This window comes from Ammospiza caudacuta, chromosome 13 (assembly GCF_027887145.1).
Source record: "Ammospiza caudacuta isolate bAmmCau1 chromosome 13, bAmmCau1.pri, whole genome shotgun sequence".
In the NCBI taxonomy this organism is placed as follows: Eukaryota; Metazoa; Chordata; class Aves; order Passeriformes; family Passerellidae; genus Ammospiza; species Ammospiza caudacuta.
This window is the reverse complement of record NC_080605.1, coordinates 8,498,501-8,629,901: the sequence shown is the minus strand read 5'-3', so window position 1 is coordinate 8,629,901 and position 131,401 is coordinate 8,498,501. Positions and strand designations below refer to the sequence as shown.

The 131,401-nt window shown below is 43.2% G+C and overlaps 5 protein-coding genes across 7 annotated transcripts; 3 read left to right on the top strand and 2 right to left on the bottom strand.

The window, feature by feature from the left end:
• Positions 1-11,370: 11,370 nt before the first annotated feature.
• MYLK3 (myosin light chain kinase 3) lies at positions 11,371-43,753 on the top strand. 3 transcript variants are annotated; one of them, XM_058813477.1, is made up of 14 exons: positions 23,523-24,035; positions 26,075-26,140; positions 27,088-27,178; positions 28,414-28,840; positions 30,854-31,407; positions 32,581-32,686; positions 33,719-33,812; positions 34,102-34,211; positions 34,862-35,003; positions 35,719-35,789; positions 37,192-37,320; positions 38,328-38,480; positions 41,022-41,154; positions 42,074-43,753. In XM_058813477.1, exons 1-14 carry the CDS (start codon positions 23,523-23,525, stop codon positions 42,143-42,145), a joined length of 2,661 nt encoding a protein of 886 aa, XP_058669460.1. In that variant the 3' UTR covers positions 42,146-43,753. The 3 variants fall into 3 exon arrangements, with proteins under 3 accessions (XP_058669462.1, XP_058669460.1, XP_058669461.1); XM_058813479.1 differs by lacking the exons at positions 23,523-24,035; positions 26,075-26,140 and adding an exon at positions 11,371-11,493; XM_058813478.1 differs by lacking the exon at positions 26,075-26,140.
• Positions 43,754-44,146: 393 nt separating this feature from the next.
• On the bottom strand, positions 44,147-49,885 carry ORC6 (origin recognition complex subunit 6). Its single transcript, XM_058813720.1, has 7 exons — positions 49,821-49,885; positions 49,363-49,492; positions 48,423-48,586; positions 47,268-47,357; positions 46,359-46,471; positions 45,071-45,142; positions 44,147-44,702 (listed from the first exon to the last, which is right to left on the bottom strand). Exons 1-7 carry the CDS (start codon positions 49,883-49,885, stop codon positions 44,536-44,538), a joined length of 801 nt encoding a protein of 266 aa, XP_058669703.1. The 3' UTR covers positions 44,147-44,535.
• A 174-nt stretch (positions 49,886-50,059) lies between these two features.
• VPS35 (VPS35 retromer complex component) lies at positions 50,060-74,272 on the top strand. Its single transcript, XM_058813401.1, has 17 exons — positions 50,060-50,083; positions 56,879-56,977; positions 58,342-58,438; positions 58,937-59,060; positions 60,201-60,383; positions 60,684-60,897; positions 61,622-61,705; positions 62,137-62,246; positions 65,252-65,348; positions 65,439-65,587; positions 66,066-66,273; positions 66,775-66,930; positions 68,927-69,049; positions 69,903-70,082; positions 71,226-71,465; positions 72,115-72,258; positions 73,380-74,272. The coding sequence occupies exons 1-17, from the start codon at positions 50,081-50,083 to the stop codon at positions 73,557-73,559; spliced, it is 2,391 nt and encodes a 796-aa protein (XP_058669384.1). The 5' UTR covers positions 50,060-50,080; the 3' UTR covers positions 73,560-74,272.
• A 1,039-nt stretch (positions 74,273-75,311) lies between these two features.
• LOC131563383 (histamine H3 receptor-like) lies at positions 75,312-80,129 on the bottom strand. The gene is made up of 3 exons (XM_058813402.1): positions 79,904-80,129; positions 79,670-79,836; positions 75,312-77,577 (listed from the first exon to the last, which is right to left on the bottom strand). Exons 1-3 carry the CDS (start codon positions 80,127-80,129, stop codon positions 76,690-76,692), a joined length of 1,281 nt encoding a protein of 426 aa, XP_058669385.1. The 3' UTR covers positions 75,312-76,689.
• A 17,645-nt stretch (positions 80,130-97,774) lies between these two features.
• Positions 97,775-109,779, top strand: SHCBP1 (SHC binding and spindle associated 1). Its single transcript, XM_058813649.1, has 13 exons — positions 97,775-97,916; positions 98,461-98,649; positions 99,161-99,276; positions 99,879-100,087; positions 100,876-100,968; positions 101,702-101,935; positions 102,042-102,207; positions 103,455-103,575; positions 106,488-106,619; positions 107,491-107,609; positions 108,433-108,519; positions 108,967-109,108; positions 109,324-109,779. Exons 1-13 carry the CDS (start codon positions 97,808-97,810, stop codon positions 109,641-109,643), a joined length of 2,037 nt encoding a protein of 678 aa, XP_058669632.1. The 5' UTR covers positions 97,775-97,807; the 3' UTR covers positions 109,644-109,779.
• Positions 109,780-131,401: the final 21,622 nt, after the last annotated feature.

Below are 131,401 nucleotides of genomic sequence, written 5' to 3'. Positions count from 1 at the left end.
AAGGCAGTCTCTTTGGTGCTCTGACTGCTTTCCTGCAGGTTCCTGTATCCTGGTTGCTGTCACAGGACCAAAGTTTATGTTGTTGGATGTGACAAAACTGTAAGTTAATTTCTACATTTAGAGTGGTGCCTTTTCTAATCAGTACTTTTGAAAAACAGGTTTGTACCTCTCAAATGTGCAAGGCCATTTATTCTCCTTCATTGGTGGAGGTTCTCCTGAAACAGTGGTTGAGTTCTATTTCTGTATTTCTTCTCTTTGTATTCCCCAGGTCTCTTCTGTCATCCCTTTCCCACATATCCTCATGCTACTTTTCTTCCTGATGGCTTCCAGTTTCTCTGAGAAAGCTGTGATGGGAACAGGTGGCCTTGAAAACACTCTAGGCAGGGAGTGGGTCTTTGCCAGGGGATCTGGCAAAGCAAGAAACCTGACTTTCTCTTCCCACCAACCAGGAACAAACCATTCTTTCCTGCATTGACAGGACATTGCAGCCTCTTCCAAAAGCCCTGGTAACTGTGGTGTGCCAAGACAGATTTCTTGGAACATATTCAGTAACTGAACTGCAAAGTGTCTGCTTTGTACAAAATAGGCATCAGCATGATGGATCTCAAGAGCTCTTTCTTTTGTGTGTCAGAGATGATCCATGGATGAAACACTGACAAATCACTGGAGATTATAATTGTAAATTGCATTTGTTCTCCATCTATGAAAGTAAAATAAAGCCAGTGACAGCTGAATGATGAAAGAGTAAAATTCTGTGTACTGCAGCTCTGGCTTGCTTGGAAACTGCATAGTTTCTGAGAAGCAAGAATAAATATGGTAAGGCTTCAGGAAGTTGCTTATGTGAAGGTTTTCTTGTGACTAGTTTCAGTGTAAGATTTTAGGCTCTGCCTTTGACTGTCATTGTGTCATTGTGGTTCAGGCTGACTTCATTTATTTCACTGCATTTTTTGTGGCCTGCAACCACCTCACATGGAAAAATACTCTTTCAGGAAAAGTGAGTTAGGCTGCAGTCTTTTAATGAAAGAAAGAAGATAAAGTGCAGTACCACTGCACGTCTGTACACGTTGACTTGTCTGACTGGATAAACTGTTTGTTGTGAACCAAATAGTTTAGGATTGTATTGGGAACTGTCTGTTTGTAAACCACCCTTTAACAAGTTCTGCTTTCTGCCACTTATCCATTTTTCCCCTGAAGATCTGTCCTTACAGTGTTTATAGCTTTGTGTAATAGCATGTCTGACCATCAAATGGGCTCGCAGTTCAAATTTTGCCTTGAGATTTCTCTGCATTTCCCCTGCTCTGCTCCTAGATGGCAGCCTTATTCCAAACAGCTCCCCGGAGTTCAGCATTCTCACCATGGAGACCAGCAAACGGAGTGTTCAGTTTGCGGTGGGGGCAACCTGAAAGATCATTTTTCTTTAGAACATCACTCCTACCTAGCAAGGGAAATGAAGATCCTGCTAATGGGTGTTACTGGCTGTCTGCACTGAAACATTGCTTCATCAGTTCTGGAGGTGTGAAGATTGGTGGAGTTGGATAATTTGTCAGGACCAGAGAATTCTGAACTTCAAATTGGCAATCAAATAGAAAATGGTTTAAGGAAACTTGTCACCTCCCCTGGAAGTCCCCTGAAAGCTTTCTTTGGTGAAATTTTACAAACCATCTTTTAATGGTCCAGTTACTTTTGTTCTGATACTGCTATGGTTGAGTAAAAAAAGTTGAAATTGGGACAAAGTATTGGGGAATACTTTGCAAATTATCATTGTCCTGTGGCTGGGCAGGATTTATTGAGAAAGAGACTAAAAATGAGATACTAGCTTGAATATCAGTTCCCAAAGAAGGTTGGTTTTATATAGTGCTTTTTGATTTTTTTTTCCTTTTGTAGTTTTTCTAGATTTTGGGATGTGTTAGAATGAAACAGTGATCATATAGGCTACTAGCAGCTCTGTGTCTGTTCCTTGTATCTTGGACTGTACCATGAAGGATGTTTAGCATCTCACTGCCTAACAGGACATGGTGCTTGGCTTCTGATAACCTTTAAGGTATTGACAACCTGTGATTAAAGCAGAAAGCTGTGTTAAGGCACAGTTTAGGTTGGGCCTGTTTGAGAGGGATCCCTGTGTGTGCATGCACAGGTGTAGGTGTGCTGTAGCTCTGAGTGTCTGTGCCAGGGCTTTTGTTTGCTTGGGGAGTGTTCCAAGCAAACCTCGTGGCACTCTGCACCTCCAGGGCTTAGATTTGCATCGTGGGCCAGTCTTGGGAAGCAGGATGGACAGGGCTCTTACAGGAGAACTGGCCTGGAAGGTTGTTCAGCTGTCAGTGGCTGTTTGGTCTGCAGGACCTGGACTCCTTGTGGCTGCTGCTGAGCTCTCAGTTCCAACTGTTCCACCCCACAGATCTTCCTGCTTGTTATGGCAATACAGAGAGCCAGTGTTAACAGCCAGTGCCATCAGGTGAGTCTAAATGCAATTTGTCCTTCAAAGTATTGACTGTGCTGTCAGTGTTTTTGTGGTAGGTTTCTCATTAATTTCACTGTGGGTTCTGGAAAATAACTGGCAAATCTAACTGCAGCATTCCAAGGCATTGCTTTCCCCAGTTATTTGCCTATCCTTTAAGGAGGTTGCCACTTTGGTTGCAGTGGTAGTGGGACAGCTCTAATATATAATAGAATAATTTTATTTCCTCTTTTTTTAGGTTTCCACTTTCAAAACAGGTTAACAGAATTTTAAGTCTGGTTGTCCCAATGTTATAAATGATTAAGCAGGTGTTTTGGTTGAGATGAAAATCAGTTTTTCTGCATTATGGCAGATCATGATTTCCACAGATATTGTCAGGTCATAATGAAATGAAAATATCTGTGAATCAGTATACTAAAATAATTGGGTTTTTTTCCCTGCACTTACTTCATAATGGTTTCTGGCACTGCCAGCTGTTGGTTAGGATGTGTCATCTAAGTAAGAGGCAAGGAATTGATTAGGCAGGAGGCACTGAGACTGGATAAATACCTGTATTTATTTTTTTCTGCAGAAGAAAACCTAAACCTGCTTTCACCAATGTTGTTTAAAATTTCAAGCCCAGAACATGGTTCACATGAATCATGTGGTGTCATCATGCAGTATTTCCCCAGGAAAAGGACAGGTACCTCTTCTTCATCTTCCCTTCAGTCCCCCTCATAAGTTGCTTTTTTTGGTACTTCTTAACTTTGTACATCTAACCTGAGCTCTGCCTTTGGTCTTCTACTAAGTGTTATTTCTCTCAATTATAACTTACTAATTTTGTTAATCACAGTTAAGAATTAAATAATATTTTTAATCCTGGACAGCCCTGAGGACCATAAAATGCTTTTAAGAACAGTGAGTGTTCCAGATACCAGAAGCACAAATATTAATAGTCTGGAACCTTACCAAGTTTCTGTGGTTTGTTTTGTCTTGGAACAAACAACTTATGAATATTTAGTGGAAAATACAATGCTAATAAAGAGAAATCTTCAGACTGGGTCAGAGTTGCTTTATTTGGGGAAGTTGTGGAGCGAAAGGGGTGTGGCCATGTGAGCAGGTGTAGTGATGGGAGGTTGGAGGGGTGGAGTTGGAGTCTCTGCTGTGGAGGTGCTCTGGCCCCCAGCTCTGGTTCTCAACAGCACCAAAGAAATGTTTCAGGGTCAGTGAACTTGCTGGGGCAAGAGGTGACCCAGGAGTTCTGGTTTTCAGTAAAACGCATAAATGATTTTACTAGCACAGCAGGTGTAGTGTATTGACAGTAGTGTTTATTGGTGGAGTTGAATTCTTCAGCAAATAAAGAATTCTGATGTGTTAAGGATATTTCTAAGGAATGGCATACAGCCTATTAACAGCAGAGTTCAGTGATATTTAGATTTAGACTTGTCATAACCTGCATGAGTGTGCAGTAGATATGAAATCTGTCTGTGAAACCACACAGTGTCCTGGTACAGGTTTGGTTGTACAGACAGTCAGAGGGAAGGCAGGAGTGTAAGGAACTCTGGAAGAGAACAGCTGTTCATTTTGCATGAGCCTCTCAGCTGGGGACCATTAAAACTGAAACGTTGGTGTGTAACTCAGGTGAATGAAGTTAGAATAAAGCTCAATTTGTTTAAGTTCACTGAGGAACTGTGGACTGAGGCTTAAGGTAAAAGTGCCTTTTTTTGTAGCTTTCTGAAACAGTGGAGGATAAAAACTGTTTCCTGTCATCTTAGAGAACTAATGAAGATCTGTTCTTTAGGACAGAGCAATTCCAAAGAAGGAAAAGTGGTGCAGTAGGTTAGGAAATGCATAAGACAGAACTATCTTGAGTCTTTGCCAAGTACTGATTCAGAGCCTGATCCTGAGATCAGGAGTTTTACCTCTGATTGTGTTACAAACAAGAAACTAAATTAGAAACTATAAAAACTATAAAAAAATGTGGTTTTTAATTGCACAACTAGAATTCCCTGCTAAACTGTGTGGACAAATCTATCTTAAGATTAGAAGATGAGCATTAGAATTTACTTTTTAAGATTTTTTTTATAGTAGCAGGTCTGGACATCCAGTGAAAGGTTTTCAAAAAGTTTTCACTTTTAAAACAAAGTGAAAACTTTGTTTAGCTAAATGATCACAGTTACTATTTCTAACACTTAGAAAGAGGAATGGTTTGAAAATAGTACCTCAAAGCAGTGTATGGGCTGAGTGGAAATTAAGCAAGAAGCCTAATTTAGAGAAATACTAATAGCTGCATTCTGAAATACAGCCTGAGTGCTCTGCTGGGGAAAAGTGTCCCACAGCGTTAGAATTACTCATGAGTCTGGTCATCTCCAGATCTATTTCTCTTTCATTGTTGTTCACACCCATTTTAAGAAGATTGGGAGTCTCATCCAAAATATTCAGCTTACATTTCTTGGCGCTGAGCGAATTCCAAACGTGGCAGCTGTGGTGCTGTTGCTTCCAAGAGTGGCAGGGCAGGCTCTGGCACACAGTTACTTAGCAACAGGGAAGCTCACGTTTGCTTACAGCTCCTGCGTGTGCATCTAAATGTAGTTGTGGAAAAAAATAAAAGGTTAAAGGACTTTGGAAGGGGAAACAGACACTTGAACAATTTGTACTGTTCAGTGGTTGAGACTGATGGCAATAGTATATAGGACAATTAGTCTCAAAATATTTTGTCTTTTCAAATCTTTATTAGACTGTTAATATGTTGCAAAAATTTGAAATCCAAATGAACAGAACCGTACTCTGACCAACTACAGAAAGATCAAAAATAAAAATACAGGAAATGGTAAAGAGTAGGGGACATTCTGTTTTGAATGCCTGTATTGCAGATGCATTCTTTGGAAACAAGAGGTTTCATTATTTGAACATTGGGAATCTGAGGAATTCATAAAAATTATGTTTTGTGAGACTAACAGATGGATTGAGACTATATTAGATTAATTAATACTGATTGTTGATTGTTGCTTCTCAGTTCACCAGTGCTTTTTTTGCTGATCAAGCTGTGAAATCTTAATGGGTTTTTGACAGCTTGCACTCTGTGACTGCAGCAATACTCAAAAGCACAGTAACTTAAAAGGCCACTGTCAGCCTGTTCTTGGGTTGTATTGTGATTACAGTAATCTCAGTTTCTGGGGTTTCAGGCTTGCAGTTTTCCTTTTTGGCCAGCATTGGAGCTGCAGTGGGGTTTCCTTATATAGCAAAGGCAGGAAGGTGATTGCAGCTCACTCAGACATGAGGGGGAGGCAGGGACCAGAGAGAGCATGCCAGGAATGGACAGGGTAGGAAAAAGACAAGCTAGATTTGGCTAGGGAATGGAGAAAGGTCTGATGGTGGGAATTAACAGTGAGTGTGGTCAGGCTGTGGGGGAGAATGACCTGGAGACCTGCAGGATGTCAGGATGTCACTGAAGGAGCAGTGCATTGCTTCAGCAGTGGGAGCTGGAGGGGAGCAGGGCAGTTGGAGAACAAGGAGAGTAACTGGAGAGGTGCTGCTCTTACAGAGGAGTAAGGATACTGCTATTTCAGCTGCTCCCAGAGTCAGGTAGTTCCTTTATATCTAGAAATTCAGTGGTTGGAAAAAGGAATTCTCCAGAGGCTGTGTTCTTTTGTTCCTGTGATTGGTCTTCCCCATCTGTGCCCTTGTGAGTTTACTGGGCTTTTGTGTGGGCAACAGATTCAGACATGATATGGAAGGTGAACAAGATCCCACTACCACTGGGAGTGGGATTGAGAGTGTTAATCCTTGTTTTTCAGAGCTTAGTCAAAATGGGGAGACATCTTGTGAAGGTTTTTGAGGGCTAGAATGAACCTGGTTAGGGGACAGTGATTTAAAAGACGGGGGAAAAAAGTCATCAATCCATGCTGCCAAAGTTAAAATCCAGCTAAAATATTTACCTTTGAATTTAATATTCAGTCTAGAGGATTGTATAATTCTGATTTCCACATGTATATTCATGTGCTTCATGTGTACTTTATGGGGTTTACTAATTTAATGATATCTCTTGTAGTTAATGGACCATTAAATGAGAGGCTGTAATTACACTTCTGTGGCTGCCTCAGAGTGGGCAAGAGGATATGTGTTAATTCTTTATAAAAATGACAGGATGCAGAATAGGAGCTTGATGAAAATCTCTCATCCCATGCAAGTGTCAGCCTACTCATCCCATGTTGGGAAACGAGCCTGGTCTGCTCCTCTCCCTCCTAAAGCTTTTTAGAAGGCAGGGAGAAGAATGAGGTCAAATAATTTTGCTTCCAGTTACCTCCCCATGTTTTAAACTCACAGGCTGTTGAACATGAAATCTGTGCTGCATCAACTTCTACCTTTTGTAAAGGTAAAATGAGCAAAGTTTGTTTTTCCTTCTGCAGTTCATTCCTTCAGTAGTGGAGACCAGAAGGATCCAGGTGCTGTCAGATTGACCTATGTACCAAGGCTTGGGGTTTCACAGAAGGAGGAGACTGCTACCCAAAAATTGGCCCCCACCCTTACAGAGAAGGCCTCAATCTCTTCTCCTTTGGACCTTTCTTCTGACCATCAAAGGCAGGTTGGCTGTGTAATGTGGTAGCTCTCAATGCAAAATCCTCTACATCCCCCACCCATGTTTGCCAGGAGACAAAGTACATACAGAGTCACTTTGTCTCTTAATTTGTGTTTTTTTTTTTTTTTTTTTTTTTTTTTTTTTTTTATGGTGGTTGTAGCTATTTTCAAGTCTTCCCTTGGTAAGTTGCCTTTTGTGAGTTTATTCAGCTGCAGACATTATATGCACTTGCTGTGGCAGCTGGAACAAAAGCAGAATATTGACAGAATTAAAATTTGCTGGCAGCTGTATTTGTGCTTTGCAGGCAGGATTCGTTGTAGTGCAAATCTTTGTGGGCTAATGAAGTTAAAGCAGGGCTTTAGATAGTATTCTTTTCAACAAAACCAGCTTGCCTAAAGCTGTCTCTGCTATTGTTTTCCTTCTGAAACAATGACAGGGAATGCTGCAGGTTTAAAAATGGAATATAATTTATGAGGCATCAAGCCCTGGGCATGAGTCCTTGTGTAACTGGAATTTAAAATCTACAATGAATATTAATGAGGTGGGGAGGGTTGCAGACCTGTCCTTTAATACTAATCCATTGTGAGAGGAGCAGCTCTAGCAATGAGCTGATACTGGCACAGAGACAAGCAGGCATTGACTGCTCTTAGAAAATGCCTCATCACTCAAAGTCTTCACAGGCTCCTGAATACTTGTCCTGATCAGATACAGAAGGGCACCTGAACATTTCTGGTGTCAGTTCCCTGCTGATCCTGTGTGCATTTCCCTGGGGACACTCCTGTGCTGGCTTTCAGCTCCAGCCCGAGGTGTGGATGGAAGCGTAATGGAAGGGTAAGTCAGCAGGGCACTCTGGAAGTGCCTGTGGAAGAGAACTGGGAACCTTCAGGCTGATGTTTAGGGCACAGTTATGGTGACTTAGACTGGGTGACATCAGTGTTAGAAGGTCCCTGCCTCTGATTATTAATCACAACAAAGTTTGTAAGTACTTAAATCATTTCATAACTCTTAAGTGTGTGTAGAAGAAATGTGCCAAGTGACTAAAGCTTCCCCTCATTTTCAGGAAAGAAGGTACTTGTATTAATACTTTGTATTAACCATTTGAGCTAAATAATGTTGTTCAGATTATAAATTCCCTGAAAATGGGGTGCTTGTGGACCAGTGCACCTCCTCTTAATTCACAGAGGCTGATGCTGGGGAGATGAGAGAGGTCACCTCAAAAATGCTGAGTCCCTTCATTTTACTCTATAGTTAGGGCAGGAATTGGCAAATCTGTCAGCAGCTGGCTGGAGAAGCCAGTTAAAATAAACCTCTCTATCTCTTGTCTTGGTCTGTGCTCCAAATGCACTGATGTGCTGCATCCTCTCTAATTTGAGAAAGGAGTTTTGGGGTGTAAGTATAACAGATTTGAAGAGTTCCTCTAAAAGCTGAAGTACTAACCTTGATCTTGATTTCATTTGTTGGATGTTATGTGCATGAGTTTTGGTCAAGTTCTGCATTTATTCTATAAGTAATTGGTGTCTTGTGACACCTTCAAAGCCTAGACTCAAAGTGATCACTTTCCTTGCCTCTAGCTCAAGGGCAAGGCTCCAAGATCTGTATTTCCTGATATGTCAAATCCATTAGACTTTACCCAGGTACTAAAGATAACATAGTCCTGTGTCCATTGTCACAGAAATATAACTTTGTGAAAAGTGGAGTATTACCTTGTTGGGAATCGCAAGTTACATAGTTGCTACTAAATCGATGCCTTTTAATACTCACAGAATCACGCAGTCCAGAACTGACATTGTGAGATTGGAGATTAAACTGAGGGAAAGAGAAGCTCCAAATTAATTATTTTTCAGAACCTAAATGGAAAAAAATGCAGTCAGTGAAACTCATAATAATAATTATATTCTTAATATTAATGAATGCAAATACTGCAGGAAGGTGTTGTTTTACACTATGGTTCTGTATTTAGATCTGCTAATGGAAGGTTGCAGGCTGAGCATTGCTCATTCCAGAGTTCTTGCCAAAGTTTCTAAAGGATTCTCTTTGTCATGCAAGCTTTCCCCTGTGGCATGATGCTTGCATGCTGTACATGCCTCTGCTGCCACATGAAGTAATAGTGTCTCTTTACTAAATCTAGAGTAACTGCATGGTTATTTGTGCTATTGGAAGAAGTCACAAATATATAAAAATACTTCTTTCCCTCCCTTGGGTCTAAGGTCATTGTTAAGCCCTGCACCTCTTGAGCAGTTCCAATATTTGTTCTTTTCTTAGGTACTGGAATGGGGGTCTTTAATTCCCACAATCAGTTACATGGTAGTAAAAAAGCTGAAGGCCATGTTCAAGAGTTTGGTGTCCATGGGGATGGTCTCTTGTTCCTCTGAGAGTGGCTGGCTGCTGTTCCCAGTGCCAGGAATGCTTCTGGAGGTGCTGCCACAAGGCCAGCAGCATCCCTGCCCTGTCCCTGTGGGATGGCTCAGCAGGGGCAGGGCTTTCACCAGTATTCCTGTGCCACTGCATGCACCAAGCTCATGTGTCTTAAAAATCCTGGGGCAGTTTGGACCTAAAATTTATAGTTTACTCCTGCCCTTTAAAAGGCAGAATGGTAACAATAGGTCTTAAAGCTGTGAAAATATTCTATGAGCTAGGAAAGGTTTAACTCTGTTTTACAGGTGGAAAAGCCAAGGCACAGAGATTGAGTTAGGGATTGCACAGGGGTCTGGCAGAGGAGACTGGTCTCATCTCTGGAGGCTTAAGTCCAGCATGTGAGGCAGCCTCAGGTTCCTATGTCCCTTTAGCAGTAGTTACATTACTAAAATCTCTAGAGCTGTGCTCAAGTCACCCCTGGCAACCCCCGTTCCATACTTGTTTGTTAAATAGCCTGAAAAACATTCCCTGCCAGGCATGGCCATCTCCTCCTTGGCCTTTGCCCTGCAAGAGTTCCTCACTCTGATTCTGGTTTTGTCTGTACTTACATTGGTTCCATTTCGTTTTTTAACAGCATATTTGTTACTTTGCTGTACAAACCCAGCTGGAAACACACCGCTTGTTGTTGCTGTGAGAGGGGCAGCCAGCTCTGTACCCCCACGTCTGGACCTGACATCTCTTAGATCATAATGCTAAAGGTACAGTATCTTACCTCCATCACTGGCCTGTTTCAGGGCAGGGTGCACCCCTGCTGTGGTGGGACACACTCCTGTTGGGATTGAAGCAGTGAAGATGTGGCCCATACCAGCCCTGCTCCTGCTGCCTGAGGTTCTTGTCCTCCTGCTCAAAGGGAGGGCCATAGTGAGAGTCATTTTTGTGCCCATGACTGATGGATTCATCCTTATGCTGGATCACTTGCAGCTTGTAATCAGAGATAATTCTATTACAGCTTGTTGGCTGAGTGAAAGATGAAAACAAAGATTAAAACTGAAAGCAGATTTCCTTCTACTTCTCTAGAACTAATTCCTTCTTAGGTCATCCAGCATCTTAGTATCTATTCTGTTTGTGTGTTTGTCCTCCATGGTCACAAACTTACAGGTAAGAACTCTATTTTAAAAAAAGCATATCTTACACAGGGCAAAATAAAAAGGAATTTATTGGCTGAGAATCAAATGCATGAGGAACATCATTTGGGTGCATTGTGGCTGCATATTAAACTGTGTAGGTAGAAATAAAAGATCTTAGATCTAGGGGGTTCACAGATATGCCTACATGGACTTCATGGCAATGTACACTTGTGCAAGTAAGTGAGGCGTTTAGAGACTGAAGGGAATGGCTCTGTGTGCATAGCATCAGATGTAGAAACAGTGCTTAAGACATAATAGATGTATGAATTCTGATGGAGGATGAGCCCTTCTGAATGGTCATTTTGAGTCCATTCATTTTTCCCTCTATTCCTGTGCTTAAGAAATTGAGCATGCAAGAAATTCCCACATGTGTTAGATTTGTGTTGTGTTGAAGGCAATATCCTGCAGCAGTTATCAGTGTCACTGAAAAATAGAATAGCACTTAGATAAATTAAAGTCTTGTCACTGCTTGGCTGAAGCCAACATGCTGTCCTTAAGTTACAGCTAGAGCAACGTAAAATTGGATTAAAATAAGTGAAGGAACAAAGAAATGCAGAGAAGGGACTGCTCAGTGGCTCCAGAGGTCTGGCTGTCATCTTGTATTGTTTCTGTGCCCTGGAGTATCTGTTATCAGTGATTCAGGAAGTGAACTGCTGGGATATGGATAGAACTTAGTACTGTGATAAGGCAGTGAAATGACTGAAATGCCTGGTGTAGTGTCAGATAAGATGAAATGCCTGGTTTATCACACAGGCAGAATTCTAGCAAGATCCAGGGAGGCTGTGCAGCTTTATTCAGTGAAAGGCTGCAGGCTACCAGGGTGACCACCAGACAAGACAAACAGAATGGGGACTTTGTATCAAGAATCTGCCCTGCACAGATCCCTGCGTTTGAGCGTGGGAGGATTTTGTGTTTCAGATTACATAAAGAGATTTACGGTAAGGGACTCCTTAGTGCTTTATTGTGAGCCTGGTTTGAAACTGAAAACTTTCTGGATGGCGCAGAATTGGTTTCTGTGCCTTTTGTAACATGCTGTGTGTGTTTGACATTCTTGGCCAGCTTGTGCAGCCTGTTGGCTTGCAAAACACCTGCCAGCCTCAAGGAGGTGTTTCTGAAATGATGACTGCGAGCTTTGCCTTTGTAAATAAATTTACTGTTCATGGGAGCCTTGGCACATTCAAACTTTTGTTCTGACTGGAATATTTGTTGTATAGGATGGCACACTGACATTGAGATTATGTGGAGGTTGGTTGTTAGTGCTTTTTGCTTTGCTTGCCATAGGTCTGTGAGTTTTATACAGTGACTCTGTTGGGCAGGATGACCCTGAGGTGATTTCATGAGCAGCCAAGTTCTGCATGAGCCCATCTGACCTGTGGTGGAAGCAGTGCAATCACCTTGAGTGGTGGCACTCAGTGCCTCAGAGGGTGCTCTGGGGTCATCCTGGAAAGCTGTGAGATCAGAACCCCACAGTGCACAGGTCTGAGGAGCAAAGCAGAAGAGAGCTCTCCCCAGAGCTGGAGCCCTGATGGACAGAGCACAGACCCTGTGAGCACAGAGCTGTGGAGACACCACTGGTGAAGGGAGGATGGGAATCTGCTTTTCTACCTTTGTAAGCTACCCATTAAAACCCACTGTGCTTCAAGCTGCCTGTGAGCTTCAGTTTCAGTTGCTACCGTGGCAGAAAGTCTAGGAAAAGTATTTGTTTTCAGCAGCATGTTTGCATTTACCTACTTTTTGAGCTGCTGAAAAGAGTAGTAGCAGAAAATGTACTTAAGCAATTTTAAAAAGAATCCCATGGGCCTACAATAATGTTCAAGAAATTAAAAAAATAATAATTGTAGGAGTTGCATTTTAATTGGAATGGATCAGATTATTGTGGGTTTTTTGAAACTGTTCTCTTTCAAAATTTTGAAGAAAGGATTTCCTCATGTATTTTGTTCAACAATAGCTGTAATGGCTTTTCTTTAACAGCCTGTATTCATAATCATCTTTGTTTTTTAAAGAGCCAATGGAATAAATGAACTAAATCAACAGCAATAAACTGAATTCTGGCTCAGTTGAAGAACGGACAAAATTTTTACTAATTTAAATAATTAGTATATTGTTCCAAAGCTTTAAATTCCTCTAATGTAACAACATGTAATGGATTTAATAGGCAAGAGTATGATGATTTTTTTTAAATCATATATTACATAAGAAACAGGCTCAGTTGACCAGACACATTTCATATCCTAGTGACTGCATGTTTTGTTGTCTATTTATGGCAATGTAGCAGAAAAATGTTTTGGTCTGTTCATTTGAATATGCTGCTCATCTGTTGTTCTTGTTGAAGAGGTAATGATGTGTTTAAATTGTTCATTTTCAGCTTTTTGTTAAAGGTAATAAACAGCCTGAAATATGTGAGATTTTCTCTTGCTTTTTTTCTGAAGGAGTGCAAATGAAAGATATTTTCAGGACTACAGAAGGTGGCCCTAGAACCATAAAAACAAAAGAGCTAGGTTTTTTTTGACTAGTCACGTCTTGGGGCAAATAAGTCAGTACTGCAGTTATCTGTCTCCATGGCATTCTGTGGCTTGGCTCTGTGCAGATCAGAGTTAGTGTTTTGCAATGAAGACTGTAATGAGATTCAGAATATCTTGTTTCTCTGTAATTGATCTGTTGGGTGACTGAATAATTCTTTCATATTCATTACTTCAATTTCCTTTTCTGTGAAATTAGTGATAATGGTGCTTCTCTTCTGGAAACACATTGAGGTCCACAGGTAAATGTTATCTTAGCTTTATTTTGATTTATTGGTTTTCCTTGTCCTCAGTGCACTAACAGTCAAAACCAACTTTGTTTTGGATGTCTCGCATTGGATTACATCATTCTGGCCAGTTTACCAAACTCATTATGTTTATCTCTTGGAAAATCATCCTTTGTTTTGTTCACAAAGCTAGTACTCAAATTCAGGGAGCATTGCAAAGGGAAGGATGCTTTTGGAGGCTGGGACTGGCAGAGAACACATAAGGATGAATAGTCTTGGACCACATGTGCAATTCTTAGTAAAGCTGGTGAGAACTGCTCTAATGTGTAAGTTTAATGTTAACCCTAGGGAGAGCTCTCTTTTCCCAGTGTCAGCCTGCAGGTCAGGTTTGAGCCTGTCCCAGCAGGATCTGGTGGGTGTGTGTAAGTTCAGAGGTCAGTGGTTGCAGGGGGAATCTGTTGTTTGTGTGTTTGTGGGCTGGAGCCTCCTGTGCAGTACCTGGGGTACTGTGCTGTGCCTGCTGCTCTCAAACCAGGGCTGGCTCGGCTGGCTGGGCTCTTGTGGAAGGACTCTAACCCCAGGCAGCTCTGCAACAGTGCCCTGCCTGTTCTTACAGATTGATTGGAAATCTGTTATTGCTCAGAGGTTCAGTGGAGGGGGGAGCTGGTGCTCAAGTAATAAGGTGAGGCATTTTTTCTCTGAAATTAATTGGACTCATAGGAGAGGCAGTGACAGGAGTGTTCTAATGTGTGCCTGAAGATCAAGGCACCTGTACTTCCTTCAGGCTTTTGCTTTCTGGAGCTGAACAGCTTTGATGTTCACCTAGATCAATCCTTTTAACCTTAGTGCTGCTGCTGTCTTTCTTCTGATTTGCTGGACCTGATTTATTTTTTATCCTCTTTTAGGACACAGCTACTTAATGAGATATTTGAAGTCACCTAGTAATTCCCATAAGTTAATCTTGATGCTCATTCATGTTTGTGATTGGGGGTAGGTGTCTCACTCTGTGGGGTTTTTCTGGAGGGCTAACATCTTACTGCTTTTGCTGCTCAGAGATATTTTTCTGAGTCCTGTGTAGAGTTACTTGGAACTCTTCAGATGCTGTTGGTTCACATCCTGAGCTTCCTGTTCTTGCACTGCACAACAATTACCTTTAATTTCTTTAAGCAGTTGTCTCCTGTTTTGTGAGTTGGTGCTGGGACTGCAGAGCTGCAGATGGAGATCAGGCCTTGGCACCTGCAGTTCAGGCTCCTGCTCACCTGGGAGTCACTCTTCTCTCTCCCCAGCAGGGCAGCTCTGGGATGCAGGCTCTGGACAGTCCATGTACTGGAGGGCCCAAACAGCCCTCCTGATTCTTGGCAGGCTGTGTGCACACTGCTGTGGAGAGCTCACAGAGGCAGACAGACTGAAAGAAATGAATGGAATTGGTAAACCATTCTGAAGGATTGGGATTTTCAGAAAAATACATGATTGACAAATTTCTGAGCATCTCAATTGTTAACACTGTCTCCCCAGGCTTTGTGGGGGCTCAAGAGGAAGATATCATGTGCTCCAATTTCAATTTTGCACCATAGTGGTCTGCAGTCTAAATATATTCTATTGAGTATCCTTTCAGACAGTTCATATCCCAGAAACTAAAGTAGTAAACTATATATAGTCTGTGACATTACAAACCAGGTTTGTTTTCACCTTCTCCATGGCTGAATTGAGATAGCAGGAGCTAACAGGTCGTCCTGCTGTTGTCTTCTATATTTGTGCTCACCTTTCACTCTCTCATTGGTGTCCTTGTTTTGTTGTTCAGGCTTGAGCAGCCCATGTGCTTTCTGCTCACCTACCTTAGGCATATTTCTGATTTCAGGTGCTGAATGCTTCCCTTCAGAGACCTGATTCCTTCCAGCACTGCCATTGCATGGTCACTGATATGGTCTGGGGCTGGGCAGAGTTGAAAAGAAATGCCTTTTTCTATCAATAACTCTGTTCTGGATGTTTTCTTGGTGGGTTCCTGTTCCCAGTTTCAGCTGAAGTCCCCAGGAAGTGGGGGAAGCTTCAGGGTTCTGGTTAATTCTCAGCACCCCTTTAGGAATCAGCACAGCTTGGTTTGCATCTCCCTTGACCTGTCTTGCTATAAAAAGAAAATAGAAAATTGCCACAGATTTGATAACTGACTGACCTTCTTGTTTCTTGTTCTTTATGCAGAATTATCAGGTTTAGGGCCAGAACACATTGTCACAAGCTACCAAATGTCTGTGGGTCACCCCACTGTGTGAGGCAGTTGTCACTTTGGCCAGGAGGGATGGCCTGTCTTGGCAAGGCAGGTAGGAAGCTGCCAGTCATTGCTGTGGGACACTGAGCTTGTTTTGGGGCACTTTTATCTGTTTTATGGTCAGTGCAGAATCCACTTTTCACTGGATTGATTTAGTTTACACAAATTTTATCAAAATTTTTCTGTTTCTCCTTTTGTGGTGGAACAAGAGCATGAGACCCCTGTATTTCAGCATTTTCAGGGATATTATGTAGGGACTCTTGCCAGCTGTAATTTGCTTACCTCTGCAGAACATGACAGCGGTATTTTTCAGCATCCAGCCTCATGTTTTAACTCCTCTCCTAATTTCTTGCACTGAAAAGGTCTTGATGCACTGTTACTGGATTTCTAGCTGGCACTGCCCTACTGCCCATTGGTGGCAAATACTCCTGGTATCAGCTAATATGAAATCCAGACCATTTATATCCTGGATCTTTTATCAGCACTGTTATTGCTTGCTTTCCTCTGAGTGATTTTGCCTCTGTGGTGCCAGGCCTTTGGGCTGTTTTTGTAGTCCAGCACTGATAATCAGTGTGTCTGTTTACACTACAGCTGTCTCTGCAATGCAGCTGGAGATTAATTTGTCACTGATCTAACAGCAGAATTCCAAAATCAATGATTTATTTGTTTTAATTCAGGAGCCTCCTGTGAGTGCAGAGAAATGTCTGTGTGGTTGAGGAAAATGAATGTTCTGGTGTCTGTTGACTGCTGATTTAAGATAGCAAGGAGGTTCAGAAGCAAAACTTCCTGAGTCCTGATAGAAGCCCTGCAGGGAAGCACTGGAGGGTATTTGCTGTTTTGGGAGTGGAAATGGCTGTACCAAATGTACTCTGGATTTCTGCTCTTACTAGATACTTGTGCTGAGATACTAACTCCAGATGGGAAGATGGATCTCTGTGCTCAATCATACCACTGAAGCCCTCATTCCAGGCTTCTCATTCACACCCAACTGTTCTTAAGCTATCTGCTTCAGAGAGATAAACTTTAAAAATTGTCTTCTCATTCCTTGTTGTTAATTGCCTTCTGCAATTCCACTGGCATGTGGTATAATGTTCCTTTAGGGAAGCTTTTCTGTAGGTTACATTCTTTTGTTTGTTTCCTGTATACTTCTTCCAACCTGATAAAAACCATTATATTAGCTGGAGATGTTTTTCACAGCTGAGATGGATGCAGCAATTTCTCTGCTTTTTGCCAAACATTGAAACATTCACCTCAAGGACAGCAAGGGGCTTCTATGTGAGCTTTGATTACTGAGAAGAGTTTGCAAAACCACCACTTTTTGTACATTCTCAATCTTTTTCAAAGCAGTTTGTGTTGAGACTGTTGGTTATTAAGCCTGAAGTGATGGTTATTCCTGTATTTGTGAATGATGTCAAAGCAAAATACCAGAGATCTAAATCAGCAGGTGAATATAGCACATAACAGACTTCATTATAGGACAGATAAGTATTTACTTGATCTAAAATTTTGTTAACATGGTGTTTTGGGTTTTAGTGAAGAATAGCAATATCAAAGAGTTTTTACTTAAAAAATCTCCTACTGTTAAATTCCTGCAAAGAGCATTATTAGCAAGCAGCAGTGAATGCAGTGCTTGGTGTTTGTTGTGCCACAGCTGGGAGCTGTCAGGTGGGAAGGTGGGTGAGAGAAAAAATCAGGGACTGAGACCCCAGCTTGCACAGACCTGACATGATGGCAGGAACTGTAAACTCCACTGGGAGGAGTTCCAAGGGTGTGTGGCAGTACCAAGGGATGCTGGAGTCCAGTTGGATGGTTTTGGAGGCTGCTTCTTGCAAGGCTGCCTGTGAACACTTCTGTCTCTTAATTCCAGTGCAGTCCAGCATGATTTGAGGTGCTTGTGTGTTTTACCTGTCACAGACCTAAACCACTGCAATGTAAAATTGTGCTGAGGTGGTCATACCTCAGTCAGTATCCAGGAAGGGGGCTGGAGGAGAGTTCTTGCATTTCAACCTTGTGAATGTAAGTGGAGAAGCAAAGAAAATAGTATCATGTGTTCTGACAATTGTCAGTCATGGTGGGGTGAAAGGTGGAGTTGGAAATGATGGTAACAAATTAACAAGTACAGCTCTGAGAGTGCATTTTTGTTATATCTTTTCAGACTTGAATCTAAAAAGATCTTCTGAAGTAAGAAGAGAGCAGAAGTGCAGAAAGTGCAGTTAGGGGATTTCATCTTCTCAAACAAAAGCATGTTGCTGGCAAAGTAGAGGCTTTTCTGAGGGATTTGATTTGAAGCCAGTCAAATTTCAAGTCAGCAAGAACAATTGTACTGGTTTTAATGTGTTTTGGAGCAGCAACTCTGTATTATGTAAGTTTGTTTTTCAAAAAGTTGACTGTCTAGAAATAACCCTTTCTTATGCAACAGATCTGTTCCCTGTGTGTGTATCCTGAGAGCCCTATCTCATCACTTCAGTGAGGAGAGTTTGCCTTTACTGGTTTTATTCCTGTTGGCATTATTGCACAGCCAGGGTCACTCTCCTGTTGTGGCAATCCCAGTGACACAGAATTTCTTGTACCTGAGCAAACTGCATTGACAGTTTTTGCTTTGGCAGGTGTCAGGTGGGCCTCAGGGCTCTCTGCTGAGCTCCCAGTGGTACTGAGAGAGCATCCAGTAAGTAAGAGGCTTCTTGACTCTGAGGGAAGCTTTTGTGGCTGACCCTTAAAGTCTGCAGGCTTTATGAGGAACTGACTGCATTAGATATAAAACCACTGAAATTCAGGGGAAGCAGGAACAACATGACAACTTTGTTCAGTTTCCAGGGGAGAGGTCTTTGTTGGAGGGTGTGGAGGAGTGGGAGGGTGAATCCTTACCATCACACTGAGGAAACATTCTCAGTTACCACTCTTCTGCTCCATAGTTGCTTAAAAATAAAGTAAATTGAAAGGATGAAAATTTCAAGTAATGAGCTTTCTAATGTAGTTTCTGTGAGTAACAGACTTGGTGGTGAGGAATGAGCTCTGGGGTCAAGTGAGTGAATGTGCATAGACAGCAGGTGCCAGTTGGCATCCTGAGAGGCTGAGTAACCTGGTGGAAGGACTGTGGGCACATGGTAAACAGTGTTATCTAGAAATCTCATCACTTTGATGTAAATGAAATGTCATAATTGATCTGTTCAGCTCTGCTGTCAGCTGCCTGGCTGAGATGCATTACAATAGTGCACATGGTATCAGGTTCAGTAACCTATCCCTGGCTCTGCTGCTGCCTGCAGACATCCTTAGATTCAGTTGTCTGGAAAATAATGAAATGGAAGTGGGGAAGGAAGGCAGGACTTGCAAGGGTATTTCCTAATTGACTGTGCTAGCAGTTTTCTCTCATTCAATACTAGAAACCCCAAATTTCCATGGTGATTGTTGGGAGTACCTGCACCAGAGCCATGTTGTGACAGAGGCAATATTGAGTTGTTCTTGCCAGGGTCACCTGGGGATACCAACAGTGTTCCACAGATCTTTTTAGTGGGCAGGTGGATTTAACCAACAGGGCATGAGTGATGCATTAAATGTGGAGTTCTTGGCCTTCTAAAGCAGCTGTGGTCCAGTTCCCAGGGTGAGGATCTGGACTTTCCCCTGGTCCCAGCAGGAAAGCCAGCCATGGGCTGGGTGGATTTATCCAGGCTGATGGGCATATCTTGCCTTTGGAAGTTACTCCTCTGAATTAGAGCCACTGCCTCCTTTGTGTTTGCTGTTACTAGATTTGGTCTGTTGCTGCAGCATTACCCTGTGGATATAATAAATTTACCTTTTGTGCTGTTCATGAGAAACTAGGTTTAGTATTTCAAAAATTTACCCTAAAAAGGTTCAGTTACCCTTTCATTTGCTGGAGAGAAAAGTGGGAAATGTATGTTAATGAGCTGCAGCAATTAGATGTAGATTAAGTAGATTTTCATTACAACTTGAAAAAGCTGACATCTGGTTTCTAAATATGTAAAAGATATTTGTAAAAAAATTTACTTTTTTTCTTGCTTGAGCAGTGTTTATCAGATGTAGCCAGACTGCTTTGAGCTTATTTGCTTTGGTTTTCCCTTTTGTAATCTCCTGATTTTTTGCCACATTGCATTTTCCATCTCCTTGGAACTCTATTGCACTGCAAACTTTTCCCAAAGCCTTTAAGTTCTGTATTAACCTTTGGCTTTTTATAGGCCATATAAAAAGTTATTTTTTCACTTTCTTATGTATTATCAGCCATCTCCAGTTTTACAATGTTGTTGGAAGCAATGCAACAATCTAATGAGATGATCTGTTTGAGCAGCTGGTTTTAACCTCTGTGACATTTCTCATTTGGGGTATCAGTCTCTGCTGTCACTTCAGTACATGGTGTAGATTTTTTTTTTAAGATTTTGTTTTCTATTCACTTCATCTTTGAGGATTTTTTATTCCTTTGGATCAGACCTAGCAAGGAGGAATTGTAACTAAACTGCCATATGATAGGTTTTCTGTGTTGAATCTGAATTTTTCTCTTGTTTCGTGACATCTCTCTCCCAGCTGGGAATGTGTGTGAGAGGTGTGAGCCAAAGAGGAATAAACTCTTCTCCCCCTTGAGAATAGAAATCTCTGTGGCACCATTGCTTCAAGGTCACTTGTAGTTGTGTTTCTCCAGCATGTGTGTTCTTTTCTCTGCCTTCCTGAGATACCTGATACCTTGGAGGTGTTTTAAAGGGATCAGAAAAGTTCATTTCAGTCCAGCAGACAATGGAATCAAGGCAGTTGCCTGCACACTCCAGATCCCAATGCTCATTTTTTATTACCTGGAAGAAATGAGCAGGAACCCACAGGAGACCAATTGTCATCAGAAACTTTGTTCAGGTTACACCCAGACAATGATGGAGTTTGTGGGTCACCAGTTTGGGCAGTGACTGAACATAACTGTGCTCTCTGGCATTTGTTGTTCACACAGCACTCTGTAAATTTGGGGGCTGAAGATGAAGCACCCTGTGTTGTGGTATCTAAGTGCAAAATGTCCTTGTAAGCAACAGCTCTTCACAAAGCAAAAGTGACTTTGATAGGCTGTGGCACTTGTAACAATGTTTTTTGTGGTGTCAGGCATTTTAGGATTTTTCCCTTATTTTTGGTAACTATTGAAAGGCTTGGGACTAGCAATGGAAATAAATACTCTCTGCAGGCTGCTCAAGCAAGATCTGAACACTGGGCACTGAATCAATGTTCTGAACAACAATTGCCTGCTTTTGTAATTCAAAGCAAAAGGAATACAAGGGGTTTTGCCAGTATTTGAGCATATTATCATCCTGAAGGCAAGACAAACTCTTAGACTTGCCAGAGCCATTTTTTTCTGGTTGTGTGTTTGCCAGCAGTGCAAAAGGAGAGAGAGTAGAGGAGAAAATGAAAAGAATAAAGAACAGTTGACCTTAACTTTGTGACAGATGTTTAAAACTTTTTACTTTGGTCCAAATGAGGTTTCCTTCTCTGTCCTTCATCCCATCTGTAATTTTGCAGCTGCTTATGGTGACCCAGTTTGATGTAAGCAGTATAATAGGTTAAACATCTGTATCAGAGTAGGAGGCAGTTATGGCTGTATCTTCACTGTTCCTCAGACAACACTAGCAAGGAATGTTTGCTGCATATTTTTAGCAAAAATTCTCCATAGAGCATTCTTTCAAACATCTCTCAGTGCACTGTATGAGCAGTTGGGTGGTGAAATCTGTTCCATGTGGCTGGAATACACAGTGCATGTGGCTGAATCCAGAGGAGAAAGGGATGGGATTTTTTTTTTTTTTTGAAGCCTCACTTTTTGCTTTACAAAGCATTTACCACAGTAAGTGAGGAGGATGAAATCAGCAGTTACAGGAATAATAACACTAGATAATAACAACTGGGCAGCAATCATGCTTTTTGCTCTCAGTTGTTAAGTAACTGAGAGCAGCTCAAGGTTTTGCAGGACTCCTGTTTGCCCCCAAGCACAGCCAGTTGTGTTCCTGGTTGTACCTGCATTGTTTCCTGGCCCTGTGCTGTGCCTGGAATAACACACTCTTGGTGGCAACTTGAGTTCTGTGAGTGCAGCTGGGGATGACTTTCTGTGGCTAAGCTTCCTTGTTGAAGTATCTCCTCTGAGTTGTCTGACTTTAAATACAACACTCTCACTCCCTTTGTTCTTGTTCCTAACAGGACAACATTCAACAGGTACTCTTGTTTAGTGAGTTATTTTGGTTGTTTTTATCTTTGTCATCAAGCATGTTTGTGGCTTTGAAAGAATTAATTCTTTGGAGGCATTTGGCTAAAAGCTCTTGATTCTTTAACTGCAGTAGTAGCGTTGCAAGGCATTTATTGCCCATGTCCTAAACCTTCAAGACAGAGCTGAATATTTTACTGTGTTGTATGTGATATCACAAAACTTACACCATTCTATTCCAGACCACTGGGAAAACCCTAGTGACTTTAAAATACCTTTTTGTTTAGAAGAAGTGACATGGCACAAAGTGCCAGGTTTTCTTCTCAAGTCATTGCTTGGTATTCAAACTCTTCTGTGAAGGTGATGAACAGTCCAAGGCTCACAGCTTTGGCTGTGTTTGGTAAAGGTGGTTATTTGCCTCTAAATGTCACAGAAACACCAGGTTGGCTATAATTACATGATGGCCTTGGTAGATGTAACACTTCTTTTAAAGTGTAAATAAAAATTCTCATCTTACAGAAGTGGCAAGGATCCAATATTGTCTTGAGAGGGGAATTTTAATGCTGCTACTACTCTGTGGGGGAAGGGTTTTAATGTCTAGAATGTTCTGTGTCATACAGGAAATTCACTTTTAAGAGTGACATTTTCTTTCCATGTACACTTTACAAGAAATGAGGAAGGGACTGGAGGCAGAGGGGTGCTGGGGATCCCAAAGGCTTTGTTGTGGTTCCATTGTTTCCCTTCCTGCTCAGCACTCAGCAGTGCAGAGGGACCCAGGAGAGCCAGACACAGTCGTGTGACAGGGTCACATCTGGCATGGGACAAACTGCTCTCTCTTGATGCCACAGTTCATCCTCTGTGGCAGAGAGCTGACTCCCCTTCTGTGTGCTGCTGTAAGGATACATTCATTAATGTTTCTAAAGCATTCAGAGCTGTGGCAGTGGAGCCTGTGCAGTGTGAAGTGACTTTTTCTGTTCTCTAGTGACTGTAATTTGTACAGTAAATATGCTGTGATTCAGAAGTGAAAAGCAAATCAATAACAAATCCTTTAAGATTTATGATTTAATAATTTAATTGCCAATAGTTAGACTAATTCTGCTGTGCCTTCGTTATGATTTCTTTTTCTTGGTTCATTTTTATAACCTGGGAGAAAGATTTAATTTTAGAAGTTTCAGTTGACAAAGACATGCTGGTGCTAGATATGTATTTCAGGTCATTGTCATTGTACTCTATTTTTAAATTCAAGTGCCAGCCAGCTGAAAGAGCACCCTGTGTCTATGCTGGGCGTTCTGCATCCGTGCTACAGAGCTGAATTCTTCCAAGCTTCAGCACAAGGCCGGCCAGTTCACTTTTATTTTTTCTTCTGTTTAATGAAGGGAAATGCTCTAGCACCTTTTCATTATCACAGAACTAAAACTGGTCATGAAAACAATCGCCCTCCCTCCAGAGGCCTGCCCAGGCATTGGCCATTGTTAAGATGCTTGCCTATCAACAGCCACTCGAGAAAGAATTTTAAATGGTTTTGTGACGTCAAGAAGGCACAAGAAAACACAGTCTGATGCCAAATTGCCTCCATCATTGAAAGCACCCAGTAAGAAATAGATAACACAGAAATAAATCTTTTGTGCAGTAGCTATCTCACGATATGCTCTAGCGACTCCAGTAAGTGAGCTTGTCTGGTGTAGGAATAGCTGAAGAAAATGAACTTTCAGAGCCTCATTTTCTAATTTATGATTAATGCAAAGGCAGCCTAATCTGTCAGACTTCCTGCTGTCTGGACACAATGTCTGTGGGGAGCTTGGACCTCGCGCAGGGACACGCCCTGACCAAGTTTCAGCCTCCAAAAGTGAACAGTTTGAGTACGGTGGACAAAAAACTCTATCTCTTGAATGAAAAGATGGACAGACTGCTGCATTTCCAAGAAGACCTGACAGGCAAACTGCAGCAAGTGGACAGAGGCATTGCTGCTGTAGGAAATGGCATTAACAAGCTCACAGTGTCCCAAGCAGCTCCTGGTGGCACAGCTGCAGTGCAGGAAGGCCCGAAGGAACCGGACAGCGCTGCCCAGGCTGATGTGCAGAGCATGTGCTCAGAAGTGTTGAATTTGATGAAAGCTGCCCAGCTAGATGCCTCCAAGCATAAGGAGAGGCTGGCAAAGATAGAGAAAAGGGTTGATACCCTGGATAAAGTTATTACATTTGTGGGAGAAGTATTAAAAAATTCTAAAGTAGTGGATTTTATTCTCAAAGGCATTGTGCCCTGGAAGAAGGGGAGCCTGCTGGAAATCCCTCTTGAGGTTGGTTTAGTTTTACTGTTCTTCATTTCACTTTATGACATAGCGGGGCTTTAGGCTCTCCTGGCAATCTCTTGCACGATGTTTAATTCAAGTTTTCCTTTCTGTACTGCTGGCACAGGTTACTGCTGGGACCTTTGAATTGCAAGGCTCTTAAGGCAGGGAGCGAGCTCAAAACAGTGTCTGAGGTTCCTGAAGGGTGCTGGGCAGTCCTGGAATGGCTGTGAGCAGGAGATTGCTACTGGAAAGGAAAACTCAGCTTCTACCAGTGCTGAAAGCTCAGCAATGTCACCCAAATTAGTGACTGAATTGAGGCCCCAGTGAAAAGTACATACTAGAAGCTTTTGGGTTTTTAGAGACAAGCTTCTATTTCCTTGTTCGTTCACAAATTCTGAACACAGCACCCACTCTTGAGACCTGTGCTGATTTGTAGTCATGTTACCGTGCAGATTTACACATCCTTAGAGATCTTAGTTGTCTTTAGCTATATTTCTGTGATGCAGCCGTGACTTCATCAGCTCCATTGACATCATTCACTCCTGCAATCAAGTAGTTCTTGTGTTTGCAAGTTCCCAGACATCAGTTCCCAAGCATTTTTTAATTATTGAGGACAGTGGGTGAGGAACAGGCAAGAGCAGTACTTAGCTGATACGGTGTTTGAAAATAGATCAGCCTTGTTTTTTAACAGTTGCAGGCATCTGGAATTAGTTCTAGGTAATGGGAGTTTCCAGTTTTCACTGTGGCTTCTACCCCACCATGGGAATGAAAGAGAGGAAAACTGTGAGGGCTGGAATATGTTTATTCATTCCAGATCTGCATGTATGTGGAGATGTTATTACAGTAAGAGAATTTATCTCAAATGACAATGTCCATTGATATCTAATTAAAATATTTTTCACCAAAGCTGTAAAATCCTTTGATGAGGAAGTACATCTAACCCTTTAGAAGAACAGGGCAGTGTTTGATGGCAATGTATCTTTCCAAGCTTTCAGTGCTCTCCTGGTCTCCCTTTTTAAGTGCCAGAGGCTGATAAGTGAGCCAGCCTGTTAGGAGACAGGAGAATTTATAAAGTGCTTCCATTAGTGTTGAGAACAATAAATCATGCATTAGTTATCAACCTTAAATCGGGATAGAGATAAAGTTCAGTTCCAGCAGTTTCAGCTTCAGTTCTACAGGTTTTTTGAGAAATGGCAAGTCTGATGTTTTGGGTAAAGCTGTGTTATTACAGTCACTACAAAATGCCTGGAGACAGATACTGTCCTTTGGTTCATTTTGTGGCTAGTCAGGTGCAGATTGAGGTGGAATGACCTGCTGGTGACAGCCTGGTGGACTGGGAGGGGCTGGAGGTCTGTGTCCCAGGCTCCAAGCTGTGCCTTGGCTGGAGAACAGTCAGGGTGTAGTGGGTGAGCACCTCTATGGCAAACTCCTGTTTTGCAGTATGACCATCATTCTCCTCCTTCTTTGTTTCTGGTCATGAACACTTTTTGAAATTGGAGCATGAGGTCAGTTATAAAACCTTAAGTCCATCCTTTGATCCCAGACTGCTGAGTGATATCTGAACTGTCTCGAGTTAGTGAGGCTGTGGTGAACGTGACCTGGCTGGGAACTGTGCAGAGAGCACAGGTGAACAAATTACCTTGTGCTGAGCCATGTGCTAACTTGGGGCTGCATTTTGCAGCCTGTTCTGTGACAGCAGCACAGACCTGTCCAAAGAGCTGCACAGTTGCAGGGGGAGCACAGAAAAATAACTTCTTGCCTGATTGTTCCTGTTTTGCAGCCTTTGCTGTTTGTCCCAGGGCTCTGCTTATCGGGCTGGGCTGGGAGTAGGGAGGTCCTGTTTGCATTTCTGGGTGAAGCTGTTTGTGACAACATTCCAGGCATGCCTTGGGAATGCTTGTGGAAGAAGTTTTGTGGGGTTGGAGTCAACAAAAGGCTATGAATTGAGCTTCCTAGGTTCCAAACCTCTAACTTCTTACTTAAAAACCAGAAAAAAAAGCACCAGCATTAAACTGTCACTTACCGAAGGCTTTCTTTGCATGTAGGATTGTGCCAGAATAATGTTCACCCTGGTCATTGTTGCAGGTTTGCTTAGAGCTGTAATAAAAAGGGTAATGATTTTTTCCTACTTTTGCTCTTTGGGTGTTTTGGTTTTTTTGGAATGGGAGGTGGGGAGGCTCTGTTCAGTCTGAGGGTTGGTGCATGAAATCCTTAACTGCTTTTACTAACAGGTGAAGGGCTGATGTGCAGCTGTAATCAGTTACCTGCAGAAATACTTTGTGTTGCTTATTTGCTTGTACAAATCAGGATAGGAGGCTAGATCATCACTAGATTTTTAACTGTATGTCAACCACAGGAAATATTATGTCTTTCCCTAATTTTGCTTTTTGCTACACAGAAGTCAGCTGTAATTTGGTTTCACATGTATTGCTGTCTGAGGTCTTTAGTGGTCCTGTTACAAAATATCCCTCCTCTCAAATTAATTGGGGGGAAAACACTGCTTAAAGATAAAAATCTGCTTCTGTTTTTAATCATTGTAAAGGTGACATGTGAAATATCAAGTGCATACACAAGAGTTGATCTAAAGCTAGATGTTCTTTTTTGGTACCACCTCTTATCAGGTCAAATAATGGAATTTTTGGGTACCTTGAGACAAATATGTTTTGACAAATGTATTCAGAAACATTACTTTTCATTCTGTCACCAGCCAAAAAGCAACAGAAATACAGCATCATTTCTTTTTCTACTGTCTCATGTTTCATATGTCATACTTTTTAATCAGTGTGAGTAGATGACAGGAGGCAAAAACCCTGACAGTGAAAATTTTGGAAAGCAGTGAGCTAATGTATAAATCTGTTATGGTGTTTTAAAAGTCTCTCCCTGCAAAGGCAGGGAGAGACTGGAGGAAGGAAGTAAACAGAGCACTGACTAATAATTCACAAGAGGTGTAACTCTCCATTTTTTCAGAGTCTGAATGCCTCCATAGCTGCAGGAACCTCGTGGGAAATAGACACTCTTGGCTGTAACTGTAATTTCTGTGTTCCCCTGTCATTTTTAGGCCAAGGATAAGTCTGAGGAGAGTGGTGCAAAGCCTAAGCATGTGCTTAGTAGCAGAGGAACCCAGACTGAAAGCAAGAAGCCTCTGGAAGGTATGTATCACTCCAGGCATGCTGCAAGCTTTGACTCCAGAATGTGCAGCAGACAAACTGGAAATTAATAGCCTGCTATTTCCCACTACCTGAATTACTCAGATGTAACTGAGTAACTTTGCCCCTCAGTACTGGGAGAATGGAATTGTTCTCACCACCTTCACAAGATGATTTATCCCTAGGATCAAGCACCACAAAAAGCTAGAAGATACAGAAATTAAAAGGAGCACTTTTGTTTAGCTGAAGAGCTGGGGTTTTTTGAGTTGGGTTTCAGTGAACTGAAATCAGAGAGCAGAGCTTGTTTGGAGATACTGTGAAGATAGTGGCCCTATACATAGCAAACCCAACAAGTTCTTTTCCATTAATATCTCTGGAGCAGCCCTCCCTCTTCCCCCTCTCTGAAAAAGGGATGTGTTGACACTAGAATATCTTTTTTTTGATCAGCAAGTTTCCCTGATGTGTCAGGGCCAGATTCCTATTTAGGGTGCATCTGTCAGGGCACTGCCCTGTTGCATCCACTGTCAATGCCTGTGGAGCTGCAGCAGGGGTGAAGGTGATGTTGAGCAGGCCCTGTCATGCTGCTGTCTTCACAAATTGTCACTGAATCCTTATGGGCAGTCCCCTTTTTAGCTTCATGGCTTTGGAAGTGACAAAAACAAAGCAAATGGTCACAATTCTGACCCAAAAGCTGCACAGAGTTGTGAGCAAACCTTGCTTGCTGGTGATCTGGGCATGCTGAATGTTAATAATCACAGCCATTGTCATGGGAAGGTGATGGAGAACCTTTTAATGGAGAATGTTTTGTGCAGACTGCAAGTAGGCTCTGTCTCATGCCTCAGTGTCCCTTGCAGTCCTGCTGGGTTTGTCCCTACTCCCCTAACTGGGGAGAGGGGTGTGGATCAAGAGGGTCCTGCAGGATCTGCAGTGCCTTAAACTACCTGTTATATTTGCCCACAAAGTGATTTCAGGTTTTAGATGCAATGAACTTGAGCCTTGCAGCTTTTTTGTTTGCTTTAAGGAATCCAAGTCCAGCAGGTGAATCTCTGGTTTTAAGCCATGAGCATGAGTAGTATCTCCAGCCTGATGGTGTAAGGATTTTAAACCTTCTGGGAGATTTATGCTATCTTTTCAAGTGTAACTCTGCAGGTTATTTTGAGAGGTGTGTTGCTTTATTCCTCCTCTGTTTCGCCATGACTTTTGCCAAGGATAGTTTATTAATGGATTCTTTTATTCAGAGACAAAAAATGTGAAAAAGCTGGATGAAAACAAGGGAGCATGTGAGAAGGTGACCATTTCCAGTGCTGTAGCCCACAAAGCTGACTCCAAACCCCAGCTCAAAGACAGGACAGCCCAGCAGCAAGGGGCAGAAGGTGCTGGCAAAACACAGAGCTCCAAGAGCTGTCCACAGCAAAAGGACATCGATGTCAAAGCTGTGAATCAACACAATGGTCTTCCCTTCGTACATCAAGATACTGCAGGCAACCAGAGTGCTCCTGCTGAAGGCCAGAAGGGGGACAGAGCCCCAGGCCCTGCTGAGTGCCACAGGCAGCTCGTTCACCAGAAGCCTGGCAAGAATGAAAGCAAAGCTGCAGCGTCCCGGGAGGCTGCGCCCTCCACGTCCAGGGCCATATCTGACACGGGCTGTGAAGTGACACACACCAGGTAATGGCCTTGCTGGTGGCTTTCTGGGGGACCTGGAACCTTTCCATGGGTTACAAGGGAGAAAAGGAAAGCCAGGCCATTAAAGGAGGCAGCTCCTGTGTGGTGGGAGAGGAGGAGAGACCCTACAAGGGTTAAGGCAGAAGGCTCAGGGGGCCCTGGGTGAAGTTCTGTGCAGCCCAGGGCTCAGGTGGGACAGAGGGGTTTGAGGTGGCAGCACTGACACAGAAAGGTGACCACCACAGAGGAGCTCAGGTAGTTATAAACCACTCACTCCCTCCCAGCTCCTTGGTTTCTATAGCCATGGGGGTGAAAGGAATTTGAGATATTTATTAGTGTATGACGAAACCAAAGAATTTGTGTTTGTTCTCCTCAATGTTTTCAGTGTTTTGGTCACCTAAAGATTGTTCATTTATTCATCTCTATCAGGCTAATATTTTCCTCATATAGGTGTGTCCATTTTCCTTTGGCTTATTTATCTGGGATTTTATTTTAATCCCTTTTATTTAAAATTTTAAAAGCCCACATGACAAAAACCAACAAAACCCCACAACCAAAAGGCCCCTCCAACTAAACCCCAACAAATGGAACTTCTGTGGCAGATTTTAACTGCCAGTGCCCCTCTGGGTGGGTGGGTGGGTGGCTGTAAAGTGGTTTATATGTGTGTGTGGGGGTGACAGACACTCGTCCATACACACCCACAAATGTATGTATGACTTTGGATGGGGAATTTCTCCATTGTTCCTGGGTCCAAATGTGGTGTCTGAGCCCCAGGTTTGGTTTGGGGATGAGGGAGGCCAGCAGGCAAGAGGAAGGCAGAACCCCAGGGGCAGCTGCAGCCCAGCATTGTCATGGTTTGGAGTGAGAAGTCACATGAGGGTGGTAAACACCTCTCTGAAATGGATGCAGCTCTAATGAAGTTTGTAAGCCCACACAGAGGCATCAGAGGAACATTGTGTTCCCCTGCCTGGAGAAGTGCCCAAGAGTCCCACTGAGCTCAGGCTTGTCTAGATAGCAGAGGAAGTGTTTGCTCAGAGCTGCCTTCAGCTGCTCTCCCAGCTCACACCACAGCAGCACCAGGGTGTTAAAGGTGCAGAAAATCAGACATTTCACACTCTTGTTTTAAGAAAGCAGCAACATTTTCTTTTAGAACATCTTTTGTAATGAGGTTGCTCCAGTGGAAGAGGCAATTACCTTTGTGAAAATGAGGTCTGTTCTCTCCCAGACATCAGAAGCTGGCTTCATTTGCCATTGTATAAAATCTCCTTTATAACTTCACAAGTTTCAATTCAGCCTTGGTCAAATCAGACTGCTCATGACAGTTGGAGATGTAACAGTTGACTCAAACATTATCACTCAAATGTCTGATGGAGTTTAGGAGCACAGAGAATTGGTTCTGACCTGTACTCTTTTTAGGCAACACAAGAGGGAAAAAATCATTAAACTTTTCTAGTAGTTAAAATGCCAAGGAAAATAGTATTGCTGGAGTAAGAGAGTTTATCAAAACTAGATTTTTAAGAGAAGGCTGTGGAAAGAATGCTATCCCATCAGAAGACCAAACCCAGATGGCTGAGTGTGCAGGTCAGCCAGCTGGAAGAGGACACAAGCCATCAGATTTGTAGAGCCATGTGAGCAGGCAGCCATTTAGCTAACCAGCCTGTAAGTTGTGCAGGCAATCACTATCTGAGTGGTGTTTTGTTAGACCAACTGTAATAATTGCAAAAAGTGGGTAAGTTTTCAAATGTGGGATTAACTCTTTGCAGGGTGAGACATTTTGTTCAGCTGAAGGGCAGACATGTAGAGAGAGGAGGACACAGAGAAGGAGCCAGCATGATTTTTGGTGCTCTCCCCTTAGTGTTTGTGGGTCATTCCCAGCAGGATTGGTACAGTTAGGTTTTATCCATACTATAGAAATGTATGGGTTTGGAAATGCACAGATTTTTCTTCCCCCACAAAGTTACAAAAACCAGGCTGGCCACCTGCATCAATATCAAATGTCTCCTGTTTGCTCTGCAGGATATCCATCAGTGTACATATGACTGACATGAAAGAAAAGATTGAGATGGCCAAGGAGGGAAATGTAAGTGACAGCAGAGGTAAAAGTTCCAAAGTGAAATCCACACCAGCAGACTTGAAAGGAGTCAAACAGCAGCCTGACAAATTAAAACTTCAACAGATTGCTAAAAACATCAGCCCCAAGCCAGATTCAGAAGTTAAAGGGGACAATAAGCAAAATGAACTTGCACCTCAAACAGGGAAGCAAAAGCCATTCCTGAGCAAGCCCAAACCAGGTGAAAAAGCTGAAGAGAAATCAGAATTAAAATGTGAGCCCATAACCTCACCGAATACCTCTGCAAAGGAGCCTGTGAAAGATGCAGGGGTAAAAGTAAAAATCCATCAAGAAACAGCAAAAGCAGAAAAATGCCCAGCAGACACCAAGTCTGAGAGGAGGGGATCTGAGACTGCAGGGGGAAGCAGACATGATGCTCAGCAGGGTACAGGAGAGGCACCAGAGAAAACCAAGTCTCTGGCAGCTGGCAGAGCTCTTCCAGTTCAAGGAGAAATCATTGGTAAGTTGCTCACAGCTACTCTTGAAACTTGTACATTGAGGATTTTTGCTATTCCTGCCTGTTGTACAGACAGCAAGAGCAGGAGCAGTGCTCAGTGGAACACCCATGTCTTACACTTCAAGGGCTTTTTGCATTGGGTACCTTTGACTATGTGAATAACAATTCACAGATTCTTTTAATAGTAACTTTTTTTTTAAAGTGTGCTTTGGAAAAAAAATAATTTCAAATAAAATAGCATGAAGTGTATGTGTGATGAGAAGTACAAGAATTTTGAAAAACTCAATTTTCTTTAGATGCAGCATTTCTTCCTTCAGATAGAGGGTGCAAACCAAGCATACTTCAGCAGCTGTGGAGATCCAGAGCACAGAAAGTACTGCAGGAAATGTTTCTTGTTGTGGCCTGTTGTGTTATTGGCCAGAATCTCTGGGTTCCTGAGGGAACACTTGGTTGCTTTGTCTCAGGGAATGCTCTCTCCTGGCAGCACGTGTGTGTGTATGTTCCAGAGTGTACAGACATGGGCAGATGACCTGACTGCTCTGGTTTTCTGAGCAGGGGCTAGAGATGAGTTGAATACATGTTAAATTGCAGCCTGAAATACCTGGAGATTAATTATAAAATTGCTTTCAATGGGGGACATAAAAAATGGGTTTAATGAAGCTTTACCCTAGAAAACCTTGGACATTAAGTGATCACAGTTAACTAATTTAGCTTACCACAAACAGACTAAACGTAGTGTTTGTAATGCTAATATAATTGCACCTTTAATTTGGAAACTGCAAGATTCTTGCTGCTAAGAGGAACCCCATGATTTTATCAATCACTGTCCTCATTCCTCAGTGCTGTGTATTTTTGCTGGTTTTTCTGGCTGTCATGTAACAATTTAAAGATAAGTGTAATTTGTTTCAAACTTTCAGGTAGTATTTTCTGGTGGCCCTTCCTGTTAATGCATAAACTAAAATGTTGGTCTCCTGAAGGTGTCCAGTGTGTTAAGAAAACAGAGTGGAGGTTCAGGAGGTGGGATGCTGATCTCAGCTCTGGGACTGTGATCCTTGTCTGTACAAGGGATTTAGCAGCGAAAGCCCCTCACAGCCGTGGGGTGCAATCCCTGGTGTGAGGAGGTGGAGCAGGGCAGTGGGAGTGCAGCAGTGTCAGAGCAGCCTGTGTCCCCTGCAGATGACAGCCCCTCTCCTCCAGCCCCGTTCGAGCACCGCGTCGTGAGCGTCCGGCAAGCCGAGGTGACCGCCAGCTACTCCGTGTGCCGGCACCAGGTGCTGGGGGGGTAAGTGTGCCTGTCCCCGTGCTCTGGGGGCCCTGCAGCTGCCCCCAGGGGCTAGGTGGGAGGGACACACCAGCTCTCTGCAGCCACAGGGGGTCGGTTCATCCTGGAGCCCTTTGGGTGGTCACAGCTGCTCCTGCATCAAGGATGTCCCTTAGATGGATGGTTTCTGCCCCAGTCCCATGTTCATGTGCCTTACTGCCATCCTGGTGACTGTTTTTTTCATTTGTTTTAATAATCCTGGCCTCAGTGTTGTGGGAAGAACCTGTACCCTTAAGGCAGACAGATTCAGAACATTTGAAAGTCAACAAAGCCCATTAGGCCAGGCAGCTTCCAATTTTTTTTTCTGTGCTGAGCTGCACATTAAAGAAAACTAAGGAAGAGTTATAATTATTTTGACCTTATGTTTAGTTTTCACTCATAGGAAGTCTGCAGCTGCTTCAGCTTTTGTATTCCTGTATCCTTACTTATGTGACAAGAAGGCTTGATTTACACATTGATCCACATACAAATATGGCTTAATAAGTATAAGCAATGTGATGCAACAGCAGGGAAGATGGTGGTGAGGAATCATCCCAAGGGGCATTAACATGACATGGGGGAGAATTTACAGCATGCCAGAAATGCAGGCTGTGGAGTGGCTACAGTTACTGGTCTTATGGTCATTTAAAAAGTTCTGGGATCAGGACAGAAATATCCTTGTTAATAGACCCACTAACATATCCCTGAAGGACAGCAAGGGGGTCCAGTTACAGAAGGGAGCCAGAGCATGGCCAGGCCATCATACCTCAGCAGGACCAGTGGGGTTTAATATTTTAATGTAAGCACTGAACAACTGGCTGGAAAGATAAACCTAATCCTTCATAAGCTGAGAGAAAGAGGAGCTCCATGCTGCTGGCCACCCGACCCCGTTCACTTTGTCCCAGGCTATTTTTGCTCATGATAAGAATAGTTCCAGGAGAGGTTTCTGTGCTGAGCTGCTTTCCCATCTTTCCCATCTTTTCCATTTTCCCATCTTTTCCTTGGCATCCACAGGGGGCGTTTTGGGCAGGTCCACAAGTGCACGGAAATATCGACGGGGCTCAACCTGGCAGCCAAAATCATCAAAGTGAAAGGAGCCAAAGAGAAGGTAACCCCACTGCTGGGAGCTCTGAGCCTGCCCTCCCTGCCAGGGCCAGCACCACTGCCCCCAGCTGCCCATGAGGGGCAGCCCATCCTTGGGTACCATCAAATACTGCAAAATCTTGGGCTTGCTGGGACTCTTCATCATCTCCTGTATTCATGATTAAACCCCCAGTCCCATTGAAATCTGTGCTGTAGCTGTTGTTGGGCTTTATAAATAATAGTTCTGTTTTAGTGTGGTGGAATTCAAGGATTGTATTTTGCTCGTTTTTTGTTACTTTGTCATTTTTTTTCAGGAGGAAGTAAAAAATGAAATTAACATCATGAACCAGTTAAATCACGTGAATCTGATCCAGCTTTATGATGCTTTTGAAGCAAAAAATAACATCACTTTGATAATGGAATAGTAAGTTTAAATTATCTCAGGAATTGTCAGATGTCTGCGTTTTCTCAGGTCACTAAAGCAAATAGGGAAGGATAATTCTTAGCTGTGAAGAAGTGAGCGGTTTCCCAGCCTAAAAGAGAGTTAATCTCACTTTCAGAAGGAAAAAACAGTGCTTTAAAAGTAATTTCTTCAGGTTAAAAGCTAGTCAGAGCTTTATCTCTGAGTAATTTTCTCCTTTGCGCAGAATTAAGTTCACTTGTCAGCTCATGTGAAACAGCTTTCAGTTTGACAAGTTCCATTTAGTGAATTTTGTAGGTTGAAGACTTATTTTCCCATGACTAGTAAGATGAGAGAACAACAGACACTTTAGTGAGAGTGCAGAACCCTGTAGGTTCTCCAGGTCCCATAGGATCCCCAGGTCATGTGGGTTTGGGTTTGACATGTGTGCCCCAAATACTAGTGCCAACTTTGCCATTTCTGAATTTAGATTGATACTTAATTTCAAGAGAAATAAGTCTCTTGAAGTCATTGAGGCTGCTGATACACTTTCTATTGGATGTTTTGTTAGGATCCTCAATTACAGAGCCTAATTCCTAATGTGGAAATAAATAATTCATTGGGCTAATGCAAGATTTTAGGGTTTTTAATGCTTTTCTGTGTGAAAATTTTAGTCTTGATGGTGGGGAATTATTTGACCGGATCACAGATGAAAATTACCACCTGACAGAGCTGGATGCCATCCTGTTCACCAAGCAGATCTGTGAAGGAGTCCACTACTTGCACCAGCATTACATTCTCCACTTAGATCTGAAGGTCAGTTGTTTGTGCTCTCTGTGCTTTAGCGGTGCTTTAGGCACCACAGAGTCTCTGATCACTGGGGAGTAATTTCTCATTTCATGGACTCATTTCATAAAGGAATAGAATTAATGGCTGCAATGAATGGAGCCTTAGAGATTGATTACTTTTTTTCCAGTGTCTGTTCAGTAGCTTGCTTGGAATCATCAGGATTCTGGGGTTTTGCCTTTCTTAAATCAGAGTTTTTCATTCTCTGTAGCATTAAACAATTCCCTTTTATCATGGATTTTAAAAAAATTCACCCAAAACCTCCTTGGCTGGAAACGCCCACAGTCTTCCCTCTATTTCCCCTACCCTTTTTAACAGTGTACAAATACCTGTTCAATCATCTTCTATAGTTTGTACCTTTTCCTGCCTGGAACCAACCTGCAGCAAAATTGCAAGGTTTTCCTAATAGTCCCTTAATAATGGATATTTTTAAACAGAAATACAAATTGGTTTTTTCCTGCCTGTTTAAATAGCACCTTACACAAATGACATTAAACCAGGCTGGCTCATAGACAGTTCTACAGCTGGACCCCATCACCCCCCATCCCCACCTTGAAAAACATTCTCACTGGAAAAAAAAAAATGGAGTGTATTTGTGGCTTTTTATGGAGGGAATTTTATACTATTTTTTGCTAGATATCTCTCTCAAACATTTAACTCAAAATACCCTCTTCTCTTTTTGTAGCCTGAAAACATCCTATGTGTAAATCACACAGGAAACCAGATTAAAATTATTGACTTTGGATTAGCAAGGAGGTAAGAAAGTTCAATTGTGAATTATATTAAAAAACAAAACCAAATCAAACTCACCAAACCAAACCTCTGACATGTTTCTGGTAGTTCTTTGGTGGGGATTTGTGTTTTGATGGCTCTGTAATAATTCTGTGTGAATGAGTTAAGCATTTTGCTTTTGCAGGCATGAGTTTTCTGCTGTGTGCATTAATTATCTAATTACTTTTTCAAATAACATTTCTCTTCAATAAAGCTTTACTACTGTTCTAATTATCTCAAAATTATTCCCCATGTAGAGCTTTTACTCTAGGGACTCTGTGAAGGCTCCCAGAGACTTCATGACTGCAGGGTTTCATGGTGCAGGTTCTAATTGTAGAAATTATCTGCTAAACTCTTCAAGTAGTTAAGTTGATTGAAGGTAAAAAAAAGAAAGAAAAAGCATGTTTGAGCCATCTCATGTGAAACAGGAAACCCTCAGAAAAATAGGAAATTTTGTCCATTCTTTTATTTTGCTTGCATGAGTTTAAAGAAAAGCAGTGAGAGCATAGGTCAATTGCCCTAGAATAAAAAGGAATTAATTCTACTATTATTAGGACAGTAAGAACAATAATATTTCTCTAATTATTTTCTAAATCCTTTGAGATTTTTCTTCAGCTAAAAGCTGGTTCATTCATGCACATATATATTTATGTGTTTGTATAGAAGTGTCTGTTCAAGGACTTTGTTTCCATAAAATACTTGGTGAAGAAAAACAAAAAGTACATTGAGTTTGGGGTTTTGTTTGGTTGGTTTTTCAACTGGGAGGGCAGTTTTGCAACAAGATCACCCAGGAGAAAGGGATTTCCAGGCAGTGCTGTAGTGGTTTGTTCTGTCAGAACACAGATGTGGCTCCAGCTGCCATCAGTGGCAATTGTTACTGCTTCAGTTTTGTAACCTTTCCCTCTTTAGCAGTAGCAAAAAGAACAGGGTCATTTTCCCCATATGGGGTCACTGTTACTTGTTCCTGAGCCCAAATAATCCTCTTCAGTCCCACCTCAGCTATATTGAGTTATATCTGTGGTGCAGATGTTCACCCTGAGATGTAGCTGGGGACATCCCACTAATCCAGTGCCCTCCAAATCTTGTATAGTCAAAACTGCTTTGTTTTTTTAATGGGTTTTGGGCAACATCTGGAAAGCATCCTGTGGTGTCTGGCTACGACTCTTTGGGGGAGCCCTTTGCAGGGTTTAGTGTCCTTGTTCTTCCTCGTGGCTTTGCTCTGGCAGAGGGACAATGATGGAATATTCCCTGAGGTCTCCCCAGAGCTGCCCTGGCTGCCAGCGCTCAGCTCTGCTCCCCTGCCAGGCTCCCAAAAGCTGTGCCTTGCTGTTCCCTGGGGGATGAGCTCCCAGCTCCTGACTCATGGCTGGCTCTTCTCCTGGTACAGGTACAAACCCTGTGAGAAGCTGAAGGTGAATTTTGGGACTCCGGAGTTCCTGGCTCCTGAAGTGGTGAACTACGACTTTGTGTCCTTCCCCACGGACATGTGGAGCGTGGGTGTGATCACATACATGCTGTGAGTGCCCAGGGCCCTGCAGGCCAGGCCAGGCTGCAGCAGCCCCTGAGCCCACCTGGCTGTGACCAATCCTAAGGAATTCTGCTAAAACTCCCAAGCTTTCCATACAGGGGCACCTCACTGTGTGCCCAAAGTTCTAAACAGCAAATGAGCCTTTGATAAATATGTAAATGTTCTTCTCCCTTATCATCTTACTTAGATAAGGTGATGGTAAATGGGTCAGGTCATTTTTTCACTCTGAAAAGTTGCCCAAAATATGTGAGAATTTTAATTTTTGAGGACTTGAATCAATTTTTAAATTTGTAATCTGATCATTTTATAATCTTACACTTGGTGTGCATCTGCTCAGGAGAATTAATATGATCTGTGTTGGGCCATGGGTCTGAGAAATGACCTGTCATGAATAGGCCAAAAACTTTTCTCTGACATCTGGATGGCAACCATGGACAGCTTGTCTGTCCAAAGTCTCTGCCTTCTGATGGGCTTGTTTTGCATCCCAGAATCTTTCACAGACATTTTCTGTGAACTGGATACATTTCTGGTTAAAATTTGTATGTTAGCCAAAACCCAACTGAATGAAGTAATAAATGATGGAAGCAATAAAGATGGGCTTAGAGACTAACCGTAAAAAGTAATTTATTGTTCAGAATTCTGTTTAATTCAAGCCACATAAGGATATGGCCCCCAGTTTGGGAAAGCTCTTGAGTCCCTCTAGCTTTCCTTGCTGGGAAGGCACTGAAGGATGTCCCTAAATCCTCACTGAATCCACTCCTTGGGGACCTATTAATGGTGCTCCCTGACCTAAGTGAACTGCTAAATTAATTTCCCCAAACTGTTGCCTTATCCTGGCAGGGACTGAGAAATTGAACCCTCCATAGCTGAGAGCCTTTTCCCTCCATAAGATAACAATAACTACAAAGCAGAGGAGTCATAGAAGGAAAACCACACCTTGCATATGATAAATATGATAACTGCTCTTCTCCCCCACCCCCTCTTTCTTTTTTAAGGCTTAGTGGCCTGTCCCCATTCCTGGGAGAGACTGATGCTGAGACAATGAATTATGTAGTCAATTGCAGCTGGGATTTTGATGCAGAAGCATTTGAGCAGCTCTCAGAGGACGCCAAAGACTTTATTTCCAGACTGCTTGTGAAGGAGAAAAGGTACCTGGGTCTGATTGTGAGAACAGTGGCACCAGTGATATTAAATTCTTACCAGCCAGTTGTTTGGATTGCAGCCAACAGTGAGAAGTTGCTATGTGACATTTTTGTGTACTGGCTCTGGGCTTGCTGGGCCGTTCCTCAGTGATTTAGAAGCCCCTGTTTTAAAGGAAAGTGTCTGTGTACCCTGGCTGAAAAAAGTTGCTTTTCACAGTAGCATCAATACAGGCAGAACACTGGAAATCTGGAAGGATTTGCAGTATAGGAATCTGTCTCTAAAGCTTTTGCTTCTCTGAGCAAAAACTATTTCTATTGTTGGTTTGGACTGTCACAAGCCTTGACAGAAATTGCAAAAATGCCTCTTGAATGCCATGGAGGATAAATGGAAGCTGCAGCTGTGAAAATGTGCATTGTTCTCTTCTAAAGTGGTTTACAGGCTTTTGGGAGATACTAGGGAGCATTTGGGACTTAACTCTGCTTGTGGTTTCTCATTCTTAGCTCCACTGAGATCCAAAGTGATTGCAGATATGAAACAATACAGAGAATGAGGATCATATTGATGTCAGACCATGGCTGGGGAGTTGGCTGGGAGAACAGAAATTTTTCTCTTGCTGAGTAGTGATACAAAACTAATCAAATCAGGAAATGATGCATACAGTAAAACAGATTGTGTGTTTGAGGGGAATTCAAAGGAGTGCTTAGAATATTAACAGCTTCCAGATCATTACCTAAATCAGACAAATCAGTTCTAGTACTAATTTTATTTTGAACAATAGGTTCCTATGAAAAACAAAGAATTAAGTGAAATTTAGCGTATTGCCAGCAGGAGAGATCTAAGGATTTTTTCTCAGATTGTAATGATGATTTGCTGTGAGACTGTAAACTTTGGAGTCTTCAATTCTTCTGTGCAATGGGATTAGGGTGTCCAGAGGCACCCTCTCGAAGTCTGGTTAGGAGATGTGAATGAAGTGAGTATGTGAGAGAAGAGTGTCAGTGAGTGGCAGAGCAGTGATCAGCTGGCCCCACTGTTCACAAGGTGTGTGGCAGCCCCTGCTCTCCTGCAGGCACCTTTGCCGGGACCCTGGCTCTGGCCCTGGGCAGGACCTGCAGCCCCTCCCTCCCTGACTGCTGAAATCAGGCTGGGCGGGCAGGAATTGTCTTTTCACCAGCTCAGAGCTCAGGAGTTAGACATAGGCTTTTGATTTGAAAAAAGGCAAATTAAACTTTGTTCTCGACAGCTCTACCTTAAGATTTCCTCTATTACCATATACTTCCCAAACCTTTTAGGATAGGCTGTGGCATTTGGGCCCATTGTTGGATGTCAGGATATTAAAGTATGCTTAACTTGATCCAAGTTTAGGGTGAATAGACAACAGTGCTTTTTAAATATGAGGCACAGAATATGCTTTTTAACTACGAGGCACAGCTAGTGCTGTCAGGACAGACAGATAACACCACAAATGTTACTTTTCTGTTAGCAAAGTTCTGAATTTGCATAACAAAGTGATACATTAACCTAAGCCCAGCTGCAGCGAGGCACTGCCGAGCCAGCAGCAGTCAGTCCTTCATCCCGCTCACCCCTCCTGCTGGAGAGCGCAGGATGCTGTCAGGATCCGGGTACGGGCATTGTACCGTGTTCGTTCATTCGGGGCAGTTTCTTTATCCCTAACTGTCCTGGTTTAGGGCAAATTTGGGAGAAAACCCCCAAAATGGGGCCCCTCCAGAAAGCAAACCTACACGGCCCCTTCCCCCAGCCGGTTTGGGAAGGATTCCTCAGAGAGAAGTGGAAAGAACCTGTTCATTTAATAGAAACAGCACCCCCCAGCACACAAAATGAACAATGCCGGATGGCACCACTCTGTCATTGCTCTGAAAAAGATGACAAATTCAGAAAGTCTCTCCTGGGGGTGGTCACTCTGTTATCAGTCCGTCCTGTGCTGGGGCAGCTGCTGCAGCCACACGGTGCAAACTCTCGGTGTTCCCAGGACCCAGGTCCAAAAAAAGGGAAAGGAGAAACAGTCCAGGGGGAAATTTGGACTGCTTAGCCACTGACTAATGAGCAGAAGCAAAAAGCGAGAGCAGAGCAGGAGCAAAGCAGAAGCAAGAGCAAAGCGAAAAGCAAAAGCAGTACCATGTACTGTCCCGTCTGTGTCCCGCCAGCCGTGGGGGAGCGGCTGATGAGAAAACCAAAACTTTCACTCTTCAGAGCCAGTCTTGGAGGCACAGAACATGATATCCAGCATAAACAGAACGCACGGATGGGGATACAAGCATCAGAACGTCACCCTAGGACACTAACAAAGAGGAGCCCGGGGCCCTGAGGAGGGGAGCAGAGGGCCGGGCTCTCAGGGAGCAGAGGGCCGGGTCCCACGGAGCTCTCGGGGAGCAAAGGGCCGGGCTCTGACGGAGCTCTGGGCAGCAGAGGGCCGGGTCTCACGGAGCTCTGGGCAGTACAGGGCCGGGTTTCACGGAGCTCTCGGGGTGCTGAGGAGGGGAGCAGAGGGCCGGCCGGGCTCTCACGGAGCTCTGTCTCTCTCCCCGCAGCTGCCGGATGAGCGCCACGCAGTGCCTGAAGCACCAGTGGCTCTCGGACCTCCCCGCCAAGGCCCAGCAGTGCAAGCTCCGCCTCAAGTCCCAGCTGCTGCTGCAGAGCTACATGGCCCACAGGAAATGGAAGGTAAATAATTCTGCTTCCACAGGGAAATCACACCGCAGGCACAGCCATTCCCTCCGGTGTGGTGGCTCCCTGGTGCCCACAGGTTCCTTGGCTGTGAGTACTAGTTATGAGGTCTGTTTTTACCTGTAAATGAGGTGTTTGGTCATGCTTCTATTTCTTGTAAGTTTGGTTTCAATTTTCACGCTGATTGGTGTTTAGAAGTTTTTTACATCTTTCTTTCTACATGTTCAGAGGCTTCAGATGCTACTTTATGTTAAAATTTCATTGTCTTAACACTTTTCCATTGCTAGCAGCTGCATTGATCTGTTGTCACTAAGGAGTGGGGATGTAACTTAAGGCAGTTTGTGCCTCCCACTGCAAAATGGGAGTGTGGGAGAGAGGAAACAAACCTAGGCTTAAACCCATGGAGAGAACTCTGCAGGATCTTGCTGATAACCCTAGACTCCTTCTGAACTAAGTTTTTATGAAGTGATAGGTAATAATTTGTGTTTGAGTCTCTATTTGATTGTAGGTAATTGATCCTAAAAGGTGAACACAGTGATCTTTTTAGAAGGAAGCATGTGGAATTGTGAGGCAAACTCAGGATAATTTCCTTCTCTTCTGTCACTGGGGAGTTGCATTTCCTTGCCAAGGAAATGCAACTTGCACTTCTTTCAGTCCTGCACTGCAAGTGCTTGCTGGCAAACTTCTGCACTTGCATTTTAAAGATGACACAATTTAAAGACCTATCCCTGTACAATTTACAATTTATAATAACACTGCAGAACTTCACAGTGCTGTGCAGGAACCACTGCAGCCCACACAAGCTTGGGTCACTACAGGAAAATGGGTTTACCAGGAAGAGAAATCCCTGGCAGCTGCAGAAAAGTTCCTTTGCCTTGGTTTCACTCACACTTGGACTGTTCTGTTCTGTTCACAGAAACACTTTTATGTGGTGGCTGCTGCTAACAGGCTGAAGAGATTTCAGAGTATGTCTGTCAAGCTTGCATGAGCTTGTGTGAACCTCCTCCACTCCTGGAGATGGACATGAGGCCATGGAAGGAGGACTCAGTGTCTCCAAACATTTCTATCCCTGTTTTATAACCTAAGGTTTTGGGACTGTCTTCCTCAATTATTTTGTGTGTTAGTGCTGTGGCTCCAGAAGAACCTTAAGGAAGAAACACAGGATTTCTAAAAGCAAAAGCTTTTTTTTTGTTTGCTTTTACAAGTTTTTAGTTGTTCTATAGAGTGGTGGAAAAACGTGGCTGTTACTGGGGCTGACTTCTTGCTGAAGGCTTTGGCTCTGCAGAGTATTGTTGGTGTGTTTATAGCAGAAAACCCCTGGCAGTTTTCTGGTCTCTCACACCAAGCATGGGATCTCTAAAGACTTTTTACTGACTGATGTTTGTGAGTTACCAGCTTTAGAGAACTGCTACACAGTGGCACAACTTGTCCCTCAGGTGTTTGTTACTTAAACAAAAGACACAGACATTGTTTTCTTCTATATTTCTTTCCAAAAGGTAATTTCCCCACAACATGAAGATGCTTAAGTGCAACTCCAGCTTGGGTGGTTTTGGTTTGTTGTTTTGGTTTTTTATTATTCTATTCTCTCCTTTAAAAAATAATCACTGCATAGTTAGGAACTGTGAGGAACCCTGGTTTGAGGTAACTTAAGTCAGTCCATTGCTGCTGTTTCTTAGGGCAAGTTGAATTGATTGAACTTCTGGAAGGAGATGTGTGAAACTGCCATGCATACAAATCACCTAATAACTGTTGGGTCTATGCAAAAAGACCTCATGTTGTACAGAAAAGAGGAGAGTTACAGAGATTTTATGTTTTTAAAACTTGTAAGTGCTGTTCATTGTCCATGACTGCAGCACTTAAACTGCTAAGTTCTAGTTTGAGGATTTGTTTCTCCTCTCTGGAAATTTTAATGCAGTATGAGAAGCTGGTATGGTATGACATGCAAAACAGGTTTCATTTCTGATAGGTTCAGTGACAGGGAAACAGTGTGTTGCCAGACTGTGCCTTTAGTCCAGTTAGGAGGTTGAAGCCCTTTTTTCCCCCTCATTTAGCTCTTGAACAATAAACTGCTTCTTCACAATATTAACTTATTTTGGATTTTAAACTCTTTTCTTATGCATAGAGTGAGAGCCACTTAGAATCTCTCAGATAAAAGTATAATATTATTTATTAAACCTGTGGTTTCCTGTTCTGGATTTTGCAACTCAGTGTGAACTGGATGGGCTCTTAGGAAAAATGGAAACTAGTATTACTAAAAGTAGCTTTCCAGCAAAGGCATCTGTGAAGTTCCTTTGAACTTTATGGACTTTGACACCCCTTGACTTTGCAGAAGTGTTGGTTGCTAATGATGAGGTTTGTAAGACTGCATTACTCTGGTCTAGCTATTTTTTCCACTCAAGTGCTTCTCACTTTGCATAGTCCTGACTTTATTTGCAGCATTTCCAGAATTGGGACAGAGAAGAATCTTGATAATTTATCACCTTCTATGAAGGCCCACTTTTGTTCATGTTTTCCTTCCACAGTGTTTCTGCATGCTGAATGTCATTGTATTCATTGCTCTGTATATTTCTGAATTAATACTAATAAATTTCATGGAAGTGGAACAAGAATATTCATCAGCATTGGTTTAAGCCCTGCTGCCAAACAAACCTGAAAGTATTTCTGGGTGGGTCCAGAGATACAGGCCAGGCAGAAAACATGCCAGAGAAATGGAACAAAGGCCTCTTCTCTAAGCATATGACTGTGAGACACAAAAAATCTGTTGCCCAGTCAACATCCTTTTCCTCTGGATATCTTCACTCTTAAGGCACAGACATCTCCATGTTTCTTATTTTGCATTCCAAGTACCTGTGCCAAGATGATGTCATAATACAAAGCTTTTCTTTCCAGTACTTTTGTTGTTTCTTGGAATATTTGGGACCCCTTACAAAAGCACAAGAGATTTCATTCCTATACACAAGAAAATAAATCAAATTCATTGACTGAACAATATTTATTTAAAAACCCAAAAAAACCTAAAAAATAAGGCTTTATTTCTCTGCTGGCTTTGCAGTTTAACAAGGCACTGTTAGTCCCCTTCCTCTTGTTTCACTGACTGCTTCCAGGCAGGGGCCCAAGGGCCTGTAACTTATAACTTATTTACACTGGAAGTAGCATTAGAATCTTATCTGCTTCTTGCAGCCACAGAAGGAAGCTATTCTACCCCTAATGCCTGTGAGCAGTCACACACACTTCCTGTAAAATCCCACCACTCCATGGTGTCATTTATTAAAAATAACATTCTTAAATACTTAAAACCTAAATAAAATCAGCTGTCTGCCAGGCAGCCATCATTCACATGCTACTGGATCTCTTGTTAGAGCAGAGGGAGAGTTAAAATCAAGAGCAAGCAGCAGTTACATTACTGGGTGGCATTACAGAGTCACTACTCCTTGTCTCTTGTGCCTTAGCAGCATTTTCCAGGATTTTCTTTTTCCATTCCTCATAGTCCTGATTTGTTTCAGTCTTTGGCTGTTTACATGGCAGTTCCTCATCCTCTTCAGAGCCTGTGAGGAAACAAGAAAGCTCAGGAGAGGCCATCATGGGCAGCATGCTGCTGGGGACAGCAGGCAGTGAGCACAGGGACAGACAGCAGGAAGGACAGCACAGCTGTCCCTGTGGTGTCTGATCCTGTGGGTGCTGCTCCCCTCACCTGCAGGGACAGTCACCTGTGTGTCTGAACAGAGCAGCTGTCCTTCATTCCACTGGGCCTATCCAGGATAAACCCCTGTGTCCTGCTGCCAGCTCTCTGTGCTCCACAGAGGTCTGCAGGACTGAGAGCACCATGGCCCATCACACAGCTGCAACATGGGCAGCAGGAGAGCTCAGAACCACGCAGTGAGGTGATTGTCACTCACAGCTAAACACAACTTACCATCCTCCTGCTCACACTGCTGCAGGGTGCTCTGCAAGCTCTCAGGTGTCTCTGCAGCCACTGGAACAGCCTCTAAAAAACAATAAGTTGCTTTGATTTGAATGGTATTTGGGGCTCCAAGGGTGGCTTAAATGTGAATCTTGGACAGCAGTGCCACCTTCCACAAGTACTGTTGTCCAGTCAGAGCAGTTCCCTGGTCCTGACTGATGCTCAAGCTCTACAAGAGGTGCCAGCACTTCAAGTATGGCATGGACTGACTGGCTGCTTTAATTAGCAGGCTGCTGCACTGGTAACCACAATGATCCACCATGTTCATTGCCCCATACCACGCTGCTACCCTTCCAGGTCACTCAGGCAGGATTACCAATTATTTCTTTCCCTTCTATTCCATTCCCACTATTTTCATAGATACCCACAACAGGCAGGAGGCTGTGCAGGTGTACAGATGCACTCTTCCCTGAATTCTTCTGGAAATTCCCAGCTCTCTTTAGTTGTTTGAGTGCTGGGTAATCTTTGGGGGTTTATATGGCACATGCCTATGAGAAAGTAGCAGCTTTTGGGGTAGATTCAGGCAGCATGTTGCAGGAAACGTCAGGGTATGAAGACACAGTGAGAGAGGATAACTTTCAGTGGGAAAGTAAAAAATGAAAGCCTGGGAAAAGAAAAGGAGAAAGAGGAGGCAGCAGAAATACAAGGACATTACGGCACATACTGTATTTCTCCCCCACAAAAGGGAGCAGAGAGAGCTGCAGGCTCAACAATGGACAAGAAATATTCCTGACATCTGCCCAGTGTATGAGGAGGGGTGGTGCCAGGGAATGGCTGAGTTGGTAGCAGAGCAGCAAGGCTTCTGCTTGTTAATCTTGCAGTGGGGGAAAGGAAAGCACAGGAGTGAGTCAGCCTGAGAAGATGTTTGTGATAATTTGTGTGCCAGGTTGCCATGTTAACAGGATGCAGAAACCAGGCAAGAGGGAGGAATCCAAGATAGGTCAGGTAGTATGGGAGAAGCAAGGAATAAATTGCAGCAGGAAAGACAGGAAAGAGCAGTGAGCATTTGAGAAGAGAGGAAAATATTATTTTTGTCCTTGCCACTTTTCCCCTAGTTTTGTTCTTGTTAAGCTATGGCAACTTCTCCAGAAGCAAGGACTGGGAGTGGAACTGGGCTGCAGGAAACATGTTGGAATGGAATGGATGGGCAGATTTGGCTGGAGGGGGACAGCTGAAAGTGATCAGACTGAAATCACCGGTGGAACAGGATGGGGTACTGAGGCCAAAGGCAAAAACTTACTGCTGAGCTGCTGGCTTATCTTCTCCAGCTGACTGCACAGCCGGTCAAATATTGCTTTTTTCACTCCAGATGTAGCCACCATTTTAGTTTTGTCCACTTTTAGCTTCAAACACCTACAAGAGAAAGTTACCTCTGTACAAAGCAAGACTTCAGCAACTATCACTTAGGTGAGGTGGTAATTACTGTACTCACACTGCCTGTGAGAATGAGGAAGGCAGGCCTGACTTTTTGTCCCACCTATCCTTGTGTTACTCAGAAACAAATCTGGTTAAAAACCAGACCCCTGCACTACTCAGTCAATGCAGCTCAACTGAAACTCAGGGTGAGCTGAACTTACATAAGGAATTGTTTTAGGAAAAGGTACAGGGAACCCAGGACAAAATGCCACTGCAACAAAGAGCTGAATGTGACTGAATGTGTCAAGAGAGCCCTTGTGAGGAGCTGTGCAACTACACAGCACCTGTACTCTGAATAAGACTGTCACAAGGTGTAATGCTGAGGGAGGAACATCTTTGTATACCAGCAAATTCTTCCCAAGTGCTGGCTGAGTCACACACCTCTCAGCTGACATGGGCCTACAGCTCTCAGAGCCACCTCCCAAATGCTACAGCACCTTCAGGATGGGATGGTGTAGCTCTTGGGGCTTTTCCTTCTTCAGAATGGCAGCTTCTTGGTGCTGAGAAGCCCTTCTTGCACCTTGAGCAGTATTTCACCAGAAGCCATGTAAGTTTTTGCTTTGTGCAGTGCACTTTGAAGACTTCACTATGAGGAAAGGCCTGGTTTGCTCCAGCTTTGCAGGAGCAGGGCAGCAGGACGTGCTAAGCAAGACCCTGAGTGAATGAGCTGCTGCAGTGGATGGTGTGTCAGCAGGTATTTCATTTCACCAGAAGGTCTCTGGGCTGCACTCACCTGCATGCAGTGCACAGAGCAGCTGTTACAAACAGGGGCTTGGAGAAATCCAGGTCTGCTCGCTGTGCTTCCGAGAGGCTGCACTCGTACCTGGGAACAGCAAGGGACACTGGGGCATTTGCCTCACATGAAGCTCTCAAATCCCTCTGTCACTCAGAACAGGTCTGCTGGGCCACCTGGGCCTCTGCAACCCACTCAAGACTCAAGCAGAAACAGATGCTACTGGCTGAGAGGAGCAAACAGGTGAGGGAAAGAAGGGGGTTGGGATTGCCTCCTCTTCTGGAATTAGAGGTGTTTTAAACTGGGGATCTGGAGCAAGGCATGTCACTAAAATCTACTTCTTGTGCTCCTGATCCACACAGCACTTTCAGCTCTCCCTAATATCTTAAAATTTACAGTGAGATGCTTGCCATAAATCCATCCTACAGTAGAAGGCAGCATTACAGTTTCTTTGTTCCCTGGAATGTTACAGAGAGAAAGGCTTATAAATGGAAAATGACAAAGTGGATATGCAGCACTGAAAAATGTCATTTTTTATTGTCCACCTGCCCCAGGCTACTTTTTCCCAGTTTGTATTAAGTGCCACCAAGCAGGCAGAGCCTTTGTGCACTGACCTGACAGCATTAAACATGTGCTATCAAGGGGACAGCACTGAGCTCTTCAGGGACTGCTCTGCTCAAAGCAGATATTACAGAATGGGAAATTTTAGTTAACTCTGCTGAATCTCCACTGAAGTGTTCTAGCTATTGGTTTTACAGTAGAGTGATGTGTATTTTAAGAGATGTCTATCCCCAAAAGGGAGGATTTATTTCTACTGAGCATTACTTCTGAACTGTGCCATGATCAGCAGTTAAATGGATGACAGTGTGATGCTATGGGCAAATACAGAGATTTAGAGTCCTATATTTTTTACACTATTCCCAGCTGAAAAATTCCTAGTTGGACAATCAGTTGCTGAGATTCACAGACTAAATCTTTCTAACAGATATTCTAAAAAGTGGCCCAGCTCATGGCTGGATTTTCAGTGCTGAAAACTCACCTCAGTGCTCCAATCAGTAGGAGATATCTGGCCCTTCCAAACTCAAGCTCTTTACACAACTGAAGAGCTAAGAACCCTGCTTGTGGTTCCCAGTGTGCCCACAAGAGCTTCCTCACCTCTGCAGGATCTCTGAAGCCATGGTCACTGCCTCTGAGCAGCAGAACTGCACAGCCAAGTCTCGCATCCCCAGCCTTTGGTTCACCCCAAGCAAACACTCCAAAGACTTCATGGAGCTCTGGTAGGTGGTCTTGTTCAAACCAGAGAGTTTGACACAATAGCTCTGTCAAGAAGACAAAGACAAGCCCCAAGAATTAGCAAGAGTCCTTTCTGACATCTTAATCAGGCAACCAACACAACCATTAAGTTCAGTAGCTACATTAAGCAAATTTGTGCAATGAATAATTTATGTTTTCACTGCACACAGAAAGATTAACCACCTAGTAATGCCACATCTTTTAATGCAGTGATATTTTTAGGCTGTTTTGCTGGAAGTAAGGTTTGACATTTCCATTCGTGACATGACCCCTTTATCACAAGGTAATTAGTGACAAAATTACCAAAGCCTGGTTTGAAGACATGAGCAACACTTTCATGGAGTCAGGTCCAATTAAATTCTCCTCTGCTGTAAATGGACAACCATGAATAGGTTATACCAGGCATTATTTTGACAGCTCAGTATTGTTCACCTGGCAGATTTACAGATGGAGGTTTACAGGTACCCCTATAGTAAGAGATTTCTTAGAGCAGCTGCTTTCTTCCCACAGTAAAAGAGGCAGATCCTAAATTTAACATCCTTGTTGGTAATCTATTTGTTACTACAAGAGTTCAAATTCAGTTGATGTTATACCAAAGCAAGCTCAGTTAGTGAAGGGACTATGATATTGATCTCAATTTTCACTGTTTCAAACTGAACAGTGAAAGGTTTACCACAGCAAACTGTGGGATTTAGGGGAAAGTTAGTTATTATTTCCCATTTCTGTTCCCAGCACACACTAGAGAACAGCGGTTTTGTGGAGTCAGGCAAAATGCAGCAGCCGCCCAGTCACACTGCCTTACTTTGTCAACCGGTTGTTTCATGAAAGCCGCCGCCAGGTCCAGGCACATCACAGCACTGCTCGTCGCCGTCATTTGAGCCATTAACCCCGTGCACTTCACCTGCGACAGCCGCAGATACTCCTCGGCTTTTCTGCAAAACACCCAGAACGCAAAGCCCTCGTCAGGAACACAGCTACGAGACACAATGTCCCGCAAGAGCCGAGCCTAGGTTCGGCAGTCCGGCTGCAGCACAGCCTGAGAGCCCGGGGTGCTGAGGGGGCACGGCCGCCCTGCCCTGATGCTGAGCAGCAGCAGCAGCTGCTCTGCAGGGCAGGGCCGGCAACGCTTCACCCAGCCCGCGGCTCCGGGGCTTCCAGCGCATCCACACGAGCCAAGGCGGGCGCTGCTGCGGTGCCGGGCCCGGCGGGATCAGCGCGGAGGGGGCTGCGGGCAGGGCAGGGCAGGGCGAGCGGCGGTACCTGAGCAGGGCGGGCTCGGCCAGGCCCAGCCGGGCCGCCATGGCTCGCACGGCCCCGCGCTCCATCGCTCGCCGCGCCTGCCGCGCTCGTAGCCCATTGGCCGTCCGCGCCGCCAATCACCGCCCGCTCCGCCAATGGGCGCGCAGCGCGGCGCTTCCTCGGAGCGGGCCAATGGGCGGCGCGCGGCGGCGGGGCGGGGCGGTGCGCGCGGCGCAGTCACATGACGGGGCGGCGCTGGCGGGGGCGGCGGCGGCGCGACCATGGTGAGGGTGCGGGGCAGCGGCCGGGGGCGCGGGGTGCCCGCTGCGGGCGGGGCTGCGCCGGGACCGAGGGGCCGGCGGCCGAGGGACGGGGCCGGGACCGGGATAGCGCCGGGACAGCGCCCGGAGCCGCTGCGCTGGGCCGGCGGCGCGGCGGGCCCGGCCGGGTGCGGGGCTGCAGCGGGCGCGGAGGCCGCGCGGTCCGGCCCGGGCGGGGCTGGGGTGCGGGCCGGGCCCGCCGTGCCCGCGGTAACGCTGCCCGCGGCCCGGGCCCGCTCACCGCCTCGCTGGGCTCGGCCCCTTTGCTCGTAGGGGCACGGGGAAAGGCGGTGTTTTTACCGCGGAATCGCGGCCGTGCAGCGGTCAGTTCGGTCAGTTCCGCTCTCTCTAGCCGTGCTGCCCCCGTGTTAATCCCGGGTTTGTGTCATTGCCGGTTCTGTGCACGTGTGCCGTGCTTGTCCGCCTTGCAGCCTGCGCTCCTGAGCCTGCCGAGCCTGCAGAACGGCTGTGGTAGGCTGCCCGAGTAAAGTTCCTTTCTTTTCCGGCAGAAGCGGTGGCTGTGCATTGGTGGGCGCCGCTCCGTAGCGCTCTTTGCCGCAGACGTTGGCGATTGCTCGGCAGGGAGGCAGCCAGGTGAGGCTCAGCCTCCTCTGCCCGGCACTCAGCAGTAGCACAGGAGGGCACAGTCTGAACATGTGCCGGGGGAGGTTCAGGCTGGACATTTGGAGGAATTTATTCACAAAGTGGATGATCAGACATTGGAATGGACTGCCCCTGGAGGTAGTGGGGTCACGGTCCCTGGAGGTGTTTAAGGAAAGACTGGACGCTGGACATGGCACTCAGTGCCTTGGTCTGGCTGGCAGGGTGGTGTTTGATCTTTCCAACTTCATTCATCCTGTGAAACCTGAAATTTCCCCATGGAAATAATGCATACTGATTAATACTTTTCAGTCCTCAATGAAAATAAGGGGACAGTCAAGTTTCCTAGTAAAACAGAAGTATCTTTAATGCACCTTCAGTGGTAATATTCAATGAAACTTTTAAGCAGCACATGCTGTAACCACCACAATGCCTAAGTGTGGCATATGAACAGTACTAACAGTATATAGATAGTGAGGCAGAAAATAACTTTATAAACAGGGAATTGCTCAGTTCTTAGACTTTTGGAACAGAACTTTTTTTTTTTTTAAGTTATATGTATGTTGAGCTCTGTATCTTTGGGGCTGGGCAAAGCCTGTACTGTTACTTGAAAGAGGAATGTTAAATACTAAATTGGGTGAATGAGAAGTGCTAAATCTATATAGCCACCAGTCTCTGTCCCCCACACAAATATTTTGTGCTGGTCAATTATTCAGCAGTGCAACTGCTTTTCTTTGCCTGTCATTTCCATGGGAACTGGCCAGACACTTGTCTGGTCTCATGGCTTCTTTCTAAGAATAGTTGTTGTCAGGTGATTGAGAAAAAATAAAGTTACAGATGTTGAACATGAGATAATCACAGGTGTTAAACATGGGATAATTCCCTCTACCAAATTAGGCTCCCCTGTGATTTCCTGTGGCTGAGCTTGGCTTAAACCTTGAAGCTGAATGCTTAAGTACATTTAACATGACTTGCTTTAAGAGGGCTCTGGCTGCTTTTGATCATACCTTGAATAAAAAGTCCACCTCTTTAATACTTAATGGTGTCTTGTGGCTTCCTGTAGCAGTAAGTACCAGTTTCAACACGTGAAAAATGCTTTCATCTCTGTGATTTATCTCTGAGCTCCTGTACTTTGAGATGTCATAGAAGTTCTGGAGCCTGCAGTGTTGCAGGGAAATGCTTCCTGTATGGTATAAAATGCTTATGCTTTGGGTTTTGGTTTTTTGGGTGATTCCCTCAGTCTGTTAGCCAGCAGTGCTCTGTGTGCTGTAGGCTGGCAGTGTCCTGGTCTGCTGCTGCAGCTCAGCCCTCCTCTCCTGGGCAGCCCCATCTGAAGTGTCCCAGCAGTGCTGTGGTGGCAGGTGACAATAACAATGGCAGGAGGCAGGAAAGCTCCCTGGGTCGGTGTCATTTGTTGTGTTACTCAGTGGGTGAGCAAACAGAAGGAACTGCCATAGGAACAGGCTGTGAGCACATCAGTTACCTAAAGAAAAGGACTTCTGGAGATTGGGTGAAAATGCACTTCAGAATGGAATGGAAGCACAACCTTTTACTCATTATTATTTATACTCTGCATGCAGCTTGAGGCACCTGTGTGTCAGAACAGGAGCTTTTAGGCTTGACAAGCTCTCTGGAACTCTGCTATCTTTCAGTACTACGTCATTCTTGAGTACTCCAAGGTAACAGATTTTTAAGTGAAATAAGTCAGCACATTGGTTATTATTTTGGGCCCTCTCTGGAGTGCAGTTCAGTGTCAAATAAGGAACTACAAATGAATCTCATGGAACTGAGTGGTAGAAAATGAGTAAGTCTTACACAATAGGTGCAATGTTTGCTTTGTATGTTCAGGAGGAATTGCTGTTATGAGGATAGTCATGATCCAGAATAATGTTTATGGCTGCAGTAATACACTTCCCTAAGTTATCTGCAGGATAACTTTTATTAACTATTCTGGTCAGCCGGTTTCAAGCTGTTTTGGGTTTAAAAAATTGTTTTCCAGGGCAACTTACAGTTTCGTTTCCTAGCCTTTATTAAAAAAAAAAAAAAAAAAAAAAAAGCCAAAGAAACAAAACCTAAAAGGAATGAAAAATACACCAAAAAAAACCCACCCAAAAGCTAGCTTTCCTCACCCCATTCCAAATTCATCTCTGAGTTTTGACTTCCACAACTTGCATGTGGTCACTTGTGCTGGCCCTGTGTTCACAGCAAGCAAAGGCTTCTGTGTCTTGTGCAGGAGCTGCTGGTGCACCTGGGGGAGGCAGTTCTGTCCCTTCCCCACTGCTCACCTGCTGCCTCATTGCTTCAGAGCAAAAAATGAGCAAAGCAAAGCTCTTCACATCAACTTTCTGTGTTTTCTACAACATGTGCAGTATATCTAGTATGGGTATAGCTCAGACACATCTAAAGTCTAAATAGCTGCATAATTGAAGGTATAAATTGCTCCTCGTGCTCAGGCAGGGGTTTGTACCTTACTGTACATGTGGCTGACCAGGCAGGATGTTCTGTGCTGCTGCTTTTGCCCAGGGTCAGTGTCTTCCACTTCCAAAGCTGATGTTCAGGATTGTTTTTGTAGATGGACCTAGGACTCCACAGATGCTTCTTTGATAAAGTGACACTTGAAAATACCATCTTACGTTACTAGGCTGGTAATTTAAGTGTAAGATACAGAACATAAACAGCTTCATTCAACATGGACTCTGACAGAGCTGTGTTCTGATTCATTGTGTGTCCTGCTGGATCTCACTGGTTGGCTTTTGCTGTATGTTCTTTCCTTCATTTGCCTTTTGTCGCCACATCCTCAAACTTCAGGCATGTGTTAGTAGCATCCGTGTGTCTTGATGTGATCTTGTGTATCATGATAATGACCAGGTTATGTTTGGGAACTGCTGCAGTTCTAAAGACTGATGAAAACTGAAAGTAGCTTGCCTTCTGAAGTTGGAAGAAAAGGGTAAGCTGATACATATTCAGACTTGGAAAAGTAAAAGTTGGAACTTGTTCGATAGTGCTGCTGTTAAGATATTTTCTATTCCTATAGAAATAAAGCTGCTGCAAGCAGCCCCTCAAGTGACACCTCTGCTCCTGTGGTGTGCTTTTGACAGCAGTGTAGGTGATTGTGCTACCCCTGCCACTGGAAAATGCTGCAGTTGTCTTTTCTTCAGACATGGAGTATAGTGCCCTTGTAGTAATTTAGTCTGGTCACCTTCTCAGTCTTCAAATCAGCATACATACAAATTGAGTTTTCCTCCTTCTTAATTCTCTGTATCTTAGAGAGATACAGAAGAAATAAATTAATATCTTGTGTTAATATGGAAATGCTTCTGTTGATGAATTCAGTACTTAGTCCCAGTGTTGAGTACAGTGTGGGACCTGGCTGTTCAAATTTAGAGCAGAAGGGGAATTATTCTGTCTTCTGTTAATGCAGACAGAGCTTGATGTAAAGCTGACACTATAAATGAATGAAACTCCAATTTCCCCCCAGCTGCTGCTAAACTACAGTGGCTAAAGTTCTCTAAGAAGATACAAATGTTTCTGCTGGGCTTGTAGCTGGTATCATGGAAAGGATAGTTCTGAACTTGTTGCCATGATTCTATGTTGTTTGCACACCAGAAGTAAGGAAACCAACGCACATGGGCTCAGCCAAATACTTCCTGGGCTTGTAGCAAATATGTGTTTTTTTCAGTAATGCTTTGGCTTGGTGTTGCTGTTAAAAAGCCTTCTTTTCACAGCCCTGCTTGCAGTGTTTTATATGGCTTTAGGCTGAACCAGGTAAATGGTAATCCATTAATCAGCTGGGTTTGTCTCACAGCTTTTTAGATGGTTTAAGTGCTCTCCCAGCACTGCCTGGCCCCATGAACAGCTGGGGTGGAAGAGCAGGGCTGGTGGCTGTGTTAGCTTAATGCCCATCAGGACAGGGGGCCTGGGAAGGTGTGGTCAGTGTTAGCATTGCCTGGCTGGGCTTTAACAGACATCTGATGTAGTCAGGGCATATGGCATTCAGCTCAGTAGTGATTTATTTCCTCTAAAGCACTGGTATGGATTCAGGGGACTGTAGAGTGTAACCAATGTTCTGGCATAGACATAAATCAGCAAGTCTGTAATGTGATGTTCTGATATTGATTACTGCGCACTAGTCCCTGCACTGTCATTTTGTGTTCCTTAAAAGTCTGATCTGCCATTGAATAATTAAAGCTTAGCAATTACAGAAACTTCTGCTGGCAGAACATACTTGTTTCACAGTTTGAGGTTGTCTGAGGGTTTGTAGCTATTGAATTGCCTGGGAAATAGGATCATCTAACCACGGTTGCTGCTTGTTCCTTATGCTTAAATCATTTTTGGAAGACCTGCACATTGATTAGTTATATATAGAGAGAGCTTTGTGAGAGGTGGAGTCACTCTAATTAGCAGAGATGGCATTTTCATTGACTAAATACATTTCTTAATTAGTTATTGTGCATAGTTGGAGTGTTACTGAGGCACACTGACTCACAGAAGTGTTGGTTGGAAGGAACCTTTTTCTAATATAACCTCCTTGAAGCAGGTTTGTCACAGGTTTGTCTGTTGGATCAGATCAGCCTTGGTTTTGTCCAGCTGGGTGATTGAGGAGTTTCAGGAGCAGAGTTTCATTAGGGCATGATCAAGGCAGGAACAGCATTGCAGAGCATTCTCTCTTTTCTGTAAGGGGAAAAGGATAGTGGGGAGATTTCAACTGCAGAAAAAGAACCCAATTAAATATGGGAAATAACAGGGATGTGAAATGCTCTATCACCATTAAACTGGTGTTAAACTAAAACTTCCCTGCTTTAATTAAGGCCTCAATTTTAATCTCAATAGATACTTCTGGGGACTCCTCATATGGGACATGTGGGAGTTGGTACTGAAGACAGAGTTTTTAAAAACATTGGGGTGATGTAATTTGGGGTGATGTAATTTGTGGCCTACCAGCTTGTTTCTGAAATGCAGTTAAAAGGAGCAGACCAGGGACCTTCTGAGCACAGTGGATGAAGGGAACAAGTATAAATAGCTGAGAATTTATTGAAGGTGAAGCCTCAGAGAACCTGCTGTGCAAATGACTGTGCTTGGTATTTGTCATGACTAGAGAAGATGTAGCTGAAATACAGCATCAGTGCTGTTGTCTCCAGCAGTATTTCAGAGAGGCCTGCAAGGGTTGAGAGAAATGGAGATGCTGTAATGGGGTGTTGAAGGCTGATCCTGAACCAGAGGTGGGTGGCAGTGGTTCCTTGTGAAGCCTTAGGAGGAAGGCTGGGTGCAGGTGGGGACAGCAGTTGGAGTTCTGATCTGAGTTGGACATCTGAGCAAAAATAACTGAAAGATGCTTGTAGAAACTGATCTTGTTATTTTGGTAGAGGGAGGGTAGCAGCTGCAGTAGGAGGAGGCCTGTTATAGCTGGATTGAGGGGAAATATAAGGATGTAAGCAATGGATTTATTTAATATTTTAAGAAAATGCAGTATGAACCTTGGAAGTCAAAAGATAGTGGGATTTTCAGTTGAAGGCATAGAATGCCCCTCTCTGAGGGGAAACAAGAGTGTCACTCTGCCAATGTGACTGGGACAAGGACACATGAAGAGTTGTTGTTTCTCTTCAGCTTTCTGATCCACTCTGCAAGTAGCTTCTACCTTCAGGAATGCACTAACTGTACTTTATCCTTTGCTTATCAGGATCTTGTCCTGAATGGAATGGTAGCTCAGATAGCAGCTGAGAACTTGTGACTTGTGAGCACAGAGAGCATCTGTACAGCTGCAGTGTGTGCTCTGGGCACTGCTTTGAGGCTCTGTGGGCAGGGGTAACAGCAGTGCTTCCTCTCAGCACAGTCTCTGCATTCCCTTGGAGCTTTTCTTCCCAGATACTTGCACTGGGTTCTTGGCCTCTAAATGTTGGAAAGGCAAAGCTGGCCCTGCTCTGTCCCTGTGGCTTTGCTGTCCCAGAAGCAGTGGTGCTTGAGGATACCTGTAACTCCCCTCAGGTGTTTGCAGGGCACTTGAACTTTCTCCATTATGTCACACAACTATTTCTGACAAGCCTTGAGTGGTCACACTGCAGTGTCACTTGCAGTGCATTCTAAAGTGTGGGAATCCAGTTTTAGTGAAGTCATAAGCAGCTTCACTGAGTTCTGTTTTGTTTGGTTTCTGTTTTCCTCCAGCCAACAACACAGCAATCTCCTCAGGATGAACAGGAAAAGCTCCTGGACGAAGCCATTCAGGCTGTGAAGGTGCAGTCGTTCCAGATGAAGAGATGCTTGGTAAGAATGTGACTTTAAAAGGCAATGAAGCTTCTTGTCTGCTAGGAATAAAACAGTAAATCAATACCAGTCTCTAGTGCTGTGAGCAAAATTAACCCTTTATGTTTCTTTGTGCCAGAGGTTTTGCCAATAAATGAGGCAACTGCTCATTGAGAGTGAGCCTTGGGTATTCTTTGAATGTGTTCCTGATTTTGCTCCAGTGTTTGACAAGATAAGTTAAAGATGTACCTTTATAATTTACATGCTTGCATTTAAATAAACCTAAGATGAACTTTATGATGAGATTGTTTATGTCCACCATTCTGTTGGTTTTTTTCATGTAGCCTTTTCTTGGTGTGACTGTCAGACTGAGAGGCTGCTGATGAATTACCTGCTGCATGGGATCAATTTTGTACTGATTAACTGTAGACATACATGTGAATTCTTCTGTGACTGGAAAACACCATGGGCTGGTGTTGTGCTGAGATTTTTGTCTGGGAATTGTAGCCAATTCAGGCAGATTATGTAATCACACGGAGCTTTCTCGGGTTTGAGAAGCCTCAGCTTTTATTTGGGGAAACTACTTAAAGTTGCAATGAAAACTTAAATATTCCCATATGTTTTCATGTGGTTAGCCAAGCTAACTTTGTTTGCAGCCAAATGACAGTGGCAAGAAGTGTAACACCTCTTCCAGTTTTGTGCTCAGTGGAATGCTTTGGAAGTCTTCAAGTAGCTGCAGCTGTGCTTTTCACTGCTATCTGTGATTAAGTGGCAGTATAAATACACTAAGTGGATCACACTAGCAATTCTTTTTGTTCTCTCTCAAAACTTGCTGCTGCTGCTTATGATGGCTTGCTCAAGTCTGTAAAAGTGGTAGATTAGAGGTCTGTGTTGTATCCTTTGATGCCAGGTGATTAAATGCACCAGAAGTGTGAGTTAGATGCAGACTAGTAAGGGGTGGCTTTCAGTGAGGTGTTTTTTGTGGGTGAGAAGAAGGAGAAGGTGATGATGGCTGTGTGTGTTGTCTGTCTCCTAGAGCTTTCTAGGAGATCTGTGAGATCTGAGCAAAACAGACCAGATTTGGAGGAGGGGACCACGTTCTGTTTTACTTGCTTGATAGAATCTGAGTGTTGGGAGGAGATTGCTGTATAAGCAGAATGATTTTAGATTTTTCTGCCATTAGCCTTGTGATTTTTTTTTTTTTACTGTAGCTCTGTCTTCAGATGCATCTTCTTATCACCTCAGGTAAAATATTCACTTAGCTAGCATGGATGATGTAGTATAAGCTGGATATTAAACCACTTGAGATTTTTTTTTCATAGATAAAAAATCCTGTAGTTGCCTAGTGTCATTTCTAACAGACTTTTCTCTTTCCTCCTTTGAAGGACAAGAACAAGCTCATGGATGCTCTGAAACATGCTTCCAACATGCTTGGGGAGCTGCGGACTTCTATGTTATCTCCAAAGAGCTATTATGAGCTCTGTATCCTTTCAGGAGCAAACTAATAGTTGAAATGTATTTGCAATGGGGTATTCATCGGCTTTTTTGGTACAATGGTATCTTGTGTCAGGTACTTATTAGCACTTTTCTCCTCAGAATTCAATTATCTGTATGTATTGTAGGAGAATATGCACTTTGCTCACTGTTTAAGTTCAGTTTTTCTCTCTGGTATAAAACAGGTATTTATACTCTTTCATATCGTCCTCTGGGAAGTTTCAGGAGTCTAGTTCTAAAAACAATATCAGCAAAACTATTCATATATTCCTAGTTTTATTCCCTTATCTAATATGCTAAAAATTGCTCAAAGGTTTGGGTTAATTTTGCACATTTATCCCAATCATGATTACTGTTCAGAAGTACTGCCTGCTTGGGCATATTTGTATTTGGTACAACATCTATCTTCCTAGGTGAGAATGAGCAAATTACTATGAAAATACATTGTAGACATTCTCAGTTACAATCCTTAACTATGAGGAAAAGACATGGCAATTTCTGATGAGCTACACTACTTGGAAGTCTACCTGACAGATGAATTTGCCAAAGGCAGGAAAGTGGCAGACCTTTATGAGCTGGTACAATATGCTGGAAATATCATTCCAAGACTGTAAGTGTGTGTATGTTGGTGTGTGACTTTGTTTGCTTTTTCTTTTTTAACCTGCTGAATAGTTGTCCAGCTCTGGGTTCAGACAGTGATTGCCTTCTCAATCAGTTTACAATGGTCAATGCTATTTCTGCCTGTCTGGAGTCAATTACTGTGACACTTCTGAGATAGGCCCAGAGTGCAGGTGCAGAAGGTCAGTTCTTCCTGCCAGTGTGTTAATTTTGCACATGACCAAGATGAGAGCACCTACATCTTGCAATGAAGTTGGCCTTTGGGTCAAGAGCTGGTCAGTGGAAGATAACCAAGTACCATGCTCTGATCAGAGACTGTGCCTTCATTAACTGTTTCAGTTATCTGAGGATCTAGATCTTACCTTCTCCCACACAGTAGTTGCTTCATAACCTTCTATCTTTTTAGGGAATAGGAAATGTGATAAGGAAGGTGAAAGTTTGTGACTTCACTCTTAGAGTCTTTGTGTTTCTGGTTTTTTTTTTTTTTTTGGCCAAGTGTTACTTTGCCAGAAATGATACTTGAAGGCCTGTGAAACTTATATTTAAATATGTTACTGTTGAGCTGCAGTACATCTTTGCCATAGTCACTTTTGGGATTTAGGTTTTGCTTGGTACTCAAGTTTTTCATTCCTGACCTTATGTTCATGCCAGGAAGAGGCTCTGGATAGACCAGCTGCATCTTCATGCAATTTCTGGGGTTTGGCTGATGGCTGCCACAGTGTCTTCACCTCTGTGTGTAACCATCAGAGTTGTCTTCCTGTCTGCTTGTAGCCTCTGGTTCTCCCTGATGAAACTTGTGGTGCTTACTTATTTATATGTGTCAGAACTGTTTTCCAGCTTAGTGGGATGCTGGAAGTATAAATGAGCTGGTCTGAGAGTATTCAGAACTTTGTGAGCATTTACACATTCAGTGTCTCAAGCATTGTAATGAGGTCTAGTGGCTGTTCTCTGTAGCAGAGGAAGATAGGAGTTGAAAGCTGACTAAATACCCAAAATCATGGACACGGGTGATAATTTTATTGCTTTTTTCTGTTTTGGTTGTCCTGCCATCATGGACAAATGGAACTATTATTGCCTTTCAGTGTGATGTTGTTACTTTATGGTTTATTGTGTGACTCTGTGTCTTTTGCAGGTATCTGCTGATAACAGTAGGTGTTGTCTATGTCAAGTCATTTCCACAGTCCAGGAAGGATATTTTGAAAGACCTGGTGGAGATGTGCCGTGGAGTGCAGCATCCTCTTAGAGGCCTGTTCCTCAGAAACTATCTCCTGCAGTGTACCAGGAATATCTTACCAGATGAAGGCGAGCAAGCAGAGTAAGGAGGATGGGCTATAACTCAATAAAATTACTGTTAATAGAGCTTATTTAAGTTTTCTGTGCAACTTAGTTCAGATTTGAGAGAAGTAGATATGCTAGAATTCCATAGACTTGACAGGTGTTTTATCTATTAAGAATTCCCTTCTAGCATTAAGGTTCCTCACAAGTGAGGACATGAACCTTTCTTACAAACCCAGAAACCCCACCCTCTAACCTTATTAAAACTTGTATGTCCACCAGTGGCTGGAAGGATGAATACCTCTGACAAGCTTTTCTGTTCTTAACCTCTTGTCTGCAGTGAAGAAACCACTGGAGACATCAGTGACTCCATGGATTTTGTGCTGCTGAACTTTGCTGAGATGAACAAGCTGTGGGTGCGAATGCAGCACCAGGGCCACAGTCGGGACAGGGAGAAGAGGGAGCGAGAGAGGCAGGAGCTGAGGATCCTGGTGGGGACAAACCTGGTCCGCCTCAGCCAGCTGGAGGGGGTCAATGTGGAGAGATACAAGCAGGTGGGATGGCTCTCCATTCTTTCTGACTCCTGCCAGCTTGTTCCAAACTAAACAAGTTTGGACTTGCAGATGAGCAGCTGGAAGTGTTATAGCTTTGCTAAAAGTTCAGTAATCCAAGTCCAGTGCTTCTCAAACTCTTCACCTGAGGAAAAGTTGTGAATACTGGCATACAGTGTGTTTGTTCTCAGGCCAGGGACATGATTCACACATTCTCCTGTAAGTGTAACAGTGACAAGAAATTCTAACCTTTCTTTCCTGAATCCAATTTCCTTGCAGAATAATGGGTTGGTCTAAGGGCTGTATACACATCTGGTGTTCTGGGATAGATTTCACAAGTTGTGAGGCTGTGCTTCCCGAAGCATTCAAGAGAAGTGTTACTGTGTGAAATGACAGTGAAGGAAATGTATTATTTAAAAGTCTGTCCCTTGTAAGTTCTGCCATGGTGCTACTGAGACCCTGGATATGTACCTGCAAAGTCAGTGGCACTCACTTATGAAATCAAAGCTTGCATAATGTATGAAAGGGACAGACTTCTGAGATGAGTTGTTTTTTCTCTGAAGGATGAAACTGCAGAAAAATGTGATTTCTTACCAGACAGTCATTATGTAGAGAATCAGCTGAGAACTGTTAGAAATGCTGCTCTGCTTGGATTAAATGTATGTGTGAATATAAACTCAGAAGGTAATTGTAAAATCACTGCAAGACCTTTTCTCCCCTATTCCAGATTGTTCTGCCTGGAATACTGGAGCAAGTTGTGAACTGTAGAGATGCTTTAGCTCAGGAGTACCTCATGGAGTGCATCATACAGGTGAGCTGCTTAAGTTCAGTTGCAGTGATGGGACACAGGGACACTTCTGTACACTTAATCAGATTCAGGCAGCTTTCCCATGTTCCTCATGGACTGGAAAACTTCATCACTGGGACTTGCACACAGTAGCTTGTCCTGTATTTTTTACAGATGGGCAGAGTGGAGATTTTGTGCTCCTTCTGTTACAGTAGCTATAAGCATCTGAGCAGTAGTGCCTGTGTTATGAGTTGTGATAGAGACGTGGGCCCTCAGTTACCCATTTGTTTCGTATCTCTTGCTTCATGCATTTACCCAGTCATGGTCAGCTTCATAGGCCAGAGTGTATTTACTGTGTGGCTATCTGCTTTAGAATTATTGTGTTGCATTTTTCTTCTGTGTAACAATGGGCAAATTCAGTTTATAACTTGATGACTATTGATCTAAAACTTCAGGTTTTCCCAGATGAATTTCACCTCCAAACCCTGAACCCATTTCTCAGAGCCTGTGCTGAGCTGCACCAAAATGTGAATGTGAAAAATATAATTATTGCTTTAATTGACAGGTGAGTGACCAAGGGGGTGGAACTTGACTCAAAATTAAGTTTGTGTTGTGCACAAGCAGATGATAATTCTTCTATCATTTGAATATGTTTATTTTTGATACCACTTCACTGTTTCCATATCTTTCAGCTGTAATTAAAGCCGTGAAGAATATTATTTCTGTTACTTCTACTCTCTGCACTCTGCTTTTACAGCTTCCAATGAAACCTGCTTTATGGACTGATTAAAACTTGTAAACAGATTAAGCCAGGAACAGCCCATTTAGTATTGAGCAGTTTCATGCTTCAGAACTGAAGTGACAGCAGTGCCCTGCTTTGACAGCCATATCTCTCATAGGTACCTCTTGAAATTTTGAAGATCCCAATGGCTAAATCATCTGTCAGGAGCACTTCACCTTGCAGGGTCAGAGATCAGAGAACATGACAATGCTTCTTCAGAACAGAACTAGTAGGAGATGGAACTGCCTTCTTAATTCTTAGCTTGCCAATAGCATCTACACTGTTCTCTTAAAAGCATGTTTTTCCTGTGGAGGTGCTGCTTAAAACTGCTTGCACTGAGTTCAGATTTGGGGCAGAAATCATAGAATCCTTAGGTTGGAAAAGAGCTTTAAGGTCAAACTGAAGTTTTAATTTGTATCCTGAAAGGAAACAGAAATTTTCAGTGATCACCTGCACTTTCTTACTGCAGAAAGGAAGTGCCCTTGCCTGGCTTGTCTCAGGCTGTAGAGAAGCCTTGTCCTTCTACCCAAACATGTACATCTGGTCCGTGTACCAATGAATGGAGTTCAGCTAGCACAGGGATCTTGGGTCCCCCTGGCATTCAGCTTTGAGTGGGGTTCCTGTATCCTCTCTAATGCCTGGAGAGGACTTGAGTGTATTGGCATGACTGGTACAAGTTAGGATCTTGAATTTTTTACTCACCAAGTTTGTAGTTTGTCTTCTCCAGGTTCTTTCAGATTTATATGTTCAAGACTTTGGTTTTATTGGAGTACCTTTCAGTGCTTGTGCATTTGTCAGAGACACTGTGCTGCCTTTGCTGCCTTCATACAGAGATGTTCACAGGAGTTCTTTGGTTTCCCATGCTTGGATGCTGTGACTGAGTTTTTCATAATTCTGTGAGCTTAAAAACCAACCAAAATTGTAAACCCCAAACACCATAAAACCCCCAAATCCCAAGAAATGTTGCCTGTAACTGATTTCTGAGACTATCTTGATTACTTTTTGAAGAGGTCATGGGATATTTTGCTAGACTCTTAAACTGGAGCATGGCAGTGTCATTCTTGTGAGAAAACTTTCCTTGTGTAGCTTTTGCTGCCCTGTTAAACTTTGGTATCACTTCCACAGTAAGATTTTGTGTTGTTTTGTTACACCAGTAAGTGACTGGTCAGCAGTGACCCTCTGTCCTCCCAGCCTTACCACTGCTGGATTTTGTTGAAGGCTTTCAAAGCTCTCTCTGACCTGTAGGACAAGGGCAGAAAGGTGGCAGCGTGATGGTTATCTTTGCAGTATGGCAGCTTGAGATTTTGACTGCAATGTTACTGCCAGTGTTGGAGCATTTGAGTGGATCTGTCCTTGGAATCCATGTGTGCAGGGAGAATGTTGCTCTTGTGTTTGTGTTGGAGCTGGTAGCAGCAGTGGCCAGCAGCTTCAGTATTGTGTAGTTGAGATGTGAAGCTGCCCTGTGTAGGTTGTGCTTCTTGGCATTTCTCATCTTTGTTTCAGCTGGCATTGAGTAATTAAATCTGAACATCAGTGACTGATGAAGGAGCTTGTGAAAATTTTATCCTTATTCCTGTGGGGCTTTCCTGCTAAAGGAATCTCTGCAAGTAGTCATGCTGCTTTGAGATCTTTGTTGCCTTACTAAAACATTCATGAGTTTTAATTATGCTGCCATCTGCCTGCAGTTTGCTCATACCTTGTAGCATTGCTGGCTTTACACTGAGCTGTTGCCAAGGAAAGCTGCCTTGTGCCTCTAAGAAAAGGCAGTGATTGTTCCTGGCTTTAGGAAGTCTGTTTCTTATCACCCTAATCAAATATAAGAATAGTTCAATGTCTTATTTTTCCTGGCAGTGAAGTTTTTTTGCCTCCTGGGCTTTTCTTATGTGCCTCTTTATTTTAGATTCAGAATCAAAATTGAGAAACCCTGTAGAAAGAATTTTAAAAAAATTAATTCAATGCCTTTTCCTAAATATTTTTGTAGTTCATTTTCTAATTCAGAGTATAATAACCTCAATAATTAGAAAGTCAAGATAGTACTGAGCTTCTTAAGCTTCAACTCTGGTAAGGTGTTAAGTCTTCTGATAGTGGTGCTTTCTATCCTGTATCTCATTTTTGCAGAAATGGTTCTTGGCATGACTTTCTCTTACAGATAAAAATCCCTCTCACCATCTCCTAAATGCTTGCTGGATGGCAATTTCTTGTTCCCACCCCCCAAAACCCAATATTCTTCACTTCTCCATTCTTCTTAAGTTCACTTTGTATTTTGTTCTCTGCAAATAGTGTAAGTTCCAGCCATGTTGGTTGGTCTTTAGTGACAAAGATTAGTTAAGGCAGCATATTCCTTCTGTGTGTTTTTTTCCTGGAGGCTGTTTTGTGGAGGATGCTATTGGGTGTCTAATTTCAGTAATATCACTGAATGAGTAAATGCAGGATATTTACTCTTCCATCAGCCTACTCTGTACCTCTTTATCTGCTGGAAAAAATAGATCACTTGCTTCTAGCTGAAGAACATCAATTAGGAAATGTCCTTCCTGTTCCTTCTTCACCTTTCCTTTTCTGTCAGCACTCTTTTTCAGGTCTGATAGTTACCAGGCTCAGTTGCTCATAAGGCTTCTGACTTCCATCAATTTCCTTTTTGCTTGTAATAGAGCTTCCAAAAATACCTAAAGGACATGTTTTTTTCTTTCTTCCAAATATACCTAAAGGACATGCCAGTCCCTCTTTCTGCTCTGTATTTGAGGAGTGGAAAAGCTGTCCTGACCAAGCTGCTTTCCGTGCTCTGTCACCAGGTTAGCTTTATTTGCACATCGTGAGGATGGACCTGGGATCCCAGCAGATATCAAATTGTTTGATATCTTTTCACAGCAGGTTGCTACTGTTATACAGGTATGTTGGGTATCCCTGCATGCAGTTTTGGGGGTGGTTTTTGCAAAGTTCTGTGCTTTAGTATCAGTTTCATGCTGTCTTGAATTTCAGTCTCGGCAGGATATGCCCTCAGAGGATGTGGTGTCTTTGCAAGTTTCTCTCATTAACCTGGCCATGAAATGCTACCCAGACCGTGTGGACTATGTTGACAAGGTCTTGGAGACTACTGTGGAAATATTCAACAAACTTAATCTGGAACAGTGAGTGTCTCTTGCATTTTCTTTGGCCTGGCAATTAATGCCCTAAAATCAGGGCTTCTGCATTTGGTGAGATAGCAGGCCATGCTCTGGATGTGGAAGGTCACTGCTTTTGGACTGAGCTGCAGCAGCCCTGATAAACTCCTGGCTAACCAGGACTTGCTCCACATGAATAAATTGTGCTGTACATCCACACAATGTGTGTGCATTTTGTAGGCATCCCTTACAGCACTCTAGAGTTCTGCTATTGCTGCCTTTGCAGCCACACTCTGCTTCTGCTGGCAGCAACTTACAACATGCATTTGTTACTGTATGTCCCAAAGAGCAAGACTGACTTATTTGGGTACTTGTTTCCTTTCTCCCTAGCACCAATTGCTTGGTAGTTGTTGTATGTCTCAGAATTTATACTCTGAAGCAGACTTTAAACTGGCCTGTGTGAACCATTGATTAATTGTATTTTTTTGCATATATTTTCTTCTAGTATTGCAACAAGCAGCGCTGTTTCAAAGGAGCTGACTAGACTTTTGAAAATCCCAGTTGATACTTACAACAATATCCTGACAGTTCTGAAACTAAAACATTTTCACCCACTCTTTGAATACTTCGATTACGAGTCCAGGAAGAGCATGAGTTGTTATGTGCTTAGCAATGTGTTGGATTATAACACAGAAATTGTGTCCCAAGAACAGGTATGATATAGTTAATTTGAAAATCTGGGTATTTAAATGATTGTTCAAGGACCTGAAAACACATTTAGTGACTTTATGCAGGGCATGCTTTGTTTCCTAGCCTGCATGCCCCTGCCTCCCCTGGCACAGGCTTTATCCCACTTGGTAATTCTTCCTCCCGTGTTCTTAAAAGTCTCTTCCCTAACCTCATCCTAGAGGCTACTTCTGATTTACCACACCTCAGCCTAGACAGTAATCTGTTAGGTGTGAAAAAAGACCCTGAATCCCTTCAAAACTGGGTCTGCTATCTAAAGAAGGCTGCATAGCTTTTGGAATCTGAATTTCCTCTGCGCTGCTGTGCTGCCCTGTCCCACTTGTGCTGAGAGGGACCCTTCTTCAGGGTCTAAGGCACATATGTTTGAAGCATCACCACTATGAGTGGCTGTAAAGATGTTCCCAGTTGCTGGCAATTTATGCTTATGGTCTACTGTAGTTTAAACAGAGCTTCTATTACCTTTATAGGTTGATGCTATCATGAATTTGGTATCCACGCTGATCCAGGATCAGCCAGATCAGCCTGCTGAAGATCCTGACCCTGAGGACTTTGCAGATGAGCAGAGTCTTGTGGGGAGATTCATTCACCTGCTGCGTTCTGATGACCCTGACCAGCAGTACCTGGTTGGTGACTGGTGCTTCTCAATGTTTATGCTCTAAACTGTCTCAGTTCTTGCATTATTAACTGTACAAGACTGGAAGCTGGGCCATCACTTCTCTGGCACTGCAAACTCAGCAGAGAACATTATGTATGACACCTTTAGTGGTAGGCTGATATTTATTCAGAAAAAGCAGATGAGGACTTAAGAATTTGTTGATTGAAAGTTTTCATCCCCTGAGGTAGCAACGATCTGAATTGTTTTGTGGAACTCTTAATGTTCTGACAACTTCATATAATGATCTGTTGAAAACACAGCAAGTGCTATTTGGAGTACTGTGCTATTTTGATACCAAGGGAATGCAAAAAACCTCAGAAAATACAGCTTAGCATGTTTAGCCTTAGGGATTTTAATTTCTGTAAGGATAGGGTTTTCATACAGCATGTAGTGTCCTGCTGCTTGGTTCCATATGCTTTTCCTCTCTGCTTGGTCCATCTGTAGCAGCAGGTTTGACATGTCCTTGAAATCTGTGCATTGTGGTACTTGTAATGGTTTGAGTTGAGGTAGTTCTGTTGTTATCTGCTATATCTGGCTTTAGGGAGGTCACTTAAACTTCAAATAAACTATCTTGAGAAGTGTGTGTTAGAGTAGAGGGCCAGGGATATTCTGTCTATGCCGCTCCAGATCCACTGCAGAAGCTGTGCTGGAGCTGGATCTGCTGCAGATGGCAATGAACTCATGTCAGAGTCAGGCCTGCTTAGGGACTACTGTGAAGTTACAGTTTGTGCCTGAGATAAATGTCATACTGTATAAACAGTGAGAATAGAGCAACAGAATAAAGTGCAAGCTTTGCATAACACAACTAGCATTGATTTAGCTTGACTTTAAGGTCTGGTATAAAAAACTCTTGCTTGAAACGTAATGAAACTGGTGCAATGGGGAGAGGAATAACATTACAGGAACTGGAGTCAGTTGTGTTTCAGGATCTTATCACTGGAGTCAAGCAGAAAGATTTTGGGTTTTTTTTCTTATAGAGAGCAAAGCTTCTCTCAAAGGAATGCTGGCACCAAGGAAATTAATATTTCTACCCCAAAAGAATTTACATAGCTAGAGATGTTGAAGCTGTTTCTGCAAAGATTCTGAGTGTCAGTCTGTCTTTTTCATCTAGCAGTGCTTTGCTTTAGTCACATTGACCCCCTTTAAATGCCATCAAAGGACTTGTCACATTATCTTTTAGGTACAATTCTATGAGCTACTTAACACCTTTTACTAGTAATGCTTAATAGCTCCCTCAACATCACAAATGCTTGCATCAAATTTTTATACAATGCAGCAGCTGCAGGAAAAATCTAAGGTTATAGGATTTTCACAGTGTCTCACTTTAAATTACGCATTCTGTATGGAAGAGATATGAAATGCAAATTCAAACAGCCTAGTCCAAGTGTATTAGCCAGAGTGGCTAACCAGTGTGTGATGGGTTGTGGTCCCACAGGGGTCCCAGGAGGAGGGAAGAGATGAGAATCTTGACTCCATGTTTCAGAAGGCTGATTTATTATTTTATTATATATATAGATTATATTAAAATAAAATTATATACTAAAACTATACTAAAAGAGTAGAAGAAAGGATTTCATCAGAAGGCTAGCAAGGAATAGAAAGGAATGGAATGATAATAAAATCTTGTGACTGACCAGAGAGTCTGAGACATCTGGACTGTGACTGGCCATTAATTAACAACAACCACATGAGACCAATCAAAGACGCACCTGTTGCATTCCACAGCAGCAGACAATCATTGTTTACATTTCGTTTCTGAGGCCTCTCAGCTTCTCAGGAGAAAAAATTGCTAACAAAAGGATTTTTCATAAAATATGTCTGTGACAATGGGTGATTACAGACTTCTGTATATTCAGGTTGTGAAATCTACATCTAATCTCAGAACAGGTTAAGGGTGGGGCACTGGGCTTCCCCTGAGTGCATGTCTCAGAGAAGGGTTCTCTGAGCTCAGTGTTCTGTTGCAGATCCTCAACACTGCCCGGAAGCACTTTGGGGCCGGGGGGAACCAGCGCATCCGCTTCACGCTGCCGCCCCTGGTGTTCGCTGCCTACCAGCTCGCCTTTCGCTACAAGGACAACTCCAAAGTGGTAAGGGCACCTCTAGCTGCCTCTTGTGTGCTTGCTTGGCTTTATTTTCTGGAAAATGCATTTTGGCTGGCTGCATAAGTATGCTCAGACTTGATACAGAAGGCTAGTTTTGTTTGGGTTTCTTCTTGAGGTTTGAATGCTTTTTAATTTAATGAAAATTTTTATCAGGTCATAGTAAATTACTTTAGTACTTGAGAGGTGAAGAAGCAGAAATTGGCAAGTTTTGTTTGTTCATTAAGGTGACAGATTATGTGCCTTTACTGGAGATCAGAACTAATGGCATGAAACTGATTTAAATCTGGATATTGAAATTCATCAATTTCTAAATTGTAGCTACATTATTGTAATGTTTCTAAACTTAAAAGCACTTGCTTTAACTTATACAGTAGTAGTGGAAGTGTACATTAAAATAATGACTTAAATGCTTTCTGATTGAGATAGTTACCTTAAATATGTATTTCCTTTATTGTAGGTGTTATATTATGAGGAAATAAGTTTAAATGTTAAAATATTCTTTAAAATGAAGGTTTTAAAATTCTCTTCCACTTCTAATTTCTCTGGACTGAGCAGAATTTTTCTCCCCTTGGCTAACTAGGCTTTTGCTCAGTTATGTGCTAAGCATAGCTGTCCTAACTGCAGTTCAGTGCAGGCTTCTGAAGAAAGCTCTTATGAGCTGGTGGGAAAAATGGGTGTGAAATTTTTGTAAATGAAAGAAATACTTTGTGCAGACCCACTGAAGCCAACACTGGAAGCTGGAGTGACTGAAGCACTTAACAGATCTTAGAACAATTGAGATTCCCTTTTCCTTGTAGCAGTGCTCTTGTTCAAGCTTGTACTTGCTTTTCTTGTCTAGGATGACAAATGGGAAAAGAAGTGCCAGAAGATCTTCTCATTTGCTCATCAGACCATCAGTGCTCTGATCAAAGCAGAGCTGGCAGAGCTGCCTCTCCGACTTTTCCTGCAGGGAGCACTGGCTGCAGGAGAGATTGGCTTTGAGAATCATGAAACTGTGGCCTATGAGTTCATGTCCCAGGTGAGTGTCCAGCTGGTAGAGCTGGTGTCCTGTGCTGCCTTTCATTTGATTTAGGCAGGTTTGCTGAACACTGAACCATCTGGTGTGATTCAAACACCTTTAATGATGGACAGCCAGTGCTACTAGGTAGAAACTCCTCATTTCATTCTTGCTTCCCAGGCTGCTGTGGAATTAAGCTCCATTGCTACTGATTTGAATACTCAGTCTGACAACAGTGGTATGTTGCAATGCTGCCTCCTGCTCGTGTAGTTGGCTCACTGGAGGAGTGTAGTTTCTCAGCATAAAATGCTCCTTCACTGCTTCTGTCTCCAGCTCCTGATACCCAGCTGGTATTGCCTGACCACAAGCACTCTTTGGAGGTTTCCTAAAATCTGCAGTGTTCACAACTGCTGTGCTGGGCTTTGCCAATTAAAATCCTTCTATTGGAACCTATTATAAACTACTCTGAAAATCTATTTGAATTTGTAACTTGGTCTTAAGCCTTACTTGTTGCAAAAACCTTCCCCTCCTACCTACCACATAAAGAACCAATGTGTTCCATGTTATCCGTGTTGTAGCTTTGTCCTAATCTTTCCTCTAATACTGCTATTAAATGCATGTTTTTAAAGAGAGTTGCTGGTAAGCTGGGTTTGCTCACTGTGTTGTATCAATTGCTGTTGTAGCACAGTTCTGACTATGAGAGCAGCATGGCAATTATCTACTTTCCATTAGAGATACAGTTCAAGATTTGTCTATTCTCTGAAGATTCTTCATCCATGTAGCAGCAGTGCAAGTGCTTTTCTTACCTGCTCTGTCATCACTGACCTGCTGTCAGCTTCTGCTCAGCTGTTTTGTGTGTTTCAAAGAACCAGATTTTCTTCAAGGACTGTTTCTGCTGCTGAATAGGTGCTTGAATGAGGAAAAACTCAGTCTTCAGATTTTGTGGGAGCACACTTATGTGCTATGACCACTTGAATACTCTTTCTTGTAAGACTTTTTCTGGTCTGTGGATTTACTTGATTTTACACTCTACATGAAAGGTTTTTTTCCTGCCTGAAGCTTTTAACAAATGCAAAACTGGACAGTTTCTTGCTCTGTGAGTAGCAGGTGTGATTTTTTTTTCCTGATGTGTTCTGATTGAGTCTTGCTTTCTCCCTTGTCTAGGCCTTCTCTCTATATGAAGATGAAATCAGTGACTCAAAAGCACAGCTGGCTGCAATCACCTTGATAATTGGGACATTTGAGAGGATGAAGTGCTTCAGTGAGGAGAACCACGAGCCTTTGAGGACTCAGTGTGCACTGGCAGCCTCCAAGCTCCTGAAGAAGCCAGACCAGTGCCGAGCTGTGAGCACTTGTGCCCATCTGTTCTGGTCTGGCCGGAACACTGACAAGAATGGGGAGGAGGTGAGAACAAAGGGACAGCAGTGGGACACATCCTGCCTCACTTCGTTCTGTAGGCACTTCTAAAGTAGATACATTGATGTAGGTTTGGTTGGAATTTATTCTAATATATGAAACTGCATAAATAAAAACATGGAGAAAACTCTAATTTAAGGGTAGAAGTACCAGGCAAGCTTTGGCGTGTCAGCTAGTTAAAGGCTACTTGACTGGGCTGCACTTTGCTTGTATTTATTATATTATCTGTTTCTCTGTGAACTACTAAACTTCCAAATTACAGATACAAGCTGTTGAAGCAAAGGTTAAAAAATCCTCTGTGTTCTTCAGGGTTTGTCACATAAGCTGTTGTAATTTTAAAGAGCAGTGTTTGAAACATTTTTCAAAGTATGTATTATGGTAGGTGCTACGAAATTGAATTAATTGATCTCATAATTGAAGGCTTTCAACAGCTGTTCATGTTGCTGTGTGATTTAACAAAATCCAACGTTGGTGGCAGTCAGGCAGGGTAAGCTTTCAGTGACAGCTTGCTCTTTGCAGTTTGTGTGGTTTTGTGTTTCTGTGGCAGAGCCCCAGGAAATGCTGTGTGTGCCAAGGGAGGAGATACTGGAGCTCCCTAAGGTTCTTTCATTTCTTGTAACTTTGGTTTTCCTTCTAGCTTCATGGAGGAAAAAGAGTGATGGAATGCCTAAAGAAGGCTCTGAAGATAGCAAATCAGTGCATGGACCCTTCTCTGCAAGTCCAGCTTTTCATAGAAATTCTGAATAGATATATCTATTTTTATGAAAAGGAAAATGAGGCGGTGAGTGGAAATCCATTCTCTGTTGCATCTTTGTTAAAGGTTTCTTTAAGCTCTTCATTCACACACCACAAATTCTCTTCAGCTTGCCCTGTAGCCTCATGAGAGGCACAAGTTCTTGTGAGAAGAAAGGAGTCAATTCTTGATGTACTAGTAAAAGTATTGGATTAAACTTTGTTCTTCTCAGTTAGGGGGAAATGTTTGCAGTTCAGTTTTGAATTTAAACATTGTGAGACTTGTATACCTAAAATATTTTAGATTAAAGCTTACTGGAACTTAGATGAGAAAGTAGTAGGATTCTAGCTTTAAAGGTACCAAACTTGATGGGTACATAAGGAAAAGAAAATTTTTACAGGTGTTCATGGTCACTGCTGACTCTGCCAGGTTGGTGTAAGCTTTAATTCTCAAAATAGATTTGACACCATTTGTACTCATCTTAAATTGTGTGTGTGTATAATCTTAGTTACCTGACCCATTTTCTGTTAGCAGATAAAGAACAGTTATGCAGTTTGAAAAACCTGCTTGGTCAAGTAGAGATCAGTGTCTTTTCTGATGTCATTGATTGAGACTAGATGTTAAAGAATACCCTGCGGTTCTGAGAGAATACCTGAAGAAATTTGAGGGATTTGCTGAGTTTCCAATAACTGAACTGGCTTCTCAGTGTAGGGGTACTCTAGATGCTGTATGTGATGGAGATGAAAACAAAGCTTTGAATTTCAAAGCACTTGGCAGATATAAAAATACTCTGGTGGCCTGCAGTGCATTTTGTGTAGTGCTGAACTTCAGCCTGTAGGCAGCCATGGTTGTTCTCGAAGAATAATTTTAAATCTGATATTACCATCTTGACTGATTTCTATAAGAAACAATTATCTCACAGTGCATATACAGTCTGATTGTGTGTGCCATTTGTTTGAAGCTTTTTAAATTTGTATTGAATACTCTGGACAGAAATGCTGTTGGAATAGTTACAAGAAGTGAGTGCCCAGCAGTTTGTCTGCATAAAGTCTTATCAGCATTTTGAAAGATTGTCCAAATACAGATAGCTTAAAGACAAGTCTGTTCAAACTACTGTCTGTGCACTTGTACACAGAGGGTGTTGATGACTTCTGTTTTATGTTCTGTAGGTGACAATTCAGGTTTTGAATCAGCTTATACAGAAGATCAGAGAAGACCTCCCAAACCTTGAGTCTACTGAAGAAACAGAACAAATTAACAAACACTTTCACAACACACTGGAGCACTTGCGTCTGAGGAGGGAATCACCAGAATCTGAGGGGCCAATTTATGAAGGTCTTGTTCTTTAGAAAGACACTCACTGTACCTGTTTTCATTTACATACCATGGGTTTTTTTAAGATAGGTTCCTAGGTTGTGCCTTTCAGAAATGTCAAGTTAACATTCATGTGTTCAGTCTGGCACTTCAAACACTTGTGTTGAGTACTCTAACAAATTTGGAAGGTTGGACCAGCAACTGCAGGTTTCATCAGTTAGCATGGCTGAAACTTTCTTTGAAATCCATGTGACATGGTAGGGCTCTTCAGTTCTGATTTCTCTTCTGTCTGTTCACTGTTGCTTCTGTAGCACTAGAGCTCTAAACTGGCAGTGACTGTCAGCTGAAACTGTGTCTGATCCTTACAGAGCATCAGATTTTTGGGATTATTGTATGTCAAATTCTGCTTGTGCTTTTCTTTTAATGCCGAGTTAAGACTAAGTGTAATATTTTTCCCTAAAACTAGAATATATTAATGCATGTTTGGAGAGTTTTAAAGTACCATGTTCAAAAACAGAAGTTATATTTTGCATATTAAGGCTCTGTGACATTCAGTGAGGGCCAGTACTGTGCACAGGGCATATTTATCAAGATAATTTTGTTCCAAATAGTATAAAAAAATAGAGAAATTGCAATCTATATAGATATGTATAACCTTCATTACTGTAAATTTAGGGGAAAATGCATTACACAAGTTTATTCAGTATCATGATTTTGCACCGGTGAAACAATAAAGTTGCTATTAACACCTGTTGTTTCATGTCTCTTCAGAGCCCATTGTTGAACCCAAGCTAATGTTGAACCTTCTGATGAAAGTGAAAGAATTTTGGTTTTGTAGGGACAGAAGAATGAAGGCATAGTTACCCTGGCTGAGCTGGGCAGCTGCTGGCATTTCTCATGTGGGAGTAGGTGATACAAAGCCAGTGTTTCTCCACGTGGTGCTGAGATGATGTGTGCTCACATTTCACAATGTTTTTATGACATGCCTGCAGTGAGGAAGAATCCTACTGGATTCTGTGCCAGAGAGTGACAATTGAATGCCAGTGCTGTAGGGAACTGAGCAGCAGAGCACAGCCAGTGGCAGCTGCTGCTCTCCTGGTCCTGTCCATGGGTTAATGCCAATTGCTGGAAGTTCTGACCTGGCTGGTTTGCCTTGACTGAACGTGGTGTCCTAAAGATAACTGATTGAATTGCATTACTCCTTGAGTGAACACTGTTTTCTGAAAATGTGTCCTGGCTTGACTGGATATTAAATGGGATTTTGGTGGTCAGTAATTTAGTGCTACCTGTTTTCTGATAAAGGCAAATACAATCCTAGGAAGCAATTGCAGAGTAGACAGCAATTAGATCATTAATATACTGATGAATAAGTCTGGCTTGGAAGGGAGGAGGAATGAATGGGGAGATAATTTAAAGGCTTTACTTCCCCAGGTTTATAATGATGCTGATTCAAAACTCTTCATGTTGCTCTGTATCTGTTGAAACTGTTCCTCAGAGCAGAACTGTTAAGGTGTTTTGTTATAGCACATCCATAGCAGAGTGTGGTGATTATGTTCATGTGGATATGTTCATAGTGTAGGGATATGCCCTCCTACGTTACAGTATTTGCTAACCATGTCTGTTTAGTCCTCAGTGTCAGTCCTTGTAACTTAGAAAGTGTCTTTGAATTACCAGTTTTGCAGTTTCAGCTGCAGTCACCCAAATGTTGTAGACTGGTGCTTTTTCACCCTCTCCCACTTGTTAGGGCTATACAGTTAGGACTCTTCCACAGCTCTTAATTACTTTTATTGAAAGTTTACAAATTAAATAATTTTACTGCCTTTAAACTTTTAAGATAATTGTATTCCCATGCATTTTGACTATGGCAATGGACAATTAGAGCTGTTCAGTAACTATCACTTGCCAGCAAAGGAAAGCATCTGTTAGGTTGTGCAGTAAATGCTGGTGATGGTGGAACCAACTTGTATCATTAGTGATGCTCAGTGTGATACCTTGTGGGACAAACCTACTCCAGACTCAGAATCAGCTGTGTGAGCTGCTCCTGTGGCACAGGCACAATGGCAGAGACTCCTGGGCAGTAGCAAGGCTGTAAATTGGAACAGACTTGGAGTCATGGCAGTCATGATGCATAACCTGGGAAATAGCCCAACACTTGAAGTGATACTTTCTTGCTTACTTCTGACTTGATGGATGGAAAGATTCAATGGGTGAGGTAGGGGAAAACAATACTTTTTTTTTTAATCTAGCCAGAAGTAGTAAAGGTCCAGCTGTAAATGTTTTAAAAATTACTGGAAGGGAAGTTTACCTAAAGCTCTGTCGTGGATCTCATAGACTACTTAGGCTTACTGCAAAGCACAGGGTAATACCCTCAGCCCTGTAAGCAGTGGAGTTTTGACCTCAGATTCCTGCCCATGCAGGATCCTGGTGGGGGGCAGGAAGTCACTGCTGATGGAGGGAACTCCTAGTGAAACTCTTCCAGTGTGTAAGTCACCAATTCTTGTATCTCCTATTAAAAAGCTCAAAACCCTTTTTACTTCTGTTCCTGGACTTTGTTCTACTAAATATTCCACTTTCTTCTATTTCCATCACCTTTTCCCTCACATCAGGGCTCCCTTACCTGCTACAGTTGCTCAGCTTCTCTGGTAACATTACTGTGGTGCTGCCTCCTGTCCCATGCTTTTCCTGTATTTTTATCTTTGGTCATGCCTTATTTGACTTGCCACTGAGTGGAGGCAGGGAAAGCATCCTAGACTTGACAATTGAGATTCTTGATATCTTGAAGTGGGTTTGGGACAAGATATAACACATCTAAGATTAATGCTTTATGAAATTCCAGCAATATTTACAGTTATTAAAAGTGACGGCCTGAACTCTGATTATTAGCCATGAAAGTTATTTTTTGTTTTCAGCACTTCAACAGTAGTCCACCATTATCAGAAAATTACACTGTTGATGTAATTTCCCAAAGAGCTTTGAAAAATAACCTTTCTTTTCACTGCTGTGATTTTCCCAGCTACATGGATAACTGTATTTCTACATATTTATAAATATCTACACTTGTGCCTACTTACCACTATTCCATAAATATTTGCAGGTATTGCAATACTTGCTTTTTGGTGTTCCCAACAAATATAATATTGTACTAATTTTCAGCCTTCCTACTTCTCACATCAAAATGTCAGGATGAATTTTGGCTTTCCGTGGACACAGGAGTTTTATGAAGGCTTTCCTAAAGCTCATGTGACACAGCGGGTAGAGAACAGGGTTGATGGCTGAGTTGACCCACAGGAGCCAGAATGAGATCTCATAGAGGGAGTAGGGCACACAGTGCCCGTGGCAGGCTGCCCTGATGATCATCAGCAGTGTGTATGGAGCCCAGCACAAGGCAAACACACAGACAATCACTGCTAAGGACTTTGCTACTCTTTTATCCCGGGACAGTCTGAATCTGTTTGCCATGATGTTAGCAACGTCCACTTTGCTGCTGGGCTGGCAAAGGCCTTGTGGTGCTTGGCAGAAGCCATTCCTGGGAGGCCTGGTCTGTACACCCACCTGCAGGGGTGGGAGCTCAAGGCTGGCACTCAGGTTGGGTGGGTGTTTGCCCAGCTCAGCTGAGGCCTGAGGCCTTGGAGCCTTCCCTGGGGGAAGAAGGCTGCTTGCTCTCTGCTCATGTTTGTCTCTCTGAGCTGGCTTTACAAAAAACACAGAGTGTGCCCTTTTTCCCCCCTGGAAATTGATTTCACAGTCCTCTTGACCGAGTGAGAGGTTTTCATTTCGGAGCAGTGTGCGTTTCCTGATGTTGAGGTAAATACTTAAGTTAAAGTACATAACAGTGATGAAAGGTGTAAAGAATTCAACAGTAGAGGCAATCATTAGGAAATACCAGTTGTAGAAGAATTCTGCATGACATTCTCCTTCAGAGAGGATGCTCTTTTGGGCAATGTGCTCCCAGCTGAGGATGGCTGGCCCATAGAGGAGAAAAGCAGCAATCCATACAGTCATCATCTTCAGCACTGCATTTCTGGTCATCCCTTGCTGAGCCCTGTAGCTGACCTGAGGGACAAAAGTCACACACATTACACATCTCCTGTGTGGCTGCTTTGGAGCACAGCCCTCTCTGTCACTTGTGAGGGTTGTGAGAGACTGGCTTTGAGGTGAGGGTTTTTAGACCAAGCTTACTGGTATCACAGAAGAGTTACTTCTGAAATATGCCTTCCAAGAAGCCTTATCAAGGTGATTGGATAAGTTCTGAGAAGTGCATCAGATCTTGCATTAGAGCTTGGAAACCAAGTCTCCTTCAAAGCAAATAACCACTGCTCTTCCCAGAACTGGCTGTCACCAGTTTCATATTTAATTGCATTAGCTGTGATACCTGTTTACAGAACGGTTAAAAATGTTTATTGGACCCTTTATTTGGAATTCTTAAATTATTTGAAATATGTAAAAGGGTTTGAAGTCACAGAATATCAGTCTCTCTACTTTGTAGAGAGACTTTCTTAATGTGAAAATCACACAATTTACTGTACAACACCTTCTTCTGTTTGATATACTTAATTTAATTCTTTCATGAAGTACTTTAAGAATTGCTGTTTGCAATTAAGGTGTATAGATGGAGTGTTGTGGTATGCTAAGAGCTTTACAGAAGAACAACTGATTTCAGTTATCTAGAAAATAGAGAAGCTAAGGTGCAGAAATAATGTGTCACTAAGCCATATCAGCAATAGAATTAATCAGAATTAATCAGTCAAGATCTTCTCTGTTTCTGACTCCCTGAAATGTTTGTCCCTGAGAACAAATACTCATGTGATGTCTTGGAATTCACCCTTCACATCTCCAGGTGCAGCCACACAGCGTTTGGAATACGAAATTCTTAAATTCTGTACAGGGCTCGTGTTTACTGCCCCCATCTGTGGGCCTTGATCTCCACAGCCAGTGCTGTTCTGCTAGAGGAGCCACAGAGCTGAGGAAACCTGAGTGTGTCTGAACTTGGTCTGATTTTGCAGTCCTTAACAAAGCTATGAATGATTTCAGGAGTGGTCTTGGAGGGAGTTACTATTTTCATTGAGATGGAGAATAATTTAGAACTTCAGATAGTCCTGCTTATATGTTCTCATACTGCCCTAACCCATCAGTCATTTTCTGTACTCTTGCTTGGGGAGGGATTTTTATATGAGGGATTAATTAGAAGTATTTTAAAGTGGATGATTATTTTCATTTATTATGACCAGTTTTCATTTCTGTTTCTGAAACTGTCTAGTTTATATATTTATACTGTGTGCATAGTCATGAGAGATTGGTTTATGAAAGAAAAATTCATGGCTAATTCAGAACCTAGAAAATAAAGGAATTCTGAGTGCTGACTGTTAAAGAATTAATTTGTTCATTTCTCCCTCTTCAAAAAGAAGTTGGTAAAACTGCTGAATTGTTTCTGCAGTCTCTCTGTACTTTTGGTGATTTAAATGAGCAACAAACTTAAATGAACACTTGGAGAAACTGTGGGTGGAACTAACCAAGAGTGTGTGTAGAAGTGTGAAACCTATTAACAGGTAAAATGTGTTATTTTGACACCATCCAAAATACTTTGAGCCGTTATGGTCTAGGTGTAAATTAGGTGCAAAGTCTGATCTTCCTTTTTTAATAGGTGGCATGCTGCAGACACGACTTGAGCTATTTCTGTGACCATTATATAGAAATGGCATTTGCATCCTGTGCAAGATGTTAATTTCTAATATGCCACTTTTGACCCATCACAGCCATACCCATCCAATTCCCCTGAGAGTCTGACACCCACTGCAAGCAGGTCTCTGCCTGTGGGCTATCAGTGGGGCATGGAGGGAGCAGCTCTGCTTCAGCCGGGTAATACCTTAAAGCTTATTCAAGATGCAGCTGGGGAGGAAATAAGTTCACCTTGTTCCCTCTGCAGACACAGCCTGTGCCTGTTCCTAAAGCAGAGCACCCCTTCCACTGTAAAAGTGAGAAGAAATGCATTTTCTGGCAAAGCCGATCACTCCCAGAACTGTTTCCAGGACTGAGAGAAGCTCGCCCCTGTCTCATGCGCTGTTCCAGAGAGGCTCAAGGGCGCTGGAAGCCAGGTGCCCTAAGCAATCCCCGTGCCCGCCCGCTGCAGCCCCTGCCCAGCCCTTACCGCTCTGGTGACACAGATGAACCTGTCGAAGCTGATCAGGACGATGTTGAAGACGGAGGCGGTGCACACCAGGTAGTCCACCACCAGCCACAGCTTGCACAAGCCCCTGCCGAGCCTCCACTCGCCCGTCAGCACGTAGGGGATGTAGAGGGGGATGCAGAAGCCGCCTGCGGACAGAGCTCGGCGGTGACACGGGCGGAGCCACCTCCCGCCCCGCGGCGCCCCGGCACTCACCCACCAGCAGGTCGGCCACGGCCAGGTTCAGGAAGAAGAAGTTTCCCTGCGTGCGGAGGCTCCGGTCCACCACGAAGGCCAGAATGACCAGGGCATTGCCCAGCACCGTGGCCAGCACCAGCAGCCCCATGAGCGCGGCCAGCAGCGCGGCCGTGCCGGCGGGGAAGGGCCCGCCCGCCGCACAGGCGCTGCCGGACAGGTTGAGCCACGGCCCGTCCCGGCCCATGGTGCCGGCGGAGAGCCCGCGGCACTGCCCGGACCCGAGCTCGGCATGGGCTGCGGCACCGCCCCGCTCAGCCCCGCCGGGCGGAGCGAGGGGCCGGGCGGTGCAGCCCTGCCCTGCCCAGCCCAACCCGTCAGCTGCTGGGGACGGCGCCGCTTCGGCAAAACTTCCCGGAGTGCGGTGGCGGCGCTGGGGAGAGGGGAATGCACCAGAAACCCCAGCCCGCGGCTGAAGCCCGGGGCTCTGGGGCTGGGCTGGAGCTCCCCGTGCCCGCCTTCCCCAGCCCGGGGCTCTGAGGCTGGGCAGGAGCGCCCCGTGCCCGCTGCCCGCCCCTGCCCAGCCCGGTCGTGATGCTCCCAGCGCCTCTCCCAGTCTGTCCCAGCCCGTTCGCAGCCGCTGCTGGGGCAGGCTCGGTTGTCTGCCCGGTCCCCAAGCCCTCGGCGCTCCCCGGTGGTCTCTGCTCTGGCATTCCCGGGCGGGCTGCGCGCTCTCGCCCTCAGGGCACCCCTCCTCTGCCTCAGCCTTTCCCTCCGGGACAGCGCCAACAAGGGCTCACTGCCCTGCCTGGCTACTCCTTCCCACAATATTGCAGGAATGAGGTATTTCTGAGACGTCTCTTTTCAAAGCTGGCGGTGGACTTGGAGAGTGTGTAAGTGCATTGTAGTGGTGATGTCAAGGAGCCAGTGTTACGGAGGGCAGCTGTTCCAAAAACCAAACCCAAGGAGCAGCCAGGAAAGGGCCCGGGCCTCCCTCAGCCCCTGGCACGATGGCCGAGGTGGCCCGGGAACAGGAGATGGACACAGTGACCCCTGGAGGAGCTGCTCAGGCTGCTGAGCTTTGGTGACTTTGAAGGGTAATTCAGAGGAGGAAATGCAGCTTTATCTCTGCTCTCCTGATTTGTCCCGCTGGATCTTCATCTGCCTTAAAATACATGGCCATTGAGGGATGGGCTTTGCCTCCCTTTCCATGAGAGTTCCGTGGAGGCTGAGAGCACTTTGGGGTTTGCTGCCTTTGGTAGGGCCCCTTTATCACTAAATGGCAACAGAACTTGCTCAAAATCAATGCATCATCTTCCCTTAATTCAGCCATTCAACCACTGTTTCACAGGTGGCAAACTCCTCTTTTATAAAAGATTTGCATAAATCAGCAGTTTGAAATAAGTTTAGAAGCAATCACAGCAGCTTTCTAAAGAGAGCTATTCCAATGGGCATTAGGTGAGACAACAAGAGCAGCTGAATTACTTCTCTATTATTTGTCTGTGGTGAAGCATGTGTTCTCAGGGTAACAGTGGACTGGACTTTTCCTCAGAGGGAAGATAAAGCTTTTGTCAATGCTAGAAGTACAAATTCCAGGCCAGTTAATCTCTGTAAATCAGGAGCTCCACTGAGGATAGTTTGCAATTTAAACTGCTTATGATACAGCCAGTCCAGAGACAGAAATGGCATCTGCATATCTGATATGTGTGAGGAAAACACTCCTTTTACATGTCCCCATATCATTTTCTCCCTAAAGCAAATAAGTAAAGCCAGGCAAAACAAAAGTGAAAGGAACAATGGAGCTTGTGATTATTATTAACTCCCTGTTTGGGGACTCATTTTCTCTACTCTTTGAGCCCTATTGGCAGTTTTCCATTCACTTCAGTTTGGACAAGATCAAGCTTGTGATATTGACTGCTCTCTGATCATGCTGTGGTATATAAAAGATAAAGAGTCAGCCAAGAGACTCAAAAGAAAAAGAAAATAAATATCTCTAGCACCAGGAAAGCATGGAAGAATTTATTCTTTCATAAATAATAGCTATATTCTTTAACTCCTCTAATGTAAAGTAATTTTACAGCTGCTCAGTGAGTTTGCAGCAGGTAAACTTGTGTTCTTTATGTGAAGTAGCTTTTGTAGTGTTTTTCCTCCTGGCAGATTTTAAGATTCTCAGTAAGTCCCATAATTGCCTTTACTGCCTTTAAAAGCTCCTTTATTATTGCTGCTTTGGCAGGGGATGATGTCTTAACAAAACTCTGTTCCTAAAAAAATGAACTATCAGTCCATAACTGCATTTTGGAGACTGTGCTAGTGATACGAGTGTGCATTAGGTGGGCAGCACTCTCAGAACAACATCTCTTAAAATCCAGACTCTAAGCATTTTCTTGCTCTAAGATATGTAAATTATTAGAGTTAGTAAAGTGGAATGACAATTGCCCAAGGAAATGAAAGATGTAGTGTTGTTTTTCAAGGCACATCAATACCGATGTGTTCTGAAATTTTAACTTTTTCCCCCTGTAATTCCTGATAATTGTTTTCACTTCCAAAGACATCCTTCAGTAATTACTGAGAGCTGTCTGAATCATGCCATTTCCCATGACTCCAGCATATGTGGGTGAGTATTTCCAGAGCAATGACAGAAAAACAGAATGATTTTCCCACATGGCAGACAGATAGTTCTGTTTTCCCAGAACAGCCCAAAATCAGCTTCCAAAAATACTTGGGAAACCACATGGAGAGGGGGTACACTCCAGCTGGCTGTAGAGCCTGTTGGGCCAGAGGGTGCTGAAGACCCCCCAGGTATCTTCTTCCAGTTAAGTAAGGTAATAAATGTATTTACATTGGGTCTTTGCCTGCATCTGAACCCAAAGCTAAGTCGTTGTGTTTTTTCCAAATAGCACAGTGTACATAATGTTCTTCTTGTTGTTCTTTGCAGAGATACTTCCACATAGGGGGCAGTTTTCTTGGTGTGCCATGTGCTCTCTGCTACCAAAGCTTTACTGAAGCTAAAGGGAAATTGTTGAACACTTCAAGAGGGGGATGCCATAGCTGGAACCTTCACTTATTTAAAAGAAACTATGCATTAATAGTTTTGCAAATCTTGACAAAATATGTACTTGTTAATAGCCCTGGTTTATGTTTAGAGGTTGTTGTAAACTATCCTTTTGCTATGACTGATTGGTATTTTGGCCAAGAAAAAAGGAATGGTTTTTAGACTCTCTGAGTAAATGCCTGTAAGGCTTTATCACTTGGGAAATCAAATGTTGCTGTTGGAGCTGATCCTAGTTAAATGAATGGGGAAAACTAAATTCTGCCATGAGCATTTCCTATTAGCCTTATACCCTTTGCCAGCCAGAGTTTTGCTTGCCTGCTGATTCCCTTCATTTTTTAAAATGGTCTGTAGAAGTCTTCCTGCATTTGATGCAGTTCACATTTTCTTCTTGTTCCCACTCATGCAGAGAAAAATCAACTGTTTGATCAGTGCCAGTGGAAGGGCATCTGCCTCAGAGTTCAGTTTACTTACCATTTAGCAAGGAGGAACTTTCCTTTCTTCAGTAAGGAAACATCCACTGGAGCTTGTCCTGTGGGGGATGAGGCTGTGGCATTTTGGTGTGGGTGTCAGCAGCAGCTGCTGTAGTTATCCCAGCCTGCTTTTAAGGCACTTGCAAGGGAATGGCTCTGGCACAAAGAAAGCAAACTGCAGCACTTTGTTCTTGCTGAGAGGCATCACTGCCTGCTCAGACAACAAACTGGTTTCCATCCTCTTCTAGTGGGACTTGCTGCTGAAGGAAAGCCTCTTGTGCTCACATGTGACAGAGGCAGAGGCAGGGAGGGGACAGGGGCCAGGCTGGGGTGAGTGGGGCCTGCTCTGTGTTGTGCAGCTCGGGGGAGGCCACGATTGCAATGTCCCACTCTGTGGGAATCCATCCAAACATCACGAGCCTGAGGTCCCCTTGATGTCTGGCTTTATTGTTTTAATAACAATTTGTCAAGAAGTAAGAGTTGTGAGTTTGATGAATACAAATGAGAGATTTGAAATATGGTTTAACTAATGAACTTGGACTATTAGGCTACAGTCATCTCATAGGCAATTGCTTAAGGTTACACCAGAATTTCATTAGAACTGAGCAGCATGGTAACAAAATACAAACACTGCAAGTACTTTTATTTCCTTTTCCTTCTTCTGGATTCATTCAGCAGTTTCACCTGTTATTCCTGGTAGCCTGTATTACCAGTTCAGCAGTCTGGCATGTTTGGCACTGGTGTGCTTCCCATCCTGGATACTTCATGGATCAGCATTTCACTTAGGCAATTTCACTTATGTAGCCAGCATCAAAGAATGTCATCCTGATTTTGTCTTTTGGCTGCAAGTACATTACAGAGAACCAAATGTTCTCTGATTACACTCAGTGAGGGCTGGACAGACTTCCAAAAATACCTCTTAGGATTGTAATGGTGATGAGAGTATTGCAAAAATCAGAGGTCCCCAGACTGTGGCTTATTTCATGTTTTTAGTTCCTTTTTCCCTAATCCTTGGAAAAGTTCCTTTTCCCCCTGGCTTGTCACCTCTTTCCTTTGCACTGATAATGTCCAGATACACAATCCTGCTAATCTGGCAATTCTAGTCAGAGAGATACTCAAGTTCTGGGCAAACAGTGTTTCTGGCAGGTGAATGTATTTGCTCAACAGCTTCTCCACCAGTAGATGGCATTCACCAGGAATAAGCTGGAGCACGGCTGCTTTTTGTGTCTCCAGCCAGGAAGGTACTTCCATGGCAAGCTGATAATAAGCACAGACTCACAATATTCTCCCCAGAATCTCTAAACATGTATTTTATCCGTATCAGAACTCACTGGGCATAGTGGATACTGAAATTTCATGTAAATTCTGACCATAAATTTATTCATTGAGGGTAATTACACAATCTGCAACTTCATTCTCCAGAATTCCCTGAACTGTAAATCCTTGGAGACTAGGAGGGTGTTCTGGGGAAGTTCCATTTCATTCTGGGGAAGTAATCAATATATTATTGCTTTGTTTTCATGCAAATCATGATATGATTGCTTTTCCCAGCAAAGCTTTCTGTGGGAGACAGGATTTAAGTGACTGAGCCTGATCTGGTTTGGATGTTCCTATATTAGCCCTTGGTTTTCAAAATCTCAGCCTTGATCATAACCAGGGCCAGATGACGAGTTCTTACATCGAAGGGAAACACAATTAGGGCTTTGCTATTGAGAGCAACCTCCATCCAGCAGGACAATGTAAGATTAAATAATAAATGAACATCAATTCTGAAAACTCATTCATAAGTGACTAAACTGAGATACCTGATGTGTTGGAGGAAAGCATATCAGAATCAGAAGAGCTCAGAAGAGAGTATCAGCATTAGCCATTGGTGCTGGAAGGCAGGGCACAGACCTGGCCTAGTGTCAGACCATTCAAAGCTGAAAAGGCAGCATGTTTGAGTTACCCAGGTGAAATTTGGTTATATTGCAGTGTGTCTGGGGCTCATGTTTCCTTCTGTGATGTGGCAGAGGTACAACCATTTCACCCTCTCTTCATTCATGTATTCAGGATGGAAGCTGAAACACTGAGCAGAAAGCTGAGCTTGAGTTCCCCAGATGTCCAGAGGTGCTGCAGTGGCAGCAATTGCAGGGAGAGTGGGGGAAGAGGGAATTGCAGCCTGGCTGTTTGGACACCTGCTTTGGTTTTTGATGAATAACCCCTGGCCTATTTTTTATTCCCCTGGAGAATGCTCTAATTGTAGAATTCCAGCATATACACATCCCTTGCAAAGAAGACTTTGCCATCTAAAATTGAGAAAAGAAGTCATTAAAACCTGTTTCTTTGAGAGTTTCCTTCTGGCTAGCTTTTGTGGCTTCCTTCTCAGCGTTGTGAATATTTGTGGACCTTTTATTAAAATGCCACACACACCCAAAGCAGCTCACTCTGTATAGTGGTGGGAATATCACATGGGAGAGAAGCATCTGAGAGACATCAGAGTACATAGGAGGTGTTAAATCATAAATGTGGTTGTACAGGTTTCTAGGTGTAAGCAGACTTGTCTTGAGGGGAAAAAACACAAATTTCTGAAAGGGTGCTATTCAACAGAGCTACAAGCTGGTATCTATGGAAACTTAAAAACTGCTCTGGAGAGAGAGCTGAGGAATGGCGGCATAATTAGCATTAAATACCTCTTAATCACAAACTTTTGAGTTGACTGTCTCACGGGAGACTTGCAAACTTAGAAAGAAATGCTTGATCATAAGGATACTCTTCTACTTCAGAACAGCAGAGAAGTCTGTAATTTAGCAGCCCACAAAGGGCTCTCTGAAGCCATGGGCTGGCTGTGTGGGAGGAGATAAAGATCACATCAGAGGTGAAGCCTGCAAAACTCAGCGCATGAAATGCATAAAATATGAAGGCTCAGTTCACAGTGTGCTGTGAACCAGAGACTGGCACAGGGTGACAATTAGAGAATGAACTGTCAGATCATGAAGGCTTCATTAACAGATGGTAACTGACAGCACAATAATAGGGGACTTTAATGGGTAATAACATTTCTTCTAGGTACATCTGTAATGACAGAAATGCCCTTTTCCTGCTAATACCAGGACCTGGTAATTATCATCAGGGGGATTGTCTTGCCCTCAGATTTGCACTGTATTTTATAGTCATTGAACCACCCTTCAATGCAACTTTAGGGTTGGGAATGTCATCCTCTTTTATCTTCCTTCAGCTGTTAATATTAACACTTTCATTTAACTTGTGATTTCATGTATACTTCCTTTCATGTTCCAAGTGACCTCATCTTGTTTATGAAAAAAATTTTGAAATGCTTTCTCCCTAAGCATTTCAAAAAAGTTTTGACCTTTCAATCAGGAAATTCAAGGATTTCAGTGTGTGTGTATTTATTATGTCTGACTCATTAAAAAATAGCTTCTGACATTGCTCTGCATTTTTGTAGCTTTCAAATCATCACCTCAACAACCTGTGTACACTGTCTATGAGTCAAACCCCAGATTTGAGTGGAATATTTGTTTGGTCCTGACCATGAAATATTTAAAAGGTGGTCAGAAGAAAAAAGTGATCTGGGATTTATAGAAATCAATAAGACTCTTCTGCAATTTTTTCACACAGCTTCACATCCCAGTCTAAATTTTCAGTGAATTTTGTGTCTTTACATTTGTTTCTCTGCAGAGGTATTGGTGTAAATTACTGCATTCCACTGAGATGATGCAGTAGGTGCCTCCCAGGGTTAATCAAGACACCAGTGTTTGGGGCCTGTGCTTCCCAAAGCCTATCCAGAGTGACCTTGCCTTTGAACAACCTGAATTAGATGCCTGAAGTTACTGTCAGTACTCACCCATCCATGTCTGTCTGATGGGACACAGTGCAGATCCATCAGATTAATTTTTCATCTTGCTTGTAAGAAGGATGATGAAAAAATCTGCTGTATTAAAATTTGATACTCATCCTTTGATGATGAGTTCAGTTTTATTATTTGTACAAAGAATGTAATTGAAATGGAGTGGAAACACAGGTGCTGCACTTCTAGCTATGTAGTGAGCTTGTCATCTCATCATAGAGATTAATGAGTTTTCTTCCACCAGATCAACCTTCAGATTTTCTCTGATGCAGCAATAGCTTTATTTATTCCATGGGCAGGGGGAAGAATTTTGGTGAAAATTTCAAGGTGAAAAGGGTATAACATTTCTCAGCTACTCAGAGGTGTTACACCCTACATTGATCATGGCTGATCCATGCTGGTTTTTATGAGAGGTGACACTATGGTAAATGAGAAAATATGTTACAATTGCTAATGATAGATGTTTATGGCATTTTTCTCTTCATCACCTGTGTAGGTTTTCAAGGCCTCCTTACAGTTAGAATCAAGCTCTGATGCATCTGCTCAGGCTGGGACCACCCTTTTGAGCTGAGCCTTAATGGGAACACCTAAACAATCAGAGCTTATTGGCTCAGAAGGATTTACTCTGTAAGAAAAAGCTCCCATTGCCTTCCTATGAAATACAACATCATCTGTGGAAGTTGCCTGTGTGTCTCTTCTGCACCTTTTGGTTTGTTGTGTTTTGTTGGGTTTTTTCCCCTGCTAGGATTCTCTTCTTCACTCATCACACAGAGGTTGTGGCTGCACAAGAACTTTTCATAGAAGCAGAGACGCACAATATCTGGGATTTTTGGCAACCATTAGGTCAGTGGTATAAAACCAACCAGAAGGTGTCATCTTAAAATATTTTTCTACGTAGTCAGCTGTGACATGAAACTAAGGAAAATAAGGGTTGTTTTTTGTTCCGTGTTGTGTTGTGCTTGTTTGCTGTCCCTGTGTTTGAGTTGCATTGCTCTGTTCCCCTCACGCTAAAATGGCTCTGCCCAGGCTCTCCCTCCCCTCCCCGCTCTGTGTCAATCTCCCCGGTCCCCATGGTTACCCGTGGATCCATTTCTGCTCCTCCCCGGTTACCCCGGCACCCCAATGTCTCCTTCCCTCTGCCCCGCCCCCGGGCCCTGCCACTCACTCCCTGCTCACTCCCTTTCTTCCAGAAACTTCTCCCAGGGCTTGCAGTGATTGGCCCAGGGGCGGGGGCCCCTCCTTTAAGCTGTATCCATTGGTTTCCCTGTATGTCAGTCTCATGCACCCCACTCCCCCCTGGATTCCCATTCGTCCCTGCACCGCTTCCACCCCCACCTCCCACTCCCTTTATAAACCCATGTGACAGCCCTCGTGTGCTCTTCGTCTGTTGGCTCCCATGGATTTCATTAAGTCCGGCCTTGTCCCAAAGGGAGAGCGCTCTTTATTTCCTGTTCGTTGCAGCATCTCTCGGTCTCGTCCTTTCCCTGGCAGCCGCCGCAGCCCCAGCGCTGGGTGTGCCCGAGGCGCTGTCCCCAAGCCCGGCTGTCGGGACAGTGCCCCCCGTGCTGCTGCTGGCCGGCCGGCCTGGGCGAACAACAGCTAGGCCGTCGCCGCTGCAGTTCCCTATGGTCATGGTCTTTGCTTTAACTATCTCTCACAATTTGAAATGTGCTGACAGCAGCTTCATTTTCTCGTTCAAAATGTCACATAGATTTTGCTCCTAGGTCGTGTCAGGAGGGATGCTCCCTGAACAGCCTGTGTTTTCCTCAGCAGAACAGCACATTGATCACACATCCTGAGCAGTCTCCACTCCTGTTCTAGTTTGCTAACAAGGCTACCTAAAACCAGCAGAGCTGCTTCCTGCTTTAAATGAAGCAGCTGATTTTTCCAGATGCTGCTTCTGTGGGCTCTGTGTCTCCATCTGCTTTGGTTGCAACAAAACCTTCTTGTTTTGAAGGATCTGCTTCTATCCCCAGATGATCTTATCTGACCAGCATCTCTCTTAAAAACCAACAAACTGTGCACAGAAATAATTTGGGCAAGGTTTCCTGTTTCTGAGGTGATATTTGCACTTTTAAATTCTGTAGTACTTGAAGTCCATGGCTCTGCAGTAACTGTTAAGGATGTTAAACCTGCACCAAGGGCCATGCTGAGCAGCTGCTTTGGAGTGATGCCTGTATAACTCTGATCTAAGTTACAGGGTGCCTATATAGCTTGAGTTATAAGATATGTATGTAACCTGATGTCAGTATAACCTAAATCATGACTTTTTATATGTCTATACAATCTAATACCTATCTAACCTGAATCATGGCTTTTTATACTCATACAACCAGATACAAATAACTTTTAATGCAATGTAATAGCTACTATATGGTTAAGTAGTTGCTTAATGCTGAATAGACAAAAAAAGAAGAAAAAACTCATCAGGTATCCACCTGCTTTAGAGGTAGATAAGTACTAATAATAAGTACTAATTAGTACTAATAATAAAGATAGCTAAGTACTAGAGGGCTAATGAAAAAATGGCAAGTGCAAAGCCAGTTAGCCACAAAACACTCACCAGTGGCACTGCAAGAAACAAATGCCTGCTCTGTAGACATTGTTCTATGGGGATTTATTTTCTGCCTAGCTTTTGGGCATCAGGAGGGAAATGCTTTAGAAGAGAGCACTGGTGCGAGGCTACCTTCTTACTTTAGAGTAAGAGATATTATATTATATGATATATTATAGCATATTTTGTTACTTATGTCCATGGCCTCAGAAAGTTTAAATTAATAAAGTCATGAGTAAAGTATAAAATCTTACCATATATCTACAGTATTTAGGCTAACCTGACTTCCCTAGAAGTCAGTCCCTTTTCTAGTCACAGGTAAAATACTTGCTGTATTTTTCTTTCTAGTACCTAGGAGAGGGGTTTTGTGTCACTTGGGCTTTCTTTTGGGGTGCAGCTATAATCTGCTCTGTTACTGATTTCATGTTGTCTTTTCCTAGACTAAGGTTTCTCTGTGCATGTTTATATGCACATATACAGACACACCTGAAATGCATTTTCTGTCCTCTCTTAAAACTCATGGCTTTTGCTTGGATTGCTGCTACTGCTTTGGTCTTTCAGCCCCAACTTTTATGCTTTGTCCTTGAGTTTTGTCTGGAGGACTTTTTGGTTTCCATGCAGTACAACAGCTCAGTAAGTGGCATTGCAGTGTGATTCACACTGAAAATAACAGCCTTGGTCCTGGCTTTTTATTAAGAGCTACTGCTTTTTATCACTGCCAAGTATGTATCAATTCTGGCAAGGACTGAATTGACAAGTTGTTTTTACCAGGCTAACTGGACAAGTGATAAGTACAGAAACTCCTTTCAATTTTTCCAGTGAAATATCTGGGACATTTCATTTTGATCTATTATAAAATTTGAAAAGCCAGGCCTTGTGTTGGTACTATCAGAGTTCTGGAAAGAGCAATGTTTGATTAACTCAAGGAAATAGCTGCAGATCAGGGTGGATATAGAGGCATATAGAAGGTAAATGTATGTAAATATGGGATATTCCATTTGGGACCATGTTTATTGGGTACAGTTAGAGAAAACCACTTGCTGTTATCTTCCTCTTATCAGTAGCAGAGCTCTGAACAAAAACATTGTCTCTCCCAGCCCCTCTCAGCCCTGTCTTCTCAGAGGTGAAAGATCTGCCTCAGTGCCAGCGTTAACTCCTGGACAGCAACACCTTTTTGTGCTGGGGGAGTGAGGACTGTGCCACTTCTTGGCAGCTTTGGAGAGGAGTCTGTGCTGTCTTGGCAGAAGCAGCACCTCTCACTGGGCACATTTATCAGAAGCACATTGATGATAAATTTTCAGGGCATCAGCTGGTTTGCAGTGCCTGCTCCCTCCTCCAGGCTGCAGCAGGAAAGCAGGAGCTGGTGTGTCACACAGGGAGCTGTGCTGGGGATGGTTGCTGCCCCTGCCAACATGGGAACCTCACATTTCTGTACTGGGAAGGGAATTGATGGATGGAAGGAGTCTGGCATGAAAAAATCAGTGACAAGCACAGCACATGCCAGGGTGTGGTTACAAGTGCTGCAGGATGCTTGATACCAAGAGAAGGATGTTAGTAAAAGATGCTTTTTATGGACAAGATTTGGAATGCTGGAGTTTTATCTGTCTAGCAGGAGGCTGCATATTTAGTGAGTTACAGCTGAGATAGGAGACAGGCATGAACAAAGTCAGCCTTTATTTGTCAGCATGTCAAGGACACACAAGAAATAGTTTTCATCCCTGGGAATACCACACTGGCAGGCACTTCCCACCCAGCTGGGCACATCCATGCTTCCCTGTGCCACCAGCTCCTGGAGCAGGTGCTGAGGACACCACAGCAATCCTGCCTGGAAGCTGGGGGAGTTAGGCCACCCTCTACTTCCTGTGCTTTAATGCAGCTTTAGTTGGATTTTTATTGCTTGCTTCCACCAAGCTTTGTTCCAGCCACAGGTGGGGCCACTGGTGTTTGGAATCACTGGGTCACATATTCTATTGTTTTATAAACCACAGTCCTTAGCATGTACCCCAGTACCTGATTTACTGAGCAGAAAACCTGTATTTTGTCTGGAACACTTTTTTTCTTGAAAGACCTTCAACATATTTTTAAAATGCCCGAGTATCTACAGAATTCTGTTAGAACAAGAATTGGCTTTGTCATTTAAGTGTGTATGTAGTTATGGGTGGTGTCATTATTGGATCATGCAGTAGGATCATTGTGATTATGCACAAATTGCTAAGCAGATTGCAGAAAACTGAATCAACACCAGAAAAGCAAATGCACAATTCCAGTGTAATCTGCATTCTCTCTTCTGGTTCTCCTGCCCAGGCTGGAGTGTGTGTGTCTTCACTGCAGGGAGCACAGTGACACAGCTCCACCCTCCCAAGTGCCATCTGCTCGTAAACCCCCTGACAAGGGTTTGTCAGAAACCACTTCAGGCTAATTCATCTCTTCCCTGACACACTTTAGTAGCTAATTTTTAAGACCTAAATCTGTTATTACTACACATTAGTTGTCAAGATAACAGCGCAGCTGTCCTCTGGAAAAAAGAACCTAAAGTACTTGAACTATCATAAAAATATAGGAGAATCGCCTTTAAATGGCCATGTTCAAAATTTTAACTGAGATAAAAGGAAGTGTAGATCAAAACAACACATGCCATCTCCAGCAGCTGCATTCTGTTGCATCATTAGTAAATTTAATTTTGTTTTGTTTACAGTGAATGAAGAGGTGCAATGATCAGGCAAAATCATTAGTGCAAGTGATTTTTATTCTCTTCAATCATGCCTTCTTCCTGACATAATTGTGCCTAACAATTTGTTGCATTCTGCATCTGGTGTTATTATGATTTCATCTTTACACTTAATCACTGCATCTTAGCTGTTCTTTCAAAGATGTGGTCAGCAGCTCTGGAGGGGCAGGAAGTTGAGGAGTCAGTAATGGCAGTGAAAATTTTGACAGTAATAAGGCAAAACCCAGCATTCACTCTGTTATACAGTGCTAAATGCCTGATATATGAATCTCGCAGTATTAGTCATAAAGCTGAAGCCTGTTTACAGTTTCTCCTTTTGCCCAAAGCCTCTATTTATTCCCATCAATTCTTAATTTCAATTTTAACATCTGTTGGAAAAATCTGCCTGCCTATTGTTTCTCTCCAAACAAAGAGAACATTTTGTTGTGGGCTGTGTTCCTATTGTACTCTGCAGTCAGTTGAGGAACACCTTGCAGGAGCCTTGATTTATGCCTCTGGTGCTCCTGAGGACTTTGAGGCATCTCAAAAAGAGTTTCCTGGCTCTTTTAAGGCCTTTTCCCAGAGATATGAGTATCTGAAGAAGGGCCCTTCCCAGTCCCAAGGGAACATGTTCAATAGTTTCTGTTGCAGGTGAGTCTTAGTCAAGCACTCTGCATGAACTTGAATTTCCATTATTATGTAGAGTCCTATGTAAATCAGTGTCTAGATTGAAAGTTCCCTCAGGTGAGAGCACGGCTGTGGTGCAGATATGTCTCAATATGTGTAAAATAATGGGAAGGGAAGGGAAGGGAAGGGAAGGGAAGGGAAGGGAAGGGAAGGGAAGGGAAGGGAAGGGAAGGGAAGGGAAGGGAAGGGAAGGGAAAATAAGCCCCCATTTATCTTAGATCAGTTTTCAGCTGCACCCAGTTCTACTGAAGCATTCTCACAGAATGGGTAAGGTTGGAAGGACCACTGGAAGTCATTAATCCAATCTCCCTGCTCAAAGCAGGCTCTCCTAGAATGTTCCATTGTTTGCTCTTCAGTGGATCTTGAAAACAGAACTGCAGTATCCTCTTCAATGAGCAAAAGGGCTAAAATCTCTTTTACCACCTCCTTGGTAGGAATACACAAGAATTTTGGAAGCAGTAAAGTGAATTGCAAGAGAAGAATTGTCTATTAACATGAAAATCCAAATAAGCAATGAAGTTATTGGGTTTTTTAAATATAAAGTGGCTGTTAGAACAATCCTAAAGCCACCCAGTATCTTCCTGAAGAAGCCAATATTGAGAGGATTCTGAAACAAATTGAGAACAGGTTTGAAAAATTCAGTTGCTTTTCTGGTTGAAATCAATGTATTTAGGTTTATAATGGTTTAAGTTTATACTGTTACAAAAGAAAATCTAAAAACTGAAGAGATTCCTGTCAAAGAACACCAGTTATCTAACCCAATCTGTAATAAGCCAACTAATTAACAGCAATCTACAGTTACGTGACACCATTCATCCCCTGCCATTGAAGTGGTTTGCAAATGCATTACTGAAATATATACAGTAAAGAATATTATCTGCATTTTGCAGTGCAGAAATGGAGGCTTAGAAAGACTCCAGAGATTGCCATGGCAACAAAGAAAATGTGTGCCAAAACAAGAAAGGGATAAGGAATCTTTTACTGTCTTATGTGGTGGTCTCCTTCTAAATTTCTTGTGTGCATCCTTGTTTCTTTCCCATCGCTGTCTCGTCTCTGCTGGCTTGGCTCAGCTTCCTATTCCCCACATTTCATAGACATTTTCTGGTTTGCAAGCCTTATATTAACTAATAATTTTTTTTGTTGCATGTAATTAAATAATTTGTTATAGTTTAAGATTGCCTTGTACTAAGACACGGTTAAGAAGTTACTATTTTAAGACATTTTAAAGCACAAATAGTTTCTGCTCTCAAATGAGATTTGGTTATGTCCACAAAAGAGAATTAGTGCCAGCAGCAAATTAAAATGGAAGAGATTTTTTGTTTTATTTTGGATAAGGACACTGGCTAAAACACTCTGCTGTTTTTCTTCAGGCTTTTAACTCTGGATCAGATTTTCAGTTGGCATGAGCAGACATTGTTCCAGGGAGATCACAATGAAGGTCTGGCTGAGAGTGACCCAGTGAGTTTGTTATCCCATGTACTCCTGTGGATGGGTGGGTTTTTCACACAGGGAAGGCAGGGATATCCTGGCCCTGCTGGCTGCCAGCTCCTACCTGGAAGAACTGGAGCCACCAGAGCTGCCCTGTGGAGAGCTGAGGCTCCTCTTACCCAGTGGGTGTGTTGGCACCAGGCTTTGAGCTATCACTGATGCCTTTGTGGCACCTGCATTGGAATACTGTGATCTGTCTGGGGACACCCAGATGAGCCAAATCCCACTTGTGGGGTTTGTTTTACCTTTGTGTTTCTTCAGTTAAAATTACTGAAATACCAAAAGACAATTATCTTTTAGTAGTAAGCCACTAGTTCTTCCCTGCATTTCCTTGGGTTTATGTAGCTGTACTTGTGTTAATTTCTGTAAAGCAATTAATGACCTTCTGTGATTTTCAAACTCCATTTGCTATGTCAAGTTTTGAAGTATTTCAGATTTCAAAAGACAGAGTTCTGCATATGAGCACCCTTCACTGTTTTAGTATTTCAAGGGAAAGAGGAGGTGAAAAAAATCTATTTGGGGCCTAAGATAAGGCTGGGGATTTTAGAAACATCTCAGTGATCCATCTCATTCACAGGATTAACAGCAGTGAGATTTCATTCAAACGTGTGAGAGCTGAGAGCAGGGAGCGAGGGCAAGAACTTTCTCTTCCTCCTCTCAAACTCAGGAGTGTCATTGTTCCATGTGGAATACTGCCAGACCTCTGGACTTCACACAGACCTGGTCACTCTTACACAGGAAAAAAATAAGCTTGGAAAAGAGAGCAAAAAAGAGCTGAGGTAAAAGGGAAGTGTGCTGTGCAAAAGGGGACTGTGAGTTGCCAGATGAGGTTCAGGAAAGCACTAATTCATGCTCAGTCATAAATTCGATGGATAGACATTGCAGGGAGAAAAATAGCTGAGTTCAGGGAAATACCTGATGGCCTGCACTCTGCATGCACATGCAAGCTGGAAAGTGGAAGGTTTCCAACAATAAGAGCACAGTTTCTATTTCCAACATGAGGGGAAGGAAACTGACTGCAGAGGAGTTTATTGACCACATGGAGCTCAGGATGTCCATGACACTTGCAGCAGCAATCACTGGCTCTGGAAATCACAGCCAGGGCTGTGTTTCTTTGAAGTAACCCAGCTCTTTACAAGGACTGGGGGTAATTAACCAAATAGTGTGTAAGTCTCATATAACGGGACAAAATCTGCCCCCAGCTATTTTGTTTATTGGGACCATGTTTATTGGATACAGTAAACCCAGGGGTAAATGGGTTGTTCTGATCTCTGCATTGTGCCAGTGTTTCACCTTGGTGAGGAAAAACTGATCTTCCCACTGTAAGCCCTGAGGAGCCCCTGAATTCATTGTACCTCTTAAGGGGGAAAATAATTGAAACATCTAAATATGGGAACCTCCATAGCCGTAACTTTATGGTTCTATAGTTACTCATCCACCAACAGCCCCAAGTCTTTCTCCCCAGAGAAAGACACTCTCTGCCCAGCCTGTATCTGTGCAGAACCTTGCACTCGGCTTTGTTCAGATGCTCAAGGGTGGCCAAGAGGCCCCTTTCAACCTGTGAAAATCCCACTGGATGGCATTCCTTCCCTCCAATTAAGTACTCAAAACGTGCCAATTTAAAGACACTTTATTTACAAACACACTCTGCTTTGAAAGCCTGACCTTGCCAATAAGCTTTTGGGAGGGATTCAGATGTTTAACTGTAATTTTTAACAAATTGTGATAGGTAACAACTATATGTCTATGGTTAAACACCCATGCCCATGGTATAATGGTAAATTCTGACAACATTCAACAGAAACCTCTTGGGGACTAAACTGTGAAATACGTCAATCACTTGTTTTTAAAATTTTAAAAGTTTAATAGTAATAAAATGGTTATAAAAATAGTAATACAATTAGAGCAATAATAATTTGGACAAATTGAATTAGGACAATATGAGACAATAGAAACAAAGAGTTATGGGTGTTCGGGTACCTTTTCTGGGCAACACGAGCCCGAAAAAGGACCCACGTTAACTAAAGATTAACCCTTACAAACAATGGCCTGTTGCATATTCATACACTTCAGACATGATGCATAAATTCCATTCAAATACAGGATTCTGTCTGTCTGGTCATGGTAAACTTCTTCCTCTGAATCCTAACACCGCCTTCAAGGCGGGAAGAAGTTCGTTTCTTCTGGTAAGAGGGCAACAAATTCTTCTTTGAAAGATTTAAGTGTCCTGTGGCTGCTATTTGGCTGCAAATACTTTCTTTAAAAAAAAAACAAAAACATTTTACATAGCCTAGTTTCTATTTTAACATTTTTTTATTACTCAAAACTATATTTAACACACTACTTAAGAGAATTAATACAGCATTGGTGTTTGGGAAGGGGGCACGGTGACAGCATTGGTGTTTGGGGAGCGGGCACGGAGCGGCTCCATCGGCTGTCGGAAATCCACGGCAGCCCTCTCGTGGCCGCTGCTGTTTCGGAGCTCTTGCCTTGGCTTTGATCCCCCCGCGCTCCCTGTCACAGCCGGGAACTCGCGGAGTGGCCTCGGGAGCAGCGCTGGGGATGACACAGGCCGGTGTGTCACATCCTGATCAGGCGCTTGCTGTGTGAGAACCGGCCGGGGCTGGAAGCAAAGGAGGGCTGCCCGGCGCTCCAGAGAATGCCGTTCTGTTAGTTGTGATCTGGGGTTCTTTTATTTGTTGATGATTTTTTTCTTTTTTTTTTTTTCCTTTTTGACGGTGCTGATTGTTGGGTGCCTTTACATTTTTTGCGGTTTGGCCGCTTCTCTCCGGGCGCTGTGCGTCCGCTCTCGGCAGGGATGGCAGCCTGCCCGGCCGCCAGGCTGAGCGTGGAGCGCCCGTTGCCGGCCGGGCCGGGCCGGGCCGGGGCCGTTCGTGGGTTCGGCCGTGCCGGACGGGGGAGCCTCTGGAGCGAGCGCCGCCAGCGCGGGGCCAGCGGCGGAGCGCCCCGCGCGCCAACGGCCGCAGCGGCCGACGGCCAATCAGAGCGGGGCGCCGCCTGCCGACGGCCAATCAGAGCGGGGCGCTGCCGCCGCGAGCCAATGCGGGCGCGGCGCTGGGGCCGGCAGTTGCCCGGGCGGTTTGAAGCCGAGCGGACGGAATGGCGGAGCCGGGACCGCAGGGGAATGGCCTGGACTCGCCGGCTCCCGTCCGCGCTCCCGTCCCCAGCCCCGTCCCCGTCCCGCGGGAGCGCCCCGAGCAGGCCGAGGGTACGGGCTGCGTGTGCCTGCGGGCAGGGAGGGCGCGGGGAGCCGGTAGGGTAGGGCAGGCAGCGCCCCGCGGTCGGGCGGTGCCCTAGGGATGCAGCGGCGTGGAGGGGGCAGGAGGGCCGGGCAGGTCAGGCTGGGCTGCCCCGGCTGCTCCGCCGGGGTTCGGGTCCCCGCGGGCCGCGCCCGGGCACGGTAACGCCCGCTTGGCCGGACCCGCGGTCGCACCCCGGCTCGGGCCGTGGGCACCGCGCTGGAAAACGAGGGCTCTGGAAATGAGCCCTACAAATCAACTCTAAAATGTGGTGGAGGGTTTTTTTTCCTGTTAATGGTTAAGTTCTGGTGCGTTTCTCAGTGCCTACCTCGGCGCTGCAATGGGACGTGTGTGGGTGTGAAACGCTTCCCCAAGGGTCAGTTCGGGCGTGCTGTGGAAGGCAGGTTCAGGCCAGACCTTGGGCTGAGCTGATCTTTGGGAACAGCGTGGTGAGTGGGTGAGTGGTTGTGTGACAGTGTGCGGGGTTTGCTTTATTCCCGCTCCTCTTCCCAGATCCGCAGCGGGAAGATGCCGACAGTGACTGCAGCGCTGACTCCTGGAGTGACTATGGCAGCCGGGACAAGCCAGGGACTACTTTGGGAAGGACTGTGCCAGACGGGAATGTGCTTTTCCCGGATATTTTTTACACCGATCATCTTTTGTTTTACGAGCGATTCAGTGCTTACCAGGATTACATCTTGGGTAAGCAATTTTTTAATACTAAAGTAAGGTAGTGTTAGTTTTCTTGTAGTAACTTTAAACAATTCAGTTTCAGTGAAGTCAATTGTATATATTAAGCTGTGAGATACTTTTAATAAAGGGGACTGGGAAAGATACAGTGTCCTGCCTGCTTACGCTGTAACCTCAACTGCTCTAGCTGGTGGACCAGGAGGCAGCAATTTTGATATAAGTAACTAAAATGTGAATGATAGAAAGGCAGAACTGTTAGTAAGTAGTGGATCCTGTGCCTTATTTTAGCTGGTCTTCCTGAATTTTTTTTGTGTATTGTAAATCTGTTAAGATAAGGCAGTGGCTATGTGTTTAATACCATTGTATTATCATTTTAGTACTATTCTGTTATCATGAGCAGAATGAAGTCCAACTTTAGAAGTGGTAGAGGAACATTTCAATTGTGTTGACTTTCATTCTGCAGTGATCTGGAGGAGTTTCCTTCCAGTCCTTGCATAAATGTGGTGTCTTCGCTTTGTTGTAGCTGACTGCAAAGCCTCTGAGGTGAAGCAGTTCATAGCTGAGTACCTGGAGAAGGTTCTGGAGCCCTCAGGCTGGCAGGCCATCTGGCGCACCAACGTCTTCGACGTGCTCGTGGCGGTGAGTGCCTCGCTGCTGCTCGGGCATTTGTCTGCCCTGAACACAACTGACCTCTCTAACAGACTTGTCTGAGTCTCTCCATGTCCAGGTCTTGGATGTTCAAACTGGCAGTTCCATCATGTGGTTGAGGAGGGAAAAACTTTTTGGTCCCTCAGCTCTTTTCTGCCCAATTGGTGACAAAATGGCTTTCACTGGCCCGAGCTGTCTCTTTGGATTGTTTGTATCCTGTGAGCACTTTGAAAAATGACGCTCAAAGGAGTCCCAAAAGGCTATGAAGTATTGATTTGAGTTTGAGGATATTGCTTTTGGCATTTTTTAAAAACAGCAGCACAAAAAAAAAAAGGGATGGCGAAAATCAACTTACTGGCCTTGTTATGAGCATTATGAGGGATTTGAATGAAATTTTGCATATGGAAAATGCTCTCTAGCTGTGAAGTTGTGAGAAGATTGACACTTCAGCTGAGGAGATGGCCTTGGCTGTAAGGTGCCATTTGTGTGGGGTCAGTGGGGACCCAGCATGGCCCTGACTGAGGCACATCCCGTTGCCCTCCCTGAGCTGGCTCTGCGGTTCTGAGGGATTTCGGGGCTGTTTGTTCCCACAGGTGGTGGATGTGAATTTCCCAGCCCTGAAGGCAGTTGTGCAGCTCAGTGAGCCGTTCCTGTGCGAGTCCCAGGACAGCAGCTTCACCCTGGAGTGCATGCAGGAGCTTCTGGAGCTGAAGGAACATCAGGTCCTGCTGCAGGAGCTGTTTGTTGTGTATGATGAGTCAGGAGGGTTTGACCAGACAGCACTAGCCATAGAGCATGTCAGGTAGGACAACTGCACCCTGCTGCTACCCAAGTGGGCTCTGTCCTGAATTCTTGGGCCATGCTGGCAGCCCCACAAGCCAAGCTTTCCAAAGTCAATCTGATGACTGGTGCTGTGAGGAGACTGCTTTCCCTCTCTTTTTCACTACAGAGTTCTTTGTACTGTGTCACCTGTAGACTAATACACTGTTTTTTCTCTTCATTAACATTTTTTCTGGATTTTCTCTTTTTCTTATCCCATTGTTCTTTCTGCATTTTGCCTCTTCCCCTAAATTTGCTCTTTATCCTTTAGGTGTCTCTTCACATATTCTATTTTTTTTCTTCTTTATCACCTGTCTTTTTTCCACTTCCTTTTCTTTCAGGCACTACATGCTGTTTGAAACCTCTCTTACAAATAGGCTGTGGGACTGGACTAAAAAAGCTGAAACAGGAGGAATGACTTACATTGTCAGAAGGAGAGCTTAGCTGAAGGGTGATTGGCCAAAACCAAACAACCAGAAAGCCTCAGAATCTGAAGTGTGTCAGTCTTGCTTTTCAAAACCAGGGCTTAGCTGTTCACTCCCTTTTGAGGAAGTAGAACACAGGTTATTATGAATTTTGAGCTTAGACACACAAAGTAAAACTCTTTATGCAGGTAAGCAACAGGCAGGAAGGATGACTGTGTGTGTCTGAGCAGCCTAAGGGACAGTAATGTGAATTTCTAGAGAGAGGTGAATTCTCAGCTTGGTTACACTGTGTTTCCAGTGCTGTTGACGCTGCTCTCCTGTGTGATTTAACACTTTGCTTCCCAAGGTTCTTCTACCGCTGCATCTGGAGGACCTGGGACGAGGAGGAGGAGGATGAGTTTGATTACTTTGTGAGATGTGTTGAGCCCCGACTGAGACTGTGAGTGCTACACCTTGGCTGTTCCTAGGGCAGAACCACTGGAATTGTCATGTGGGAACAGGGACTCACAATTAGGTGTAAAAAGCCCCTGTTGATTTGTAAGCCAAAGCAAGTTTAACAGCATTTACTGTGTGCTGGTCACAATCTTGTATGGAAAGAGATCACAACTGAGGTTGCCACTTGATTTCTGAGTCTTGGTGTTCCATCAGATGGTGCCCCAAACCCAGCAATAGTCATCCTCACACTCATAGGAGTTTAATCCTTATAAAAGTTGGCATGGGATGCTCCACTTTAACCTCTGGGCATAAAATAAAAACCACAACAGAGCTGAACGTAAACAAAAACTTGTAAATTGATTATTATCCAGGAGGAATGTGTGTGAATCTTTGTTATTCTAGTAAAGGCTTAGATATTACCTTCTAAATTGTTACTCTTTTTTAATGGCTGTGCTTATGCCTTTTTTTTTAGGGTGAGTTTCTGATAGTAGACAATAGTAGATAGTAGACACCTCTTTCAAGGTGGGTGGGCAGCTGTTTAGAAAGTAAAATGTTTGTGTCTGTTCAGATTTTTTTGGTTTTGCTGCTTCAAATAAAATGGAGCAGTGTTGATGTAGACTGCAGAGAACCTTGACTCAAGTAACTGATGCAGAACTCCTCAGGTTCTCTCCAGCATCATGTTTGGTCTGTGAGGATTGTACGTGTGCCCTGTGCTGACCCCTTGCTCTGAACTGCAGGCACTACGACATCCTGGAGCACCGGGTGCCTTCTGGGCTGGTAGCTGATCACCAGAACTTGTTATCTCAATGTGAAGAGCTCTATGAGAAGTTTTTAAATGTGAGGAACACCTTATCAAGCAGTGATTCAGACTCAGAAGCAGAAAACGTTTCCATGGTGGAAGGACTAAAATTGTATGAGCAAGTGGAGCACATAAAACAAAGGCTGAAAGTGATTGAGAATCCCCTGCTGAGGTAACTGGTGGGTTTGTGCAGGGAGGAGGCTCCTGAGGGGAGTCACAGAACTCGGAGGAGGTGGGGATGGAAGGAGGAGCAGTTGGCTCTGTTGCTTTTGTTGCAGGTATGTGTTTGGTTACCAAAAATACGGCAGCCTCCAGGCTAAAGGACTGAGGTCAACGGGTGCCAAGGTCATTCATGTTGTGCCCTGGAACATGAAAGCAGATCTGCTCCAGCAGTTGACAAGAGACAAACTTTGCCCAGAATCTTGTGGAACCTTAGAAATACAGGTGCAGTAGCAGGAATTGTCTGTCTGCTAATAGTTTTCTCTCTCAAGACACAATGTGGAAGGATAAGTTAATTTACCACATGCAAGATAGTACAGTGGTGGGGTTGTTTTGTCAGTTCAAAAAAAAAAAATCACTGTAATTTAAACAATTAGTGGTAAAATTGTATGATTCAAATAATTTCTTTTAATTCATTGAGTACTCTATACAAGCAGCTTCCTGTGTGTAGGAAATGAGATGAACCTCTAATAACTCTACAACGAAACACTGTAAGGCATGACACTGTAGTTTTGAAATGCCCATGTCTTTTGATGCTGCTGCTAATGATCTAGGGTTTGAAGGAGGAAGCCCACATTTCTTGCTTTGGTACTGTATAGGAAATACATTTATTTTAGGAGCAGCCATGTTTAGTTTTAGTGAATTCAGACAAGACTTGCTACTTCAGCAGTTAAGAGGAAGCTGAATTCCTTGGAACCAAGTGAAATGATCTGCTGTGTTCTGATCACATTAATGAATTACAGATTGCCAGAATGGAGCGGTGGGGAAGGTCCTGGAGGAACTTTTAGGCTATAAATCTGATTTTCTGACTTGGCAAGTGAAAAAGTGCTCTTATTATGCTTACCCTGGAATTTGCTGGGAAGCAATAAATGTGTAGTTTTTATTTACTATTTGTTATTCTTCAGTATGGAATCCCTCAGTAATGTTTTTTAAGGATATCACCCTACCCTCTTTATCAAGGAAAAGGATCGTGTGGGCACTATTTACTACTGTGGTATTTGAACTCTGTTTGGGGGTGACTCGCACCAGGAACAAACACAGGAGTATTCAGACTAACTCTGATCTACTTTGCTGAATTGTTTGCTTTTTATTTTCTTTACCTTCTGTCATCTATTTCTTCATGGCAAATTCATGTCAAACCACTTAGACACAATTGAAGTGTTGGCCTGGAACCAAGTCCATAGTGAAGTTTGCTTTGGGGTGCATGTGCTCTTTTATTTGTGTATGCCCCAGTTTTTTCCTGGGGGAATGGATGTGACACAAACATCCAAGTCATGTGTTCAGACTGGTTTTGTCTGCAGAGAGCTACAATTCTTGAATTCAAAGTAGAAATTTTGTATTATTAATGCCATTGAAAGGGTTTCTTTGAAGCAAAAGCAGCAACATTTAATTGAAAGCAAGCTCTACAGGCATAAATGCATCCATTTTTCCACATTCTTTGGGAGCTGATTGGTTTTTTTTGTCTTTTGCAGTTTCACCGTGATCCCCTGGCAGCTGTGAGTGCCTGCTATGAAGGAGACAGAGTCATCATCTGTCCTGGCCATTATTTTGTGGATGGCATGTTCTCCATTGCAGATTCAATAGAACTAGAAGGTAGCAGGTTTGCTAGTCTAAAGGTCCTTAAACAAGCAAATGGAATGTCTTAAACTGGCTCTGTGTAAGGATTTACTCTTTGCAGAATTTACCAGGAGGTTTTTTCTTCAAAGTATTCCTGTTTCTTCTGTAAAGCTGTGCCTAATGCAGGGTGGAGTGAGCTGTTTAATTAGCTTTAGTGCAGATAAGCTGCAGATTTTGCTGATTAATAGCACATTCATGATTTCCTCCTATTGTCTGTATAAATGGTGATTATATAGGTAATAGAGAGGATTCAACAGAAACATAAGGGACTTGTTGGTTGTAATAGTGGAAACAGAGAAGTAATTCTGAGAGGCTTCTACTAACTTAGGAGTGGTTGAGAAATGTCCTTGTTCTCTGAGTGTCTGACTGTGCCTCAGGGCAGCCTGAGCCCCAGAGCTGGTGCAGCCCAGGGAGTGCAGGGGGCAGGAGGTGCAGTTGGGATTTACTGATCCTTGCTGATTTACTGAGGGGGAGCAGGGGCTGCCAGCCTGGCTCTGCACTGAGTGAAGCACGTGGGTGGAGGAGGCAACTTTTGATTAACACATTTTTTTTTTTCTGCACAAACAGAAACAACAGATGTGATTTTAGGATTTTTCTTGCAAAATATTTGTGTTTTAAATACTTCTGCTTTGCCTAGGATATGTTGCTGTCTCTGCCTCAGCATTCTTGATTTCTCAGTGTATCCCTTTGCTTTAGGCAGGCACACACTGCTGCAGTGCTACAGTCTGTTTATCACTGGGCTTCTGTAGCTGTTCAGATACTTATTTAGTTGCATTTTTATCTTGTCAAAGCTTCTTAATGAGAAGAAGGCTGAGGGTTTAATTTCCTGCTGTTCTGGACTTTATTTTTCTTGCCCTTCTTGTTTTATGAGTCATTTTCATTCTTGCCCATCTCCAGTGTGTGTTTGATTTATGCAGACACACATTGTGATAACCAGTGCACCTGCAGGACAAGGGACATGGATAAAGTGCTTTATTTATCTCAAGAATGACATTGGTCTGAAATTGTGTGTGGTGCTATTTATTGCTTTTCTAGCTTTGAGGAAACTTAAATACAAATGGTGCAGTAGCACACATTAAGGATGAGCTGCTCTATTTTAAGAAGCAAGGCATATAAATATGTATTTTTAGTTCAAACCATGCTCTGAATAACAAGTGCTTGTCAGGTATTTAATCTTCTTATAAGGACTCCTGTTAGATAGGGAATTATACCAGTAGGAGCAGCCAGGAACATTTGAAGTAGGAGCATCAAGACAAACTCTGCTGGCACTAATCTGAGCAGCTGGCTGCTTTGGTGGCTTTTTTGGAATGGAGGGGTGACTCATGAAAGATATGTCACTTTGCTTAGTGGAGCTTTTATTTTTTCCCCGCTACTGTGCAGTCAGTAGTGAGGTTGAAAGTATGGAGATTAGTAAATCAGGGATAAATAAAACTTCACGGGAACTAAATAAGGTTAAAGCAGTAGCAGCTGCAGGAAGTGATAACTTCCGTGCCAGACAAGAAGGGGTTGCAGAGGCACCAAAGAACTTCCCTTCTGCTTGTGCCATGGCTGGGAACCTGCAGCATCAGCTGTGACAGTGGCACTGGGTGACAGTGGGTGACAGAGGCCTTTGGCTGCTCTGGAGCCCCTCAGGCAGGGGCACAGCCCTGCTGGGCAGTGAGCAGCCCTGGGCAGCAGGTGAATCTTCATTCCAGAGCTGCTGCTTCACAGGTGAGGTGTCAAGCAAGCTAAAGGCACTTAGAGAACTGCAGGCACTCTGCAGATAGTCATTCCTAAAACTCCTGCTTTGGATAACAACATCTTTGTGTGGTGAGAAGTTAAACTTGTGCTGTCCTGTGCTGCTCTCTTTTTACATGCTGGAACTGCCCCGTGCCACCTCCTCTTCAGGGGTGACCATAAATCAGTGGCAGTGGGAACAGATTTCTGGGTAATATCATGTGTTGAAGTATCAATCACTTAACTTGGCATTAAATGGCCTGTCTTTAAAACTTTCTGCCAACTCTTGTTCAAAGCTTTTTATTTTCATTTTGTTTTTAACTTTTCTCCTTGCATGTGGCACTGTTTATTTATTTCTGAACTTGGTTAGAAGCCAACATCCTGCTTGGGCACTTCTTATCTGTGTGTGCTTTCAGCAAATGATAGGGCTCGTGCTGCTGTAATGGATGTGGCATTATTGCTTTCCTTATCATGATTCTTGTCAGTGACAAGCAATAAAAGCTTTACATGCTCATAAATTTTCCTGTAAGTGCTTAAATGCTGACAACTGTGGATGGTTTAGTAAATCAATGCTGGCATGTGCTTGTGAAAGCTGCTTTTTAAACTGAATTAATCTGGAAGCCTGTGCAACACAGGAGCACTGAATTTTCCCCCAAATTCCATGTAAATAGGGAAGCTGAATGAAGCATGCTAACAATATCAATCCCTCTGCACTTTTTTTTTCTCATGTTGTAGTGTGACTGCTTTTTCCATCTGTGTTATTGGGAATCTCTGCCTGCTGTGGTGAACTTCTGTCCTTTGAGAGCAGACTGGAGATGCCTGTGTGTCCTCAATTCCTGCATCCCCCTGCTCTGTTGGTAACTTTTGGGAGTCAGAACTTTGGCATTGGCAAAAGTGAGCTCAGTTACCCGTTTGTTCAACTTTCTCAGATAACTTTTGCATTTTGTTGTGTGCCATTCAAGCAAGGTAACTTTCGAGTTTAGTTTGGAGTTCCTGTACCTTGGCACAGAGGGGATGTAAGGAGTAGTCTGGCCACTTGTTGAAAATCCTGTTCAAGGCATTAAAACATCAAGCTTTAAACTTCTGTCATGGATTTCAATGTCTGTTATGTTCTGAGCACCTCATTGTCACCAGATGTTCTCTGAGCTTGCATCTCTCACCTCTGCCCTTAGGCTATGGCCTGCCCGATGATGTCGTGATAGAAAAACAAGGGAAGGGAGACAACTTCTTTGACTGTACAGGAGCCAACGTAAAGATCTCCAATCTGAAGTTAGTGCAGCATGATGCTGTGGAGGGGATTTTAAGTAAGTGTAGAAGCATCTTGATTTTTTTGTGACTCTTTAATAATAAGTGTTAAAGCTGGAACCCAGTGTTGCAGTTTGCAATATTTTGTTAAAGAGGAGCCCTACAGGTATACATACTGAGCCTTCCCCCTCTTTTTTTTAACTTGCTTATGATGTGGAAATCAAAATAACTTCTGTTTGTACTTTCAAGCTCTTGTGGCTCTTATGCTTTATTCTTCTGCTGGGTTAAGATCATTAACTGGATCTTGTTGTGCTGTTAAGGCAGCCTGACTCTGAGTGCAGCACAGCCTGTGTCAGGCTGCCTGGAAATGGAAACAATTCTGTGCACAGAAGAGCCCCCATGGCAATGCTCAGCTGTAGCTGACCCAGCCAGTGCTCCAGTGAGGAGCAGCACAGGCTGTAGGAGTGCTGTAGAACTTTGTTTGCAGCACCTTCAAACTGACACTCAGCTAAGTCTGAGTTGTATCCAAGTTTATTGGCTGTGGCCTTGTCTTTGCAGAAGGTGCTAGCTAATATTTCTTCTCAACAGACATTTGGGTTTTAAACATGTTAAAATGTTTATTAACACTTGTATGCATGTATTTAATATCTTTTGAGTCCAAACGTCTCTTAGGAATGTAATGAAAAGAATTATTGCTGTCATCAATAAAGAAGTCAACCTGTAAGACACATCTCCAACCAGGGCTCCATTGTAGCAGTGTCCCTGCTTAGACCAGAAAAGCAGCACGAGTTCAAACCACACATGAGCAAATCACTGAAGTGGATAAAATGAAAATATCACCCTGCAAAGCTGCTGCAAGGCTGTGTCTGTAGGAGGGGTTTGTCTTTGCAGAACTGGTTCATCTAGCAGGAATTGTTTCTGTGTATGCAGATGTGCATCATGGGAAAACAGCACTGGAGAATTGTGTATTACAATGTGAAACCACTGGAATAACAGTGAGGACATCAGCTGAGCTACTGATGAGGAACTCAGATCTCTATGGGGCAAAGGTACACACTCATTCTTAAATTTGGCTTATTTCCCAATTTAAAAGAAAGGTTTCTCTTTGGAAATAATGCAGTCAGTCACAGGGTGGCCTGTGTTGCTCTGGAGAGAACCTTTGCAAATTCATTTTGGACAGCTACATGTTACTGAATCAAGATTGGTCTCGGGGGTCTTGTAGCCTCTTATCAAGTCTAGTGAAGTGTCTCATGCTGATTTGTGTGTGATGATAGCAAAGTGATGCAGTAACAGGGGACACCTGTGAAATGACCATTGCTGCATGGCTGGTCCATGTCCTGCAGTACTTCTGTAGTGATTCTCTGGTCTCTCTGCCCATAGCCAGTTTTCTCATTTCTGTTTCTGCAAGTGAAATGTTCTTTTTGGACACCTGTGATTCTTACAGAGGGATGCTAAACACAAAAATGGACTCTGATACTCTTTGGGTATTTTGAAGAATGATGGAGCTTGAGGTATTGAGAGGGAGACTAAAGCACAAGCAAGTTCAGCTGCTCCTGAGCAGGCCTTCATGGACTGCTGCCCCATGCTGTGGGGCCTCAGCCTTGAGTACTGCTGCTTGAGATGGGGAACAAAGCTGTGAAGCTGGAGGGGTGACACAGTTTTGCATTGTGCAAACTGGTAGGTGAACACAAAGATTTGCCATGGAGTGGTGGAGTTCAATGGAAAATGTGCCTAAAACTCCTTGTGAACTGCTACCAACTGTGTCTTGTAGGGTAAAAATGTGCCTCAACTCCTTGTGAACTGCTACCAACAGTATCTTGGGTAAAAATGTGCCTGAACTCCTTGTGAACTGCTGCCAACTGTGTCTTGTAGGGTGCTGGTGTGGAGATCTACCCAGGAAGTGCGTGCACCCTCCTGCACAATGGGATCCACCACTGCAAGGAGGGAATACTGGTCAAGGTGAGTCCCAGTCACAAGGTACTGGTTTGCCAAAAGCTAATTAATCACTGCTGCAATTAGTGCTAGTAGGTTTGGGTTGGCTCAGACCCTGCTGTGCTATGCTGGAACTCTTACCTGTCACACATGATGCTGGCCTTGCAGTTGCCTTGATCCTTGCTGGATGAACTAGTTCTGCAAAGCCAAACTCCTCCTAGAGACAGACAGCTTTGCAATATGATATCTTCATTTTTATCCATTCCAGCAATTACCTGGTTTTATTTCTTATCTGCCTTTCACTAAGGAGAAAATCAGAAAATGAGAAAGGAGAAAATGCCTTTCACTATGTCTCCTGCGTAGGCAAATAATCCTTCTCTAGCTAATACAGAGAACTGATTCTACCTAAAACTAAAAGATTTTTATGTCCCTATTGCTGGACATGACATGTTAGATTTCTCTTTTGTTCTGTAGAACTTCTTGGATGAAGTTTATGAGGCTCCCAGGATAACCATGGTTAACAATATGATCCACAATAATGAAGGCTATGGTGTGGTCCTAGTTAGACCAGCAATGCCCTCTGAAATGAAGGATGCTGCAGCACAGGAAACAACAGGTACTTTACTTTTCTTAGAAGAAACTCCTGAAACTACTAACTCTAGGTTTTTGGATTGCATACTTCCTAACTTTGAAATTTGTGGCTGTCATGAAGTACATAAAGTACCAAAGAGTGGGATGAGTTGACAGTGATTGAAGAAAATTAATTCCAGGATTTTTTAATGGTGTGGCTGCTTTGCATGACTGTTGATGACATTCTGTTTCCTGCCTTAGGGTGCACACAGCCTACCCAGGCAGGTGATGAGGCAGCCTGTGCAGAGGGCTCCAGGCAAGAACAACCTGGATGTGTAACTGATGAGTTGGAGCTTTGTAAGCGAGCTCAGACTTCTGAACAAGCTGAAAACAACTCTGAAATTGCAAATGTACTTGGGGCTACTTCTGCAAAGAAGAGACAGATACACAGGAAAAGACTGAGTAAACTGGGATTTACAGAAGCTGATGACAACTTAATGTCACAGGAAATGTTTGTTTCTGTTGATGGCAATCAGTTCAAATGGAATGGGAAGGGAAGTTTTGGTATCTTTTTTTTCTGACTATCTTGCCTCCTGCTGCCATTGCAGTAGGATTTGTACAGTTATTAGTTAGGTCACATGCCAAGAGTTGTGTTATGGTATTATGCTTTTATTACCCAAGTGTAATCCCTATTAAAGGACTGGGGCTTAAAACTCACTTGGTTCTTCTGTCCATCTTCTGCACACCTTAAATCTCCTGGGTGAGCTGCCTTTGTGATGCACATGTAGTACTTCTCTTGCATTTCATTTTAAGCCTGGCTGAGCTCTAGACCATGTCTTGTCTCTGTTTTTAAAATCAGTTTTATTACCAAAGGGTCAGGTTGGAGGACCCACAGTGTGTCATCTGGTCTTACCTCCCTGCTCCTGCAGGGCCATCCCAGAGCTCATGGCGCAGAGTTGTGTCCAGGATTGTTGTGGAATGTCCCCAGTGAGGGAGACTGCACACCTTCCATTGGCAGCCTGGTCAGTGCTTGGTCACTGCACAGGAAAGTTCTTCCTCACGTTCAGGTGGAACTTTGTGGCCATCATTTCCAGCCTGTTCCTCTTGTTCCATTGCTGAGAGCCTGGTCTGTGCTCTGACACCTCCCTTTGGACACTGACAGACAGAGATGGAGTTCCTTCTCAGTCATCTCTTCTTGAGGCTGAGCAGCCCCAGCTCCCTCAGCCTTCCCTCAGCAGAGCTGCTCCTGTCCCCTCACCATCTGTGTCACCCTCAGCTGGCCCTGCTCAGGAGCTACACGTCACTCTGGCACTGGGGAGCCCAGAGCTGGGCACAGCCCTGCAGTGCTCCTCACCAGGGCTGAGCAGAGGGGCAGGGTCACCTCCCTGAGCTGCTCAGTGCTCTTCTCAAAGTCCCCCAGGATCCCGTTGGCCTTACAGGTACCCAGGTTGTGGTGATGGGGAGTGGGGCTGGGCTGAGCCTCATCCCCAATGGGCACAGCTGTGAGCAGCAGTGACAGCAATGAGCCATGGAGTGCCCAGGGGCACTGAGCAACCACCAAAGGGAGCAGAGGGCACACAGGGGCAGGGCATGGACAGTGAGGGGCACACAGGTGCAGGGCATTGACAATGAAGGGCACACAGGGGCAGGGCATTGACAATGAGGGGCACACAGGGGCAGGGCATTGACAATGAGGGGCACACAGGTGCAGGGCACTGACAGGGGCACACAGGTGCAATGCATTGACAGTGAGGGGCACACAGGTGCAGGGCACTGACAGTGAGGGACACACAGGTGCAATGCATTGACAGTGAGGGGCACACAGGTGCAATGCATTGACAGTGAGGGGCACACAGGTGCAGGGCATTGACAGTGAGGGGCACACAGGTGCAGGGCATTGACAATGAAGGGCACACAGGTGCAGGGCATTGACAGTGAGGGGCACACAGGGGCAGGGCATTGACAGTGAGGGGCACACAGGTGCAGGGCATTAACAGGAGGGTATAAAAGGCTGGGCCAAAGAACAAGAAGGGCAGATGCTTGCAGCCTTCTGAGGTGACCTGGTGTTACTGCGTACGGGCAGATGCCTGAAGACTTCTGATGAGGTAAGGTGTTACTGTGTTTGGGGGAATGTTTAAAGCCTTCTGGAACTTTACGGTGATGCTCTGTATTGTGGCAGTCTGAACTCTGACATGTGCTGTGGCACTCGTGGTCACAAGGACCCCCAGGATCCCCAGCTGCTTTCTTGTGCTTGTCTGTAGCTGCTCATGCCTGCCTGTGGTTGGGCCCTGCTGCGTGTGGGTGTGCCCCCGTGTTTTGTGCTCTGCAGAGTGCACTTGAGTCACTCCCACAGTAAGATGCACTTGTGTAATTGTTGCTAAATCACTGGGTGGTCTTAACCCACCCTAATAAGGCCTTAATTGCTCACTACAAAATTAAAGCCTGCAAACAGCAGTAAGACCAAGTACCACTTCGTTTGAGAGTCCCCAGACAGTCTTTTAGAGCTTTTCTTCAAAGTCTTGTTTTAAAGTTTGCCCTTTTGTTCAGCTGCTTTTCTGCAGGTTTGGCGTGCTTGTTTAATGGTGTGTTTAATAGTGTGAACCATGTTTTTCACAGGCATTTTTCACATTAGCACGTTCTTGCTCTTCACAAAGTCACCTATGTATCTGTTTGTAAGGAATATCAATTCATGGACAAACAACTGCAGGTTGGGAGAGAAATACATCAGGTTAAAGCTGGTGTTTGGCTGGCAGAGTACCTTTGAAATGGCTGATACTCATACAACGTGCTTTCATAAAAAAAGCACTATTTGAGATGGGGGTCCAGGATTGTGCCAGCATTCCAAGATTGTGCAGGATCTGAATAACAAAAACATGTTACAGTTCCATGGTCCAGCTGCTGTTTGGAATTACAAAGCAGCCTAGGACATTGTGCCATCCTTTCCCTGCTTCGGGACGTTGGTGTTTTGGGGGCAGACAGACCTCCTGATTACTCTTGTCTTTTTAAGTATGGGAAGAATTGCTTCTTTTTTTTGACTTGTTTGAAATATAGGGAGAAATGCAGCGGCGACGGCCTAGCTGTTGTTCGCCCAGGCCGGCCGGCCAGCAGCAGCACGGGGGGCACTGTCCCGACAGCCGGGCTTGGGGACAGCGCCTCGGGCACACCCAGCGCTGGGGCTGCGGCGGCTGCCAGGGAAAGGACGAGACCGCTTAGAAGCTGCAAAGAACAGGAACTAAAGAGCGCTCTGCCTTTGGGACAAGGCCGGACTTAATGAAATCCGGGGAGCCAGCAAATGATGAGAATAAGGGCGGGGCAACATGGGTTTATAAAGGGAGTGGGAGGTGGGGGTGGAAGCGGTGCAGGGACGAATGGGAATCCAGGGGGGAGTGGGGTGCATGAGACTGACATACAGGGAAACCAATGGATACAGCTTAAAGGAGGGGCCCCCGCCCCTGGGCCAATCACTGCAAGCCCTGGGAGAAGTTTCTGGAAGAAAGGGAGTGAGCAGGGAGTGAGTGGCAGGGCCCGGGGGCGGGGCAGAGGGAAGGAGACATTGGGGTGCCGGGGTAACCGGGGAGGAGCAGAAATGGATCCACGGGTAACCATGGGGACCGGGGAGATTGACACAGAGCGGGGAGGGGAGGGAGAGCCTGGGCAGAGCCATTTTAGCGTGAGGGGAACAGAGCAATGCAACTCAAACACAGGGACAGCAAACAAGCACAACACAACAGAGAAACAGCAGAAACCTGTTGGCCTTAAGATGGGATTGAGGTGGCAGGAGGTGTGAGAGCCTTTGTCTTGCATCCCACCCCTTTTCTGGTCTTTGAAGTCATTCCCTTCTGCCCCCTGATTTGCTGGAAACAAACTGTAAACCACAACTGCCTCGAGTGTCCCCTGTTCAGATGTGTCTGTCTTGTGTTCCTTTCCCATTCCTGGGGCAGGTGTCATAGATGACCATGTTTTTCTTTTTGGCACTGCATGGTGTAGTAACAGATTGCTGTTCAGTTGTGAAGCTTTGCATTTTTCTTTGGTCATGAAAAGATAAGCCTGTAGTTGTCTCATGGCAGATATGTGCTTGATGATTTTAATTAGAATAATTAAATGCAGAGAGAGCAGCTGAATTAGCTAGATTTAAGTTGCTATTTCAGTGTATCCATTTATGCATGGACAATTCATTATGGTCAGGGTTATTCTGCCTTTTTGCACATGTATACCAGGGCAACCCTTGCTCTTTCATGAATAGTGAAATAAATTAATCTCTTGGACTTTTCAAATTGCAATTTCTTTCAAAGCAATGAAGAAATTGCCAAAACCCCCACACAGATGAGCGTTGGTTTTGTTTTTTCCATTAGCTATATGAGGTACTTGCATTTTTACTCCTAATGAAAAATCAATTCCATCATTTCAATATAAGGTAACTTTGATAATTTCTACTCTTTAAGGAAGATACTCTGCAGTTTTCAATTTAAGCGTCATCTATGTTTATGTTCCTTCCCTGACTGAGAGTAATTTCAACAAGCCAATAATTATGCAATTTTAGAATTTTCTTTGGTTCTATTGCTGTATTATTGGGAAAACTTGTCTGAGACTTTTCTAATGTTATGGGGAAATTATAGTAAAGGCACAGAGGAAATCCTCACTCTGATAAATGTGTACTGTAGCACATAAAAAGCTGTGCTAGGAACCTTGATTGTGCTAGGAACCTTGATGAGACCAATTGATATGTATAAGATGCCTCTGTTATGGTGAAATTCACCATTTCCATTCCCAGCCTAATTCCAGGACTAGCTAATGTGGAAAGCAGTTTCCAAATCCATCTTGAATTGTGTTTCATGTGATATTTGGATATTTAGAATATAATTCTATTATGGGTTGGAGAGCCATTTTAACTTGAACTGTATCTTACAGGAACATACTGCCTTACTTTTCCTATTGCAGTAATGCTGTTTCTACAAAACTTTGTATAAAATTGTTCTGTTTTCCTCTCTGCTGGCTGTTGGTCTTTATCAGAAGCAGCAGTCTGGCCTTACCAGGTTGCTTTTTAAAGATGTGATTGCAATAGAATTAACTGCCTGAACTGTTTAAGAACACAGGTCTTGGACAACACCAGTAAAATGTTTTAGGAGCTGCTTCTGAAGTACAGAATGAATGATTGTTGTATTTCTACAACAACTCTACAAATAATGGGGGAAAACTCATCCAGTGATGTAAGGAAGAGAAGATCATTAATAGTCAGTAAGTTTCTAACCTGGGAAGTGTGTCAGTAAGTGAGGGAAAAAGAACAGTGCAATAAAAGCTTTAGAAACCAGGTATGCCACCAAATGTCCAGAGACATAAAATAGCAGGGTGAACTTTCTTGAAGACAAAATGTTTAAAAGGGAACTTATCTGACTGCACTAAGAGAGTTTGATTTAAATTTATACTAAATCCATTCCTGTAATGTCAGATTATGTGGAGAGTTAAAAATAAAGCTTAGCCTGCTATGAATAATTCCCTATTCTAAATTCTGAAATGCTTCAGCCAGAAATGGGAAGAAATGTGCACAGAACTGACATGTTTTACCAGAATGCTGTACATGCTTTTACTTTGTGCTGCTCATGCCTTTCTTTTGGGACACCTCATTTTCAAATGAGTTAACAAGGGGCTTAGAATTACCACAGACTAGCATCATAACTTTTGCTTCAGTGTTTTCAAATCCAAAAGAAAATAGTGTTTGGGAGTGTATTAATGACATCCTGTGGGTAAGGGGGTGAAATGCTGTGCTCTCATTAGATGTGCTGCTTTGTAACATGCAGTATTTTAAATCTGTTACAAATGGTGAAAAGAGGTTAATGCTGCAGTTCAGGCATAGGGAAATAGCTGTAACTTGCCTATTTTGTGATTTCTTAGACTTTAGCAGAGGAGGTCTAGAGCTTTTGAGTATAGTCCATTTAACAAGAAATTCAACATTTTTAAAGGGGAAAAAATATCCATAGGGGGCTTCAACTTTCACATTATCTCCCCAGACAAACAGGCATAGCTGACTGACTATTAGACATTCTGAGGACATTCCTATGGTTCCATTCCAGATTGCAGATGTCCCTCTAATAGGACTTTTATTTTCTCTGAACTCTTTGATTGTATAAAAATATTTGTAATTTTGGAAAATATTTACTCAGTAACAGAAATAACACCTAGATGTTTTACAAGTGAATTTAGTGCTGTCTGATATGCTTGACTGACAGCCCTAGGGACATATGCTCCATTTGGTGTCCCAGAACAGACACACTGTGGAGTAACAATGTGCTAGAACTGTTAAAAATTCAGAGTGAAAATTTAGTCTCTTGCTGTATTCATGGTGGTATTGCCATGTATTCCATCTGTTCTGCTAATGCAGGCAGTCAAGCACACATCTCCCCTGTGATATAGTGACTTTAGTGAGGCAGAGATCTGTCTGCATGTAAAATATAATTACATAAACAATTCATATAGCCTGGGTCTAAGATTTCTGCCAGGCACTTACTGCAGCTGGTTACTATAGAAACAGGCAAAGGAGGCTGGTTTGAATTTGTTGCTTCACTCTGTGTGTGGCTTTCCATTTTCTTGTGGTTTGTTTCAGATGGGAAACATGCCAATGTAATGTCTGTACACAAACAGTTTAAAGCCAGTCCCATGGGGAGTGCAGCACTTTTCCCTTGTGTAAATCACTTTTTTGTGGGAGTGCTCTGTCCCAGTCCTCTCAGTTTCTCAGTATTTTTGTGTGTAACATCATACTGTCAGAAGCACTGGTACTGTGTTTGTGCTCCTTCCCTCCTGGAACACATCTATTAGTTGTTTTTTTAAAAAAAACCTGCACTAAATTGAGGTGGACACACCAGGAGAAGTGGGTGGACATAACAAGTGCCTGTAAAGCTCCACAGTTTCATATATCATGACACAGTTAGGGCTTTTAGATTGGGGCACAGAGGAGAAAGTCCCAGCAGCTTCATTGGCTGAAATAGTCACGGAGGAAGGCACTGAGTGAAGGGTAGGGTGTCAGTGGGGAAAAAGGATTAACATGGGGAAGGATAATTGTGCTTTACACTGAGCCTTCTTCCTTGGGAAATATTCAGCTACTGAAAAAACAGTTCACAGGAAGAGAAATAACTTCACAAGTGACTTTGCAAAGCTGTTCTGGGCTTTCCACCAAAGCTGAGGTGATTTTGGACAGGTAAATGGGTCAGTCTTTGTAGCATGAGCAGCTCCTATAAAACATGGAGCGCACAATGAGTGCAGGGGAGCTTGGCAGCAGCTGAAAGCAGCCACATCCCTGTGGCCCAGGGACCTCTTGGCTCTGTTTGCAGAGGATTTACTGTAACTGACCCAGCCATACCTTCTTTGTCCTTTGTGACTCTGCTCCTCGCTTGCTAGAAGTGAAAAACCCTGATAGACACTGCCAAAAAAAATTCATGTAGCTATCTCACCTGCATACAATAAAATGTAGTTCAGTTGTGTAAGTTAAAGCTACATTTACTGCACATCCAGTCATATGTGATCTGTCTGATATGTCAAGATTCTGTGGAAAGTTTTAATTTCTTTCTACTTCTAACAAGTCCCTCCTGTGCATACAACGGGGAGTAGATGCTGCAGAAACTTTAAAGTCTGTGTGGTCTTACCTTAACTTTCTCCTTCAGTTAATCATAGTATTTAATCATAGTACATTAGATTGATTTAAAATTATTACAGCTATCTGGTTAGAAAAAAATCCATCATGGAAATACAGAATGTTAACCCAAAGGAGATTATTCTGCAGTATTTGTGCCCCAGCAGATGTTTCTCTTTGATAAGTGCTGCAATCAGTGCAAAGAATAGGGAGTTATATCTTTTCATGCTGAAATGTGCATGGAAATCTTTTCCATTTTATTAAAAAAAAAAAGGTTTGTGAGTTTAAAAAAATCCAGCTCTACCCTGTGATTCAGAAGACTGGCAGGTGAAAGCTGCCTCCTGATGACCTTACTCATTCAGAAAAAGAACAGGAGTAATTTTCTTCTTGAATAGAAAATCTAACATATGCCTAAAATCCGTCTTGTGATTATGATAAATTAGCAGTCCTTCCATGAGCAGTTGCTTTGTTCAGGAGATGGGGTGCACGGATTGTAGGGGTGGTGAGCGCGGCTCAGGCCGGAGCTGCCCCAGCCATGGAGGAGAGGGGGCCTGGCAGGGGCTCTGCGGCAGCGGCTCAGCTCCGTGGCCCTGGAGCAGGGACACAACAATTCTGAGCAGTAATTTGGTGTGCAGGACGCAATCTACCTAACAAAACCCCAAATCTGTGCCTCTGGATGGTGCTCACCATCTCTATTCCAGATCATCCATTTGGTTTTGTTTTGGTGGGGTTTTTTGACCAAGCTGGGCAGATAGAAAATTCTCATGTGTTCTGTCAAATTGCAGAGAAAACCTCTGTACAGAATCTTGAGGTGTTACTGTTACTCTTTAGCCGTACTGACAGTAAACCAATTATTCCTTCTTTAATCTCTATCCTCTGGACAGTTTGTAGTTTTGATGAAGTATTTTGCTTCTTATCAAATCTCAGTTTGGGTTTTCTAGCAGAGTCCTGTGAAGAATTCTGTCACAGGCCTTTTGTGAGCTTGAACAGGGCCTGCCAGGTGGTTTTTGTGTGGTTGCTCTGATAAAATTCACATTGCCTGATGGTGGCCTGCAGGGAGCACGGCTCATCCCTGCTGCTTGTGTCTGTCAGAAATCCTCATCCTAATTTTGGGGTTTGTTATTAAACCTTTTTATTGGAAATGTGACAAGTTTGAAAAAAAGAGAAATGTTTCCTTCCAGTTCCACATGAGCAGGTGCTGTATCACTGGTGTATGGCTGTCCTGGGTGTGCTGTCACACTGAGGTAACTTTAACCATGGCATTTGTTTTGATGCATTATCAACTCTGTGCAAGTCAAATTCAATACCTGTATTCCTGCAGAATTAGTCATCAAAGGTTCTTTTTTTGAAGAAAGTAGTGGTTGAAAAGCAATTTTTAAAAAATACTTTTGTTCTAAAACCTAAGAGACTTCCTCAGATACTGAAGCATAGAAAGAAGATATGAAGAATCAAATTATTTGGAGTGAAAATCTTCCAAAGCTGGGCCAAATCTTCATGTAGAAATTGGATTACATAAACAAGTATATTTATTAAGGAAACATTGACAAAGGTTCCAGTGCTTAGATGTGCTTGAATAACCCTTCTGTTTTCTTTGGGTAATTCTTGAGGATTCATGTCTGGGAAGGTTAAGAACCAACCTTGCTCCTTTTCCCCTAGCCTTGGGTTCATTCATGCCTTTCATGCTTTTCTCCAGAAATGTCTTTGGAGGGTTTAAATAGCTGTAGCCCAAGCTCTGTGAGTCACTGGATGACAAATGGGGATGAGCAAATGAATACTTAAAAAAACTTGTAGTAGCAAGAATATTAAAATTGCATTAATTTCACAGGCATTGGTTGCTGTGCTTGCAACAGCTACTGAGATACTCATCAAGCTGCTCTGTAAGGACTAATCACAATGAAGCAAAGTTGCTGTTTATTGCACTTACAGTATCATAGGAACCAGTCCTTTTCATCCCTCTGCTTTTTGTGGGCACAGTTTATCTTACAGAAAATTTCTTGGTTTTTATATAGTAAGTTGTACAAATTCTATTCATCTGCCTCCTTGTGCTGGAATTTTTTTTTCTTGAACATGACTTTTCATCAAAACAGAATAAAACCCTTTTCCAAAATTCAGAAATGTGTTTTTGAAAGTCCCGTGGTTTAATAATTTATGTGTGCTCACACTTTGTGGATTTTTTTTTTCCTTAGAATGTAGTGAAAAATGTTGTGCTCTAATATGAGAGTTTGTCATGTTTTCATCCTCATATGACACGTCTCTTTCATTTGATGTGTTTGGATACGTTTAGAAACAAAATTAAGATTGAACAGTAGTTAAGAAATTTCAAATTTATTGCTCTCTGTACAGCCACATTTTCCAGTACATACAACTGTGGTCACTCTTAGGCAGAAGGACACCCAAGGATTACTTTGTGGTGTAGTTTGAGCTATTCAATGAGACAGCAGACATGAAACGCATGAGAGAGGGTAAAAAGAAAAAAAAAAAGTGGGGTCTTTTTCACTACATTCTAAGGAAAAAAATGTGTGTATTTTAGCACAGAAGTATTTTTAGTTGCCAATTTTTATTATATTGTCAAACAGCGCAATGCATTAAATGATGACAGTGATACATGGTGATGCCACTGGTAATGTTTAATATGAGGTTTTTCTTGCACTGGATTCTTAAAGCCTCTTTCTCTGAACAGCTAATCTGCATTAGCTGTGCTTAAGGAAAGAGGATCAGTCAAAGAACTGTCTATTTTAATTGTAATCAATTTAGGAAAGCTTAGGGAACCATACAGGGGAGACCTCCATCATAATTTGAGCTGCAAATATACAAAGGAAACAAGCTAACACCAAAAAATCAGAGAGAACTGACCTTTTCTGAAGGAAGATAGAAAGTAAACATGGTTTATAATGAGCAGCCTTGGGTTAGAGCTCTGATACCAGGCAGGCACAGGAGATTGATGGAGGCTGACACTGCCCAGGGTCTCCGGCTCACCTGGGTGCTTCAGGACAGTGGCAGTGGCAAACATTCCCACCCCTGGAGCTGCTGTGCTGCTGTTCCAGCCATTGGGAGCACCTGCACAGCTCTCTGGGTGCCTCTGCAATGTGTCAGGGGTGGCACAGGAGGAATTTGTGTCACTGCACCACCACAGAGAGCAGCTCACAGGGGCACAGATCCTGCTCAGCCTCCTCCTGCCCTGGGCTCCTGGAAGCTGCTCTCCCTTTCCCTGACCCCGTGTGCATCACCATGGAGCTGTCTGTGCTGCCAGGGGGGTCTGGGCCCCTCCAGGTGTGCTCTGCAAAGAGAAAAGGCTTTAATTCCCTCTGCTCTGTGCCAGGAGCTCATCCTGGGCTCCATTGCACCTCCAGGTGTGCGCTGCAAAGAGAAAAGGCTTTAATTCTCTCTGCTCTGTGCCAGGAGCTCATCCTGACTCCCCTGCACCTCCAGATCCTGGCCCAGCACCAGCTGTTCTCCCAAGTGTTACAAAGGTTTTGGTGGCTGCTGTTTCCAGCTGAGAGCTGTAAGAATGCTGGATTAGGCAGGAGCTCAGTGCCAGGAATGTCTGGGCTGGAATGGTTTTGCACATGACTTCTTTTCTGTGCCTCGTGAAACCACCTCACTTCTGGCAAGCACAAATACACAGTCTGACCCACTGGTTATAAATTTGAACTGGAGAAACATTTTATTTTTTTTTTTAATATAAGACACTCCAATTCAGCAGGTAATTTCTATTTGTCTTACGTATTTTTGTCTCCAGGCTACTCTAATATTACCTTTTACTTACACTATTTTTCTTACTGCTGAACATAACCATGAGCCTCTGTTAAAGGTACTACAACCATTTTCTTCAGTTAGCAAAGGACATAATTGTCTGCAGGAAGATTTAAGCTTGTTCTTTAAAGCTTAAGTGTTCTCCTAAACTGCTGCGTGCCTGATAGCAATCAGAAATGGATATTCACTCCATCGATTCACCACCTTCAGGAGGATGAGCTCTCTCTCATTGCAGAGGAAGACTATTTATGAAGCAATTTAATAAAAGATATAGATAAAGAGCAAGACCATAAAGCTGGGATTTCTTCAGTTACTTTGGTAAAGCAGCCAACATTATATTCTTTCATTTTAACTGATCTAAACCATTTCCTTCTGTACTGCTGTAGAAAATGCACATACCACTCAGTCAAGAATCTTTTTGCAATCCCCTCACCAGTAGCAATGCTGTTCTTCATTGGAGCTCTGAAAAACCAGGATTTATTGCTAACTAAGTGTTTGCAAATCCATGCACTCTCTTACTGAAACTTTTAAATACTGTTTATATTTCCATAATTCTAGATCTGCGTTTTTAGGATTTTTAATTTTTTTAGTATTGTATACTATTTGATTGCTTCCCTCAGTAGAAGCCAACCCAGTCTTTCCTAGTTGTCTTTGATGGGACCTCTCTTTCTAGTCAGGACATTCAGCTGGAAACACTACCCACATGCATTGGGCATGTGAAAAGCTTTTCTAGAATTTCTCAGAGCCATAAAGCACCTGTTTAAAAGCCACTGATGCCTGAAAGTCCATCTTTTGATTTCCAGGTCCGTGAAATTTCAGTTGCCTGTGGCACACTTGAGCCACCCCAAACCCACCCAGCTCCTGTATCCCAACCCTGGGGACGCACCTGAGCCACCCCAGCCCCACCCAGGGCTCCTCCCCTCAGGTGCTGGTCACCCCATGGCAAAAAGAAAAGCTGCCTCATTTTCTATTTCTGTGTACCTTTTTTTCCTGTGAAATGATTGTCTCAGAGGTCACCTGAGGGCACTCCAGTGGCACTGTGCTTCAGCTGGTGTCTGGAGTCAGCAGATTTTATCTGCATGAGCAATTCCTTACATTACCAGAGGTTTTTGTTGTGTTTTTCAACAAACGTAAATAAATGAAACACAGCATTGTGAGAAAGGAATAGATCCTCTGGTATAAAGCTGTCCTAATTGAGAGGTGTGTGTTGGGAGTTGTGGTAGCAGCAGCATTTACTTTTGGGTTTAAATTAGGTAATTAAGAAGGATGTGTGTGTGATAATGTGGTTGGCAGTCACAGAAGGAAGCTGGAAACAAAGGATTATTTATTTCTTGTTTATAGAATTTTGTAATCAGCTTTGACTACTTTTACCAGTGAGCCCTAAGGTAGAATGGTTACATTTTCTGTAACCATTAAACTTCTCTTCTGAGGTGCCTTGAGACATTCAAATAAATGCAGCAGCAGTTTGGTGTTCCTTGGAAATGTTTCCCATGGCTTCGGACACTGGTTTGGGATGTTTCCAGAAAAGGCGAAGATGCTTGAAGAAGTGACTCCAGTGTGGTGTGGACACAGCTCAGAGGCTGAGTGAAGATGCACAACTCCCCCTCACCAGCAGTTTCCAGTTCTCCTATCACACTTTAAGCTAGAGATGTGTTCCAAAGGCTGCTGCCATTAGTGAAAGTTCATTAAACACAGCAGCCAGGGAGCTACACCTGCAGTGCAAATATAGAAATGCAAAGTTTCTGCAAAACACAGATCAGGTTGATAGGCTGAGAAACAAGCAATGAATCCTGAGCAGTCTGACCATTTATTTTTCACCTTTTCAGACTATTTTATATATTAGGGAGCTTCCAGTTGATGCTATGAGGTTTTTTCAGTATCCAAGTGTAACCTTCTTTGTCTTTTATAGCTCAATATTACATAAATGTGTAGCTGGTACAGTTAAAAATCATTCTAGTAAATAATAACTCTTAGAGTTATTCAATGAGATGAAATCACAATATTGCTAATTTTCCCAGCTGTCATAAACCTGCAATTCAGATGAAGTATTTTCCCAAAGATGAACACTGCATTTCAGTGTCTATTATTTTCTTGCTCATGTGTTTGGTAAATAATACCCTTTTATGACTAAATTACGTTTCTGTTTTTATAAAGAGAAAAACTGTGGGTCTGACATGCAACAAACATTTCCCATAAGACACCCATGACTGTATTTTTGTGGTTGGCTCAGTGAATAATTATTTGGCCAGTGTTGGGATTTCTGTTTGGAGCTGAGGTTTGGGATCCACAACCGCTAGAAGGCACTCTGGTATAAAAGTTCCCTTCAGCTGCGATTCACCCTGAGCGATGTGCGGGCTCTGATTTGGGCTGATGCCCGCAGGATGTCGGGCTCGCTGTCACAGCGCTCCGGGCTCTGCAGGGACCCTGGCACTGCTGCAGGGACTGTGCCACCCCTGCTCTGCTCCAGCGCGGCATCTCAGGCTGGATGCGCAGCTGGATGCGCAGCTGGATGCGCAGCTGGATGCACAGCTGGACACGGGAACGGGCTCGGCCGCTGCAGTGACCCTGAATCACTTGGTGTGGGCAGTGGTGGCACTTGGAGATGGCCTCTGCTCGGTCGTGCTATGAGATGTTTCCATTCAGTGTGCAGTTTGGAAAACAGTAGTTTTCAAGTTGAAACACCGTTAAAATATGTGATACGATATACGACAGAACTCTTTCCTCTCTCTGTTTTCTCTCTCTCTTTCTCTCTCTCTTTCCCTTCCTTTCCCTGTTGTATATCAGGTTAAAGCACCCCAGACTTCTGGAATTCAATACTGGAACAATTTCAGCCTCAATACTTTTGAAAGGTGTTCTGTGAAATCATACCCAGCACCTTTGATACTTTCCAATAGTTACTGAATAGATATGCAGGACAATACATCCTGCATGTAGGATATATAGTGCATATATATAAAGTATATATAAAAGCAGCTATGTGGGGAGAAAGCACCTAACTAGTGAAATTCAGTGTATGTCAGAATGAAAATTGATGGTCAGTATAGCTAAATGTTGGATGTCAAATTCTGAAGTGTCAGAAATGTTTTTAATCTCATTTAAATACTATATTATTTGGAAAAATATGTTTATTTTTCCTTATTTTCATTAAAAGTTGGCATTTTGATGAAGAAAATACAATTAGCAAAATGTGAAGAATTTACTAGATTGTAGTAGAAAATCAGATCTTGAACTTGAGCTACTTGTGCCTTTCATCAGTCCTGCTTTTCTTCTTTTTCCTCATAACTGATCTTTTCCTGAAGATTTTTTTTCCCTTCCCCTACACCCTCACCTTCCCCTTCCTGAGTCTCATTAAAGCCCTGTCAGGGAGGACAGAGGGAAAAATCTTTTAGAAAAGATTTACTACTCATATTCCTTTTTCTTACTACTTTTATTAAGGATCTGAATCATGATTAGTTGTTGAGGCTGGCCCATTGGTCCCTCTGAGGTTATCCTTTCCTGGACCTATGTGAAGAGACAAACCTCACTGCTGTCAATTTCAATAACGTAATTTTGCATATTAGGAGTCTTCAAAAATGTTAATTCTATGCTAATTTTTTTTTATTTCATGCAGACTAGTTTCAGAGAAAGTTAATGTCCCTGCTCTGGGGGAATATGTCACATTTCACTGCTTTTTGACATAAATTTTTCTGAGTTGTCGGAAAAGAGATTTGCAAAGATATAGCATAAGGTGCTCTTTATAGGAGTCAGTCTAGAAAGGCAGATCTCTCTGTGATCATCAATTAATTACACATAATACTAGTTTATGTAGTCTGGTTCCAAGTACATTATCCACTACCCATTCTGTTGCTGTCATTTCCATTTAATTCCCAGGAACACTTACTGAGATGGAATAAAGTTGAAATCAACACTTTTGTGGAAATGTAGGACTGCTTAGAACATACTAACATTTCAAATTAAAACCTCACAGGATATGCTTTTTTCCCCAAAAATCCAAAGTGCAGATTATGGTTGCCATTAAATCCAAAGAATAAAATAGTTTAGTCTTCGACAAGAGATAAAAAAATGCTTTTATGCCAGCGTGAGGAATCCAAGTGGTGAAATTCTTGGGAAACTCTTTTCTAGTTTTTATTTTTATTCAGGGATTGCAGGTAGGCAGCTGAGGACCTGCTGCATGGGGGCATTTGGTGAATTTCCAGCATTAGAGCAGCCAGAGATGAGGTGACTTTGTCAGGTCAGATCCTGGGGTCCCTGGAATCTGAACTTGGTTCAAGCCTTTCCTTTCCTGCCCTAAGAACGAGTGAATTCTCCCTGGAGGGGAGATGGTTCTCCCATTTAGTGCTAAGAAATAAATCTTTTAACCATGATCATTTGGGACTAAATCATATCTAGAGGAACACATGGTGGTTTTTTTCTTTAATCACAAAAACCTGTGATTAAAAAAAACCCCACCAATATATATCACAAAAACCTGTGATTGATTCTCAGTAATTTGTATGTCAGCTGAGACCATCACGTGAAGACTGTTCACATTTTTCTGAAACGATCAGGATTCTAGCAGCACTTTTCAGCCAAGCAGTTGTGAATTTGTTTTGCTTGCCCTGAAACTCTGGAACTCTGCCCCCACTTCCCCAAAGAGAAAGGCAGGAATTGTTACCTTCTGTTACTGGTAGCAAATTATGGGGATATCTCCAGATTAAAAAGGAAACAATTTAGGTTCATACATTGCACTTTCATTTTTCCTTTTTCATATCTTCCAACCTCTTCACTTCATGTATTCTGCAGAACAAGTTCTGAGTTGCTTTAGAATATGGTACTTTTTTATTTGTTTATATTTTTACCTCCAAATTTAAGCAAAAAATATAATTTCTTCCAATCCCCAAATTACTGCTTTCCATAGAGAATTTTTTCAGCCATTCAAGATAACATATGATTTTGAGACTTAATCTTTTTGAGCAATGCTTATTTCTGATCAGTAACTTGAAACAGCAAAGAATCTTTCTCCTGCCTCCTAAACCTGTTGTGATTGTGTGCTGTGCCAGCTGGGGAGCAGGTATTTGTTAGGAATTTCTGCAGGAAGAGCTGCAGTCCTGTTAAGCCTCCAAGCCAGACCATGCAATCCCCATGATTTGTTCAAGCAGAACCATCCTGCTGCTCTGGCAGTTTATCTTCCACCTCTTGAGAGGTGCATAATAGCTGATATCCAGGAATAAATGTAACAGGTCTGTGCTTACAGTGCACATGGCATTGGTGAAAAATACCTGGGCTTTCAACTTCCACAAAATTGGATCTTTATACAAGTGCACTGATATTATTAAAATTTGTTCCTGAATGTCTTCATCTCTCCGGGCCATGGTTACAAGGACACTGAAATGTGATGTTCTATGAGGAATGCTCATGGTCTGGAAATTTGGAAATTATTTTCCTTTGAGGAACAAATCTGCCTAGTGTAACTATATAAAATAATTTATATAAATACCATCACTCTCATGTAGAATTTGCATAAATATCCTTTGAATCTTGCCGTATCTAATTTTGTGTGGAAAGCTCCAATTAAAGGTTCTGGTAAAAACCCTTGGGCTTTTACCCTGGGTACAAAATTAGCCGAAATCCTGGCCCTTACTCTGGTTTTACACAAATCCCTGATATCTTTAAACCTAATCTTTCCCATCTCCTCTAAGTACCATACTACGAGTGTTTCTGTTATTGTTTTTTGAGTGTTTTTCTGACAGAAGGCAAAAAACCCCCAAGTACCCTTAGAAAGTCAAACTCTTGTTGCAAATAAAATCTTGGGAAGGAATATAACAATCCTTCGAGTCTGAAGACAAAACTTTGAGTTACTGTGATTAAGATAAGGACACAATCTTTTTATAAATCAGCTTGTTCTTAAATTTTGTAATGGATGCTGATATATGATGAGTATCTGGAAGTAAGAACACACGCTTCTCTCCATTGTTTCTGTGAAGTAATGATCATACACATTTTTCTGCTCTTTTTAGGTTAGGCCAGAGGTTTTTTCCCCACTCTTTTATCTTTAGAGGGATGTTATATCATCTTCAGCATAATATGATGACAGAGACTTATTTATTATATATCTTGTAATTCTTATTCAGACCCACTGCCCTCCATGGACAATTTGAAATGTGAATGCAAGGTAAAAAATGTTATTTTTCTGAGCATAGATTACTGATGGTGCCAGGCTTCCTGGTGACCAGGTGCAAGCCCTGTTTGCATTCTCTTCTGTCATGGCTCTTATTTTTAAAGTAAATTATTATTTTATTTTAAAAAGCTGTCTACACAGCAGGATAACCACATTCTCTTCCTCTTTGCCCACACTTTCTTCCCCTGCTAAGAGGTCAAGCCTTGCAGAAGAAAAATTGGCACATGAAGCATCCCATTGACCTTTACACCAAACTCAACTCCCTCATGCCCTTAATCTGTTCTGTTGATGGACAGCCATGGCTACAGGCAGAAGATGCCATCATTTCTTCTTTCTTCCTGGCAGAGAGAATGAATCATATTGCTGGGATAATGAACCATTTAATGACTTGTGTGTTGATTTATCAGCTGTGCTGGAGAGGCCAGTGTAAGAGCACAAAGCCGTAAGTCACAGAGTGGCTGCCCATGGCCCACGAGGCTGCTTGGCTCCCTCACTGGGAATTGCTGGGTTCATCCAGCCATCATTAGGCTCTGAAAGCAGTGAAGTGCCTCCTTTTCACTCTGGGGTGGTATTTCTTCAAAATAAGAATCAATTTTTTTCCAGGTTTTGAAATAGTTTATTGTGATAAAATTGGCATTTTTGACTTTCATAGTGAGGAAGTTTTATCCTGGGCTAAAGAAATGTATCAGTAGTGAGCACAGGGAAACCTTCCTGGTGTGTTCTGGACAGACAATAATCAATAACTGTTCTCTGAGTGATGTTGTTCAACCATTTTTGTCTCTTATCATGCAATAGTTTTATCTTCATCTCATTTCCAAGCTTGCTTTGCACTGTCACATGGAATACTGTTAAAAAACCTCTTACAGGCAAGTTACAGAAAACCTGATATCCAGGTGCACTGTTACAGAGAAAAATTAAGTTTAACTTGGTTTGTTTTGGAAAAAAAATCAATGTTGCCTGCTATATAATTGTATTTTATCTTCAGGAGCTTATTGATTGCAGCAGGGTGTTTTGTTTGTCTCACTCTTGGTGCTGATGCTTTTTTGTTCTGTTTTGGGTTTTCAGTGTTTGTAGAGCTCAAATTAAGCTGCTAAATGATTTCCCCAAGTCCCCTTTTGGAAGATCAGTTCTTTATTTCCCATTTTTTTTGTTTCTGGCACTACCTTTGTCTTCCTTGGATTCTCAGAGTTTACAACTAGATTTCTTGGCAAAATAAATATTTTAGGATGAAATCCATTTGGCCTAACAAATTTAAAAACATGAAACTGGTCCATGTGCTGTAACCTTGTCTGTTCTTACTGTCTGACTTTTTTCTCTGAAGGCTTCCATGAAATAAATGCTTCAGCTGAGTTTCTGAAAACATTGATCAGGTTCTGCTCAGACTTAGAATTTCTCCATCACAGCTGTTTCACTCTGCAGAGCATTTTGCACAAACAGGTTAACCCTTGGCCTTTCCTCAAAGCTGTTTAGCACTTCTGAATGAGCTCCTGTGCTTGCCAAGGCAAGTAATTCCATGTGTTTGCTGTTGTCCTTGCACTCTTTGCCTGTTGGTAAGGAGAAATGTGCTGGGGGTTCAGAGCCCCTCCAGTGCCTCCAGTCCTGAGGGGTTTTCCTGAGTTCTGTCAGCTGGCAGGCCACCTATTTCCCAGAATTTTGTCAAATTATCTCACTGCTGTGAGCAAATTATGCTTAGGAAGTGATATGAGGATCCAAAATGAGTTGCAGGATATTTTTAAAAAATTTTGGCTAAAGTAAGGAGGACTCCTTTTTAATGATTAATTTTTTAAATCTTTAATCTAAAAGAACTTCAATAGTCATTGCTGTGGTCCAGGTAATTTACTGTTACACTTTTGGTGTTTTTCAGAAATTGTTTCTATACTGCAGATCACAGTGAACTTGGGAAGAAACAGAGCAAACTCAGAGGATGTAAACATGGAATATGTTCATGCTTTGATATTCACTACCCTTTGCTAAATACTAGCTTTGATGATTGAAAAAAATCTCTTTTTTTGCAGAGATAGTACATACATCTCCATTTCAGCTGTTCTGTGCACTTGAACTAACTTCACAATACTCCAGGAAATGACACCTGTTCATTTTCTGTTATACATATCTGATATACATATATATATAATAAAGCTGCAGGATCTGTGCTCTGAAGTGTGCATGCAGCTGGATGAAATGATCATGAATCAGGCCCAAAATCTATCACCTTTCTGCCATGCAGTGTGTAATTATTTACATGCACATGAGGTTATTCTTTTCTCCTATTTCCCAGGATGTTCTGTTCTTTCTTGTGTCAGTTTTCACTGCCTTTCCCCCACCTTGGAACATGCTAAAAATGTCTGTGAATGAGATAAACCAGCAAGGAGAGCCACATGAAGGGCTGTTGTTAAATAAATAGAAATGACAGAGTAAGAGAGATTATTTTCCTGTCCTGTTTTGGGAGCCTCTAGAGATCAGTATAAGTGAACATTTCAAATGCACTGAACACACACCTGTGCCTAAGCTGTAGAGCAAAATCAATAGGCAGCAGATGAAAATTATTGTGTTTGTTTCCATAAAAATAACTCCTGGCTGTTTCAGAGTGTCAGTGATGGCTGTTATTATCTGGCATGTAAAGCTCCTTCAGAAAAGGGGTTTTCAAAGAAATTTGGTGAGAGTGAGACATTTACTTGCATTTATCTCTGTGTGTGAGTATGTTGATTATCAATAATCAGTTTCTGCACCCTTCCAGTATGTCTGACCCATTCCAGCCTCTTCTGCAAGTGCTTAAATCTCCTTACTTATTCACCAAATGCAGTCAGGGTAATATATAGTGCTGCCAGGTCTGTGCAGGGAAATTCCTCAGATAAATTTTGTTCTTTGGTATTCACGCAAGTCCTGCACTGTGTAATCTCATGCTTCTGAGAATAACTAATGGTTTATGTTTTCTTTGTGCTGATTGTTTTGAGCTGTCCCCAGTACCTGAACTGAGAGCTGGGGGATGGCCATAGCTCATTTCCAAGTCAGAGACCTCCACCCAGGTGTTGTCCAGCTGTGAGTCAGGTGCAAGGGTCTCTAGCAGGAGTTTCTTCAAGTGGAAGCTGAAAAGTGATATGAATTCAGAGTAAGCCAAAAGTGGTAAAGTTTGGCTGTGTGAAGTTGCAGCTTTTATTAAGCTGACTCCCAATTTTCACCCATTTTGAGGGAGCATTCTGAGTAAGGTGTGTTTGTTCAAAGTCAATCTTGGGTGATTTCTTGTTATCTCTGTCAACATTGCAGTTCATTGTGCTGTCATTTCAGCAGATTGGCATTGTTTGAAAACTCCATGCTATGAATTTTCATTTCGCTCCTACTAGCAAAGGCTGTGGGGTTTGATTATTGTTTGCTGTGTGTGTGCTAAATTTGTGTTATTTACCAGAACCTCAGAGAACCTTTGTGCTCTTTGTGCACTGAGCAAAGGAATTTTGTAGAAACCAGGGGCCCAGGAGTCTAGACTAGGTACATACATGGAATATTGCCACTGGCTGTACATTAAAAACAAACAAAGAAAAACAACCAATAAACAAACAAAAAACCCCCAAAAACCCAACAACAACAAAAAAAGGAGGAACAACTGCCAAAATTAATTCTGTCAAAGGAAAAAATCTCTCAAATTAGTGGCACAGGACTGCCTTCCAGTTACATGGATCTCAGAATTATGACTGTAGGGCAGTTGAAATTGAAGGGATTTTCAGTTGAAGAGATAAGTAGCAGTGATGAGGGATTTCTTCCAGAAGGAGAACAGAAATTGATATTCATTTTTCCTAAGTTTCAGCAAACTTCTGGATTTCCCAATCAATATGCAAAAGCAAACAACATAGAGGTCAGAATTGCTATTTACTGCCCAGTATATTCAAATTGTAGCACCTTTTATGTTACCTGATAAAAGCTGTGAATGTTTCATTCCGTTAGAGGGGCAGTATGGCACTTTCCCCAAACCTCTATTTCTTTTCAGCTGCTCTGGCTGCAGAGAACACAGTGGTGGGAATACAGATGGAGCCAGCAGCAGTGCCTGCATGCACAGCAGCACAAGGCATGAGCATATGTGTGTTTTTCTCTTCCTTGCTCACTGTAAATAGTGTACAAAGAACATAATCCATCAGATATGGTTGCTGATTACTGCTCAGCCTGCTTGGCACAACCCCACTGCACTAGATTTCTTGTCCGAGGGCAGATTAAAGGTATTAATAACAACCTGATTGCAGAGGATTTGTAGCAAGCAGCTTTGAAATCAAATGATATAAAGGGTAGTGCCTATGACAAAGTGCAGATGTGCTGTGAATCCCAACATGCAGCTCATAAAAAAGCTGTTGAAATTCCAAAGTGGGCAGACTCCCACACAGACAGGAGCTTGCAGCATCCAATCAGTTTAAGAGCTCTGCACAAATATATTATTCTGCAGGGTGAAAGGCTGGGTCTATTACAAGCAGTAAGGCTTTTCAGATGCAGTGTTTTACAGGGTTTCAGTAATGAAATGGCTCACTTTAATCTTAACCAAGGAACTGCCAGCCTTTATAACAACACAATATTCCTAAAAAGTGCTCAGCAGTCTAATGAGAGCAGCCCCCATTGGAGCAGTGCTGATGTTATGTTCCAGGGAATATTCACAGTGTCTTGATCTATAAAGCTCAAAATTCTGAAGCTGCAAGTGATAAATGAGGCTCACTTGCCTCTCTTCATTCTAGAAATGCATCTGAAAGTTTCACCTGCATCTCTAGCAGGTTAAACATTTTGAGGATTAAGTGGTTATGGACAATCTCTGGCATGAGCTAAAATGTATTTGG

Coding starts and splice junctions, on each gene's coding strand:
- MYLK3 (XM_058813477.1), top strand. CDS start 23,523: ATGTCTGTGGGGAGCTTGGACCTCGCGCAGGGACACGCCCTGACCAAG. Junction 24,036..26,074: donor TGCTGGAAATCCCTCTTGAG/GTTGGTTTAGTT, acceptor CTTTGCATGTAG/GATTGTGCCAGAATAATGTT. Junction 31,408..32,580: donor AGTTCAAGGAGAAATCATTG/GTAAGTTGCTCA, acceptor TGTCCCCTGCAG/ATGACAGCCCCTCTCCTCCA.
- ORC6 (XM_058813720.1), bottom strand. CDS start 49,885: ATGGAGCGCGGGGCCGTGCGAGCCATGGCGGCCCGGCTGGGCCTGGCC. Junction 46,472..47,267: donor GCTCTGTGCACTGCATGCAG/GTGAGTGCAGCC, acceptor TTTCTCTTGTAG/GTGTTTGAAGCTAAAAGTGG. Junction 45,143..46,358: donor GATAAGCCAGCAGCTCAGCA/GTAAGTTTTTGC, acceptor ATTGTTTTTTAG/AGGCTGTTCCAGTGGCTGCA.
- VPS35 (XM_058813401.1), top strand. Junction 66,931..68,926: donor ACCCTGACCAGCAGTACCTG/GTTGGTGACTGG, acceptor GTTCTGTTGCAG/ATCCTCAACACTGCCCGGAA. Junction 69,050..69,902: donor ACAAGGACAACTCCAAAGTG/GTAAGGGCACCT, acceptor TTTCTTGTCTAG/GATGACAAATGGGAAAAGAA.
- LOC131563383 (XM_058813402.1), bottom strand. CDS start 80,129: ATGGGCCGGGACGGGCCGTGGCTCAACCTGTCCGGCAGCGCCTGTGCG. Junction 79,837..79,903: donor CGTGGCCGACCTGCTGGTGG/GTGAGTGCCGGG, acceptor CTCTGTCCGCAG/GCGGCTTCTGCATCCCCCTC. Junction 77,578..79,669: donor TCATCTGTGTCACCAGAGCG/GTAAGGGCTGGG, acceptor TTTGTCCCTCAG/GTCAGCTACAGGGCTCAGCA.
- SHCBP1 (XM_058813649.1), top strand. CDS start 97,808: ATGGCGGAGCCGGGACCGCAGGGGAATGGCCTGGACTCGCCGGCTCCC. Junction 99,277..99,878: donor TCTTCGACGTGCTCGTGGCG/GTGAGTGCCTCG, acceptor TTGTTCCCACAG/GTGGTGGATGTGAATTTCCC. Junction 100,088..100,875: donor CTAGCCATAGAGCATGTCAG/GTAGGACAACTG, acceptor TTGCTTCCCAAG/GTTCTTCTACCGCTGCATCT.